Here is a 144,179-nt window from a genome sequence, read left to right as displayed (position 1 = left end):
CAGATTCAGGCTTCAGGCTGGAATCGAACCCGCCAAACTGCGCCAACGGGTTAGTATTTTGATTAGGAGTTAGTTCTTAGTTAGTTTAATAATACATACATACTATGATATATGTATTATTCAGAACAAATATTTTTGACAGTATAGTTAGAATATCATTACCAATTGTTATTTGCTTATGTAAATAAATAGAAAACAAACAAAGTTATTCCTAATAAATGTTTACGATTAATATTTATGTGAAAATTAAAATAAGTTTCATATATGGGTCGGTTTACGTAAAATGAACGTGATTTTTAGCGTTTTTTTTTAATTTGTTTGATGGTACAAAGCCATAGAATTCAGCTCGTTTTTATATTTTTTTTAATTTGAAATACGAGCGTTGGTGCAATGGTCATAGCCATGGATTGTGCCTGTTGCGCTGGCGGTTGCGAGTTCGATCCCCGCACATGACAAAAATTTGTATTGGCCATACAGTTGTTTGCTTGGTCTGGGTATTTGTGCAGTCCTTGTAGGTCTCCCACCGTGCCTCAAAGAGCAAGTTAACCCGTCGGTCCGGGTTGTTATCATGTACACCTGATAGTGATCGTTACTCATAGTAAGGAATACATCCATCAACCCGCATTGAAGCAGCGTGGTGGATTAAGCTCTGATCCTTCTCCTACACGGGGAAAGAGACCTATGCCCAGAAGTGGGATATTACAGGCTGAAGCGATTATATTTTTTTATACATTGATATACTTAGCTTTTATTTTATCATATATATTTACCTAATATTTCAATAAACGATTCAAAAAATTTATAGAAAATATTTAAATTTGGAAACTAAAAATAATATAAATTTTCAGTCTCGGCCATTTTACAGAATATAACAAAAACACAACATGAAAATCCATCAGAAAATTCGATACAATGTTTATCAAAGCATTGGAATCTTTAATCGAAAATCGGTAAATATTTTTCGTAACAAGTCTTCGATATAAACGGAGTTTTCTATTGAATTTTTAAGCCACTTCGCCCGACGCTCCTTCAGTCCAAGGACAGGGGACGGAGGGGCAAAATTGAACCGTTGTTTTCGAAATATACTAGAACATTTATTCGCACGCGACTCCCACTCTCGATCGTCGACGATAATATTTTAACTTTATCTCGGATGCTGTAACTAGAGATCCCCTCTGTTCCGTTGGTGGATGCAGAGTAGATGTATCAGTTTGCTGAAATGCATTTTTTTTAAATATTTTATATCAATATATGTACTGTAAAGGAAAAAATGTATGTGTGTGCGTGTAATTCACACATGGCAGAAGTGCAACTTCTGAAAAGTCGTAGGAACGTAGACCGTTGCGATTCGTTCTATCAACAATGATCACAGTCCCGTGAAAAAGGTCGTAAGTGCCATGCAAAAAGCGTCGCTTACGCGTTTTGACCAGTAATGAAAAATCCATTTCCTCCTATAATTTTATATAGGTATTTCTTTTTTTATAAAAAAAATTTCACTTCAAAAAATAAGTTAGTTCGAACGCTTCAATGTCACAACCTATTATTTTTTTGTTTGACATTTTTTTTATATGAAAAACTATATCATTTAAAATTACGCTCTGAATATAAGAGCAAGGCAAACTTTGTTCAGAAATAAACATTAGACCACACGACTGAAGTAAAACTTACGAAACGAAACTCTCTCTCTTTCTATCTTCACTAACTTTTATCTCCCCCTCGAGTACCGTTCGCCTCACCCGATCACACTTTTCATAACGCTTTCGTGACACATTCACCTACCTACTCCACCAGTACTACTTCAGCCTACTCCTAAGTCAAGCGCGCGTAAAGAAGTTACACTTCAAAATATATTTAAAAAATACAAAAATTTCTACTCTGTGCCGCCATTTCCAGCGAAGCAGCAAGACATGTTTATACTGGCTGGGAATGCACAAAAACTGCACAATTCCTCTTTACCATAATAATAGATTTCGTTTGGGAATATATTAAGTAAATATATAACTTGAGTATGCGATGAATACGTCATAAAATGGCATTGTTTGTTAAAGTATAATGAAATAACTTTTTCGGCTTTTATCGTGGTATCTATGGTCACAGTTGCCATAAAGTATCCGAAACGTCAGGAATTTAAAAAACTTAATAAACTGCCACAAAATCTGGAAAAAATTTTTTATTATAATTAATACTAATACATATAATTAAAGTGTGTATTTGTAATGTTAAAATAAGTTGCGGAACAAGACCTGCGCAGAGCAGGAGGGGAGCACGCGGCTACCGACTACCGCACAGGACTTCTGCACCCGGTCGAACAGGGCAGCTTATATCACAAAGGGTCTGCGAACTTGGTGGCGAGTCCTGATCTTAGGAAAACACGGCGGCATGTAAATTAGTTGCTCTTCATTAATGAGGCAGGCAATTATGCTATTATTATATAATAAGTATATAGTTAAATAGCTTATATTTAGTTGTAAATTAGGATTAGAATAAGTCATCAGTTTTTGCAAATTAGTTTGGTATATTGTATAAAGCTTGAAAGTAGAATTAAAATAAGTTATATGATCTGTAAATGAATCTTAGCATCCAATATAAAGTTCAAGTATTGTCACCGGTACCAATAAATATAAGTTTAAGACAAACATAAATAAACAAAGTACTAGTATATAAGTAAACATATATAAGCATTGATAACATGTAAAATAGACCAAAAAATAGACCAAATATGGATTTAAGACCTATAGCGAGTAAGACTGAATAAAAACTATGTTAATTGAAATTTTATTTGAATGATTAAATAAAGCTTGAAAGTAGATTTTAAAATTAGGTATATGAATTGTAAATTAGTCTTGCACCTAGTATCAAAATTTTAAGTATTGTTACCGGTAAGATCTATAAAAATAAACAAATTATAGTGATATGTAAACATATATATATATACATATAAAAAATTGTTAAATAGATTAATATAAATTTAAGTCCCTTAGTGTGTAAGATAGAATAAAACTGTATTTAATAAAAACGCAGTAAAATTTAAAAAAGTTTGTAGTGGAGATGATGAACATCACCAAGACAAAATTAATATTGTACTAAAACAAAAAGCAAAAATTAACAGCCCTGTAAAACTAAAATCATTTAAAAAGTAAACTGTGTACAATTATTTACCCGAGTTTAATGAAATTAAATAGTAAGTAGCCAAGCAAAAGTAGGCCAAACAGAAGTGGGGAACCCACCCCGAGTGAGAAAGAGATGAATGAAAGAAAGAACAAGTATGCGGCATGAAAGTACGAGAGGCATGAGAGCGAGAACTGGAATGAAAGAGTAAATAGCAGAAAACGCGCTCCGACCACTATATCGGAGGTATAGATTTAAAAAAAAAAAAAAAAAAAAATGTTAAAATAATAAATGTATACAAATAAAAAACAACCCATCTGGTTATAGTGGTTTGTGTGCCGTGCTGGTGGCTAAATAAGGTTTGTTGGATCGATTCTCGCTTGAGATGGGTATTGGTACAAATATTTATTTCCGGTTTGAATATCCGTCCTTCTGGGACTCACCACCGTGCCTCAGAGAGCACGTTAAGCTGTCGTTCCTTGTTGTTATTATAAATATCTGGTAGCGATAGTTACTCATAATAGAGAATATATGTGCCAATCCGCAGTCCTTGTTCTATATAGGGAAGGAGTCCTATGCCCAGCAGGTGGATGTTACAGGCGATTCGTCATCATCTCTCATGAATACTAATTTTGTCTTTTAAAAACTTAATTAAATTTTAAGTATCTTTCATTTCAACCTTCAACAAAATAGAACGGGTCATCAAAGACACAATAAAAATATAATAAAAACACACGGTATGTAAATTTTAGAATAGACCTCCTTTATTACAGGAGTAGAGGACAAAAGGCCTCTACATAAATATATAACCCCTTTTTATATACCAAAAAACAAAAGGTTTAATATAATGAAAAATATACATTTTTTATACATACAGTTAAATTTTGGTACCCACCATAAGCCTCAGTATACATTGTAAGATTATTATTTTTATTATCTCAAAATCAAAATAACTTATTTCAAATAGTCCATCAACCCCACAGTTACTATTTTAATATTGGGCTACTCCTGGGCTCTTCTAGATTTTGAGTAGGAAATTTCCTGCTGTACCCTAGATATAATTTAGAATTCTAGACCACTAACGCAGACTCACCAATATATCAAAAATATAACAAAACTAAATCTCGTTATGAATATTTGTTCGAATAATAAATTAATTTGTTTCGTACTTCTAATATTATTCATTAAGTACCAGACATCAGTTGTCGTGCTCGTGTGCCTTACCTCAGTTGCTGTGCCCTACCTCAATTGGAGATGAGAGAGCTAGGTGTCATATGCAGCTTACGTTAAGTTTTCGTGGATATGATTCATTCTGTAACATTCCACTGATAATAATTGGGACCAACAGCTTAACATCCTCTCTGATTCACGGTAGAGTGATGCACGAGGACAAAGATAAACCTGATAACCCGAAAGAAATGTTCTTTTGGATAATGTATCGAACACGACGAACCAGTATGTGTATTGCCTCTACCGGTTATTTATCAATAGTCTATCTCCAAATTTGTTTACTAGACATAAAATTGTGTTAAAAACCTATCACTTGTAGACAAAACCAGAGATAGATATATTATTAAAAACTGCCGTAAGACAAAGCGTCAGTGTGTATATAAGTGTGTATGACTGTGTGCGGTGTTTCTATCGAAATATTCTAATAGTGTGCGTCGAGGTTAAGCACGGTGTTCCTCGTTCCGTGTTTTAACGACGCATCCGAGAGGTCGAGTTAATCGCTGGACGGTTTTAATTAAGCTTCATTACGAATTTCTTTTAACTGTTGAGGATTTTATTATCACGTCATTTTGACGATCCAATATATAGAGAACTCTTTTATATATACACGTTTTTATTTCTAAACACGGTCTAACGTGACGGAAAAAGTAATTTAGATGATTAAATAATTTGCCAGAAAATTCTCAATCGTAGTTTTCTTAAAATTTGTATTGGCAGTAGTTTTCCATTGAGCTGACGTCCCTTGTTCTGAAGTACCGATATTGAGAACCATGAATATGTCCAAGAATTTATATCCAGTAACATTTCTGCGCTAAAATTTCTAAAATTATAATTTTATCTATACCTAATATTCTAAAGCTGAAAATATTGTTTATTTGAAAATGTTACTCTCAATAACTATTGATTCGAAATGAAAAATTATATTTGTTTTAGATAGTCCATTCACCGCGGAAGGCTTCATGTAGGCTATGCAGGTAATATTCTTCTATGCCTTTTCCTCAAAATAACGCGTGTATATTATATGTATATCCCAATATTCTCCGTTAATATTAATATGAGTTTTTGAGCAAACGCAACGACTGTTAAGCGCATATATGTAACTTATTTAATAAATCAGTTCTATAAACAATTCAACTCTAAACACTAAGGATCCTTCTAAATAATAGATAGATCTTTGATGACATAGCAAATAAAACTGAGTATTTACATAATTGTGTTTGTTCGCAAATGAAGAGAAAACCAACGTCAATTTATTAGTAGTCTAAAAATTAGTCAAGTTAATATGACTTATTAGATATAACTCAAAAAGTAATTGTCAGATCATCAAGAAAAAAAAAAGAATCATCAAAATCGGTACAACCAATCAAAACTAATGAGGTTATAATACATAAAAAATATAGTCGAATTAGGAACCTTTTTCTTTTTAACTGACTTCACAAAAGAAGGAGGTTCTCAATTCGAGAGTTTTTTTGTGTTACTGCATAGTTATGCGGTAATATTCAACACTCTTACTGGATGGCCCGATTTTGATTCTTTTTATAATCGAAAGAAGGTGCTTGTCATGCTTTATTTAAATTTCATCGAAATTTAACTTCAACTAGTGGTCGTCCAGAGGTCGAAATTCGACCATCCTTAAAAATTTTAATTAAATAAATTAAAAAAATATGAAAATAACCTTTTCTTTTTAATTGACAGACTTTGACAATCAACAAAAGAATATAATATGCGTGTGTGTGTCAAATACATGGTGTGTATTTTTTTTTTATTGATTCTAATGTATTTTTATGCATATTTTTCAAAAAAATATTATGGTTCTGCACTCCTTCTCTATATAAACTATAAGTGTACGAAATTTCATACTCCTCCGTCCGCGCAATTTTCGTAAAAAGGTGTACAAAATTTTCGCTTCACGTATTAATATATAGATACTCTTTTTTAAGTTATATCTAATAATGCTTATTGACTTGATTATTTTTTCGTTTATACGTTGTATTACTTGTCGGTGTAATTAAAGTCGTTTTTTTTTTATTTTGCATACAAACAATTATTTTTAAGTCGTTTTACAGACCAAATGACCAAACGGTGAACGGTTAGTCGTTCTAAAAACAAATGAAACAATTTCAAACAAACAGAATTATAACCAATTATAACTTGAAGAAATGTCTAGTAATACAACACGCGATAACGGCGTCGGATTGATTGACAGCCCTTATTTATTAATCGCCATGCCCTTTGGAAGGGTTGGTAGGGGTTTCATACATTTGCGCACGAACCATACGACGCGGGGACGAAATTATTTATTATATACACGAATATTATTAAACAAGAACTATTGTGCGATTTCATTTTTTTTTTTAATATATATCAGCATTGATCTCATCTTTCAATGTATAATTAATAAAATGAAATGACAAATGTATGTTTAAATAAAGTCCTAAACCAGAAAACTCTAACCGTTTAACTGAGGTAGGGCATAGCAAGATTGGGTCGGCAACGCGCTTGCGATGCTTCTGGTGTTGCAGGTGTCTATAAGCTACGGTCATCGCTTACCATCAGGTGAGCCGTACGCTTGTTTGCCGAACTAGTGACATAAAAAAAATAAAAAAAAAATAGTTGAATTGGTCGAGCCATTCACGAGTTATGCGCTTAGCAACATTCATTTTTATTAATATAGACATAGATTACATTTTTAATTGATTGTAAATAAAATAAAACGAGTAATCGTCAAAAAAGAATTTACATTTATAACCAATTTATTTCAAAATATCAAGAAACTCTCTGTACAGACAGAATGATCACACAATATATCTGTATAGAATTACAATAGTGTTTATACATCTGCTGTACAAACAGACAAATTAACCACAAACAGTATCGATACAAATTAACTAGGTAATGACACATTTAGATTGTATGTATCGATTAATTATTCAGGTAGTATTAAATGATAATTTAGTTTGGGTCCAAATATACTGCTGCGATGAAGCGAAGTGTGAGCGATGCGAACACGCTTCAGCCTGTAATATCCCACTACTGGGCATAGGCCTCTTTCCCCGTGTAGGAGAAGGATCAGAGCTTAATCCACCACGCTGCTCCAATGCGGGTTGGCGGATATATTCCCTACTATGAGTAACGAGGCACGGTGGGGAGACCCACAAGGACTGCACAAACACCCAGACCACGGCAACCACCTGTATGTCCGATACAAATGTTTGTCATGTGCGGGGATCGAACCCGCAACCGCCAGCGCAACAGGTACAATCCATGGATGTGACCGTTGCGCCAACGCGGCACGAATAAAGTAGTTATATTTCAAAATGAAGATTTGAACTGTAATATATTAATTTAAAATGTTAATACGTAAAAAATATTACATAGACATAATTTCACGAAAAAAAAACTCGACTGGGGTAGTACCTCAATCTTGCAAAAGTCACAGCTAAATAATATAGTTTCCAAGCAGTGTTGTATGACTGCTGGTGAGTAAGGTGGCCAGAGCTCCTGAAGTGGGGATAGGATCGGCAACGCACTTGCGTTACTTCTGGTGTTGCAGACGTCTGTAAGCTATGGTAATCACTTACGATCAGGTACGCTCGTTTGCTAACCTATTTATATAAAAAAAATCGAAAAATAAAAGTATTTATACTTTATTTAGTATGAATGAATATTTAATATGAATGAATGGTTAATGCATTGTATTGGTGATAAAAAAAATCTGTATGTGACAGTCGTAGGTTTAATTCTGGCTTGGGAACTGTATTAGCGTTTGTATAATAATATATTCTTTTAGCTTAAGTTTTTGTTGTATTGCCTATCATGCCGCGTATAGCACGTAACAATGTCGATAAAAGGTGTTATCACATCTGACAAGGATCCATTATTCTTGGTAGAGAAACGACTCCATTTCAAAAGGGTGGTTTACCCTCAGGGATTAGAAAAGTGAGAGGTCAATCGATCTGAGTAAAAACGCCAGTAGCTCCATCCTTAAAATTAAAGGCCTTCTATGAAACATAATATACATAGTATTTCTATATTCATTGGAATGATTTTTTAGTGGATGTAAAATATTAAATTTCAAAAAATCTATTTTTGAAATCGGAAAACCACAGAAAGTAATAATGTCTAAAACTCAACAGTCTGAATAAGATAAAATCCTCTGTGGAAGTTATCAGAACCATACAAACAAACATAAAGGCTCACACCAAGTTACGGCCAAAATGGCAATAATTCTTCCTTACAGCAATTCATTTTACCCTACACGTCACACATAAATAAAATTTCATGAATTATGAGCAATTACACGTGCGGGTCACTCGTTATCGGACATTAAGAAAGGTCACTGATAAGAAGTTATTGAACTTTAGGCTTAATTTCGTACTTATCGTCCAAATAGAATGTTTTGTTTTATCAACGTCTGCTGATAATCGGCTATTCAATGTATTGCAGTAGCAGGAGTTACTTTTATTCGATCTTCAATTAATCCGCCAATTATTCCGTAAATATAAGTCGTAACGTGGTGCAATAAAGCCTATATTAATTATGTTCGGATGATATAGGTTTCCAATGACAAAAGAATGATAAAAATCGGTACAGTAGTTTCAGAGTAAACTAATTACAAAGAATATTTCCTCACAAATAGTTCCAAAAAAACATACATATATAAAACCGTAACCGTGTCTGTTCGTTTAGTAAATACACACCATATCATACAAATTATATTTTAATACAAAAATTTTATTAGTTTTTTATCTATAACCATCGAAAATTTCGCTTATAGATACAATACACCATTTGAAACTAAAACCATTTTGTTTGATTCGAAGTTAAATTATTTGTTAGACATTTACGTGACTGAAATTGTAGTCACGTTCAGAAGAGTGTTTGTTGTACAGACAGCTCCATTTTGGCGTGTCTCTGTCTGTGTGTACTTGTAAAGTAGCATTAATCTGTGTGACAGTAAATCGGCAACCGTCGTCCAAGTAACGCGCGTTAAATAAGCTTTATTTTGCAAATACAGTTAAAAATAATTTTAAGAAAATTAGGTTTGAAATTTTATTTCTAATTTCGAATAACAATAATTTGAAATATACAATAAACAGTTATGTATACGGAGCCTTTACTCTTATAATTATAACATAGTACGCTGAGATGATTTGAAGTGTCTATTGGTAGACTGTTTATGGAGGAACTTCTAGATTCGAAAGCATAACGTATCTTAGTAACAGAGCAATTTTTATATACACACACACACACCACACACAACCTTCAGTCTATCGCAGTCCACTGCTGGACATAGTCCTCCATAAGTTCACGCCAAACATGTCGTGAGCTCATGAGTGTTGCCCATAGTCACCCCGTTGGACAGGTGACCGCAGACTGGCTTTGTTAGTTTCTCTAAATTCCAACCAATCTGCTAAATATGGATCATCCTCGCACTTGGGATACATTGTATTGGCCATACAGATCTTCGCCGTGGTCTGGGTGTTTGTGCATGCGAACCCAGAATGCAAGAGTTAATCCTAGTGGGTGCCGACGAGTGTGAGGCGCTTTTTATTTTATTTTTTGTCTCCTTTTAGTGTACAATAGTATATTTGTACTGTAGATAGAAACATGATGTCTTTTACCTGGTTTTAATAATCTATCAACCACCGATTTTGCTTAAGCTTCTCTTAATTATTTACATTTGAGACATTTATAAAGTTTTCCGCAAAATTATATTAGAGTGTGATGTGTTTTCGAGGCAAATCAAAAATAAATAAAGAAAAATTGTATTCCTTTTTCCTTTTTTTCTTACAAAGATAGTTTTTGACGTTCTGTGATGATAAAAAATGTCAACTTTACGATTTTATAGGTACGTCTTTCGAGAGAGAAAAACCATCAGATGAACAACTAGTCTCGTTTTATAAATACACCATCAGATAGACGACATCTCAGTAATATTGTTAGAACCATTTCAAAGTATAGACGGTCATACTTCCACATTTATTGTTATAAATAAAGTTGTTATTGTTTTCACAATATTAAGTCAACGCTCCCATATCGCAGCTAGATATCACAATTATCAAATCTCGTGAACTCTGCGAAATAGATAAAAAACTGATATGCTTCGTTACAATGCTGTTTAGATCAGGGATGTAAAACTCAGTTTTGCAGAGGGCCGTATATTGAATTTAGAATGTGTAGATGAGCTAGATTTTAATAAAAAGAGAAGTAGTGTGCCCACTTTAAAACTTCCGTAGAGGAATCGAGTGAAATCATGATTCTTCTTTCCACCGCATCTTTGACATCCCTGGTTTAGGTGCTAGTTCATTTTAAATAACATTGAAAATGTTGTGCTATGTCTGGAACATATTGTGGAATAGATTAAAGTATAAGAAATATAAATATATGTAATCGCATCACATCGTAACGTATCGCAACAGTTCGCAACGCACCGTACGAATTATTATTTGCGATATAAACGTATATTCGTAAAAAGTCCTAAGGTCAAAATATTAAGATTAACCGCCTTAAGTTTTGAGGTCGCTGAAATAAGATAAGATATCACAAGACTAGCAGAAAATGTCGGTATTAAAAGTACATACCCGTCTTGACAATCGCATGGAAACACACTGCACACACAAAGTGAACGACATGAAAAAAATCAATGATCTAGATGAAAAAATACTGCAAGGTCAAGGACACCTTAAAATGATCAAGGAGTTGTCATAACAAGGACATGCATGACTTGGGTTAAAATCAAAATAAAAATACCTTTATTCAAATGGGCTTCAAAAGGATCTTCGAATCGTCATTTTACAAAATATAATTATTATTAACGTTAAAAGTGAAGCTAGCACCAATTCGGATTATAGATTCTGCAGAAAAAAAACCGGTTCCTAGGATTAACTGTTTTAATATAAAATTGCCAATACCTTGCATGAAATACAGTTTCACTAAATCCGCATATCTTTATCATTGATATAATCCTGCACCGATGAATAAGCTTTATCTATTAATTTCTTTTTTGACTGACTTTCAAATAATTGTGTTTGCAGTCAAACGAAGAAAAACATACTTCAATTATATCGACAAGTAATACAACGTAGGTAGACGAAAAAATAGTCAAGTAAATACGCATTATTAAAGATTACTCCAAAAGCTGTTATCAGATCTCGATGAAATTTAAAAGTGAACACATGATAAGCATCGGCTTTCGATTACATTAAAAATCATCAAAATCGGTACACCCAGTAAAAAGTTATGCGGATTTTCGAACGTTTCCCTCGATTTCTCTGGGATCCCATCATCAGATCTTGGTTTCCTTATCATGGTAGCAAATTAGGAATATCTCCTTTCCAACAAAAAAAGAATTATTAAAATCGGTTCATAAACGACGGAGTTATCCCCGAACATACATTAAAAAGAAAAAAAAAAAAAAGAAAGCTGATTTGTACTGCTCTTTGAAACATTATTCCTAATGCAAGTGAATCGATTAGCGCGACTCAAATGCAATTAATTTTTATCATTTCCTTAAATAATCTATGACTTAATATATCTTTAAATCAAACTCATAAATCAAAAAATTTGTATATTCAAATTAATAAACATATACAGTGACATGACAAACATTTGTATTGGCTATACAGATGTTTGCCGTGCTCTGGGTGTTTGTTTAGTTCTTGTGCCATCCCCACCGTACCTCGAAATACACGTTAAGCCGTCAGTCGGTTGTTATCATGTACATCTGATAGCGATCGTTACTTATGGTAGGGAATATATCCGCCAACCCACATTGGAGCAGCGTAGTGGATTAAACTCTGATCCTTCTCCTAGATGGGAAAAGAGGCCTATGCTCAGCAGTGGAATATTACAGGCTGAAGCGATACAGCATATATTTAGTTTAAGCTTTGACCAGCATTAATTCATGAGTCCTACAAACCAAGAAAAGAAAAGAAATCTCTGTCTCCTTATGACACTCCTATGTAATTAAACTTATAATTACAAGCATGTTAAGAGTGGCAATCAATATAGTATGCCTAATGGTTAGCGGTCACCGTGGTATGTTTTCAACATCAGTAGTACAAGCGTATTTCCGACTCCATCTCAATCTCTCCTCATTCTTCGAAATGGTACTTCTACGTTGAAAACATGTTCTATATAATTGTGCAATCCTCCCATTTTCTGTATGAAATATTCAATGAAAATAATACTGATTATAATCTGATATTCATGTTGTTATGAAACGTACAGTACAAATGTACAATCCGCAAGTACCTACATGTTCCCTTATCTGTCATAAAGTTCAATGACTTTCTGACTTTGAGAATTTTTCGATAAACAGTTCTATATAAAATTAATTTCGATAATAGATTTGTTAAATTATGCAACTATTTATGAGTTAAAAACTTTGTATTTGAATATTCTGCGTCAGGGTTCGGAACCACTAAACAAAAACAAAAACGCTTAGAACAATACAAACATCTTTATTTTTATGGTGCAAATGAAAATGTGGCAAACAACTCCTAATGATAAGCGGTGCACTAAGTTTATAGACGCCTGCAATGCAAGGAGTACTGCAAACGCGTTTTAAACCTTAACCTTAACCCCCCCCCCCTGTCAAAGGAATATAAAACTACTTACAATTAGCATTATTTAGTTCTATCTTGTGATCTTCTGCTAAACTCTTCCCTAGCAGGGCTGCTCTAAGCTTTGAGCTCCATGGAGGAGAAGTCTGGTCTTCTCGCCGAGGCCAGCCTATCGCTGGAGGGATCCTGTTGCCTGCAGATCCGGGACCCTCCAATTAAAGCAGCTGAAGGCTCCCGCAAGGGTTTTGGTCGGTAGTGCACCCCCAAGTGCTGAAGCCGACATACGGTCTAGGAATGCCTACCCGGGCATCCTGGATATCACCCGTAAATGGGTTACCCTGCGATATAAAAAAAAAGCTTTGAGCTAGATGTAGCATAGCCTTACCTCCTTAAAGCCCTTAATCTGTGTCCTATATGAATATCTTTACGCCCTAATAAAACATTTGTCATGACCAAAAGTCATTTAATGAGACCGCTGAGCCCGTAAAAATTAATATTAATTACACAAATATACATAATACAGTACAATTGAATCTGTCAACCGTGTAGATATGAAACAATACATGCGATACACAACGAAACAAATGGCGGCCGTGAATCAGGGTAATTAGCCCAGATATGCCGATCCGCCATGAAATTATAAATGATGTAGGAAGTTGTGATTCAACAATCGCGTGTGCAACGCTGCGTTCTATTCTAACTTCGGTACATATACATATATTATTGTTTGTTAATGATTTTAGCGATTTGTAATTATATTATACTATCTATGTAATAAAGAACAATTAGTTTTCGTTGTTAAGTCAAGGACGAGCGTCCTAATATCTGGACATACTTTTGTATATAATAGGATGGATGTCGTTGTGGATCTCCAGATCATACCTGGACGAGTAAATTAAGTTAACGGACCTGATTATTATCATGCTGAACTGATAGCCATCGTTACTGGTGGTAGGAACATTATTATATTACCATGTAAGTAGAGCAGCGAAAATTAAACGACAACTCTTTACCTATATGGAGAATTAAGTCTTTGTCCAGCAGTGGAACATAACAAAACAATTCAGATTTGCTAATTCCAGAATAAGTCATGGGCGATAGGCTATAACATCGATGAGTTTGGTACTATTGCAACTCAGGGCAAATATTTGTCAGTTGAAGGGTCGATTTTTTTATACAACTAGGACAGCCTACAAGCGTACTCCTCACCTTATGGTAAGCGATTACCACAACTTATAGATGCCTGTATAACACAAGCATCACAAGCACGTTGCCAGGCTTACCTCAACCCCCCGAGGAGGTCTGGTCACCTTACTCACCACAGGAACACAACATTAAAAGGCTCTTGAAAGTAGTGTTATTTAGCTGTGATCTTTTAAGGTCGAAGTACTTCCCCAGTCGGACTGCTCCAGATTTTGAGCAAGATGTTTCCTGCTGCACTCTATCTCATTTAGAACTCTAGATCACTAACACAGACCATCATCACCGTTGTACCAAAAATGTAACGAAACTAAAAATCTCAATACGAATATTTGTATGAATAATAAATTAATTTGTTTCGTACTTCTAACTTTATGCATTCAGTACATAACCTTGTACATTATCTGAATACAAGTACTTGTGCTGATTTCTGGTTCGCTCCACTCCCTTCGTGTTCAATTCAATCTTAGTTAAATATTTAATTATCGCCAAATAGGACGATTGTATCTAGGTCATTGTTATAAATACGTACATCATTTAATCACATATAAACTTATGCTTAAATATATTAAATTATTTGAAAAATGAAACAAGTCACTTTGTATTTTAATTTTTTTTTTTCAAATAGGTTTTCGTTACGAATATTGTTTTTACTACATCATGATTCGTATAAATATCGATTATTCGTAAGCAGTTGACAGTGGAGGTACAGATCAGCAAAGCGCTTGGGTGCTTACTTGTATGGTGTTGCCTAATTGGTATTGCCTTAAAATAATTTTAAGTTTTGTATTAAAAGGAATTAATAGTTAACGCTTATTTTTCGGTGAGAATTGTATCAATTATAAACATGTGTGGATTTATTGACTAATGTATTTCGTGCAAGATGTTACAAATTTTACGAGTATATTAAAACTAGCTGATCCCGCAAACGTTGTTGCACCATACATGTTATTAATCCCGTAACTTAGAGGTATGAAAAATAGGTGTTGGCTGATTCTCAGACCTACCAAACACAACACAAACACAAAAAAATATATACGTTCGAATTGAGAAACCTCCTCCTTTTTTGAAGTCGGTTAAAAATGAGAATTCGACGGTTATTTTGAAGTCAATTGAATGAAGTTTTTTTTTATTTTAAGTTTGCAGGGGAAGGGTGGTCGTGATAATGCAAGAGTCCATAAGTTACGGTACAATTAGGGGGAAAAATTAAAAGGGACTCAACCAGATTAGAATAATTGTTGCGAAAAAACAAAAGATCTAATAAATATAAGTTTTAACTAATACTCTCAATTACATGTGTGGCTACGGCATTAAACAATATAGGCACCCCCACTCTTCCCGTGGGTGTCGTAAGAGGCGACTAAGGATAACACAGTTCCACTACCACCTTGGAACTTACAAAGCCGACCGGTGGCGGGATAGCTATCCAACTGCTGGCTTTGAAATACACAGGCCGAATACGAGCAGCAGCGTCTTCGGTGCGACAAAGCCATCCCTGCGGTCACCAACCCTCCAGCCCAGCGTGGTGACTATGAGCAACACACATGAGTTCACGTAATTTTTGACGCGAACCTGTGGAGGCCTATGCCCAACAGTGTACTGGAATAGGCTGAAATGATGATGATGATGATTAATTAATCCTGTCCGTAAATTTAGCTTAAATTAAAATTTAATGAAATTTAAATAAACTCAAAGATACCAAGAGGAACTACGTCAGAAGTAAATTATCTTAATAGGAAAAAATTATCCATTGGACATAAAATTTGCTCGTTAATCGAAGGTTGCAGGATAAAGTTCGTGTATAGAAATTTTAAATGTTGGATACACGATTCGCATTGTAATTGGCAGCGAGGAAAACTCTGAGAGGAAATATGTATGTAGGAAGTTGTTCTGTGATATGTCCGTCACATTACAGTACAATAAATGTCGGACAAAAAAATAAACAAACTCATAAGGACATACACAATGAGGAATATATAGTTAATAGAACTTTATTGGTTAATAGAAAATAATATATATATATTAACTATTAAGATATTATTAAAAAGTTTTAACATTATGGGATGTAATATTAATGGCACTGCGTTAAAACATTTTTTTTTATTTCAGAGAATGACTTCGTTACTCTTCAGGATAATTACTCTGTAAGCACATGCTAAAGGTTAGACACATTTATCAAAATAGATTCACAATTAGCGATATTATTAATAAAGAAAAAATCATGATATTATGATGAAATTGGCATTTATATGACGTGTTTGCAATAAATTACCTGTTATCTTTATGTACCTAACGAAAATATTGTCAAGAAACTTCTATAAATGTGCTTAAATATAAAAAGGAAACTATAAATTAATGGCCTATAATTTCTTTGGCAAACGTTACGTCAGGTCAGTCACACTTACGCGATGTCAGTTCAGTCACAGCTATCAACGTCACGTCATGGTCATCCATGCATCAGATTTACCTCAAGTTCAATCACTTGTGCATTCGATTAGGTCTTTATGTGTGTGTGTGTTGATCACGTGCCCGGTTTCAATGCACCCGCGTCTGGAGATCCTAAAATCTATGAATAAGTTTGACGTTAAAAACACCTAAGCGCAAAATATTTTTGTAAATATTGTTCTCACGTTGCCCTTCCGGAGGTGTCAACGTCCTATTTCCTGACGAACCAAGGTCGTTCTGACGTCAGACCGTGATAAGTTGTTTACCGAAAAACCTTATCAGAATTTTGTAATCAGGGAAATTTTGATAACACAACATCCGTGCGTGTCGATGACTTTATTTATAAAATTTATTACGTACGTTGTGACCAGAATATTATAAGAGTTCTCGTCAAATATTTTAAGTCGAATTGACGTGACCGTGTTTTTTTTTCAATATTTCCGTTTTATCATTTTTATTTATTTTCATTGCAAATGCGTAAATAAAATAAGGTTTAAGTTTTAAAATTTATATTAAAATATTAGATATATATTTGATGTTTATTTCTTATTATTATCAGCAATGAGTGTTATTTTCCATAATTTAACAAAATAATATTATATCTACTTACTATTTACTTATCGATAATGAAGTTACCAGCAACCCGCAGTTGAGTATCGTGGTGGGTTAAGTTTCTACTCATATATCCTACTTGCAGACACCTATGCACAGCAGTGGGATGTTGTTTAAATCATTGCTATTTTTTTTAATATCATTTTTTTAACTAAATATGTAATATATATAACGATAACAGAAATTCTCATCACCATTGGTAGACTGGTAGAGGTCTCTTCTAGAGATAAGTTCGTCCTTGCCACCTTTCTTTGTAAATATGATTTTTACTTTGTTCTTTTTCTTTTTTAAGTGGAATAAAGAATATAATATGTAAAAATGTCTCCTTTAATTTTATATTCCGTTTCTGTAGTTGAAACAAATAAAATTATTAACATCAGTCTTCGTCAATTTTCAGATATCCGGTCATGAAGTGGAAACATATTTTTTAATAGAATTACTAACTACAATATGCCTTTAAAATTATAAACAGTATATACCCAACATATATACCCAATTATATACAAGATATAAATGTGTAATATTTGCGTGTGTAACTCATCGATATACACATTGTCCAAGCCGAAAATAAATTAAACTTCAAAATACTAAGATTAGGGTACAATAACAGATAAATATTCAGTTTACTTAAGTAACATTGTGTACATACAAAAAATAATAATTTACAGGCGGTTACAGTCAAGTTGTTACAATTTATAATTTAATCCCACTGATGTACAATTACGCTCAAAATATTTTAAATTCAAATTGAGTTCAAACTTTGAATCATCTTTTTTTAAAGTTTTTCATTAATTTTATTTAATTCATTATAGTTGTCGTAAAACTAACGACTTATCAGATTGTAGATTGTGATTAGAAAAGAAAGAAAAGAAACAGATTTAAAAAAACTGTCAAACCGTAAAAAAATCAGAGACATCCTTCATGAAACACCACCACAAAACCCAAAGATAGGCTTTACGTATTTTTTTCATGCTCACCTCATGGTAAGCAATTACCGTAAATTATAGACGTCTGCAACACCAGAAGCATCGCAAGCATTGCCGACCCAATCCCCAATTGAGTGAGCTCTGGTCATCTTTAGTTATTAGAGAGTTATTAATACAAACCTAAAAAATAATTTACAGGCAATTGTATCATTTCTAAGATGTACATAACTTGCGTTGTTGATTGCGCACTACTACCGACATATTTTTTTTTACTTATACTACTTTTATTAAAGGTTGCCTGCAAGAGACCGCTATAAGCGATAAGGGCGCCTTTGCATACATTATTTGTTTTTGTATCTAATCGTTCTAAAATGTATATTCTTTTTTGTGTGTGCAATAAAGTATAATAAAAAAATAAATAAAAAAATAACATTTTATTAAAGCTATCACATAAATGAAGCGTAATTTACGATGCGAAGTTTGGTCTGTCAAATACGCCTAACTTTATAATTATTTCATAATATTTTGTTAAAATAAAAATAATAAAACATTATAAGTACCAACATTTTATATTATAAATAGCAATGATTCAATATCTTATCAGAGCGTCGGATTGTCTGGCAAACTTGATTACAATAGAGCACGCCGTGATAAACACGGTCACTTCAAAATGTAAAACGTGTTTTTAGTACGTAATATATTTATAGCGAATGCGCAAATAATTATATGTTTCGTGTATATGTATATAAAACTGCCTAATAGTTTAAATTGGGAGAATCAAACTAGAGACGAAAAAAATCTTAGACTATTACCAACTTGACGTTTTTGAATCAATTTTACTTTTAGGCAATATCGATTCTAATGATAAAAAAATTGGTTGAATTTGTTTAGTAATTTTAAAGTTTATTGATTAGGATTAAAAACTTACCTTTTTTCCAAAAAGAAGGTGCAAGCTTGTCTGTAGGTATTTGACGAGGGTTCTGGTGTAATGGTGCGTGTGCCGCGTCGGTGGCGCCTAAACATCGACGGTCGCGGGTTCAATTCCCGTTCGGAGTGGATATTTGTGTTATACAAATATTTATTTCCGGTCTGATTGTTAGTCCTTGTGTGATGGTTGTTATTATGTATACCTGATAGCGTAGATGCGTTACTCATATTAGGGAATTTTAGCGATTTGTTATCAATTGTGAAGCTTCAGCCATCGGTAGCTTCGCCTTTAGCTAATTACAGCAAGAAATCCCACAAATATTTTCGTTACCGGGTGAAATGGAAAGAGTTCATTAGAGTACGGTTTCCTAGTTGTTTGTATTTTGTTTATTTACGTTTTATTAGAAGTGCAGACACATGTTGCGTAATACGAGTACTTTTAATGAAATCATATTTTCTATACTTTTCAAATCTCATTTTAAACGAATTGTTTTTTTATTTGTTCAAAAATACAAAAAACACATACTTAAAACTTATACATAAGCCTGCCACGAAAACTCACAAGAGCTTATCCGGACAAGCCGTTAAATCATTATAAGAAAAATAAGATTTATAAACACGTATCACGATTCGAGGACTTTAAAAAAAACGAACGTGCTTTAGTTTATCTGTATTAAACATGGCCGAAGGTTGTACTTGTAAAACCTTTAACAAGAAGCGGCCAAATTAATTTAGCTACTGTTTAGAATTCATTCAGTCGCCGTCCCTTGTAGCAGTTGTTTTAATACCGTCTGAATTAATCAGAACTGTTCAATAAAACGTCATTGGGACAACCGATCCAAATTGGATTTCGAACCCTATCGAAATTTCATAACAAATTACTTAGGTCACTAGAGATAGGACCTTTATTATGAATATTAATTTTAAATGTATTTTTAATGAAGTATAAATAAATTACATTAAAAAAACACTGCGTGGTGTCGTGGGACACCAGATAGGAGGGAAGTTCCTTATTATAAAATATTAATTTCAAGTTCTGTTCGAGGTATACAGAAAACTACAAGGTCCAGTAACCTATGGGCATCTCTTTGTCAATACAGCGCACCTTCAGGAACTTTAGTCACTCAACACAGGGACACAACACTACTTCAACACTATTTTATTTAGCTATGATCTTATTTAAAGTCCAGCTACTTTTAGGGCTGCTCCAAACAGATCAACTTTGATCAACATCTCATCTCAACGAGAAATATAAAAACGAATTAAGAAAGCCTCATTAATTAGGTATTTTAGCAAACTATCGACACTCACGTATATACATATATAAACATAAGTCTCTCGTACTCGGGATAAATACACTTTTTCGGAAAAAAACAAATATTTTAAACTAGTAACTTTAAAAAAAATGTCATTATATTTTATAATTTAATTATCGTTAAAAATGAAGTTAATGAAAAAAATGTTAAATTTTACTATCGATATGACGATTCGAAGATGCTTTTGAAGCCTATTTGAATAAAGTTATTGATAATATAAAGTAGTAGCATGTACATACATGCACTTCTAAGAGTTTATTACTTGTTAAATTATTCAACACCAGGTCAAAACATATTCACCTTCGTCGAAGTCGGTAATTAATAAATTTATTACAAGCATTATACAATTATTCCAATTTTCGAGCAATTAATGCAAAGGTTAAATACGTAATTAATATGTATGTACATAGTATGTTGGTCGTAAGCAATTTCTGGTAAGATATTAAAGGTCTTAATATTACTTGTATTTCAAATTTTCAGTAAATTTATTTACTTACAAGATGTGTATTATCGCGTTTTGAGTCGATCTTTTCTGACGACGACGAACCTTTTTAGACGGCGTCAGCGCAGCAGTTGCGGGTTTGATCCCTGCATATGGTGTACATTTGTGTTGGCCAAACATGTTTGCCGTGGTCTGTGCGTTTGTGCTTGTGTATTGTTTCCAGACCCCCACCACAGGATTAAATCCTAATGGGGACCGTTGAATTTGATACGTTAATTTATATTATTTATTTGCTTTCTTTAAAATTCTCCCCAAGATCACTCTAAGCCTTGGGGTGTACAATAATCATATTTCAGTTACATAATAATTGTACAATTATTGTCCTAATATTTAGAGAAAGTTTGAATATTCAGATGTTGGATCTGGATTATATTTGACACAGGTGGGTTTGAGTCTAGAATAGCACAATTTGTCCTTTGATATTCGTCACGGAGTAATAAGGTAACCATTTTATTTGAGATGATAATTGAATTTTTACGTATTAATAATATGCATAATAAGCTTCACTAATCACCCAGTTAGTCAGTCAGTCAATTCCGCCTATTGCAGTCCACTGCTGGACATAAGCCTCCCCAAGTTCGCGCCAGACATCCCGGTTTTCCGCAAACCTCATCCAGCCTACACCGGCAATCTTACGTAGATCGTCGGTAATCAAGCATCATCAAGCGGTCATTAATGATCATAAGAACGCCAAACCAAATATTAACATTTGACCGCTGACTAATTTAGCTGAAACAAATCAAATCTTCACAACTAACAACTCTCGAACGTACAAACAGTATTGATTCTGTCGTCACGATGTAATCCCATTAACGTAACGTGCGTCTGTATGTAACGTCAAAGTCAGAACACTGAGTTCGGAATAGCAAATCCTCGATTAGTATTCAGGAGACGTAATCGTCGTTATTGGTCGTGATAAAAGAAAACTGTAAATAGTTCTTACAGTACACTCAGTTAATTGAAATTAACATTCGCCTTAATCGTGACCGCTTTTATTTTTATTCTTAAAAATAAATATATGTACCATGCACATACTATCATATTCCTAACCGTTTTTTTAAAAAAAGAGGATGTTTCTCAATTCGACCGTACATATATATATATTTTATTTATGTGTGTTCGCAGATAACTTCGTCGTTTATGAACCGATTTTGATGATTCTTTTTTCGTTGGCAAGGAGATATGCCAAGGGCACTAGCACCGGCTACCATGATAAGGAAACCAGGATCTGATGATGGTATACTAGGGAAAGGCTTTTGTTAATTTTTTTCGTCTACTTGCGCTGTATTATTAGTCGATGTAATTGTATTATATTTTTATAATTCCAATAAGTGGAAATAAGTATGAACAGACTGAACACAAAACACTTATATCATCTGTTGGCGCAGTTTGTAGAGACCCTGCTTTCTGCTCCGGGGTTTTAGGTTCGAATCCCGCCTCAAGTCTGTGTGTGATATATGTATTTACTTACATATAAGTATTATTTACTATACACATATCGAAAAAAAAATAGTTATATCAGATGGCTGTTACCTATAAAAAAAGCATTAAGTTACTTACCGTAGGAACAGACGACCGTGTGTGTGTGTGTGTGTGTGTGTGTGTGTTATCAGATAAGATCTTAAAATATAGTAATGTGTCCGTGTGTGCATTCCGGGAATCGAACTCGCCCATCATTATGTCACATTCATTAAATTCAGAACAGCCGTCAAATAAATTGCGCTCAGCGTTATTACAATACATATCATGCCCGTACCGTTCCCATATCACGCTAGATTTTGGTTGAACTTGGTCCGTTCATTATTTTGACCTTTATAGTTTCTATTAACCTTACTCAGTGGATTTACCGGTCTAAATTTTAGGATAAAATATAGCTAGTGCTAATCTGGGTCTTAAGCTCTATCGCATACATATTACATTGCTGGGCATAGGTCATGTAGACGAAAGATCCTTCAGCCCTATAAGTTAAGCTAAAACTGCTATTTGGTTTTAGCTAAGACAAGCAGCAATCATTCATTCATATGGATTAACCCCACGTAAAAAAAAAGTGTAAACCACAAGATTTCGGCTGAATATTATTCGTAATCTGACCTTTCACTATTTTCCATTTAGTGCCAGTAAATTCTAAAACCGAGCCATTATACCTTCTGCGACCTAAAGAGGCTTTAATTAAACAACTCACAAATAATATTCGAAGGCGCTCCGGGCCTCCGAGCTCGAGTATTATTCAAATTTATAACTTAATTTTATATGCCCCTTCCCTATATTACACTTTTCATCATTCATTGTTGATGGCGCCATCTAATTTTGTCCAGAATTCATAATAATATTTGAAATTTGCGTTGAGTTTATTTATAGGTTTACCTACTTCTTTTAAAGTATAATTTGATATTTATATGTAGTTATAGTCAAATAGTATATTAAGTAAATAATTATTTTTTTTATAAAATATTTGTTATATAGTAAATACGAAATGAATATATTTGATAAATTATTTGTATCTTCATCAACCCATTAGCTAATTACTATTTATCATATCACATGCTAAATGATATTGCTTCTAAGCAGCGTTGTATTCCTATTGGTGAGTAGGGTGACCAGAGCTCCTGGTGGAATCGGGGATAGGGTCAACAACACGCTTGCAATGCTTCTGGTGTTGCAGACGTCTCTAAGCTACGTCAATCGCTTACCATCGGTGAGTAGTACGCTTGTTTGCCGACCTAGTTGTATATTAAAAAAGATTTATTTTAAATGTGTAATTATTGAACGGTTTCTAATAAATTTCAATTCCTACTTAGACACCTAGTGCTTTCAAGAAAAAAATAATATACATGTTTTGAAATTTTTTGTAATAAAACCTCATTTCTCTTTGCCTTATTAGATTTTGAGGCTACGATAGTCAATTTAATATTCGCCAACCCGCACTAGAGCAGCGTGGTAGATTAAACTCTGATCCTTCTCCTACATGGGGAAAGAGACCTATGCCCAGAAGTGGGATATTACAGGCTTAAGCATAGCGTAGTCAATTTAATGCATGCCCATTTGAATACATTTTTATTAGATATTCTTATAATTGAAAAAGGTATTATGGTGGTATCAATCAGACACTATGAATCGAGTGAAAGCCAGAAATATTTACTTCAAATAAAACAGAATGCGAGTTAAGTAGCAATAATTGTGTTTGCAGGCAAACGAAGAAAAACCGACTTCAATTATATCGACAAGTAATACAACGTAGATAGACGAAAAAATAGTCAAGTAAATACGCATTATCAAAGATAACTCCAAAAGTTGTAATCATATCTCGATGAAATTTGTATGTGACGACATGATAAACATCGGCTTTCGATTAAATTAAAAATCATTAAAATCGATACACCCAGTAAAAAGCTATATTTTCGAGATTTCCCCTTCGATTTCTCTGGGATCCCATCATCAGATCCTGGTTTTCTTATCATGGTACCAAACTAGGGATATCTCGATTTCAACAAAAAAAAAATTATCAAAATCGGTTCATATACGACGGAGTTATCCCCGGACATATATATATATATATATATATATATATATATATATATATATATATATATATATATATATATATATATATATATATATATACGCGGTCGAATTAACCTCCTCCTTTTTTTGAAGTCGGTTAAAAAGCGTCTTGTTTCAATGATTTCAATGAAGATCAACATTGATAGCTTATGATCCCGGGTTAAGCCACGGATCTTTTTATCCGGTGAAATGGGTTCCCGGGGATGACAAAAATTTTTATCTTTACGACTGAACTTTTAGCAAAACGAAGGGATGGGACCTCTACCCGATATCTCACTCATCTTAATATGATTTAGAATTCTCCAGTACGTTTTGTTTTTATAATAATTGTATCAGCACTTAGATATTTTTATTCGACTTTCAAAAAAGGAGTAGGTTCTCAATTCAATAGTATTTTTTTTTTGTGTTACTTCAGAACTTTTGACTGGGTGGACCGATTTCAATATTTTTTTTTTTATCGAAAGATTGTGTGTGTCATGTGATCCCATTTAATTTTAATTGAGATCTAACAAGTACTTTTCGAGTTGCATCTAATAATGCGTATTTACTTGACTACTTTTTCGTCAACTTGCGTTGTATAATAATTTTTTACTGCGTTTACCGGTTTTGATGATTCTTACTTTAATCGAAAGCTAATGCTTGTCATGTAGTTTGATTAAAATTTGATCGTGATTTACTACTTTGTGAGTAATCTTAGATAACTGGTATTTACTTGACTTTTTTTTCGTCTACTTACGTTGTATTACATGTCGATGTAATTAGAGTCGGTTTTTTTTTGCGTTTACGAGCAAACACAATTGCTCAAGATAATCTTTTATATTTTTAGTTTAGGTATATAGTCATAAATCTTAATATGATACTATTTACCTAACTGAATTTTTCATAGATCTTGTTTTCAATTAAAAGTAACAAACTCCTCCACCTTATTGAAGTTTATCCTTAAGATTTAATTTCCATATAAGGCCCCGGTATAAAAAAAAATACGAGAAGTAAAATGTACTAAGAGAATGGCCTCGTTACATATTTGTTAACGCCATCTATCGGAACCCAATAGCGTTTCAATAGTTGGCGTATTTGATTCGTTTAATTACCATTTGATGTTGTATTAATATTTTTCTTAGACTTGTAAGCCTTTTTTGTGCCTATTAAGATAGTCGATCTGAAGGAGTAAGCTCCAGTCATGCGTCGGAGCTGACTGACACACAGCCTTTTTTTCATTTTATTTTTTTTACATTCTAGTATTGTTTACTGTTAGTTTTCTAAATACACAACTTCAGTTGATCAGGTCATGGATTTTCGGTCATCACCAATCATCAATATACTCAACGACTTTTAACTGCAACAATTATTATTTAAAAAAGTCCACGCGCGCTCCCGAATCTTGTCTGCTGGTACAAATGGAAACCTGTCTGGCGCAGTCAGTGGACTCTAAGCTTGTCTAGCTGTTGCACTTATTAGTTTATTTTGTATTTGCCAGTTATATTACTTATGCTATGACTCTCAGCATTATTTTACTCTTTTGCAAAAATATATCTCAATGATCCTATCATATTTCCATTTCAAACATACAAACGAACTATACTACGTTATATTTGTATATTTATTATATGTAATCCATTATATTGTACTAGCCTTTACCCGGGGCTACGCTCGCATTAATTTTTTTTACATAAAAATTATCCTAAGATGTTACTTCTGATACCTCCAAAAATATTTGTACAAAGTTTCATTATGATCGGTTCAGTAGTTTTCTAGTGAAAGTGTAACAAACAAACTTACATTCATATTTAAAATATAAGTACGGAGACATTCATCACAGTATTATTGCTTGTAAGTTAATATAACGCTATTCTTTATACAATGCCCAATACACTTTTACTGTGTATTGTATCCTAAGGAAGAGATCGCTCCTATAGCGGTCAGGCCGGCTTAGTGTAATTTGTTTGTGCGAAAAAATATTTTTGTAGTACAGGAGTATTTAATAAAAAGTATATTATTAGGTACTTATATCATTCATATAGAAATAAATCTTGTATTTTTATAATCTACATTCAACTAATTGTAATTACGGTATGTTAGCTTCTAGAAATTGTATTCAATTATATTATTATTTCGTAATTAGAATGATTTATTGTTTGAATCTTATTAAATAAAATACTTCCTTATTGCTCTTCAAGAATGCGTTTAAATTAAATTGAAATAATTAAACAACGTGATCGTAGTTAAAATTGTGTATATTGTAATTAATAAAGGAATAGGGAAAAGGTGAATAAAAATCGAGTGATTGTTTTTTTTAAAAACTTGATGATTTATTTTTACCGTATAATAATATATATCCATTATTGAAACAAAGTACGATACAAAATGTACACGTTTGCCTTAAATCCAAAACTACGCTAGTATTATTTGTTACTTCATACTTAACAATTTATAAATCTACGTACAGTATATGCAGTTATAGATGTACCTTAAAATTAACGAGACAATAATTTATACAACAGACGAGGGTATCATCAGAACTACAAAATCCTCGCTTGATTAACTTAAAAAATACAAATAAAAATAATCCTAATAGCTATTGTTGAATAATAGATTTGTATAAAATAAAACCCCAATAGTGGGTAGTTATTATTTTTTCACATTTCTGAGAACCGTGCGTATCACTTAAATCAATGTTCTACAATATGTACAACTTTTTAGAACCGATTAAGTTGGTAACACGAAAGCGTCGCCACTATTTGGTAAGCCGAAAACCGTAACTGTTTAGCGCTAAAAAGAGAGATCCATCGGTAACAGTGTCTAACAACTTTAACATTTTTTGGTATCAATTGAAAAAAAAAAATAATAAAAAAAATCAGGTATCAATTACGAAAAAGGCCACATGTCCTGGAACAATCGAGAAACTTCTCGAACCGGCGAGAACATTGAATCTGATATCAAAAGTTGCCCAAGAACTTCATAGACTAGAATGCTTCGGAACACACGGTCTGTGTGATTGACAAAGAGACTTCTAAAAAAAACATAGGTGGCCTTAAGTAGCTTATTAACAAGGTATTTACAATGTCCAATGGTAAAAGAACAAAATGATACAAAAAACGACAGTGTAACTTCAGTCCCATTAAAAATTTAAAGCCTTGCAAGTTAGCTTCAAGAGTTCGATATTGTTTGGCATGTTACGTACGCTAATACGAGTTATAAGCACACATTTTAAGTATACATTCGCTGCTACTAAATATATAATCTTATCTTAAATTGATAGAATTTAATGGACCATTTTTTTAATAATTTTTTTTTGTTCCTTAAAAATTTGATCAAAAACCTACATAGCAATAACAATTTTCTCAAAAAAAAAATACAAAATGAAAGATAATATTTAGACGTTTATATCCTAAGAAAAATATACACAGATAAGACAGATCAAAATAATACGGACATTTTACAAAGAAAAATATATATATATATACAATACAATTTGTTTTTAGTTTTTTTTAATTTTTTTTTTTTTAGTTTTATGTTACGTAGAAGAAATTCTCGTCAAAATTATCACACTTACATGCGTAACTTGATTCGTAATTATGTATAATATTACGATTAATACCTATAATAATTCTTATTTTAGTTCCTTGACTCAGATTGTGCGAAGTTTTCGTTTGTTTCATAATTATCAAATAACTATTTATGACACGGCTAACGTCAACAATTTTATTTCATTATAATTATAATATATGCATCCACTACAGTTTTGAAGTTGACATAGAATACATACAGGTATAATTATGGTTACTGTTTAAAATTTATAATTCTATAGACACCAATTAATATATCAGTTATTACTACAATATTAATATGGATTAATTACTATTGATTGATACAATGAAATGATTCGTTGTGTCTCAGTTTAAGATGGAAATTATTTTTAACACAAGAAAAATTCTTACAATACAAGACCCTTATCAAATAAATCAACAACAGTAATACATACATATGATACAGATATATAATTACGATCAATTTAATTTTCATTTTTTTCAACCAACATAACGAGAATATTTTTAACGTTTTCAGTTCTGTGAATGTATCACTAACATTATCAAATTGAAACGTTTTCAAATGTATTATGAATATAATTTTAGTCTACACACAATGCGTTATAAAGTTCAATCTACTTGTATGACAAGCGACTTTGTAAGCATAGACTCATAGTTCCTATCACGAATTCTCTAAACGGTATTGAATTAAGAGATCACATCTCATTTTTAAAGCATAGATCATTGAACAAACTTAGGTTCGTCTGTTGTTCGAAATTTTAGTGTCAAGTTTGGAGAACTCTTGATAGCAACTGAAGAATCGACTTGAGTCGTCTGATTCTAAGATTTATCGATTTAAATTTAGAATCAAACGTCTCAAGTACTTGGAGAAGTACACAACAAGATTTTTTTTTCGTTAATTTAAATTACATGTATATCCTACAACAACTAACTACGTCTTCTATGATATTCATTTTCTTTGAGACGCGTATATAATATACCCTCTAATTTTTTTTCACAGTATCGCTTTATTTTGACTTTTACATTATTAAAAACATTTCAATACTTATATATTTACATATCTTTATAAAATACCTCGATAGATTTCCAAGAAGGCTACGAAAGAAGCTTAAACACTTAAGCAAATAATTCGAAACATTTTTAGAAAAGATTATATCAAGGGATTAAAAGGACGACTATATTTTGTTTTTTACAAAAAGGCTCTCATTTTACAATATCAATTTCAAACAGAACATCTTAACCCTGATAATTCCAATTATTGAAAAACCACAACAAGAAGCGCTACATATCTGTACAACAATAAATTCGATGTTGTTTTACGAATACTCTCGGGGGTTATGCTAATTATTTCTCCGTAAGTACAATATCAATATCCGATGATTTAAATTGACAGCGAAGACAAAGATGAGACCAATTATTCTAATAAGTTTTCCAAAATGAGCGACGAAGAGCGACAAACGCGAATTCGACAAATACATCCCATACAAATTGTAGGTATAAAAGTGTTCGTTGGTAAGACAACTCTCGTCAAATAGAATTGTCGCTCATTTAAAACAACATATTCTATACGTGATCCTTAATAATTCAATGTTATTTTCACTAATGAAGGAAATTTAAATCTAATTTGAGCGTTTGTATTACTATCAGTATTGCTTTTTCATTATTATGCGCGATTTGATACATTCCAAACAGACCATGAAATTCTAAGGAGAAAGCATCGATACAAAAATCGTACATCTTGAAGTGATCGAAATGATATAATTATTGGATGATCGAGGTATTTGTAATAAAAGTTTTAAAATATTTTATTAACAAATACTTCTTTCATTTTAGTGCTAGATAATTTATAACCTTTCGTGAGTACGTGTACTTGTTGCCAAGTCAATTGTCACAGCGACTATCAGATCTTTAGAAATTTAAATTTAAAAACCATAAAAATTTGAAATTGTAAGCAACAATTAGACTTATTGTATCATTGAACGCAAGTAGCATCAAACCAGCAGTGAACGCGAAGCCTTAAAGAAATCAGAAACAAAAATGCATATCTGGCAACCGTATAGATTAACATTTTACAATTTTCTGTAACAGCGTCTAAAACACTACGCGCTTAATAAGATATATTGAGCATCACTAAAATATACATATTATTATGTTTTTTTTTTTCATGTTATTCATTAGGCACAAATTTATTTCTTCATTTTATACCATTAATACAAGTATAATACATACCGTCTACACACACAAGACAGTTACTTACAATGACATTACGACGATGTATACATAACGTGTATTTATGCATTTCTTTAAAAATAATTGGATTTCGTAGACACTCACTAATTATTATTACACGAAGTCAATTTTTACATAATATATTTATAAGAATATAATAATATAAGTAAAGCATTTTACTTTTTTTTCTATCGATCGGAGCAGAACGGATCCCTTACGAAATATATGTATATTAGGGACACAGAATATCTACAAATATTGTTCTCGTTATCTGAAACAGTATATTTTAGAAGATTTACAGTTATATCTTAAAGTGATTGAGGTAATATTCATTTCTGAAACTTTACCCCGCTAACTAAGTGACACCATTTTCAATAAATTGACAGTATTATTTATTTATTTATCATTTTTTTGCGAAAATTTTGTACAAATCGTGTTTAGTTAATGCTCTTCTATGGACATCGGGCGTAACTCGGAATCGATGTCAATATTTGTAACAATAAATTCGTAAAAAACTTTATCTAGCTCATTGAAAGTAATTTAGCGTTCGCTAGAACATTGCGAGGCAACGTCCCGATATCCACAGTTGAGCAATTTATCAAAAATATGTATGTATTGTTTTTTCCCCTCACTAAATTATGCCCAGTTCTAAAAATTAAAAAAGTTAGAGAAGCTAGCGCTGCTAAACCTAAACTATGCGATATCAGTCTCCACTAGATTCTTATAATTTAGAAAATTCATAAAGTAAATCACAGAGTTTAAACAGCAAAAAATGTCAAGGGAACCGAACTAGTGTTTTCTTCATACGAAAGTTTTATTATCATCACCGTCCCGCGAACTAATACATTTTTTTATTGATATGTATCTTTCTGTAGACTTTTTTTTTTGTTTATATATTGAAGCGTGAAGATGTAAAATCAAGGAAAGATGAAATTTGATGTGTCCCTTCGCATCGAAACTGGTGGTGCCGTATGTTTACAATAAATTTACCATAAAGTTCGTACCTTACCATTGAACGAAAATCTTACTTACAACAACCTAACATACACTATAGCAAGACGTATCAACTCGAAACACCTACACTATTCCCTTACCATTGTTTCATTGAATGGATTTGAAAAAAGTCACGCGCGACCAATAAAAGGGTAAAGAATGACAGAGGTTACACGCGTGGCTTGTTTCAAAAAATAGAGAAACTTCAGCAAGGGAATAAAACCTTCCGAAAAATCCTTACTCAAAGTTCCGCACTCCGAAATTCCTCAAATGACATATCGATTAGCTTCCAACAGTAAAATTATAAATGTCGAACTATTAACTATGTGTGCATCAAAGTATAAAGTGATCTTACGTACATTAAAAGAACGTAATGCGAATATAATTTTAACCTAGTCTTATTTTTCTATCAATCGAACGATACATATGCCACCTAAGAAGTTTAAACGTAAATAAAAGAATCGACGTTCTTATAATAATGTTGTTAAAAGAATTAAAATAGAAGACGAAGGTTGCGAACTTATTTTAGAAGCCAAGTCGAATAATGTACACATAGAATACGGACGCGACAACGCGGTGCAAACATGCTGCGAGTGACCTGACTGGACCGTAGCTTGCTAATCAGGCGACGGAGAGTAAGACGGATTATTTACTGAGATGCGTCTGAGACGTGCCGTTTGGAAATCACCCCGAATTTCATATTTAAAAAAATTAAGAAAAGCAATACCTTGAAAAAAGAACCAAGTCACAGCCTATGTTTTAAAACCCGACGCTACGCCGGGGAGCCGTTTCCGAATAGTTCGCATTCTAAACAAAAGATAAAAATGAGAAACCTGACGACGAACTCAGCCGTGCGGCTGTTCAACTTAGAAAACAAATTTCACCCTCAAATCTTATTAAATAACTTTGTACATTGAATCCAAATGTCGACACGTCAATTGGATGTAGGCACTCTCTAGGCGGGGCGGCGAGCGGTCGCCGCGTCGTCGGCCCCCGTGTGGCGGCTCGAAAATGAGATCAGTGGTACCGGCCAGCGGCCGTGGCGACCCGAGCACCGCTTTAAGACGACGTGAGGTACGATGAGAACGTGTGGTCGTCCCAATCACCCGCAACGCCGATTTCGCTTAACATGTCAGACACGTCCGGCGTGCATGAGAACTCGAAATGCGATCCGGAAGATGAGGATGCCGTCTCGAAAGACTCCATGTCCGTCAATGCATCTAGATCGACTTCACAGTCTGCTGGTAATGGTAGCAAATCTGTTATTGAATAGAGCTCCGTCAGGTCTGTCTGCTCGCGCCGCGTGTTATCATCGTAGAAACAGGCGGATTCAGGAGAGTCAGGCGCTCCCGCTGGGGAGGCAGGCAGTGGTGGAGGGGCGGGAGTTTCCATGGGAACACTTGGAACACCAGAAACTTGTCGCGTTCGTCTCCTCGATACACCTCTGTTGTTGTTACTGTCAGCCCGTTGTTTGCGTTTTTCTTTCGTTATTGCTCCACTCCTTTGTGCTGGTTTCGCCGTCTTCTTACGAGGTCTGTACTTGTAGTCGGGGTACTCACGCATATGTAGCTGCCTGAGCCTTTCCGCCTCATCAATAAAGGGTTGCCTCTCTTCATCATTCAAAGTTTTCCACACCCTGCCTAAGTTTTTAGATATTTCCGCATTGTGCATATCAGGCGTTTGTTCGCAAATTTTTCTGCGTTCGATCTGTGACCATACCATGAATGCATTCATTGGCCTCTTGATGTGGTTCGGGTTGTTCTTTTTCGTCTGCGGACAAAGAAATATCGTATTTAGTATAAATAAATAAAATTTAAATTTTACTATAAAAATAACTTAAAATGTCACTTTCTTGATTTAAGGTTCAAATAGGAAATCATTGTTATCGGTTAAATTATAGAGAACATGATTATTATTTCAGGCATGTCCAATATGCTGAGCTCTGGCAAAGAGCTGGCTATGTTGAATTAGTATGCATGACGTTGCACCATTAAGTCTGCGTCCTTACTATTAATGATATTGTTATCATAGGAATTATTACTATTATTACAAACAAGTATGAACGTAATCAATTCATTGGTTGGTGGGAGGAAAATTTTACAACCAACGCTATACGAATATGTAATTGACTGATAATTTGATTTCTGTATGTTTGGTTTACATTAGGCGTGACCCAATTTTAATCTATTTCGAATGATTTGTAGCGTGCGATAGAAAAAAAAAACAACACCGCTCTATGAGCGAATATCTGTTTTATTATTCAAATCTTACTTTCGCTAAACACGGCTTTAGTCCCACTGGTAACAGCGAGAGGAAAAAGTCTCACTCGAATTTATATTTTTTGCTCGTCTTATTTATATTCAGGACAAAAAAAGGGTTTGTCAGATGGCGACTAAATCAAGTTTGGTACGCCCACTCCGGCTTTCAAGGTGAACTGATGTAGATGGTTTTTTGTAGAACTTCTCGAACGTATTCAGGTTACCGATGCTAGTATTATTATCATTTATGCCACCTAAGCTAGCAATCTAAAATTGTAATGTTATGGTAAATACGTATCTATGCACAAGTAGCAATAAACAGGGAGTCAGTTTATTTAATTCAATATGTCGCTAGTGTAATGAGAAAAACAAATGTTCGTGCATAATGAAAATATGAATCAATAAAAAATCAAATGTAATTAACAGTTGAGCGATTGTACGTAAAGAGTAATTTTATTTTATTCAAAAAAGGAATTTTACTGATTTTATTCCTCTAATATTTAAACGGCTATAATTTTAACAAGGTATTCTATTTTTAAAATTTTCATTTTTCATGCTTCAAAACTTTTTTTTCTTCGTGTTAGAGTCTCATTTCTGGGTTTACTTTGTTAAATATCTTATTATGTATTCAGGGAGTGACTGACACTGGATTTGCAGACATAATTTAATTTTACGGCCCTCAAACTTTATGTCGCTTTAATTTATATTTTTAGAGGATTTTGTTCTATATTCATTAAACTTGTGCAATTTATTATAAATATTTTCTTAAGTTTATTACGTTCAAGTACGGAGTTTCGCCATACACTCAGTTCTTATCATCCGTAAAAGGAAAAAATTATTACGGAACCTAACCAAATAGCTAAAGCGTGCTCGTGACGCCTTTATACAGTCGAGCAACCTTCTATTTGGAGTAACGTCAATGCACACTCGTCGTTTGACTATGCCGGCAACACAAGGGCACCCACTTCGCTTCCTGAACATGACATATACATAACTCATGAATGGTTCTACTCGATCCGTTGCTAAGATTTTACCTTCTAATTTCATGTGATATTATTTACGATACCTTCCGATTTTGAATTAACTTATTTGTATAATGTTAAAAATATTGGTTTTATTGAGTTATTAATATGCTATCAAGAAAACTTTATATGTTTTAAAATAAATTAATTTCGATTTACACCAGTAAAGTCATCAATACATGCAATTCGATCGATCATGTGTTTAAAGTAAAAAAAAATCGTTTTAAATCTTAATCCGATGAGATACAGATCATTATCGTTAAAACTCTTGAAATCAATCTATAATTGAATCAGTAAAATAATTCTCATGTTTTATTAATAACATTTGCAAAACTAATTGTTTGTTTACCCATTGAAATGCCACACCCGACATTAAAAAATGAAGTTACGATACTCGAACTGAGTAACATATCTTATTTCCGTGTTTTAAGCACGTATTCGATTCCGGGGTTTTCGCAATTCGTATGGAGGTCGAGACGATAATGTTTTTAAAGATGATTAACAACATTATTCGATGTAACGAATTCCCTAACCCGTATCGAACCGGTTCTTAATAATGATTTAGATATATTTTGCATTAAATACGGCCTAAGGTTATTAATAATACGCAATTAATAACACATTAACGAACATAAGATTAATTTATACGAGAAACGGCTGATGCCCTTATGAGTTTTAGTATGGCTTATCGATAAGTAATATTGGAAGCGACAGCAGCTAATACTGAACTAAATATATCCGGAGTTTAACTGATATTTCTGATTTACTTGATTAATAAATAGTTTCAATATCTTAATATATAACGAAACACGAAACGTAGATAATTCACGCATACCCGAAAACAGAGGTCTGGGGTTTATAAAATAAACAGCAGATGACGATAAACAGAATAGCCACGCTAAATCTGACACTTTACGTTGAGGGCTCTAAGCCCTTAAGAGTTTTAGCGTATAATGCGAGGCAAGAGAAAATATTAATGAAGATGTTGACAATCCCGAGTCCTTTAGTACCGAACAAAAGCTTTGGAGGATAGCGATTAGGCCCGGCCTCATTGTAATAGGGCCTCAACAGATGAGACCTTTTGTGATGGCTGATAATGAGTTACAATAGTCGAAATGAAACTTTTTGGGGTCCCCTTGGATTCAAAAGCCGGAACGTGAAATAAATGGTCATTGTCGGACCCCATAATAGATTTATTTTTTTCTTTCACTAAATATCTCAAACAATCCAACGTTTTATTATAATAAAGATCAAATGAAATAATTAAATTGTATTATAGCATCCGACATACTAAAATAATCCTACATGCAGGTTAGTGTATCATAGGCTGTTAATAAATAATCATGTATTCCACTTTAAACAGTTTATAATCCGTACCCTAAATATGTCTTCAAATTATATCGAAATACTTTATTTTTTTTTAATTTTCAAATAAATAGAACTTACAAAATATTATATCAAATTCTCACTTCACTGATCATTTTATTAAGGCGGACCCTTATTACCGAAGCAATTTGATCGGGTTCGTTTGAGAATAAAGAATGGAATTTTTCAGACGACATCTTGCGCTTTATTGAGAAGAATTTCGACTTTCATAGAAATTACAATGTTAAATATTGCTTTTTGGTTCTTATCATATAAAATTGTATTAAATGTTTTTGTTATTTTAATTTAATGTAGCTTTTCGTTCTATATATTCGTTCACAAATTATTTACAAAGATACAACAAATAAAGCAACAGTCTGTTTTGGAGCAAAGCAAATTAAGAGTCGTAAAAGAAATGGCTCGAGTCGTCCTCTAAATAAGAATGGAACTACAACGAGATGTTGAATTGTTTTAAATTTAAATATCATCGTCTCCTTGGGGCACCGTCGACGCGATATATGTTAAATAAGGACTACAGAAAAGGCTGAGATAAAATTGTACCACAAAGAGAAAATAAATCGCGTAAAAGTCACGAATAAGCCTTGCTTTGCTGTCGCTTGTTTTTCCAACCTGTGGTTAAAATATTAAAACATTTTTAAAACTACAAATTTGAAAGATAAATAACAAATTACTTGGCACGAAACATACAACATTAAAATCTTTATTGAATACAAAATGCCGATGCAATTATTATTTGATTTAAATTCAATCGTATTCGAAGTGTTACGTCCATCCATTATGTTCCATAGTTCAGGGTTACTACACTTTCAATGTTCCTAATCATAGCAACACATTGTTGGCTTATGACAACTTTGACGTTCACTTCTAAGTTGTTTCTTAACATTTTCATCATTTATCCGTTATTATCCTTAATTGCTAATTTGATTTTGAATTGCAAATGAATATCGTAACAGGATAAAATTTATTCAAAGTAATAAACTACTTTACGTTATACGGAATAAAATTGTGGACTGTATCAAAATAAACAGAACGAAAAAGTTTCGGTGCATTCGCCAACTGCCAAGTTTTGAACTCTTGTTGGGAGGCAAAACACGCGTAGAGCGAAGTCAAGTGCATGCCGCTAGGGAAAGGGTCTTTTTTCCCTTCCTCTTTTAGTATATCAATCATTCGTTATTTTACCAAAAAGTTAGGTAAAGGTAATAAATATCACTTTACGTTGAAATGACGTTTATGAAAATATAAATTTACTCGTATTACTGCGTAGTAATAAAATAGACACTGAATAAAATTAGCACCAATATAAAACGTATGTGATGATAAAATATAATTATAAATTGTAAATTAAATTTTTAGAGTTTACCTTTGAAGCCACGGAGCGAAACATATAGGCCAAGGTTTGAAGCATTGTAATATGTTGAACATCACGTACCTACTCTCAATCGGAGGCGTTTTTTACTCGGTTTTAGCGATAAATCTTGAGCATTTTGGACGTAGGCACATTGAAATTCTAACGTGGTTCATTTTCAATGACGGATGCTGATTGAATACCTTACTTTTATCCAAGCGCGTAAGGGGCTATAATGTTTAATCTTTGTCGCTCGCTTTTTATAATTTTATCATTTATTCCAAATTTTCTTCAACAGATAAAATTATACTAGCTACAACAAACCGTAATTTAAAAAAATATTTGATTAAAAAAAAATTAAAATACGACGGAATTTATACAATAGAACCAGACATAATAATAAAGTTAATAGCAATTTTTTTGCAGAAATTAAGCTCGAAACTAAGAGTGGACGAAGCCAGCGCGGAACGTTTTCATGCATTATTTATCTACGAACACCTTGTACAGCGAATTTCGAGTCGATACCGTAACGAATTGACTACTAACTAATTTTTTTAATGTATTTTTAATAGACATCAAATTTTTTAATGTGTATCTAAAAGGATACTACAGAACGAACCGCAGACGTTGAATTACTTCTAATAAATTATTACTTACACATTATCGAGTTAGTAACACAAGCACAAAAACGACCACGAGTTATGGCGTTATATTGGAAAAATGTCCGTGCAATTCTCTACTTTATGTACGTGTAATAAAGTGTTAAATGGCGTACATAAAATTGATGTACAGCACGAATTTGTTTTAGTTCGTACAATGAAACAATAATAATCCCCGTCTATATATGGATACACCAAATTGGTAAACACATAAATGGTTAGCGACATACATTTTCATTTGACTAGTAATTCAATACGGCTTTGTTTTTGAACGTACTAAGTCCTTATTAACATACCATTTTAAGTTTACTTAATTAAAGCAAGCTTTTATGATATTTCTGACGTTTTTGTTTGCTTATTTCTCAATTTATTGGAGTTCATATAAGGCTACTGAAGGAATGACTTCGTTACGTTTTTTTTAACGCCATCTATCGGAACCCTATTAATTTTATACTATATTATTCGTTTATTTACCATTTGATATGGTATTAATCTTTCTCTTAGACTAGCTAGCCTTTTTTGTGCCTATTTAGACAGTCGATCTGAAGGAGTAAACTAGAGTCGGAGCTGATATACACACTATTTCAATACAATTGAACCATACAACACTATTATGCACTTAAAGTTTTTTCACAATATTGTACTGTTCAACTGCTTCTGACTTAATAGCGTGCAATGAATTTACATTAAAATAAATTATATTTTAAAAGTAATATATGTAAAACTGTATAAAAATAATAAAAGCCAACCGATCAAACAATAGCCCGATAGTTATTCACTGCATGTTATGAAGAACGTGGAAAGATAATCTACGTGTATAGTGAGCGTAGTTAAAATTCAAGGCATGCGTTTATGAATAGACGATTATGGCAAAAGGGGGTCGAAATTGACGTATCTTTAGAAAACGCCCGCGTTCATCGTGACTGTTGACACGTGTCGGCAAGTCAGGTCGAGATTTGTTGGTAATGCAACGTACAGACGTACTAAGCCGTTAAACCCATTTGCATATATGAAAAAATATATAACTTAAATATACGTTAATCGGTTAATTTTTCACCGTCGAACTTTAACTTTGGGTAAAATAATACAAACAGATATTAAACATATCAAAATAACTAATTAAAATTTAATTAAAATCAAATATCATAATCAAATCGAAAACAATACACTCCACATTAACCGCGACCACAAAATAACTATTAAAAAAATGGCCATTGAATCCTTTATCACTCATTACATAATTAAAATTATACAACTTTAGATTAATAATATAATCCCTTTCGTTAATATCATAAAGTCTTTTAAATCAAAACAGTATTAATATTATCCCACTGATATGTACTTAAACTCAAGTCAATACGTCAACAAAACATCAGACGTTTGGCTATTGAATTGTTCGTGTTTATCGCCTCCAGGCTTACCAACTGAACCGTAATAAGCCTGTCAGATCATTAACATGGATATACCTACGTTATGGCATTAGACATAGCCTTTGTGTGCTAGAATGACATTTATTTCAATGGAATATCTATTAGGTAGGTTATCTAGCTTAGATCTGAGCTAATTTGAGAAATTTTGAGGCAATTTTAATGTCCTTGGTATGTTACCCGTACAGTCTAATCATTGCTTAAACATGTCTGTTATAAATCAATGATATTTAAAACAAAAAATCCTTTAAAAGTAAATTTAAGGGATGCTACAGTGTACATTCAGGGATATTGAGTGATTGTTTAAATGCAATAAGACTTAAACAAGAAGAGCTAATGATCTTTAAAAGACTAAAACTGACTTAAAATGCTAAGATAAATTTACCTTTCAAAGTTACTAAAGTACGAAAATATAAATTAGATACAAATAAACATAATTATAAATTCGATACAAACTATCAATCATAATCAAATTATAAAATAAATAGGTTTATTAAAATTCACAAGACGTTAAAATGAAATATGAATAATAAATGGGTATTACTTGTCGAAAACATTAAAGTAATTATTAATATACTAGCGACTTATCCGGCAATATTTTTTTACACGATAACTTATCACCAACATATCATATACTTAAACCTTCTCCGTAACACGTTGCATCTTATTGTATAAGTATTATTCTTATCATTTCAGGAGTTCTCGCAGTATAACCAAACAAAAACCCGGCTCTCCATTTATTAGTATAGATAATAATGTCTAGTACCACACGATATTAAGATAATCATTAATATAAATATACCATAGGAACCATTTACACGTACCGAAGTTACAGTCATTACAAATGACAAGGCCAAACACACGCTTGGGGCATTTACGATATACTTCAAAATTGAGCAGTTCATTATTACGACTTTAATTATATTTATATTATACGGACAACAGATAAATATGATGATTTGAAATTTTATAAAAAGTGAACAAAAGCTTTAAATTTTCAATTAATTAATCACATAAATACTATGTTCATACATATCTATATTAATATTATAAATTCAAAAGTTTGTTTACTTGCTTTTATTTGGAACGAATTTCCTTATGGGGCGTTGCGGAGGGGTAATAAACCGGCAAAAACGTCTGTAACGTCAAAAAAAGCGTAATATTTGTATTTATAGTCTATGGATGATGGTTACACAGTGTCTAATGTATAGTCTAGGTGTTGACTATTACTATCATTGCAGCTTGCTATTATTATTATATCATTCGATCACTATTATATATTTTTATAAAAATAATTATTTTCTTTATACTTATTACCTCGAATAGAACTTGAAATTATTATTTTATAATAAGGAACTTCGTGCCTATCTGGTTTTATTTGTATGCTTACATTTGACTAACTTATTAATGATATAAGTATGGTGTAGTTTAATGTGACGTATTTCTTTCTCTCCCTGTCTCTCGCAATTATTGTATCTAATTAAAATAAATTATCTTAAATTTAAATCGATTTGAGTATAATTTTAGATAAATAAACTAAAGTCAATATTTTTTCCGACATCATCAAAATAGACCTAACACTTTTTTTGTTGACCTTACCAGTCTAATCACGTAGCAAGTGATTAGAGTGTGTTTTTTGCTTTTCTCCGAGCCACAAATAATAACGTTTCTAATTTTAGTATAGTTATTGAAGGTGAAATGAAGGTCTTGTACAAATCTCGTTCCAATTTTTTGTTCGGCAATTGCCCTTTATAACTTATTAAATATAATTTTTGGGTCACACGTAAATAAGACTACAGTTTTGTGGTATGTTGACTAGCCCGTTGGCTTAGGCTGTAGTGACCCTGCTGTCTCCTCCTGGGGTTGTAGGATTGATTTCATAGCGATAGTCGTAAAAGCAGTTTTTGATCTGGTACAATTAGAGTTTACATTTTAAGTAATTTAATTATTTCATCTACATTCACTTCAGCCTATCGCAGTCCACTGCTGGATATAGGCCTCCACAAGCAAGCACTTCGCACTAAAAATGGTGTGAACTCATGCCCATAGTCACCACGCTTTTCATCTACGTAATAAAAGTATATTGTGTAATATTGTGTTATAGTTTATGCTTCTTACCGAATAAAGTGCAGTAATAAACAAACGCGTAATCTAGTTCTCACTAGGTCAAGATAGAAACGGGCCCAGAACAGGAATCGAATACCTGACACGACAATTATCGATTATTAACCACTTAGTCCGAGGTGAAACTTCATAATGTTAACTAGATCGGTATTGCCTTTCCCTCGATAAACATAAAGACACCGTCATTATAAATATGCCTCTTAAAACTAATAGATTTAATTAAGCGATTTAAGAAAATGTTAAAATATTTAATATCATACAATTAAGAAATACAGCAATAGACGATAATTTAGGTGATTACATCGATAAAGATAATGACTGCATAAGATTTGAGTTAAAATCATTATTTTCATATCATATCTTGGCATAATACGGTAAAATATTGTAAAATACATTTGAGTTTCAGAAAGAACACGCTTACAAATAAAATAATACAAAGCTTGCATAACACGAACATAAAGAACTGAATTATAAATAAAATGTCCTTCACATTCTAAAGCGCAAGTTGACGGAACAAGTAAAAAACTTTTATCGTGTAAAAAAGTTAGAAAAAGTGAAGTCTGAACAGAGAACAGAAAAAAGAAACGTATAAAAATAAAGTTCAGGAACAACGTAACGTAAACGTTTAACCATCTTAAAAATTCAAGCACAACCCAGCAAAGGAATTAATTAAAACAACTTCGATCGGAAATTTTAAGCAAACGAAACTCTGAAGTCCAATATGTGCTGGAGAATCTTGTTAGCTAAAGCAAATTTACAGCGAGTACCAATAAAGTTTATATAGAAACATTGGTCTCTTTGACCTCTGCAAATCTTAATTGTAATGAAACAGGGATACTAGTCTGAATTATTAGAAACAAACAGTTCGAGCACTGACCTTCGCTAAAGTTAACTAATTTGTATCAAAGTACATTTGAAAGACAAAACTTACTGAATTCTACGTGTATATTTAGTACGTTGTATGAACTAATGTTGATTCTACAAAAGTTATAATATCGTTATATTCAAGTCATAAAATAATAGTAACATTACTCAAAATTTCACAACTTCACGAGTTCGTTGAATACACTCTAAGTATACTTAGTCACTTTAAATGATATCGCTAGTATCTCATTCGTAGTTTCCCTTTATGTTCCATGTATCTTATTTTTGAACATTTAAAAGAATGTACATCGCTAAGTCATATTTGAAGTAAACTCACCATTTTGAAATATTCGACCATAATACAACGTTAAGATGTAAAATGATATTTATTACAGGGGATGACCGAAATACAAAATAACTTGCCAAAAGCTGTGTTACAACACATATAAAGGATGCAAAATATCATTACACTTAAATTTATGATTTTAGAAGATAAATTGAATACTAGACTGGCTCGTGATTTCCCGCATTATAATGTATTCGAGTCGGGCGGTCGAGCCGGCTTGTGCTTGAAGGTTGTCATAGCTCATGAAACGTTACACAGAGCTGACATGAAAATTAACGATATTATATGAAATCATAAAATTTTTAATTAATCACAGTAAATATTATTTACATATATATATATATACGCTTAACACAAAATTTATAATAAGAAAAAAATGTATAGATATACTTTTTACAACAAAAATGGCCTTATAATCAAAGGACTGTTAACTGGTAATAATGCAGTAAATTTAATCACAGATAGTAAATAATGCAATTAAGTTAGACATAAAGTTCCTATAACAACTTTCTAAATAAGGTAAAATTTATGTAACTAAAGTAAACGCAACATTGCTTTCAAGGAGACCAACTGTGGGCATAAAAATGACATGAAAACACAACTTACACGTGTTTGGCACGTACATAAATAGGTATCAATAAATTGTCAATATAAGGATATATGATTAAAAACAATGTAACTATACTTCCCAATCATAAAACAGTTGAACGTGTTTAATAGAACCACTTTACATGCAGAAAATGATGTTAATTTAAAACGTATTAGATACTCTTCGAGTCAAATGAAGCGTAGGTATTAAACGTTTCATGGTTCGTGCGACACTTCTACGTAATCTACTCAGTTCACACATCACGTACAACTTAAGTCGATGTGTGCGGACTACCGATAGGCCGTTTTTTATGCCCCACCACACAATGTTTATTGAATCCTGTATCGCATTGCTTAGATCAAACCTTTGCAACTCGACTTGCACAAATGATAGCCTTTAACTGAAGTTATTAAATATTTATCAATAGTAAAATGAGTGCTCGTAGTTGCACTTCATAATCGTAACACCAATATGAAATTCAATCATAATAAAAATAATAAATTCATTCAAATATATAACCGATTTTATAACAAACATTATTCTCATTTAGATCAAAGTTTATGACTTGACAGATAATATAACTTACAAAAGACCATTTGAATGCAAAGTCATTGGTCCCGATACATTGATATCCACTCTTTTCAATTTCACGTTCGTCTAAAATATAATTCAAACAGTCTGCTCTTTATGGGTACGTATATCTAATACTATTTGAGTCTGTAAGGATTTTATTCGAAGCAATAAATTATCTTCATTTACTTTATCTGAATATCACATGCTCGTGCATATTCATGACGATCACAAAAGCAATGGACGCTATGTAAATTTTTATTAGTTTCAGAAACGAAATAAAAATAAGGTACTCGACATTGTGGAACTTGGAAAAACTTTAAGATAAAACAAGAATTTGTAGTGATCATGGATTCTTTGTGGAAAACTCATACACAAATCAACATTACAAATAACAGTAGTTTAACACTTAGTTTTAAACTTTTCTCTGCATTCGACATAAAGGGGACTCCTGACGCGGAGGTGCAGCGCATTGCAATTTGCATTGTCATTATATTGTAGACGCCTGTAATGTCAGAGACAAGTTCCAAGTTTCTACAATTCATACTCTGGAGAATAAGAGTTTGGATCTGCTAAAGGAATATATTATGGAAAAGGTACTAGCTGTACTTTGATATTTTATTTGATTAAACTTTGAATACCAAAATAAGGCACTATCCTACAACTACCTATCATAAAATAAAAATGATAATATATAATTTTTTTTATCAAATATCGTGGTGAGAATTATATTAGAAAGTGACTGGGTGATTTTGATTTATTTCAATGAGTACATAAATACAAAATTATTTTGTCATCTGAACTATAAATTTTGTTAAGTTTTTTCATTTGTTAGATAACTATTAAAATATATGGTCGAAGTATTTTGACCTTACCTTCAAAGTTTCAACGAGTCAGTAAGGGGAACGGTAGTTTTATAGTATTTTTCCCACTTAATACTCTGTTTTATAGCACAATGGTGACGAAAAACATTGTAATATAAAACGTCTTAAAGAAACGGGAGTATATGAAAAGATTTCATTTTACGACAAATAAAAATAGATGGGTTGGTGTCATTGAAAGGACAAAAGTGAGACTCATTCGAGTTTACGTTTCACGTAAAATTTAAATATCATCATCATCTTTTTCATTTCTTTCGATATTAAACTGCATAAAATATATATATTTTTTATCAAAATAGCCTCAAAAATCTCATTTGAATGTCAAACGTAATAATATTACGCGCATTGTTGTGACAACATTTGAAAAATTTTTAAGAAGCTAAAGTATGATATTTATAGATTCATCCAGCTTTTTAACAACTACTTTCCAGTTGATTCTGATAACACTTGCTTCTAACTTTTCGCTTACGTCGTTACACTTTCATGAGTCTTACATGTGTAATAAATTACTTTATTATTATACGAAGAGCAAAGTATGGAAATAAAGTTAAAATTTTCTGCCTCATAAAACGGTGAGACTTTGTTGATCCTACCGTCTGTGTAAATACTAGGAAGTTACGGAAAAATATAGTTGGGAGATTTAAAATATTTATTCATATCAAAATGCAATGTTCGAGGTGAAATGTTACTCTATTATTCTTTGAAATTTGCTCAAGTACGAGTACGGAAACCTCGTTCACATCTTTGCATGTATTGTATTGGTTTTATGGAGCATTTATATATTTGTTTACTAGAAGTTTCAAAATACATCTTTCTAGTGTAGCTGCATAAAATATAGTAGTTTCTAGTATAATTGTATTAAGAGGTACAAATTGCTAATCTTCATTCAAATCATTACATTTTTCACAAATAAGTACCCAAAAAAATTAAATAAGTGAAAGATAATAATATACAAAAGTTAAATTATCTTATAATATACATTCCAACTCAAACATATAACACGGCTGATGCGCGAATTCGAGAAGTTGCATGTAAACTTCCCCACATAAATAATGTAGTTACTAACTACCTCAAGTGTAACGAAATTATCCTATACGAACGAGATTACGGCGGGTAGGAAAACATTTGCTTCTTTTAGATTAGCTCCTGATTCAATTTCGTTCGCTGTTAGGTTTTTGGTTTAATTTTTATTTATCATTCCAGTTTAATATATGAACGATTTCAGTTTCCTAATTACCTGTGTCGGAAGCAAACCAAATAACATAGTTGGTGCTTTTATTAGATGCTGTTTGTGTTTGAGACTTTAGTTAATATTTTTTTTCAATTAGTCTCTAATGTAATAAATACAGTCAACAACAAAACAGTTAAATGTATCGTTCTCGCATATCCTCGAGAATTGGTTCATCAACATTCTCAATTTCATCTCAGCGCGTTCTAATATCACCCATATAAAATATTAAATTTTTCTCGCTAAAAATTTCAGCTCATCCCCGTTGGGGCTGAAGGGGTAGCTCGTAAATTCACCCCTTTTCGATGTCCCGAAACGCAAAGTTTTTGCTCGGTGAAATTCTTCGGCAACCGCACCCGACCTCTACTCGATGTCAGGTAAAGCCTTAATATAAAACTTTAGGACGCCGAAAAGACTATTATTAAGTAAGAAAAGTGATAAAAAGCTACCGTGAACTCGAAACTCGTGTTACAAAATAACGCCGCTCGATATTTTGTGGTTCTACTTAAGTATACAAAAAGGAGTAAATACTTTTACAGATGAGGGGATTCTTAATAATGATGTAGAACTAAATAATGAGAAAATTAAAAATTTATAACTAACAATTATAAAAGATTTCACACTGCGTTAATTACAAATCAAGGTTCGTAAACTGTGCGGTAATAGCGATGAAGAAAAAAACAAGACAGTATTTGCATAAGGGAGCACGCTACTTGAACGTAACATTTGTTAATTATTTTCAACTGTTTTTAAGAACATAACACACGTTTATCACTCAACATTACATTGTTTTAATGTGCTCTGTACACATACATTAATTTATTATGTATAAATCGTTTATACCAATAAAAAAAAAATGAAATTATATGTTGAGTTCTAAATTTATATTTTACTCTTTAATTTGTTTGGGTAAAAATTCTCTTTATTTCTTTCTGGGGTAGAATTAGGCACCAATCTTCTTTTTCACTTCTTGTATTGAGATATGTGTTATGGCTTTAGTCATTCATATTTCTTAGTATCAAGTGCGATTTTAAAATGAAAAGTGAAGGATACGTATGTAACTTATATTTATAAAGTACTAGCTGTGCCCGCGGCTTCGCCCGCGTTGAAATTAGTGTGTCACAAAGTTTTGCCGGCAAACTTCCAGTGAAACTCTCATCAAAATCGGCTTACCCGTTCCGTAAACCTTCCTTTTGCCAATGGTGGAGCCCTCTACAATGGTAAAACCGCATGAAAATCCGTTCAGTAAATTTTGAGCGAATCGATCACAAACACTTGGGGACTTTGTTTATAATACACTAACTGTTGCCCGTCATTACGTCCTCATGGTTATGAAGATATGTATTACTATAAAGATGTTTAACGCAATTTTTTTTTATTTTATTTCAGTCACTTGAAATGCTTATCAAACTGAGTAACTTTTTAAAGGTTATTTTTATAAAACCTCTCTATACACCACATTTTTGGTTTTATTTTCAGACTGTATATGTTTCATACAAACTATCAACCCCAATTAAACCCCCTTAGCGATGGAATGTCGTAAAATCCGTTCTTAGCGGACGTCTGCTAACTATAATCTACATCCCTGCCAAACTTTATCTTTGTCCAACCTGGATGGATAGACCATCCAGCGGTTTTTGAGTTCTCGTGATGAGTGAGTCAGTGACCTTTCTCTTTTATATATATAGATTACGATGCATTATTTGGACACCTCCTCACCATCTATAGAGCATATATTTTAAATTTCAAGTCTCTTACTTCAAAAACATAGGACTTTCATACAAACTTCCAAACCCAGTTTTAGCCCTTTAAGGGTCGAATTTCATAAAATCAACTCTTAGCGAATATTTACGCCCTATAAGAAACCTACTTGCCAAATTTCAAGTTTGTAGCTGTTATAGTTTCGGAGATTTCGTGATGAGTGTGTCAACCTACCATCCCCCGTTTTAACTCCAAAAGAGAGTTGATTTCTAAAGATACATTATTTGGACACCTTCTCACTATCTAAAGAGGGTACATTTTAAATTTCAAGTCTCTTACTTCAAAAACATAGGATTTTCATACAAACTGCCAACCCCGTTTTATCCCTTTAAGGGTCGAGTTTCATAAAATCAGCTCTTAGCGGATGTTTACGCCCTATAAGGAACCTACTTGCCAAATTTCAAGTTTTTAGCTGTTATAGTTTCGGACATTTCGTAATGAGGGAGTCAACCTACCATTCCCCGTTTTAACCCCAAAAAGGAGTTGACTTCTAAAGATACATTATTTGGACACCTTCTCACTATCTAAAGAGCGTACATTTTAAATTTCAAGTCTCTTACTTCAAAAACATAGGACTTTCATACAAACTTCCAGCCCCCTTTTTACCCCCTTAGGGGTCGAATTTCGTAAAACCCATTCTTAGCGAATGTTTACGCCCTAAAAGGAGCCTATCTACGAAATTTCAAGTTTGTAGGTGTTATAGTTCCGGAGATTTCGTGATGAGTGAGTAAACCTACCATCCCCCGTTTTAACCCCAAAAGGGAGTTGATTTCTAAAGACACATTATTTGGACACCTTCTCATCATCTATAAGGCATACATTTTAAATTTCAAGTCTCTTACTTCAAAAACATGGGACTTTCACACAAACTTTCAACCCCCGTTTAACCCCTTTAAGGGTCGAATTTTGTAAAATACGTTCTTAGCGGATGTCTACGCTCTATAAGGAGCCTTTCTGCCAAATTTCAAGTTTGTAGCTATTATAGTTTCGGAGATTTCGCGATGAGTGAGTCAGCCTGACATCCCCCGTTTTAACCCCAAAAGGGAGTTAATTTCTAAAGATACATTATTTGAACACCTTTTCATCATCTATAGAGCTTACATTTTAAATTTCAAGTCTCTTACTTCAAAAACATAAGACTTTCATACAAACTTCCAACCCCCGTTTTACCCCCTTAGGGGTCGAGTTTCGTAAAATCCGTTCTTAGCGGATGCCTACGTCTTATAAGGAGCCTACCTGCCAAATTTCAAGTTTGTAGGTGTTATAGTTTCGGAGATTTCGTGATGAGTGAGTGACCTTTCGCTTTTATATATATTATATTATAGATTGTGGAAATTCACAGCACCGCTAACGTTAAATATCGCACATAGTCGATGTTGGGTTAATTAAAAATGCAAATTTGCGGTTTAAACGCAACACCGTTCTCATAAATATGATTGCGAAGTATGTTCTTTACTTTGGTACTGAAAAAATTACAGCGCGATAATATCAACAAAACGAATATGAGTACGTGAACCATGTTAATTATGCAAAACGAATAAATCCTTGAACTTACTGCACGTAAACCTTACATTTTAACACCTATAGTTTGAAACCTACTTTGATTGACTAAGCCTCTAGCGTCCCACCGCTGGGCAGTTTTCTTTGTGCTTGTACGAAAAAGCTCGCAGCTAAATTACCTTTACTACTGGTTGACGGATATATTCCCTACTGTTAATCACTACGGGTGTCTATGATGGCCACCGAGACTGACGGCTTAACGGGTTTGAATATATTTAATTAACAAAAGAAATTATTTCGAAAAATCATCCGATCATCAGAATGAACAGAAAGTAACCCATTATTATTCGTGATTGTATTGCATTCCATGAATATGAAAATGTATATACGGTTATTTATCCTGTATCCTTGTTTGGGTAAATATATCGTTAATATGCCATTCATTACGGAAGAGTATACAAAAATATTTAAAGGTATAAAAGCAAAGTAAATTGAATAAAACCTGGTAATAAGGGGACAGGAAAACGGCACGAGAAATGAAGAGTCGGAGCGAACATCTTAAGAAGTCATAATCATACTTAAGTCAAGACTAATTCAACTCGTAATTAAGTTAAAGCTAACTCTCTCAAATGTCCCAATTCGGAGTTCGGCTGACGGAAAGTTATCGGGGGTTTCAATGAAAATTTATTAGTCCAACAACTATTTGTCAAAATCGTCCCAAAGGGTTCGGGGAATTTTGCAAATATAGAGTTGAACTGCCAATTTGTTTAAAGGACCTACGACTGTTTGAACCCTCGAAATATGTTCCAGTTTTCTGAGCGTGAAAGTTTTAAATTCGAAGTATGTTTCCATTATATTTCAAATAGTTCATTCGATAACGATCCTTCAAACTTGTGTTTGAGAATTGTTTCGATCGAAGATATTTGTTGCGGTCAGCTTGTAATATTGTTAACTCGTACCTTTCGGGCAATACTTCATCGCTACAATTTATTCAGATACACTAAGAATGTTTTAGAATTCACATTACTTTAAAAAATGTCTTCTTTAAATAACTGATTATATTTGGACGAACTCATGTGGCTTGACTCAACAAACTGTTGCCTACATTTTATTTTTCAAATATGCGTCCCTTGCCAACTGTTTCAAGTCGGGCTGTTTCGCGGTCTACCAACTTGCTCGTATCGACAGCGCGACTTTAAAAACTCCGATACATTTAATACTGTGCCCGCTTCGGGCACAACTTAATGTATATAGGGAACTTGTTTCACTCGACTTGAAGAACGCTCGCTTCCAGCCAACTTTCTTGTTTGCTTACATCTATTCCATTCCTTCCTCCTTTTTAAATGCGACGCTTTGCATGTTGGTTACAATTGAGGTGGTCTGTTTTAAGAGTAAACCGTTTGGGACGTTCTCAAATAGACGCTCATTGCCTCCGAACGTCGGATTGTTTTTTTACTCGATCCCGTTGGGAATCGGGTCGTACCATTATGTACTCGTGAATATTATAATAGTTATAAACTCATCTCAAAAAATAGTCGTTGCCTAAAAGGCAATAAGCGTAAACAAAACTCGTCGAAAGTTCGTTCGGAAAGAGGTTCACAATATTCAAAACAGGGGGAGGTTTAATGATATTCATGAATGTTAAAGCCGAGCGTTGTTGTGAAATGTCGCTTAGACTTGTAAGTAACAAAACAATGACACTAACTTAAGCCCGGGATGTAAAGCTGCTGGTGCTATCTTCATTTGATGGCGTACATAAACAACAGGCAGCCTTTATTACCAAGCCGCTATATCGTATTATAATTTCAAAGTTTTCAACTCGAAACTTCGATTCTCTCGGACGTGGATCGTTACGAAGTATCACCTTAAAAAGTTTGATTCTGTCTTAAGTAGTATCCGTAATTCACTTAAATTCAGACAACTCGGAGCGCTTATCGCTGCCAACCCGGAGCCGTCCGAAACTTTAAACAAATAACTAACTGTTAAAGAAAGCCAAACAAAATTACGAAATAAGTTAATAAGGAGACTGTTGGAAATTATTTTACGTTCTAACTGCTAGTACGGAAAATATCTTTTATAGTCCCAATGAAGGAATAAAAGCATAAACGTGTTGTTTTAACGCAAAATGAAATGACGTCCAGTCCGCAAACGGACACCGAATAAATTAAAAGTAAGGATTCGATTCATTGTTGTTTTTACGTTCTACATTTTTGCGTGTGTGCACAATAAAGAATACTTAAATGTAACGCTGAAGATAAAAATGGACGTTACGCTCGGGGATGGGAGAATAATAATAAGTTACACGTCCGTTTGCATCTTATTTGCTAAATGGCATTCGTTTCGACACCAGCTAAGAAATTATTTATTAGTCTAGAAAATTCTTTTGTGAGATCTTCAACCCTAATTTACATGTAGCCCATTTCGTACGTCCACTCTGTTAACTGACACCGCGTCGTGATAAATTCTTCCCGTGGCGTAGAGAATGACACTGTGATCCTAGCTCATATTTCACAATTTCCAGCTTGTGTCCGCTTCGTATTTTAGCTCGGATATGTCCGTATAAACATCGTTATCTTCATACACTGCGAACACCCCTAGTCTCACACACGCATTAATAATCCAAGTACACATCTCTGAACTACTGAAGTTACATGTACTAAAAAAAAATATTATTTTATTATACATATTTTCAGCTAAGCAAGTCCTCTCTTAGGCCATTTTGTTTTATTTTCTTGAAATAAGACTTGTGGAAAGTTCCTACATAGTATCCAAATTCCTCAAATTGTTTTGTGTATTGTGTCTTAGCCATCGTCGTTGTGATTTTCATAAATGATATAGTGGAATAATCATAAAACAGGCTATCTAGCTCACTTAGCAGATATTAATTTGGGTATCATTCAAAACTAACACAAAAGCAATCGCGTTACAAACAACCCGACAAAACTTAGCAGCTGGATACAATTTTCCATTTCGAAATGGTTTACTTGTCCCACTATAATTTAATATTACACGAGCGCGGCCGGAGCGATGTTGGAGGCTTTACTTGGATTGCGAAAGTGAATAATTTGACTATGGAGATTTACTCAGACCACGCGGCAACAGATGCCTCTAAAACATTATTCGCAACTATAGAATGATAAGGCGAATGATGCATGAATATAATTCGAACGCAGATGTTTTGATATCTAGTCTGATGGAGGCTTGCGGTAGCACCGTATCGGTAATGGGTTCTTGTCAATTACGTTCCTTCGTTCTATTAGAATTATACAACGCGGCCTTACGAAACTTATTGTGTTTAAAGAAATTGCTTTCAATCATAGCTCTGCGGTTAGCAGAGTTTAATACACAGATACGTATCGAAGGTTTTGTGAATGTTTATTAAAGCCTGATTGCTATATTCATAAAACGGTTCGTTTTACTTACGATTTGTTTCTTATCGCATATCAACTTGGAGTGTAGCGGCTATCTATTACGTAACAGTTCGTTATTAAGTAATTTTGAAACGAAGTTCCGAAGTTTGTACTAAGTTAGGCGAAAATGAAATAATTTTAATGAATTGCGTATTCACTGACGGTAACTAATAGTTGCAGGACGTAAAACTGATAAATCACAGAACACGACACAAGCGATATGTCTGTTCGCGTCTCTACAGACTAAGGTACATTTGGAGAAGTCACATCTAATTTATTAGCGCTTAGAGTACATTTGATTAATTTCAAAATACATATTATTTTTTACAAGATTTGGCAATGAGTAGAAATGTAATTGTTTGTATGCTTTACGTGGTTCTGTTCCTAATTACGATTCCTGCAATTACTATTTCTTAATATACATAAGTATACATCCAAAAATTAAAGCAATGATATTTTATATCTTTTAAAATTTATTTCAATATATTTTCAACTATAAAATAAATTAAATTTACTAAATAATAAGATTAGAAACCAAACGAAAATATAATTCATTGATTTTAAGATATTACAAACAGTTACGCTCGAGGCACTCCACTATACACCGTCAAATGTAGACAAAAGTCGGACGAAAAATATTCAATATTTCTATTTTAAAATTCACTCAGCACTCGGACCATTAGTACTGCGGTAATACCGACATATTTCAAACTATTTTCAATCTTTATATTTTGAAATACGATATTTTCAATTTTCTCGACAACAGAGTATCTATTTCAATATTTAAAAGATGTAATATTTCAGAGAACGCCTAAAATGATTGGGCTGAAGGCTTTTTGACGACGTCGTTTGAGCCATTTCATTTTTCAAAGTAACTCTGTTAAGGTTGCGATGCCTAACTCGGTCTGAATATAACAGAGACGTCTTCACTATGCTTTATTAAATTTTAACAGGATCGCTTCGTGTTATTAAGTGAGAAGTGATCGTAGTTGAAACATAATTAAGATTTCATGAAGATTATCAGTTTTAGGGTAAAACTTTTAGTTGAGAATTTTGTTATATCATACCGGAATTTGACAATGTTGATGCATAGTTAGTACATTATATTATTATTTCTTAAATATGTAATTTGATATTATACATTATATAATATTGACTTAAAACAGTCCCCCAGATTTATTGTCAACGATAACAGTGCATCCGACTTTTTTTATATTTTTTGTTAACTTAAATATAATCTGTACATATAACTTCTATAGCCCCGATAGCATCATAGCATCTGTTTTTAGTTGAATGACCTTTATATTTAAAATAAAAATGTTAAAGTAAGTATAGGCAGATATAAATAATTAAAAACAGTGTTTTTCGTCGGGTTCATCGAACTCGTGTTAAGAGCGAGCACCGAGAGATTATCTCGAAGATTTTAATCATCAGTGCTAAAATCCACGTCCGAAGAAAAAAAAAAGTGCTTTGATTTTCATGTTTTTGATTTACATATGCACAATACGTTTCCCAGTGATATTTTAAATATTAAAATGAATTGTTTTGTAGATATAACTATCTTTATTATTTGATTTAAGGTGCCGCATGTGTATTAAATTATAATAAATAAATGCTTCACACTAACGGCTCTAAGAAGTATCGACCATCTATTCAGAAAAAAAATTGTTTTCTTGCTAAAGTTAATTAAGGAATGCTGTAAAAACTTATCTCACGTCATGAAAAATATCAGAAATCGAGATTTTTTTGTTGATAGTTTCCCAAAAGCAAAACGAAATTCGATCACTTCTAGTCAATTATAGTTTAAAAACAACAACAACAAAAAAAACAATCGTTCACTTTTTAATTCACTCACGAACGAACTTACAGATCGAGTATGAAATTCAATTCCACAAAACCAAGCGCGTTAATAAATGAAATGAGTGAAAAAGTGTACCGTCGAATGTTCGTATTGCAGTCATAACATTGCAATAAAAGCGAACAGGGCCGCCCCGACCTGCACCAGATGCGTTGCATCCAATTTCAGAGAAATAATACAAAACACACACACACATAAAAACATCGTTCGATACCTGCCGTAAATGGCCTTTTCGTAGATCGGCGACAATGTATTGCTGTTTGTCCAAATGGATTTATAATAAATATTTGTCCATATCTTCATTAATGTTTTTCGTAGATATCTTTACACACTTCTTAAGATTTGCAAAGATTGTTTCATAGTTTTAATAATACTTTCCTTCGCGCAACTTTAATTATATTACATTAACTGTAAAATCGTCTTAGTATGAGTATCGCTAAGGATTCTGTAATATGCGGTGATATTTAAGATGACATATTTTTAAATAATTTATTTATAGAATATAATAACACTTTTATAGTACGAAATGGGCTTTTTCTTAGGTACCATTTTAGTATATAGCCCTACAAATTTTTTGATATATCGAATCTAGAATTTAAGCAATAGATTATTAAAAATATATAATACTATTTAAGAGCTAAATATAATCTTTCAAAGCCTTTAAGGTCTTTCAAATTTCCACACACAGAGATAGGATCAATTTTCCTTTCAAATGAAATTGAATAAAATTCTATTCTAAGACGGTTTAACGAAGTAAATGTATAAAAAAAGGAAAACGTATTTCAATTTATACTAAGCATAATCACAATGAATAGTCAAATTGAATTTTCGGATGGATCCAATATTAGAAGAAACAGTACAAATTCTATCCCGCGGCGATATCGTTTTCATAGTAATAATTTTTCAATCTATACCAATATTATTAAGCTGAAAAGTTTTTTTGTTGTAAAATTATTTATCTTACCAGGGGTGATTGTAATTATGAATGTAAATTTATTTTCATCCAATACTTTATAATCTCGCTAGATATTGCCTTCAAAAACAACATATTTTTGGTACCAAAGGCACTTTTTTTACACATCAGATCAACTTAACGTCAAATCACTGCAGATCTATTTAGTCGTTTTGGCATGACTCAGTCTTATAATCCAAATTTGTGTATTTAAATTAGTATTAAGAATAATATTTTTCCAAACATAATTAAGCTCACAACATACCTAATATATCACGTATGCACAAAAGTATAAAATAAAAATAATCGAACTAGAACTTTCTAACAATAAAAAAATTCTCATACATCACAATCTAAAAAAAAAAATAAAAAAAAAAAAAACAAAAAAGCCACAATCAAACAAGTCAAGTCCACAAAACCCTGTCTACATTCAATAAAAAATCCGCTGCGGTATAAAATCGACGTTGTATTAAAAATACCGGATCCGGACCGGAGTCGGATTAACGGGACGTAGATCCTGGCTTAATCTACGTTTATCGTCGCACAACAGCCGGGCACGGTCAATAGTAACACCGACGGACGGCTTAATCCGTGTGCTCTATGCGTTATATCGGAAAATGTCGAATTTCGAATATTTCTTTTTTTTAATGCGGAATTCAGATTATATTTGTCAGTAGTATATTTGATACTTGTCAAGGATACTTATTTTTGACGAAATAATTTCATACTTTTCATATTTTTATAGCGATTGTTCTGCTTATTTACTAGATACTATTTATTTTACAAACATTAACTTGACAAACATTTTGTTAATAAATAACACTAAATCAGTACAAGTATTACAAGTCACATAAATTACAATAATATGTTTAATAAAATACCTGAACTAAAAAAATTCCAATAAAAAAAAAAACAACTAAACAGTTAGTTGAGAAAATAAAAACTTATTTTTTTTTTTATGAACATTTCGGGCTCATGATCGGGCTCCAAAATGCCAATGCCGTTCATTACTAAAACAACATATCGACCACAGTCATCTGACTGCCTAGTAAAGCTAAGTTTAGACTAGCGAAGTAAAAATTTTAATTAAAGTTTTATTTAGAAAATACAGACGATATTAATTTTCATTTTTCAGAATATATATACTATTAGAATTGTCACTACAATAAATGTAAATATGTGAATCTGTTCGCGCGGTACATAAGAAGGTCAATGTACTCATTTCGTACGACTGCGCAATCGTTGTAAATCGTATTAAAACTAAACATAGTATTAAGATTATTAGTATTAGTAGAAAATACTAATTTTCAAAGTTTTACGCGAATTGTAACATCGTAATGGATATTATTTCTTGTATATATAATAAAAACACATGTATTAGAGAATAGCAAATGATAGCCATCACGATTTAGCCTGTAACATCCCATTAGTGGGCAGATTATTTATATATATTATTCCTATGTTTATTTATCAAAAAAAAAAAATCTATCAGTCAGCTGTTACCTATAACACAAGCATTAAGTTGGTTACCGTAGGAACAGTTATAAGATATTTATTTATTTATATGTATCTAGAAAATACCAATATCAATCTATTATCCTTTAGTCAGTTCTGTAAATAATTTAGATGTATTATATGTATATAATTATATGAAATAACACTTGTTTCTAAACACACTGTCATTTTATTTTGTGAATGAAAAATCGATTGGGAAATTTACCGGTTGTTATATTGAGAGAATTTTGGTTATTAAAAATACAGCGTTTATTAAAACCCCGCCAGGATATCTTTGACTTATGTATGTACTAGCGAAGAAGCAGACAACGTGTACAGCATAATAATATATACACATCTTTTTATGAAAGCTTAATACAATTTTATATCTTTAAAAGAATTTGAATAACTTTTCTTAATTAAATTTATATTCGACTTGTGTACGCTATTTAAACAAAAACACAAAAAAAATTACACCGATATAATGACCATTTAGAACAAAAAAAAAAATACGCAATTAACGTCAACATCTGTCACATAAAAAAAAGAATACGAACGAAATTTTAAAATGTCTTACTCAAATGAGCCTAGTTCGCTAAGTTCAATGACATTACTTAAGCCGTGAAAGAGTAACGCTTGAACCGTAAAAAAGTAATATTCTCTTTAGAAATCAATGCTCCAAACGTCTCTAGACGACGCGAACGTAATAAATTTTAAAATAAAACCCTTTAATAAACCTGTCAATGTTACAAAAAAAACTTAGAGGTCAGACATGTCGAAACGAGTCGATTCTATTGACAGTTATGTTCAGGAAATAAGATTGATTTTAATTATTAAAACTAGCTGCGACTTTGTTTTGAGTTTAGAATTTTATAAGTATTATTATGAGTGGTCGGGTTTTTTTTTAAGAAAATATGTCTTAGATTCTTCTTCTAACAGACTACCTAATTCAATGCAATTAAGGAGATTAGTCTCAGAAACACTACAAAAAAACACCTATTGTCTTTTGCTTATACACTATCACTATACAAATTAAATTTATTGAAAAATTTATTGTAGTAATATTTATACAAACAAACAATTAAATTTTTATTTATATATATGTATATATTTGGTAACAATAGATACGAATCGAGTTATTAAATCGGAATTATGTAAATTTTGCCGCGATAATCGTATTAAACTAAAATAAAACATTTCCAAGTTTATTAACCCTTAGACTAAGAAATAAATTCATTAAAACGTTGATAAATTAAAAATAACACCGTATTAGTTACGATAATACAAAATAACAAATGTTTTAATTTGTCTACATAATACGATGTGATATGAAATTCTGATGCCGATATTCATTGGAGTGACGAAACTGTATCGTATGCGAAAATTCGTCCTATATATTATTCGCCAGAAGTTGATAATGAGGGCTTTGAACCCGCTGTTTTAAGTACAATCGTATCGAAAATATATCTATAAACGATTGATTTTAGATTTACAGATTAAATTAATAAATCACTTTTACTAATATTATAAACATTAGTATTAAATATAATTTGTAATACACTCGTAAACTAATAATACGTAAAACACAAAAGTAGGCGTATTTACAAAATAGTCAACTTTTGCGTTTTTGACTATTATGTTTTTTAATTTGTGCAGAATGTAGCGCTAGCGATCGGTTTTACCGCATATATTATTTTATTTAAGCGAATATTTTTTTCCTCCCTGGGTTCCGTTTGGTTTCGTATGAAGTTACTATTAATTAATTATCAGTCAAATCAAAACATCGTAGTTAAATAAATAATAATAAATAAATAAATATCTACACAATACAAACACAGTCTTCTGTTCCTAAATTAAGCAACTTAATGCTTGTGTTATAGGTAACAGCCGACTGGTATATAGCTACATTTTTTTTTCCGAAAACATACTTATAAATAATGCATATATAAACATATAAATAAATATTTATATTACACCCAGACTCGGGGTGGAAATCGAACCCACAACCCTCGGAGCAGAAAGCAGGGTCACTACAAACTGCGCCAACGGGCTCGTGGTGTTGATTAATATCCTATTCGACTATATTAAGAGCCCTTTACCCGGCTGTTAGAACGTTTGACTTAATTGTGAATATAATAGAATCAATTCGATTCCTAGAAATAACTCACGATCTTTATGTAATTGTAAGAATGGCCGGGTATCAGCATTATTACCTGAAAAAAGACATAAAATGTTCAGTTATATATTTTAAAAGTAATTTAGTTCAGTAAATGAAATGTAAGTTCCACAGGAATGTAACACGTGACGCAATTAATTTGCATCACTCAATAACTGACCTCAAGTTGAACGACCGATATTTTTTTTTCTTTTTTTTTTTATAAAATCTTTACCCAGATTTCAAAAGGTAAAAAATGGTAATGTCACACATCGACATCCATTATTCATAGTTTACCGTCCATATGTGTATTTTATGACTATTTTTCACGTGAAATCCATTCATGTATTCCAATATTTTCGATCTAAATGTTACAATTTTGATTATCTCCGCCTCTGTTGTATAAAGAATGTGCGTTATTAAAGTTTATGGTAAATTGTTGGCATCGTACGCAACTTATATGGATGGTACGGTTGTATTACCCATTCTATGCTTGGTTGCTTCCCCCCTGAGGCTCGTGGCCCCCCCCCCCCCCTCCAGGCCACTGGCGTATCCCTTGCCGCTCTAAATTACACGAAAAGTAGATATAATGATAATATAAAACACCGCTACGTAAACTCACATTTATGTTCGAATAAAATCGAGATAATTTATAAAAGGTCCCCGATATGATATTAGATTTTATTTAATATAATAACGTTACATTTTCCACGTCGTCAAGCAGAGACTTAGGTAACTTTATTATAAAAACATCTCAAACATTACTTTAAATAAACTAAGTAATATGAAAGTACGTTTTGAATACATTACATAAATGTATTCATTTATATAATATATATTTTATGAAAAACTATTTACATTTGTAGACTTTTAACAAAATTAAATACTGAGAGGAAAATAATAAGCAACGAAATCTGTTGAAACCTATAAAAGACACGTCAAAGAATCAAAAAATAAAATACGTTTGATGTCGGTAACTCCATGCGAGATATTTTTCGTTTAATTTAACGAAATAAGCCTCGGGCTCAACGTAACATGACTTAAGTGAATACCGGGTTTTTTGTAGATGTTATGCACAAAACAAATTCTGTCAAGAAAGTTACACGGGAGCGTTGGAACATAATGTACAAGGTTGACTTACAAGACTTTATTTACAGGGATGGAATAATAGATAAAACAAAGGCTCGAATCTTTATGAAAAAAAAAAACGATTATGTTGTTAAATAATATCATTATTGGAATTAGAATTATAGGATATATATTTTTTTCATAATTATGTAAATTTACTTTGAAAAATTATGGATCAATAGTCATTTGTTTGCATAAGTTCTTTTTGATATTAAATGGCTACCGTCACTTGCAAGTGAAGTGTGAGTAAAAAAAGAACAAATTAAATAGAAAGATAAATAAAAAAAAGATATTTTGATTTTGATTTTGATTTTAATAAGTCAAATCTACATTTGTATTACTCTGGTTTAATAATTCTAAAATATCAAGAAAGAAGAAAACGCGGTACATAAATTGTAATCGCGACAATATATTTCAAACCGAGACAAAATCCGTTTTAATGTTCAAACGTAAATAACAAGTATGTAATAAAAAGGTAGTATATGGAGATTTTCTCTTACCGAACTCGGAAAATGTCTCAACTGTAACGGTTAAAGGAAACGTTTAAAGAATTTACGATGATTTTCCACAAAATATGCGCAATAATATAAAAAAATGTGCAAACATTTTCAAGTTTCATGAGACGGGGAATGTATGTGATAAAGGTTCGTTAGCTGTTTCATATTTACTTATTGTCTTTTGCTAGCTTTTGTATGGTATCGCGATTGTTGATAATGTACGATTTGTTTGAACTGCAACGAAATGAAAAATTTATTCAAATACAGCGATGAAAAGGTAGAATAACGTAGCAGATGAAATACTCCTAGCTTCGGATATTACGAGAATTATCAGAGTCAATTTTCGAAAACTAAATCAAGTTAATTTTATTTTGGACAACATTTATCTCTTAGTTACCTGTGCCCTTTTTTATTATGCTATAGTACCTACTTATTTACGTGTGTTTTATAGACTTAGATAGCAATCCAAAGACTGTCTAAAAAGCTAGGACGTGTTCCGAGTAATATATATGATATTATACTAGTACAGCCGATGACGGTGGTTAACTCGTGTAGAGTTTTCACGTTTGTGATTTTCCACGTTTTTTTCTTTGTCCTTTTTTTCTCTCAAGGTCGTTAAATAATAACAAGTCAAACGAAATTACAACCTGAAATAGAACTTCACGCACCTTTAGCCGCAAAAAAACTTCGATAAAAAGTTTTAATGTCGTTCAGGTCAAAGCGACTCGCGTTATAGATTTATAAATCAACGTATGTTTTTTTCTTTTTTGTAAAAATGATATAATGAAGCTATTTCGAGACTTATAAATTTTTTAGAAGGCGATTTACTAAAGGTCACACTGATACTAGCAATGCTAAGGTTAGATGAATTAAATAAATAAAATTAGCAATCGTCTCACAGTCATTGGCCCCAACTAGGATATGAATTCTGCATTGGGGGGTCAGTAAACCAGCCCAAACTACTATAAACATTTAAACCCCAAACAAATATTTGATACGAGTAGTGATCGAACCTGCAACAACTCGTTCATCAGCCAGTATGTGGCTACTTCACCAAGGCGTTCCCAAATGTAAATTTACTGTATCAGGAACTTACTATTACCTACCTTTACCCGGCGGTTGCGGGTTCGATCCCCGCAATATTAACTCCATCTTACTTAATACAAAAACCTGAATACGTTACAATAAAAATAACTTTTAATACGCTTTCAGTAAAACATATACAGGCACAAGCACAAGAGGACATGATATTAAAATATCATATTATAATGAGGCAGCAAAGACTATGAATCTTGAAATTTGACCCCGCTCATTAGTTATAAGATGTCAATAACTATATAAGGCAACTTGTACACTGTGGGTGTTTTGTCTCGTTATTTTACTAATGGTTGATCGGAGTGAACGTTAAAATGGAAATGAAGGTTGCAATCTACTCTTGACCTTAATAGGAAAATTCTTGATTACAATTTATGAGTATTATTTTGATGAAGTTTTCTTCGCATGTTTTAATGTGTTGGACTGGTTTTTGTCTATGGCTTTACTCATGTAGAAAACTTCATAGTTCATATACACATTTTAAATATCCTGTCTACTTCAAAATCAATATAATTATTTGAAATGATTTAAAGATAATACCTACTATTTACTTAATAATAATCCAGCCAAGAATTTTTTTTAACTTCAATGAAATATAAAAGTATTTTACTCTTATATTAATTTTTATGCCCAAATTCAACGCACTGATGACGAAATTTGAAAAAAAAAACAGCAATTAGCAATAGGCCTGCACTGTGTTTTAGATATACGAAACGTAACTGTCTATGAGAGAAAGAGAGAAAGAAAATGTGTGCTCGCACCTCTTGCCTCTACAGTAATATACGAAAAAAAAAATTAAAGCCTTATTAATAAAATGTTACCAGAGTATGAAACACAATAACCTAAAACAATCTTCCCATAACTAATGACAGTTTCAACTATCAAAACTTATATAAGAACTGCAAAAACTATTTCGCTATACGAAATACCACCAAACTCATATACCACTGTCACATATAATAATAATACCGTATTTATTCGAATCTATCACGCAATAATAACCTTTATGGGAGTGTAATTTAAACCAAATCGGCACGAAATAATCCTTTGGGGTTCTGAATACCCATGATTCGGATCGGCTTACGTTGCTTAGTTATTGAATATGAATAGAATGGGTGGAAACGCAGGTAGTTACTGTATATCGCCACGATACCATAATTAGACGGGTGAAAGCAATAACTTTATAACATAAAATAAAATAATTATATTGTGGGTAGTTATGTTTTTAAATCCACCGGTCACCAACCCGCCTGCCCAGTGTGGAGACTATGGGCAAAACACATGAGTTCACGTTATTTTTGGCGTAAACTTGTGGAGGCCTACGTCCAGCAGTGGACTGTATAGGCTGTAATGATGATGTTTTTAAATAGTAAAAATTTTGAAACAACGCCATCTATTTTTGTAAAATTTAAATATCGATGAGACTTTGGAATGCTTTAATTTCAAATGTTTGTTATAAATTATTTATTTAGTTAGGTTAGTCATTTATTAATATAAAATATTTGAAGTAACGATGATACCACGAATTACATTGTAATAATAACATTTCTCTGTATTGTGAAGGTTTGTGTCAAACCTTCAAATGAATCAAATACGGACTTAGTTACAAATCTTTTAATACATTAAAATCGCCTTTCGTAAGAATTACCCACACGATCAAAAATGTATTTTTGCGTTGAATTGTTATTCATTTAACAAAGCTGTAAGCCCACTAAACTTTAGTTAATCACTACACATAGGAGTTATTTAAACTAGCTGACATATTTGCAAGTGTTTTACATAAATTTCTATATTGAAATTATTTATATGGAGAGTAAATTATATTAATGTCTATACAAAGATAAAACTGAAATATATAAATTTTAAATATGAAAATCTTAAGTATACTCAGATAAAATTTCTTTACAAAGGCCAAATTTATCAGATATATCTAGATTATTTCGCAGATATATGTAGATAAGTCGATAAAATTCTTATCATTTTTTTTTTTGAATATATTTTAATGTATTTTCATTACTTTACAATCACTGCCTTGTAAATGATTAATTTTAACGATGAACGTCTGGGTTGGTTTGTGATAACATATAAAATACGAAAAAAATTAATCGTTAATTTAAAGACAAATATTAGTAACAGGGACACGCTCTTTTCTTTAAATTTTGTATAAAAATAATCAAGCACTTCTTTATGAGTTCACAAAACAAGAAAATAGTTTCAAACGATTTCTCTATTTTATTTTTATATGCCATTATCTTATCTGTTCATTTATCAAGTAAAGTATACCAAATAATTAAAACAGTAATCACTCTAATAGTAAAAAATCAAAACGTTAACTGCGTGTGGTTTCTTGATATTTTTATCAGCAAATGGTTCATTAATTCATTAACCACATACAGAATGAAACCAACATTAAATACGTGTAATATTACGCTGATTGCCGATAATAACAGACCAATAGCTTTATAAAACCGCAAAAAACTGCTAACGCAAAGCTGAGATATGTTTGCAAAACGGGGACTTACTGTATCGTAGTTACCATACGCCATATTGGATTTTCGATGACGTTACATAGCTACATGTCTTAACACAATTTGGCACCATTTTTTCCCATTTATAGTACCTACTTTTTATTCGAACAAATAATTATAAAATTGATATATTACTCAAATATCTGATAAAAATATGATTTGGTAGAAATAGTTATGGAAAATTACCAGCTATTCAAAAAAAATAGTAAAGTCGTAAAACCAGTCAAAACGATATGAATTTTCAGTACAGATTCTCATTTCTGATATTACCGTTCGAGCGACATAACGAGCGAACTCCTCGGAATATGATCCCTGATGCCATTCACTAATCGTTTCTTCCACGTGGTCAAACATTTTACGTATCACTAGACAGATAGACGGAATAGCTATACAATTTACAATTTACCAGCGTCGAGTTCACTTGAGATCGATACACGGGGAACAGAATCATTCGAGTAAATACGATACTTGTTTAAGAGACACTGTATTTATAGACAATTGTGTTACAATAAGAATGGTTTTTTACCTTTCTTTTGGAGAAAAGATTATTTTTTTCTAAATTGTGCCCAGAAAAATTCTGTTCCATTATTTTAGAGTCAAAATAAGAGTTAATTCTGCAGTTTCTTATCGATTATTGTTTCGTAACTTTATTTAATAATAGTAACTTTAAATAATCTAAATGATTTACCAAATAGTAATTATGATTTGTAAAATGATAATAATCCAAGTACCTTTGAATGCTACTCGAAATCAATCATACTTAAAATTAATTTTGGATTTTGTTTTGCAGATTCTTAATCGTGTGTGAAATTACGTTTTTGATAATTTGCCAAATTCTTTAATATTTGACGAAAATGGAAACGGTTATGATGCGTAACGATGATTTGAACAAAAGTGCCATTTTCGATAAAAGTTATGATGAAAATATTTTGTTAACGTTTGAAACGATACCGAGCGTAAAGAAGATAACGTATAAACAACCGAAACGTTAAAAGGTAATAAAAATTTGGGACACCAGAAAAAAAATTGAAGTCATATCCGAAAGAACAGCTGTATAACTTTTTTTTGGTAACCAGCGTGGGCGACTAATCATTGGAATCAAAATCGAAAAAAACATCAAAGTTAGGAACCGACGATAAGAACCCAGCAAGAACATTAAAGTTAACTTAAGTAAAACCAATAATTAGACAAAAACTTTATCCACACATAAGGAATAGTGTATTACGGTCTAAAATACCTTTTAGTCACTTACGTATAACGAAAACTTATATCCAGAGCGTCTGATGTATTCAATAAATAAGATTTATGATTTTTTTTAACATCAATTTTATAAGCTGAAGTGAAAAATAATCATTTGAGTTAATCTTTAACATCAAACGGAGAAACAAAGCCTCAAACTTTTGAATCGTTATAAGAAAATCATTAATTTTATATCTATCTTCTAAATGATTCTCAAATATAAATTAAGTTGTTGTTTCATTAAAAAGGAGTACCGAATCAGTGTCTTAAAAGCATAACCACTTTCAATCATCAATCCGATCTAACCTTCATCATATATTTTAAACATTTCGTAACTGTGTAACCATCAATTGGATAGATAAGAATCTCGAACGAAATTACTTTGCGTGCTATAACTTCCACGTTTTAAATTTAGGGTATTATTATACTAACAAATATAGACGTTAGTTTATTACAAAGGTTGCCTATCAAATTTCCGCTATTCGTTTTGCCAATGTTATAATTTGTTGAAACAATGGGAACGTCTATTACACCGTCAACGATTTAGTCGTCAAGATTATTAAAATGAGATGTTGAAATGTTGAACACGGGTTATTTTAAATGTTGATTGCACGTTTTTTATATATTTTGTTCTATTATAATTATAACCACACCATTATCACTTGTATTACCCACTTAAAGAAGTAGTTTTTTGTAATGAGATGATGAGTTCGTGTTGTTTTTTAATAATTATTTATGAATGAGAACTGTTTTTTCGCTCTGCATTATATGTATATAACACCGATTTAATTTTTAACCTTTTGTTAATTTTAATTTATGACATACATCTTGAATGCTAAATTACGTTATAAAAATTAATGAATGCTATGCATAGACCTTTAAGAGATTGCATAAATGCGTTTTTAGAATGAGTATTATTCAGTTTTTTTTTTTTTTTATTAAATCATCCAGGAAACTAACGACAAATAAAACTAAAGGTACATCGGTACTAAGTTATGCGCTATGTAATTAGCCAAAAATTTAGCGCTAAATCCTCAAAATACGAAACGATTCCAGTGAAACTTTTACACGTATCAACGTTAATCCACAAACATGGCGCCGAGATACATCTAAAAATCCAATTTAAACACTTACAACTCACGTACACACAATTTGTGCGGCAAATGTTCTCGACTTTTATTACTTGTTATACCGATATTGGGAAGAAGCCGTGAGAAGGCAACGCCTTTGATTTCGTTACCATGACGACCGATTGTGATACCTGGCAAGTTCTGAACGGCCTCTGCCCTTTGTGTTCGATCATTTTTTTTTTCTAAATTTTACTAGATTTTATGGTGACGACACGCTGCATGATTTCAGTTCGCTTTACTACTAAAATTATGGTTCTTTGAAAATTGATAGCAAGCTTTTGTTTTGCACATTTTTTGAATGATTATTGGTTGATGTTTCAATAGACCTCTTGTAAATAAATCGACTGTTATTATATATTTTTCATTTATTGCGACATCAGTTGTGTTTCTTAGTTTAGTTATATTAATAGTCATAATATCGTTGTTGTTGTTTTTATTGCAATCATTCACACAGCCAATCACTTAGTCATCCATATATTTTACCTTTACCAACTTTCACATTTATAATACAAATATAGAAGCATAAATGGTCCAATTTCATTTGATAAGTTACCTTTTATTATCGACTTCTCCACCTCAATTATCTTACGCCTGAACTCAGTGAATATCAAACGATTTTGATGTTTCGGCTTCAAAGAATTGACGAGAATGTTGATATAGAATAATTTGATGGAATTTACTTTTAATATATATTAAATTATATTATTTTATACACTTCTATTATTTTATTATAACAACTTTTAATATAAACAAAATTAACTTTCAAAATTAAATTTATTTTGAACTATAAGTTAACCTTTTTAATATAAAGTATGTAGCTTGTGTTGTATTAAATTTTCCGTCTATTTATTTTTGATTAATTTGCATTTGTAACTTTAATAAATTTATATTTATGACTTCCTAAAACATTTTTATAATTTGATTGAATATTGTCAATGTTTATTTTCGCATTGATTGATTTATCGTCATATATAATACATTTGTATCACTGAGAAGTATAACCTTATACACTAAATCGTTTGCTACTGTTTGACCTTCTTACATTATTTTTTATTTAATACGAAAAATGACTACTCGTTATGTAGTCAAATATTTAATTATTTTTTATTAAAAACGAGATTATAGTTAGCGGTACGAATAATAAATAAGTAATTACATATTCTGCGGTGTGGTCACGGCAGTAAAGAATATAGCCATCCCCTCTCTTCTCGTGGGTGTCGTAAGACCGACTAAGGGATTACACAGTTCCACTACCACCTTGGAACTTAAAAAGCCGACCGACGGCGGATAACTATCCAACTGCTGGCTTTGAAATACACAGACCGAAGACGGACAGCAGCGTCTTCGGTGAGATAAAGCCAGTCCTGCAGTCACCAACCCGCCAGCCCAGCGTGGTGACTATGGGCAACACACATGAGTTCACGGCATTTTTGGCGCGAAATTGTAGTGGTCTATGTCCAGCAGTGGACTGCAATAGGCTGAAGAGATGTGATGATGATGATGAACTACATATTTAATCTGCCGACCCGCAATGGATCTGCGTGGTGGATTAAGGACTGATCCTTATCCCACATGGATTTAGGTCCAGCAGTAGGATATTACACTGATCTTGGCTGAATCATGATCGATCGCGATTGTGATTGCGAATCACATAATTAATTTTTATAAAAAGTATATTGGCTTTTACGTAGTGTCCCGTTACGTAGGTACCTGTATTACATTTGTAATTTAAGTGTTACTGATGTACCAAAAATGTTATAAAATTGTACCCACAATATTACTCAGGTGGTCTCATCTGTCATATTATGTCAGGCGTTCTTACAACGACCGAAAACGTGTTCTGGTTAGTATCGTACGATATTTTCTGTAATATATTTTTTTGTATATATTTATTTGAAAAGTAATAGATAGATATGAACTGTAGATTGTGAAACAACCGCTCCGATGTGAGTAGTCACCTAAAACACCGACGGTTCGCGGGTTCGACCTCCGCTCGGGATGGATAAAATATTTCTTTCCGGTTCGGATGTCTCTCCTTGTGGGTCTCCCCTCCGTACCTCGAAGAGCACGTTAAGCCGTCGGTCCCGGTTGGTAAATACCTGATAGCGATCGTTACACATAGTAGGGAACAACTGCCAACCAACAGTTGAGTAGCGTGGTGGTTCAAGCTCTTCTAAATGGAGAAAGAGGTGTGGTCCCAGCAGTGGGATGCTACACGCTGAATGGAAATTGTTAGTTTGAAGGTTGGACGAGATTATATAAAAAAAACTAGCTTCAAACGCGTTGGCGTTGTGGTCATAACAACTCATGTGTTCGGTCCTTACTCATAAAAATGTTTTTATAGGCCTTGCAGATGTCTGTTGTCTAGGCGTTTAAGTTTTTATATTGTCTATCTGTGTTTTGAACCCTCGACTCAGAACTCACAACCTACTGTTCGTTGAGTATGAACGTTTATCTATACATCTATACAAATAAATAAAATTGGGGTGTCTGTTTGTTTATATTAAAATTTTACAATGCTTGTCTATCTGTCTGTCTGTTTGTTCCAGCTAATCTCTGAAACGGCCGGACCGATTTTGACGGAACTTTGATTGGCAGATAGCTGATATAATAAGGAGTAACTTAGATTACTTTTTTTTCATATCTCCGCGAATTGAACGAGAACTATTTTTTAAATACCACACGGACGAAGTCGCGGTCACAGCTAATACTTTCTTAGTGATTAAGTCAAAAATAAACGTCGTGCCATTTCAGTCGTTAAATACAGACATCATATTGACATTATTATACCGCATTTGTACTAACACGAAACTTTCAAATGGATCTAACCTTACTATAATATAGATTTAATAGAATAAGTTCGAGTGTATCTGTAATTTTGAGTTTAATATCAAACGATTTAATTTCGGCCTTAACATACAATTCTTGTATTGTAATAAGTTTTTTTTTTATCCGTAACCTCGGCGAATATTACGAAACGTTAGCATGTACGTATTACGTTGGTTATAGACCATTATCACGGTCGCTAGAACAAATAGATCGACCTTAGTTTTTCATCAAAATTTTAGATAGCATTGTTCGGTGTAATTGTTGGACAGATATGTACAGATGTTCCTTTTTGATATGTTAATTAATCTTGTACCTTTACGCGTATACGAATTAATGAATTCGTGAAAACCTTTATTTGTATCGTAATTTTGTCAGTGTACCTTTAGGCGTGTACCGTAGGCATGCATCTTAATCATTCAACAAGTATAATTTTATACTGATTGTTTGTTGATTAACTTTTATATTCTAATGACAGAAGACAGTTATAAGTTTTGAAATATTATTTATTATTTTCGTTTATTTAAAGATTTTTGATTTGATGTCGATAGTAAAATATTTAATTATATACGTTTAATGAAATATATATTTTTTTTATTATAAATTTAAGCATATCCGTGTTTCATTGGTTCGTTTCCTGTTAATAATGTTACATAAAAATAATTACTTCATTTTGAAAACGAAGATTATTTTTACTAATTAAAACGTGAATATAAAAATGGGTATGTAAGAAATATTTTGCTTATAACATTGATTTTATTAATATTTTTATATGTATTCACTTCAGCCTATCGCAGTCCACTGCTGGACATAGGCCTCCCCAAGTTCGCGCCACACATCCCGGTCTTCCGCAATCCTCATCCAGCCTACACCGGCAATCTTACGTAGATCGTCGGTCCAACGGGCCGGAGGACTTCCCATACTGCGTTTGCCAAGACGCGGTCTCCACTCTAGGACCCGTCTACTCCAACTTTTATATGTATTAAATATTTAAAAATGCATCTTATTAATTAATACTGTTAAACAAATAGAATGATAAAAAAAGATGCATTTCAGTCAACAGTGACATCACAGTTAAGTTATGAAATACTGCGTCAAAGGTTTGGAAGTACACAACGTAAGCCCTAACGCCTAGAACTTAACAAACATATGTATGGCCTGAGCCTGGCCATGAGCAGTGATCGAGCCTACGTCGTTAGCGCAATAGTGCTGTGACCACTCCATTAAATTATTGTAACCTTGCAATAAATTTATAAAGAAATATATATATATATATATATATATATGATATATTTATAAAATTTTAATTATTTAAAAAAATGATCATAAAAAACGATCTCAAAATAAAATATTATAGATCAGGGATTTCAAAGATACGGTCCGCGATCGCAATCGATTCCTCTACTGAATTCTTAAAATGCCCACACTACATTTTTTTTATTTGACTCTGGCCCGCCTACACATTCTAAATTTAATATATGGCCCTCTGCAAAATTCAGATTGACACCCCTGTTATAGATATATACATATTTAAGAATATATATTTCAATAAAATCTCAATCTTTATCTCATTATAGGCCAGGTGGCGCCTAACTGAACGCTCGTATAACGTGTACGGAATATAATTCCAACATAAATATTAATAACAGGGCCGAATATAACTAATCAATCGAGTTGTGAACGAGCTTTCGTAAGCTCGATATAAAAATTTAATTATACATAATAAAATTTGAATAAATTACCTTTTGCAACTTTATTTATGTTATAACTTGGACTTGCTTAAGAAAATTATGACGATGTTCGGTGTAATTTAGCTGTGATGAATATGTGAATATGTTTATTTGAGCACGGGTTCGAATTCAAGTCAATCTAGAGTAGAGTCAATTAAGATCAACTAGTGTTTTTTGGCCTTTTTTATATCGTAAATTTACATAATATAAGTAAGGCAGACCTTAAAATAAAAATCCATCTCGTCCTAGATCGAGTTTTTTAATACAATAAATTACCATATTTTGACCAACTAATAAAAGTATGTTGATGGTAATGCCTTTTAGATATAACCCGTTAATAAGTTAACAATTTTCCACGACAATTAATTATAATACACGCTTATTAGGGCTCTTATCTAAAATGTCCTTAATACTGCTCAGACGCTTTCGAAACTGCGTACAATACCACCCACACGGTCCTAGCTGGAAGGCATAGATCAGCTTCTAAGAACCACCAACCGCTTACACAGTTCTAACCCCTAGACCAAACGCGACAAGGACGAAATTCTCATAACGATACCCATAGATTATCATTAGACCCATTATATAGTATGAGAGCTGGTTTTTGTATTTATTACCACAATGTAGATGTAATTTTACGATTACCGTTTTTGTAATGGTTGCCTGTACTGATTGAGTTAGTCGACTCATGTCGTCACTAATTGAAAACAACGGACGTCGTACTAGCAGCAGCAGAATTATATTAAAACAGGAAAGAAAGCAATATTTATAACGTCTTTCCGTTAAATATAGATACTAATTGATTTAGAAGGCTTTTATTTAGAAATTTCTTGAGATTCAAAGTATTGTACATTTTATATCTTATTCCAATAGAATAGAGTAGTCTTTAATTCCTGTTTTAGAAAATGTTTCTTTGTGTTTTTCTATATTTATATTGTACGTCTTTACGCCAAAATTAAATCAATGTCTATTTAAGTTGCCGACGCTACAATAACTGTTCCGATAAAGGTCATGAGATTGACATTTGCGTAAGTTTTACGAAGGGCTGCAACCTTTGCCCAAAGCAGTTAGGTTAGGATCAAAGAAGATTCATATAACGGTGTCAACGATTTCGTCAATTTAGCATCGATAAAAATCGATGATAAACTTTTATTATTGTTAGTAAAAGTAAATGTAATAAAGTCGAGAATACTAAAAACACCACTTATTCTTAATCAAAAAGCATTAAAAACAATGATAAAATCGAACACGAGGCTGTAAAACCAATGAACGTAAAGTTAAACGAAAAAGGCGCAAACTTTCCTGCTCTGGTTCTTTAAGCCTTGAAAGTTAATAAAAATCGCTCCCAAACGACTCCAGTAAACTTCGCAGTAAACACACAAATACTCTTCCGATACCGAAAAAAAAGAGAAAACCCCACTTATAAACAAGGAGAAAGAAAAAGTAATTTGTCAAGCAAATCCTCCAGGTCCGTCGGACGTAATTGTCGCAATCTGGATAAAGATAGCACCATCGCAAACGAGAGAGACAGCAACAGTTGTTTGGTGTTCTGATTTATGATGAATGCCCCATTAATGATTTATGGATGCTTTTACACGAAAGATTAAATTCTCTAAGAGGCGATAATATCCCTTTACACTGTAACTAGACTCGAAGCTAACAGCCGTTCGAAAAGGGCGTGATTTTGTATAAATGTTTAATTCGTCGCCCATTTGCTTAAGCTTTGTTAATTTAAACTTCAACGGCCTTTTCGGTTTCTACATTAATATTTTATTAAGTGCTATTTAAAAAGACGTATCACACTTTTCCTAATGAAGACATTGTAATTATGTACTAAGAGTGTAATAAATTTTACTGAAACTGTGTAATGAAAAGCAAAACACGTAATATTTGAAACATAATTGAAAAGAAATTTAGATATCAGTTATATAGTTATAGTCAGAATTTAGTCTCACGAAAATGAAGAGCTAATCGACAAAACCCAATATTAAAATAAATTCAGAAAATTACTGTCTCTAATATCAAATTATCGCGGGAAAATGTTTACACCGTCACAAAATAAAAACAAAAGATACACAAAAGTGGGGGCAGATATCAGTCCAAGTCCCCTCCTGTCAATTTACTGTGATTAATGAACCCTCTGAATATTGAATCGTTGATTCGACCAACGCAAAAGTATTATATTACTTGGTGAAGTGGCGTAGCAGTTGCCTCCCTAGTATCAACTTTTAATAAAGTTGGGCCAAAAATTACGCTGCGGTGTCGGCAGCGCAATGGTTTCGCAGTCTCGAAACATTATTAAAAATTAATATTTCAAACTTTAGGAAAAACATTTCAAGACTTCAAATTATTAATAGAATTTCGAGATGCTAATAACAAGCCTGACTATCTCTCTCTCTTCTCTTTAATCTTTTCAGTAGAAAATATTAAATAATTACTTTAGAAGACATAGGATATCACAGTATTATAACGAATTTAACCTTTTGATATATAATCTCACATCAAAAGTCAAATTAGGTGAATGAGGTGAGCGAGATGATATGTCTCTAAAGAACAAATTAAACATTTTCAAAGCCACGTCTGTTGCTAAAGGAAATTATGAATTCAAAATTGATTTTGGTCTCTCCTGCCGTGAGCTATTTCGAAGGGCATGGATTCAAATAAGTTATCTGACAGTAGCAGATGACTAGGTCACGAACAGCTTCTGGCTAAAATCAATTTCGTATTGTTGATATCTCTCACGACTCTGTCATCGCATTTTTGATACTTCCATCAATTTTCTCTTTATTACTTTATGTGTACGTAATGTTTATGGATAAACAAAAGTTGTAGTTAAACTAGATCTATTTACCTAAGTGGTACAGATTTCTTAAATGCGACGTTTCCCACACTTTTTGCTCCAGCAAATAAAATTAACTCGAAAAAGGTAGTTAGCTTACAGAAGGGAGGAAAGCATCAATTGTCGGCCACTAAAGGCAATTGTCTCATAATATCGGTTGGCTGCCAGGAAAAATAGTCACTTTAGAGAGGCAACTGTTTTTTCCAAGTTGGCAGCATCTAGACGTTTTATAGCGACACTTTACCGCAATCAAGAGGATCATTAGCTTGTAGATGCCTGCCAAATATCCTCTACCCTGTTCTCAATGTTTCTCACCCTTCCGTACGAAAGACGTTGTAACACACACCTTTTTTGGAAGAAATTCTATTAAACATTGCCAAGTTTTGTACTTTTTGTTGAACATTGGCGAAAGATTGTCTTACACAGATAGAAATGCTTTAACAAAATTGTTTACTTTCGAAAATAAAATTGATCTCGTTTGATTCGTCATCCAAAGTTCTTCTCGAATTTATTTTTTAAATTGAACAATATTTTTCGCATGAAAGATATTAAAAAATTACGTAAACATAAAAAAGAACATCTAGCCTTGAGCCGTAAAAATTGAATGTTAAACTAATGAAATCACTCTTAGGCGGACGCCAAAAAAAAAAAAAAAAAAAAAAAAACAAAACATCAATTTTAATGAGTCGAAAACCGAGAATTTTCTCTTCCATTTAGAGAGCAATATTTTTTCTACAACATTTAATCAGAGTAAGAAGTGAAATGGTAATTTGTATGGACCGCTCGATGTAAATTTTATGCAAGAATTCGCTCGCAACTCCCTCGCCCTAAAAAGGGGAAGATTTTTGCAGCGAACAGAAAATTTTGCTTAGCCAAGTGAAATTTTAACTGCCTCGACAGAGACAGCTCTGAAAATGCGAATACTTAATGCTAACTTACTTCTCGCTAGTTCATTATACTACAAAATACTGAAGCAAAAAATACTGACCCAAAGGGTTATTTCGAGTATTTACTTTCCTGATCTAAATCCAATAAATTTTCTTTAAGTTCATTACAACATTTACGAGCTTGATTTGTTCCAATATGTAGATTATAATCTAAATTATCAGAACATCAAATACAAAACCGACGATTTAATAATTTAAGATGTTAATTAAAGTAGCATTATTGTATTGGATGAATGTTAGCGGTGCTCGCCGGATAAGATTGTTTATTTTTAATACAAAATTGAAATATCTCGATCGCGTATCAAATTTAAAAATAACGAAACATCCGAATCCCAACAAGTTAAACGTTCGAGTGATTTAATTCAACTTCTTACAGTGAATTAATGGATCCTTGCCCCCGTTTGAAAGCAGTTACTAACTTTGAAACTTAACTTTCCAGTTTGTTTCAATTTGTCAAGACCGATAGAAATTCAATGACAGTGGGGTTCTTTGTATAAGCAAACAAAAGATGTCCTATTTTAGTCCCCCAACTTGTATCATTATCCTTTTTATACATTTTGATCGACGTCAATTGAAATATAATAATTTTGCATATTCAATCTATTTCGTCGGTGTAAATTAATAATTTTAAAATGGTTAGAAGTTTTGTTGGAATCGGTGGTAATCTGTGTTAGGAATTTATGATACGTAATTTAGCAAGGTGAAAAAAAAAAACATTTTTATATCGCAATCGTCCATTTTAAATGTTGTGTCCTTAAGTTAACTAAACTCTAGACTTAACTAGACTTAGAAGCTGCTCTAGCATTTTATTAATGAGATTTTCATATGGAAGGCGGAGTGACTTACGCACTCAGCCTGTAGTATCCCACTGCTGAGCATAGGCCTCTTTCTCCATATACGAGAAGGAGGCCTATGCTTGAGTGACTAAAATAAAAAACCTAACTTTAAAAAAGTTGTTTAAGAATATATGCTTCACATGTCTGATTGTAGGAATCTATTCCATTTTATTATTGTCTAACATAATTGAGGTATACATATGCTAAGAAATATGTTTCAATCAAATTGTACCGCAGTGAAGCATTTGTGTGCAGATGACAACATGAACGATAAAAATTCCATCACAAATGTTTTGTATAGTCAAAACAATTTCATTGCCAGTCGCAATAGCATTTTAGAGTAAAGCGCAAAACGAATTTCGATGACACCTTCTAAGTTACTTTGATGTGTTATTGACAGGAATCTTCTCCCTTTCCATTTAATGATTAATAAGATTCTGTGGATTATATACAAATAGACATGATTACATTCTGTTATTAACACAATTTTTTTTTCATACAATCTAAATACTCACTATATTAGTAAAGATAAGTGACAACTTGTCAGTTTTAGCATATCAGTGTCAGTTAGAACATCAAATAAAAATTTCTTAAATAATGATCTTGACATATATCATAATCGAGGTACCGTTTAAAAAAACATTTTCGCTAATAACAAATTAAAACAAAAACGACTTTAATTAATAGTTATTGAGTTAAGTCGAAAAACAGCTCACCTAATAGGGACAAACGAGTCAATTAAAACATTAAGGTGACTTTAGAAAGAATAAGTGGACGAGACAGAATAAATAATAACAAAACGCTTAATGAGGATGTGGATACTTAAGTGGACGAACGTATTAATATGTCACTTAAAAACTGAGCGGGAAACGATGATATTAATTTGAACACTAAACCTAGATTAGCACTAGTCATAGAAGGAACGGTGTAATTGCTTTTGTCTTATTAATAAGTCCTATAATTAGTTTAAGTGATAATCCTTATTTATTGTTAACTAGTAACAAAAAATTACAATATTTTTACAATTATAATTTTTAATTTTATAAAAAAATATTTATATGAACACTGTTGAAACTAAGTTTATAAGAAATAAATTATTAGCTTACTCAATATTTGCAAAGGTCTAAGGTTGCAAGGCGATTTCGAGCCAGACATATAATTAAGCTATTTGTTGCTAAGAGAATAAAGATAAATTAGTTTCGGAGACAAGAAATGAGAATCTTTTCCATAAAATATATCTAATTCTGGTTTAAGATAAAAAAATATATTTGCGCTTCAGCCTGTAATATCCCACTGTTGGGCATAGGCCTCTTTCCCCATGTAGGAGAAGGATCAGAGCTTAATCCACCACGCTGCTCCAATGCGGGTTGGCGGATATATTTCCTACTATGAGTAACGATCGCTATCAGGTGTATATGATAACAACCGGGACCGACGGCTTAACGTGCTCTCCGAGGCACGGTGGGGAGACCCACAAGGACTGCACAAACACCCAGACCACAGCAAACACCTGTATGGCCAATACAAATGTTTGTCATGTGCGGGGATCGAACCCGCAACCGCCAGCACAACGGGTACAATCCATGGCTGTGACCGCTGCGAAAAATATATAGTAACAATTTAAAACGATCATCAAAATTAAGAATAAAATACATAGAAATGCTATGAATTAAATAAATGTATGGTAGTACACATATATACTAAATTACCATACCCTTGTAGTAACTTACACGTAGTTATCTACCCGTACTTGTAGTTGTCAATTTTTACCTGTAACCAAAAATACAATATGTTATCAATCGGTGTTAAAAGACACGTGACCATTAGTAAAGTGGAACAAGAATATTATCTAAATAGCCATTTTGAAACTGTGAGAAAATATATACTTGTAAAAGATAACATAAATGGAACATAAAATTAATTTAAATCAATTTGTTTATAATTTAAAACCGATCCGTTAGATATCTCTAGCGATCTCGTCGCCGGTGTAGCAGACGCGTTAATTGCAGACGTCTGGTGAATCCATCTTGTACTTTATATTGCAACTAACGATTGTCTGTGACTGAACCTCTGAGAAATTCGATTACTAAAATATGTTTAAGCTAGAGTTGTTTCTGCAGTTGTCTACAATAAACCCACTTTAATTTGAACTTTGCCTAAACCAACTTTTGCGTAACGAAAACTTGACGGTTTTATATTTTGATACTTTTATCTTACACACATACTCATAATTTTAAGAAATAGAAATCGAAAATTTTTGTAACAATACATCTATGAAACTAGAACATTACGTTTATGTTATCTTGGTCATAAACATAACGTTTCCTTGATAGGGAGACGGAGATTGAATCGGAAAAGATCACGAGCTAAAATCAACTTGAGCAGAAATCGTGACTGGAGTGTATGTATACCCAAAATGAAAATCGAAACACGAGGCGAGCGCTATTGCCAGAAATTAGTGTAACTGTACGTCTCTAGAGCAGCACAAGCATAACCCATTAGCGTTCCCGAAAAAAACAACATTGGAGACATCAGAAAAAGAATCTACAAACTTAAAACAAGTGAACATTAACATGAACGAGCCAAATAAACGAACGAGTTTAAGCATTTCAGTTAAATTATGCGACGGCACGTACAACAACTGACGACGAAGAAACAAACGGACAAAGTAAAATGGGAACACCCGAAAAAAATTCTTTGAAGAGGTTTATACAATAAATCTTTTAATCCTCTTATACAATTTTATCGAGATTGCCTGGATGGGAGCAGGGTTCCTTTATTTTTCGTCGCTCAGTAACCGGGTCCGCGAGGATTTTCTATGTCCGGCTTTTAATTAGTACTTTTTATGTACATTTACGATGTTAGGATCGATTCGGAGACCGTTCTTATTTTTTATTCGTTCCAGATTCATTCGAGATTAACGAACTATAATCCGTTGTTTTAAATTAGGAACTCTTCAAGCTTATTTCGTTCATAAAGGTCGGACGACAGTTTAATTCGTTTAGGGAATAAAACAAACTTGATAACTCTTTTGCATTTGACATGGACAAATTTTAATGCGCTAAGGATCTCGAGCCCTGGAGTAATATACCGCATCAATCAAACTGAGCGGACGTTAGACAATGTTAGGAAGAAACTTGCTTAATAAAAAGTATTATTGATGAAGACAGGTAGGACGCTTACATATCTGATACTTACAGAACGTTTTGATGTATTATTCTATTAGATGCGTATCACACATGCTTCATATGTCACGGGAGCTACGCCAAATAATCGTAATATGTTATATAATTTACGGCTTTAATGTTTCGTGAAAAAGTATTTCAAAGGAAACTATGAAAACGTACTTCAATATTTTTTAATTTAGTTTTATTTTTCAATAATAAATTCATAAAAGTTCAATTTTGTTTTCCGTGAATCGATTCACAGTACGAACTAATATCACATCCATAAGAAACAATCATAATTTGCAACTGACATGTTGTGAAGCAACGGAATGGTATCTAATATTTAAACTTTTCGTTCAGTCGCTCTGTCGTTTCTCTGATTTTATCCACATTCCGATGGATTCTCTCCGTAACGTGATACTAGAGATGCCTGTATCGGGTTCTTTTTTATATGTTTCGCCGTCCGCCCCCATGTTGTGGCACAATAAAACAACCTTATCTCCTTTACTATGTTTTCGTTTAAAACCATTTTTCGTTGCATCATTTTTTTTATGATACGCTACCGCACTTTACACAGCCCTCATGGTCTCGGGTGTGCTCCATTCCAATATAGACTTTATTATTTACGGCCAAATAAATAAAATCCTGTAAAGTTAAAATCGGTTTGAATAAAGGATGGACCTTTTGTCTTTCTCTGTTGGTTCTTTTGTCTGTTATATCACTGACGTCTAACCATTTACCAGAGTGGAATATTCTATTTTATTAGTGCCCTCGAGTTTCTATGCAAATTGATATGCAATGGTGGGTTTTGTTGCGGTCATATAAACAAAATTGATTTACAACTTTATTTAAAGCACTTCTTTGTTAAATGTTTTTCTTATTCTGTAGTTTAAATATTTTTCTTTTGCTTAATAGTAATCCAAGCTTCGATAAAATAGTAACAATAATATACAAATCATCTTCAAATATTTAGCACACTACCGGAAATTATTTATTCAGATGGTCAAATAAAGTGAACACGCTGCATTAAAAACTTCACCGGAATCCAACAGATGTTCGCTATTTCGTTATTCAAGTGTAAAAAATATTGCCATTCGAGTGGAGTCAGTTGTTACGATTTGCAACCTGTAATTTTCTCTCTTTTCTGTGAACTATAAGGCCGTTTCATCGTACCAAACGAGGGAACTGTCAGTTTGAGTTTTAGTAATTTCCATTTCGTTGAACGTATATCAACAATTCTACCTTCACATTTACTCTAATAGCATTGGTTCAAAATTAGATCACACATCGCTTCTATTAACGTTATTTTCAAACCGTTCGTTTACGATACAAATATTTCTACTATCAACATCAAAGGTGTTTATTATTTATTCTTATATCATTCGACGACTGTGAAAGCGTTCTTGGTTTAAAATTTGTTTAATTTGATGTCGACATCAAGTAGGGGCTCGAAAGAAAATATTGTTTGAGCAAACATTTGTTTTTAGCCTTACAGCCTTGCGAGCTATGCTTATCTTCGTGCAAATAATACTTAGTGGTGAAACCGGTTGGCGCAAGAGTTTGAGAAAAAGCGGCAAATGATATATCTCATGATAAATGTACTAACTTTATTATGATAACCTAGTAAGGAAATACTATTATTTTATTTCTCAACGTTTTGTGTAAATATGTTATCTCGGAATACGGTAGAATGAACCGTGGATACAGCTTGGGATTAAAATTAAGATAATGGCAAAAGTTGAAAACAGTATGAATATTAACTTCATAATGTTGCAAATTCGTTATCGATTTGTTATGTTACAATATGAACGATTTAGAATAACCTTTTATTTTTGGAGCACGTGTATCGTTTAATAACAACAAAAAGAATTCCTACAATTCTGATAGCTAGAAGATTTTATAAATAATCAAAGATAAAAAAACGCGGAAGCAAATTCAACTAGTTTCAATTTCAAATACCTCTTTAATGTAGTTAGAATATCAATCAGCACAGTGGCCCTGTTTATAGATCTAACGCCGATCTCTTATGAATTATGCACGGATAAACAAACGGTTAGTTAACCAGCGATCGATATGAAGCGGCACTTGATTTAATCTGCTCGCATAAAGCTAATGTCGAACCAATGTTAACAATAGCTCAAGGATGGACGGATTAGATACAAGTGATAAACGAATAAAAATTCAGGTTGCTTCAGCCTGTAATATCCCACTACTGGGCATAGACCTCTTTCTCAATGTAGGAGAAGGATCAGAGCTTAATCCACCACGCTGCTCCAATGCGGGTTGGCGGATATATTCCCTACTAAGAGTAACGATCGCTATCAGATGTACATGATAATAAACGGGACGGACCGAAAAATTCAGGTGTTTTAGATAAATAACGTTTCCTTATAGTACCTAGACTTAGTTTTGAATTCGGCAGAAAGCCAAATTCAATTCTAGCTAATAATATATCATCGTTTGAACAAGAAAATTGTCTTAATTATGCTACAAGAATATCAAAATTTATGTTGGAATCATACGACGTACGAATTCCTCGAAATAACTTAATCTCTCCAAGACCGACAAAAATACATTTTAACCATCACATAAGTAATGACTAAATAGTAATGAACTCGACGATTTAAGAGTTATTCGTAGATAAATAATATGAATAAGTATGTTTGTTTTTTCCCTATTGCTAAAAAATTAAAATCAAAAGTCTAAATAATGTTTCGCACGGCTTCACTTTGTCGCATTAGGAAACGAATGCACACCCAGAAGTGGATCGAATTATTTCATTAAATATATTTTTTTAATATTTAACATGCTTTGTTATAGTCTGTCATATCAATAATTTTTTTATTGCGTATCCCTACACAAACAGAATTTTACTTTCTTTCCTCATTGAGTGTTCAAGGTATAAAAGGATCTTACTTGCTGAATTTCTCGTGATGGATCAGTCAATCAATCAGGCAGAGCATGTTATTTTATTTGTAAGATATATATCATAATTCAATAAACGAATTGAAAATATAAATATGTCACTTAATATGATTAGCGAGTTTTCATATTGTGCCTTTGTAAATATGATAAGATTTGCCATTTGCTCGACCGATTAAATGTTATATTTATTTCTGTATCTTCACTAATACAATAAAGCATAAGAGTTTGTTTGAAAATACTCTACTTTCTTTGTTGAGTATATATAGAAGGCGATCAACTGATTCATCATACACTCATACGGGGGTGGAAACATAAAATTTTAGTACTTGTTTATTTATGAGATTTTAAAGGTAACTATTTAACAATTTTATTGAAATTCCACTTCAGATGAGAATAAGGGTATACAAAATTTTATGGGACTAAAAAGCTGCCTGTTGACTTCAGATACAGAATAGAAATTAACAGATACTAATATTTTTATTAACAAATAAATTCCTATTTCGATAGTTGAATTAGCACCTCACAAAATATATAAATTTTTATTTACGAAGTTATATTAGATGTTGCTGTTATTATTCTAAAACACAATCATACAGCATCATCTCTGCACGTGCTTCGAACGATATTATATTCCGTAGAAAGATCGTGAGAAAATAAATCCAAGAAAATTGAATGAAGAATGTGGTGAAACGATGAGTCAAAATTTAGAATTTACAAAAATTTTAATTCGATCCTCGTGACAATGTTAACTGCGTAAATGCGAAATTCTAGAATAATCTACTGTCTATCTTTGGAATTATCTACTCATTGAAATGAAATAGACGTTACATTTTAAGAGCGGGACGTAAAACCTGATAAAAACTACGCGTCAATTTCATGTATTTCAAACCGAAAAATTTGCACGTGTAGACCATTTCTTTAAGAGTAATGGCTTTGCGTCATCTTACTCCACTCACGTATTACTTGATAATAAATCTTCATTCGTAGATAATTGCATTTGAAGAGAAACTAAATAGGAAGCGGTGACGCACAAATAAATTATTTTAAATTTAACATTTATTCATTTCAATATTACACTACAATTAAATTATAGACTTATAAAAGTTTTTCAAATACAAATATGATAAATTATTGTTTGAGTAATTGGAAGAATGGATATATATATTTTTTAACTCGACGACTTCAAACAATATTGTCACACAAGTTCATTTATCTCCAGTAGGCACTCATAATATAACAAATATCCGCTGTGACTCAATAAATTGACCATATACGTTTTAAAATTAAACAATCAAGAAAATAGAGAATTGTTAAATATAACAACATATTGGTAGAATTATTAAAGTGTTTTAAATGTTTTTAATGTTAATATTTTTACTTTGCCATTCATTTATTTTCTTCCTACTACATTTGATATGGTCAAATCACTTTGGATTACCATTTAGAACTAAACCAGAAGTTCTATCTGACCTTGAATGTATAGGAAATAATTTTAAGTCGTTTTCATCAATCACCTCCGTGTTCTCTGTTAAACTAACGTTACTTCCTTCATGATCTGACCGTTTGCTACTAGCATATGATTATAATCAATCAAACACTTGGCTTTAAAAGTGACTATCGCATCCGAACATTACACATTTAATTTTATAGTTCTCCTTGCATCTCTAAATTGATTGAACGCTTAAAAGGTTTAAGTGATGTTATCAACGAGCAAGGAGAGGAGAGTAATGACATTGCCAATAAAATTTATCGCTCATTACAATATAACATCAACGATGGGCCTTCGACCTCTTGTAGGACAGTAAGGGCTATTTTAACGATAACAAATGACTTCGAAACAGATAAACCGTCTACAGAAATAAGTGACCACACAGAATAACACAAACATAATTATCGTAATTCATAAGAAGGATAAAGTCAAATAACATTAACAGGTAAACAACGAATTAGTTTATATTTGAGATAACGTATTCAAGACGATGCATAGATAAAATTTTATGTTAAGAAAAATATAAAAGTGTTTAAAAATATCAATTTTGATTTGGCTATTGAATACATTCCAATTATACTTTACTCTAGTACATTAAACATTACTTGTACGTATAAACTAAATACTAATGCTATCACATTACAGTAAGTCCATAACATAACGCTGCTATCTAACACGCGGATACTAACAGGTTAGGTCAAACGAGACGTCGATTAGCGTATTTTATTAATACATATCATTAGACATAATCAACAAATTAAAAATTAAGAACGATGATAAACAAAAGTGACGTAAGAGATTATAATGTGGATTTCCTTACTTAGCATATGAATTCAATCAAGTAAAATTTTATCTATATTTCTATACTAATATTAGAAAATGAAAAAATTTGATTTATGTATGTTTGTAATGAATAAACTCGAACAAAAGATTTAAAAAATTGTTTAACCGAAAGAGTGGCACAAGACTTCGTTTTATTGAGTGACATAATTGTGTTTTAACTGGAGAAAACAGAACAGCTAAAATCGTTTAATCTACAGGCGAAGCTGCAAGTGGAAAGCTACTTTTAAATAAAAATAACATATTACAAGAAATTAAATTTATTGGCAATGTCTCAAATTTTATGACACGATTAGTATTTTTAATAAAGATAAAATTATAGAAATACACAATTTTTTCCGCTACTCGTCACTATCGTACCCGTTTCCTAATAAACGCTAGCGCACGTATATCACACACGTGGTTTGTTTAATAATAAACCGGCGCAAGCGCAGGGGAGCACGTGTAATGATGTAACGTAGCGATACGATTGTTATGATGGATTTTGTACTACAGTTACACTGTTGCATGGCATCCTATACTATTAAATTCAACGTAAATTATTTATAGCCAAAACGTCTTCAGTCTTAGACCGAAATACGAAACGCAACAACGATTTTATTACGTATTATATTTAACTGTAAGTAAAATATTAGATTGACAATCGAATTTTTGTTAAATTATGTGAAATTTATTAGTTAAAAACAAAAATATTTATTTAACAAAAAATAAAAATAAAGTAGGTACTTATTATGTCGACAGCCGTAACACAAACGTCGATCAATTAAATGATACAGTATGGCGTAAAACAATATCTAAGATATGGATGTTCTCTAGATAAACCTATGTATACAAAATTTAATCAATAGATAAACCTAACAAGAGAAAACACAAATATAACTAACATAAAACTATAAAATACAATCTTAATCCAGAAAACGTTAAATCCGATTCTGTTAAAACATGCGCAAGTTAAAAAAACGAAGTTGTTGCATTCGGAATGCATGTCGAACTTTTCGATTTTCGATCCGAGCATAATAAATTCGAATTTTGGCACGCTCTAGCTGGCCTTATCGACGCGTGTTCCTGCTATTCTTCTCTAACGTATCGTCCAATCCCTTACCAAGATAACGAGGGAATGAAATGTCCAGACGTTTAGGATTTTAGCGGGATTTTTTTACGGATGAAGCGCTTTAATGCTGCTTTTTTGAACCAGTTGCTATTTCAAACTGTTTTCTATTTTTTGCAGCGGATGTCGTTGCTTCATTTTTAATATTTGATTTATTTTACTTTGATTTTAATATACGTTGCGAATGTCTAAAAAATACAATTGTGGTGTCTAAAGGTTAGTCATTCATAGACAAATGACGCTTAATTTATTAATTAGTAGATACCCATTTATTCCTTATTATAATTTATTACTATACTTTTAAATGAAAACAGCAATACTGTTGATTATTTGATAAAAGTTAACACGGTGAGTCATAATATGCATTCTAGAATAATCCCTAAACGTTTAATTCTACGGGTCATTCAATGCTAATTTATTAAAAATACGGTCCCGTTTATCTGGGCCACTAGGTCACTGCGTCAGAAATTATCAAATGGTAATTATGAAGTAGCATTTATGTCGTGCTATGATATAAATGCATAAATTATGTTCAATTGTTAACAATCTTCACGATTTCCACGTTATCCTTAATCTGTTTGTTTATGTTTTATTTCTTCGCATGCGTATTATATCCTAACCCATATGTTAATTTTACACAGTTGACGTTTCTTTGGTGTAGTGATTACGTTGTTAAAATTGGCTGAAGATATTTTGATTTCAAATGACGATAGATGTTCTGGCGTCTGTTCGTCTGTCTCAGCAGGGTTCTGATCTAAAGCCAACTAAACTGTAAACACAAACATTAAGATTATCAAACTAATAACAGCACATCCATCAAACGTCTTTCGTTGCTCTAATTGCCCCTAAACCTGATTTAAAGGAAGCACTTTCAAATCCCTAGAAGCAGTTTGACCTCGTAAATGATTTTAGTGTTTTATGTTCAGTTTAAAAATTTAAATATAACAAATTTAAGAACTCCAAACTCTTTTCTATTAGTACCTTCTACGTCTCAAATAAAAAAGTTCGTTGCACTTCGTTCTTAAAGAATGATATTTACGTATGAATACGTTCGTGGTTGTTGAACGATAGTATTTAAAGAATGTGTATTCAATAGTTTGCAACATTGATGTGGCGTGGTTTATTTAGCGGCGATCCTTAGAAAGTACTCCATCAAGGCAATCTTAAACTAAAATAGAATGTAAAAAGCCGGCACGTGTATTCAACGCCACTTACTACGCAGATCGCTTTTGCGTCGGTGAGATTGTAAACGTTTGCACTAATTCGCATCGCTGATATAGACTTATACATTTTAATATAATCAAATGATCGTTATGTCATTGTATTTAAAATATTATGACGCGTGATATATCGTATCGTACACGAGGTGGTCAAACATGCCAAACATGCGACTGTTCATCGATGTAGGATATCTTATATAAATAATTTACAATTTTGCGTCTAACTGCATTTTATAAAATAACTTGATTAAACCTAAAATTTATTTCAATGTTCACAGACTAAAGTTTGAATATTAAATATCAGTTACAACCGCAATCAATTACATGTTTTCAAGAAAACCATTAATTTAAATATTAACGTATGATCTAAGCGTATAATATTGCCATATAAAATAATCTAGAAGGAACTTTTTAAAGCAGCTGATATAATTATATAATGACATCATAGACCAACAAGTTATAATATGTATGGGAACAAAAAAAAAACGCCCCGTAAATACTACAGTAATTTTCCGTCTGTTGCTCAGTTAATTCTAGAGCGACGCACTATATTTGCCCTAACGGAGCTATATGTGGATACGCTGCATCTCTCCAGCGCATGGGAACGCGGCAACTAACGTACACTGTTTATTACGTGACCAGCCATGGACGCCCGTTTAACACTCGCAAGGGATTTAATTACATACATAATACCCATTATATGGAGCAGCGTTTGCGTTATCCGTTCAGCTGTTCACTGCTATTCGATTCTCATTTGAGTTCACGGTCAGAAACCCATTAACGTGATCACAGCGATTTAGCTGTTGCTCTGTCACGAACGACGAAACACATAGGCATATAATTATAAACGCATTAGGGTCTAAGAACCTTACTGTATCGAGAACACAATTCTTTTCGTAATGCGGCTTATGTCTCCGGTTGGCTCGAGAAAAATACGTCGCTGATCCCTTTTAATCCTTAAACGAATTTCGGGAGGAAACGTTAAGGCGGAGTGTTTCGCCAATTTACTGAATAGGCCACTCGGTACATATCTGTTTTAATACTGTGTACTGTAAATACGTAGAAAGTCACGGTATGAATTTTATACGCCACAAAATGTAATATATTGTCTGTGAGACGACACTGACTAAAGTAAGAAGTTTTCGCTCGGAAAGCGTTAGCGAAGGATAAAGGGCGGTAATAAAAAATCATAGAGACTCATAAGTAAATTATTTGATGATCTGACTCCAGTGAGTCAACAATACGGTATATATCGAAAATGGAACAAAAATTGTTGTAATGGGGGCGCTAGTGGAAAACTTATTACCTTAATGACACCATTATGGAAAGGTTATGCACATATGATTGATGAGTCATCATTAGTTGCGGACGTGTCTTGTCTATTAAAATCGCGAGGAAACGCATTTAATAACACACGACAAAAAAGGTGAGTATGGTCCAATTAAACAGTTTTATAAAACACCTCTCTAAATAGATCTCTTTTTTTGACTTTCAATTAATACTTTAACGTAATTTATACAGTAACTGATGGTGGCCTTTGTGTTCTAGTTAATAAGAACTTTCCGTATCCGATCAAAGGTATTAACTTTAGTACGCTGCCCAAATAGGGAGTCCCTTTCTTTTCTAAAGGAGGCGTCAGAACTTTTCTTATTTCCAAATGATGGTGTGCTCGGGAAATGAGCGGCATTACCGAGTCAATAGACTGCGGCGTAAGCCGAACTAGAAAGTCGCCGGGGTTCCGCTATCGCGTTCGATATTTTCGCTTGTGATTCCCAATCGAAAATGAATTCTCTAATTCAAACAATTTACAGCGATGTCGCAATAATCAGCGTTGATTAGCCTTATGACAGGCTTGCGTGACTCGTGTCAGGAAATGGGGGGCTCTAAATACCCGATAAAGTAAGTAATAGAGAGAAAATAAACTATTCAATCTTAAATTCGAAATTGTGTTCGACTGTGGCGTCGCTAAATTCTTGGTCATTTTGGGTATCCGTCTCGATTCCACTTGAATATGGTGATGTGCAGCGACACCGGCGTCTAGCAATCGCTAGCAGACCGTCGCCAGATGCAGCCAATCAATAAGTTTGTCCGAAAACGGACGCAGATGCGATTCGACCAAACGTGAGCCCGCACCCGACACTTTGTTACGAATTGAACTTTTTATAGCTGAACAACAAAGTGGTCGAGTTTTCGAAGCTTTAAATGTTAAATTTATTGCTCGCTCCCTTAAGGCGCTTCCCTGACCAAAACGCCGCGCTAGCCGTTTTTTGTGCACTTTTTTGGAGCTATCTACTTGTTAATGGAAAAAAGAATCAAACTAATAAAAACACAGTTAAATTCTGCATAATTTTGACTATACAATGGTAGATTTAGTTTTTTTTTTTTTAAGGAATAGATGTTAAATAATCTCCTCACAACGATACCACAAAAATGAGAAATAGTGATTGATAATATGCATCTCCTCGTAAAGTAAACATTATTTTATTTTGCAACCGACACCAATTGATCGACAATTGAATACTGAACAATACGTAAGAATTTTTTTTTTCAAAAGACCCAAATTTGAATTTTTATAGATTTTTTTCTAAAATCTGGGCGTATTCACTACTGTAACTCAAGCACAGGGTATCGGAATTCAGTCTGCCGCAAGGTTTGGAGGGAGAAGCTTGTGTTGTTTGTCACCGTGTCGGGTAGCGCACGCTCAATTCACAATATCAATTAACAATAATAAATTTATTAGCATCTTGTTAGCATTTATTGTTGAAGTTTATTTTAATTAGGTTTTATCTATGATATCTTGATGATTATCTATGATAATAAAATTTACTTTGTTTTTATTTTATTTCTCTACTTACACTGTCTGAATAATAAAGATAGATTGCTTTTTAACCGACTTCTAAAAAAGGAGGAGGTTCTCAATTCGACTGTATTTTGTTTTAACCGACTTCCAAAAAAGGAGGAGGTTCTCAATTCGACTGTATTTTGTTTTAACCGACTTCCAAAAAAGGAGGAGGTTCTCAATTCGACTGTATTTTTTATGTATGTGGATATCAGAACTTTTAACTGGGTGGACCGATTTCGACAAAAAAATTTTAATCGAAAAGTGGTGTGTGTCATTTGGTCCCATATAAATTTATTTGAGATCTAACAATTACTTTTCGAGTTATATCTAATAATGCGTTTTTACTTGACGCTTTTTTTGTCTACCTACGTTGTATTATACCACATAACTTTTTACTGGATGTACCGATTTTGATAATTCTTTTTTTTGGAAAGGAGATATCCCTAGTTTTGTACCATGATAAGGAAACCAGGGTTTGATGATGGGATCCCAGATAAATTAAGGGGAACTCTCGAAAATCCGCATAACTTTTTACTGGGTGTACCGATTTTGATAATTTTTTATTTAATCAAAAGCTGATGTTTATTATGACATTTGATATCATCACATTTAAATTTTATTGAGATCTTATAACTACTTTTTGAGTAATCTTTGATAACGCGTAGTTACTTGACTGTTTTTTCGTCGATCTACGTTGTATTACTTGTTGATGTAATTGAATTTTCGTTTGCGAGCAAATACAATTATTAGCAATAAGATCGCCTGGTTGAACAATTTGTTACTATAATTGCTTGTTATGTAAATTTTGTTCTTTATTTACATGCGCAATAAAGTATATTATTATTATTATTATTATTATTATTGATAACTCGCCTTCAATCCAAAAAGTCAACACCAAACGAGTATCATGAATACTTATACTTCACTACATAGTATAAAACAAAGTCGCTTTCCGCAGTCTGTATGCTAAGATCTTTAAACCTACGCAACGGTAATATAATAATGTACTATTATATAATATATACATAATAATGTAATACAATATAGGTATCTAATATATAAAATTCTCGTGTCACAGTTTTCGTTGCCATACTCCTCCGAAACGGCTTGACCGATTTTGATGAAATTTTTTGTGCTTATGCGGTATCTATGAGAATCGGCCAACATCTATTTTTCATCCCCCTAAATGTTAGGGGTAGTCCACCCCTAAATCTATTTTTTATTTTTTAGACAAAATTTTTAATTTCTATTTTTTTATGATACAACATTAAAAAATACATACAACCCTAAATTTTCACCCTTCTACCACCAACCCCTATTTTAAAATAGCGTTTAGCGGCAAGACAACGTTTGCCGGGTCAGCTAGTTTTTTATATATTAGTATCTTTTCATCTATATATATTTTATATTTAGTATCAGCATTGCACCCGTGCGACGCCGGGACGAGCCGCTAGTATTAGAATAAAAGTTGAAAGTATTCATTATGAACGTAAGTGTAGTGACTGAATTCATTACCAAAATTATTTACGCACCAAAAAAATAAATTTAATTTACTTTTTATTGTACACAGCAAATATATTATACTAATATTAAATTTAAAAAAAAATATATATATTAAAAAAATTTAAAAATATATTATATATATATTATATATTAAAAATTTTTTTTTAATGAATGCCATGTCTACGGATTCCAAGATCTATATTTTTTACGCATATTCGTAAGTTGTTTACCAAATGGCGCTAGTAGTGTTTTACGAAGTATTGTAGAGGTGGGGTGCGGCAAAGAGGGAACGAATGCTCAAGGTTATTTGGTCAGGGTAGCGCCTTAATAAAAACTACGTACGGGCGAGTAATTCTAGCGAGTCAAGTGTATGAAATGTGCTCGCGTTAAACGTCCATTTGCTCGGTACTAATAGTTAGGTCTTCATAAGAAATTACTTCTACATTACAAAGATTGTATAGAGCTCTTCATTTAATACAGATTTAAGCGTGTGAAGAATATTTTTTATACCAAATGTAACGTAAACGTTATTATAATTGGAGTATATACACGTGTATCGATTTCAATATGTTATTATAATACATCATTGAGTACGTTACATCATTAGAATGCGAATGCACATGCCCCAACGCTTTTATAAAAGAAACCTTTGGTAAGGTATAATTAGCTTACAATGATCTTGTAAGCGTATCGTTTAAACCGATGTCTCAATGGGAGCACTATACGCTCATCGCCATTATCTTTGCGGTTGCGAGGCGGAACGGTTGAATTCAAAGACAGAGGGATACTGTTTACACAAGGAAACGTCCCAACCGATCCCAAAGGACCCGATAGAACAAATATTGGTGCTGTATTACCAACTGTAACGAATAACTTCTGAACTGCAACCGAGACGAAATTGGTACGAATATTGCTCGAATTGTGCATACATTCTCGTTTTATATTTGCTATTTATTATATTATAGTAATACAATGTTGATATTTATGATTTTTAATTTAGTTGTCATAAATATTTTATTTCTAGATATTTTTATTAATATATTGAAGTCGAAAGATGACAAATGAATAAAAGAAAAACAGAATAACAATATATTTATATGGAAATCGATAGATATAAATCAAATAGTCACAATATAAAACTTTAGTGTATTCATTCGATTTGGCAAATGAAATACTGTGAACTTCGAAGCGCTCAGCTTCAAAGAAAATCGAAAGAGTTATATTGATTACAGCGACAACTCGTTGTTCATTATCATTTTAAAAACCACGTTTATATAATAAATCTCGCCGCTGAAGCTAATTTATTCCCCAAACGTCGCGAAGTCTTTGCTGTGTCTAAGTAATAAAATAATAACAGCGAAAAATATTTGCATCTCAATAAAATTATTTACTGAACCGGGTGGTCTTGCGCGTTCTATTTGCAAATTTATCTCCCATCAGAAGGGGGAGCAGTAAAAAAAGTTTCAATGGAAACTGTCGCGACGACGCCATATTTCGCCTGGCTTTCTTCATAAATCGTCAGTATGGACTGATCTACATATCCGTGTTTGCCGTGTACAGGAATTTGGCATTACCTTTTTTTTTTTTTTAACGGTACCGTTTCGAAGTCATTTCTCAACACGGAGTGGAATGAATTTTCGAGTTTAAAAATATGGCTCCGGATTGCAATCCGACTCGCTAACAGAAATAAATGAGTTCAAAGTCATTCACCCATCAGTAGACGATAATAATGAGGAATTTTTCGATTACAACGACCGAACGATCTTTATATATTTTCATTTAATTGAAAACATTTAGTTCCTCTACGAATTTTATCGGACTTAGTATCGGAATAACATTCCGACGATATATTGACTACGAATTTTAGGAAAGATGAAAATTCCTGTTTCTTACAAGTATAAAATGAAGCTTTTGACGGTGTACATTTACTACCGTACCTTAAGATCTGTTATAAAATGGTAACAATCCTGTTTCAAATAAATTCCTTTAGTATTATAAATATTTAATTAAATTCAGAGTTAGTGCCGCCGTTAAACATTCATCCGTAGTGTTAATTAAGGCAAGAGAATATTTTAACTTCTCGGCTATTACCGTAATATCGCGCAATCTAAGAAATAATTCTCGTAATGTATATAGGTATTAATTTAATGAAAAATGTTATTAAGAATACCGAAATATAGTAATAAAAACCGGTAGCTAATTACGTAAAACGCAAGATCAGATTACTATCCATTATTTAAGAGGTTCATTGATTTTACTCGATACAATGTTAGTATCAAACCAGAACTTGATTCAAACAGCCTAAGGCAGTACCGATTAAGGCAAGCGAATAAAACATTTTTTTTAAGTTCTTGGTCACACAATTGTATTTATTATACTCAGTCAGTGGCGCTTCCTTCTACCTGGTTGGAAACTAATATCTCGTTTTGCAAACGTTTTAATAGTATTCACCAATTTGGTACTTGTACTTGTTTGTTTATAAATAATTTATTTTCTATAACATGTTTCTTTAATAAAAACGGATTATAACTTCCAACAATTGTAGATTATTATATTTATTTTTGACTTTAACTTAACACGTATGAGTAAGTTTATTAATTATTTATTATATGTATATTTGTTTTAACGTGTCTTTTTATTTTATTTTCTATTGTTTTCTTTAAATGCTGATTTTATAACTCATATGTCTGTAAACTGTGTATTACATAAATAAAGATGATTTAGTCTAATTACTTTAGCTTATGTTTATAATTGACAACAGTTCAATGATCGATTTTCTCCTGTAAAAGATTTTATTACTTCCATCTTAAAATGTTTTTAAAACACAATAAACAAACTCGTTTACAAACAATTTACACGTGTCGATTTGTTTTTCATGTTTTCAACGGAAGTGAAAACGTTGATGAAAATGATTCATCAAACAGCACGCAGATGCTTGAAATAGATATCAATAAACTAAATGTTTTTACTCCAAAACCAATTTTCTAACCCAATCTTCACACACAAAATTATGCTAGTAACAGTCGCAAAAATATACATATCCTAATTAATTCTGACAAAAATACTTTTCGAAGCAATCTATTATAATCTATAAAAAAAAGACATTTTTAAAAATCATTATAAAATCAATTTTTCTTTAAATTAAAATAACAAAAGTGCATTCGATCATCTCTATTAAAGCATACTTTAAAAAACTGGTTTCGTTGCTTTAATTTATAAAAAAAAATGATTCAACAACCACGTCGAATTGATTGAGGTGACATTATGATCGTGTTATGAATTTAAGTGTTTACAAAATATCTAATGTTAATTGTATACACAAATAACAAGATAGGACACGAGGTCGATGACATCGTTATATCATCGAATGGTCAACATTTAGAGACGGCATAAATGTTACAGACCAATTATGCTGTGATGACAAATTTATACACTCAGGTGATAACGAAATTTACTTAAAATTTTATCAAACGTTCTCCTCATTAGAAATAAACGAAACTTTGACACAAATCAATGTTGATGCTGCACTAATTAACTCTAACGTTTTAATATATTCAAATAAACAAGATATGTTAAAACATTTTGATTAATCACAGAATATATTAGTAAAACGGAAAACGATTAAATAAAATGGGATGAACGTTTAACCGACATGTTTTATCATTTTTAATATAATGAGATAATAATGTTAAGGACACTCAAAGAAACTAGCGCCATCTAGCGGCAACCATTAAAACCACGCAAAGACAGAGACCGCATAAAACTCTCTACTCAATACCAGATGGCGTTAGAGGAACTACTGTGGAACTTTATAGAAGTATAGTCTCGAAAACCGGGCACATGCGCGAACTTTCCAGAATGGTCTGGGCCTCGCGTCGGCCGATATAAATAGCCGCAGGTAGGCGAGCGAGTGCAGTTCAGTTTGAGCGATCTTCGAGGCGACTTCAAGAGTGAAATCTAGTGATCAAGAGTGGTACCAGCGAATCCTACGACTGAGGACATCGTGAGTGCTTAGTGTTTGAAATTAGTGCTTAGTGTTTGAACCTAGTGCTTTGTGTTGGACCTAGTGCTAGTGAATAAAGTCTTGAAAAGAGTCAGCAGGTCTTTCTCTCCAAATCCTTCGAACCCTAACACGTAACAACTGGTGTCGGAAGTGAGATTTGGAGATGCCATTGACTCCGAGAGAAGACTTTAAGGACTTCAAGGGCGTCAGGACAAGGGCGCAACGAGCTGCGGAGGCCACACCTACTGGGGACCAAGCTCCGCCCACCGTGGACCAAGCCCCGCCCACTGACCCCGCCTATCATGCCCCGCCCACTGACCACGCCCACCAGGTCCCACCCACTCGGGCTCAGGCCCCGCCCACTCAGAGTCAGGCCCCGCCCACTCAGCGTCAGGCTCCGCCCACTCGGACTCAGGCCCCGCCCACCGGACCCGTCCACCATACCACGCCCACCAGTGACACCGTAACTTCTACAGAACCTCAAGTGGCTCTTCAATTAGGAAGTTTAATTAAATTAATGGAGTTGCAAAGGGCTGAAATTCGGAGTGCTTTGCAAGAATCACAAGAGCAAACAAGTTTTAAATTGCAAGAATTACAAGAGCAAACAAATTTCAAATTGCAAGAATCACAAGAGCAACAAAAGGCTGAAATTCGTGGTGCTTTGCAAGAATTACAAGAGCAACAAAAAGAGCTCCAAGAAAAAACGCTTTGGGCTATAAAAGATGTTAGCGACGCGGTGACTAAGCTTCGAAAAGATGTCGACGTAGTGGAAGAACGAGTTACCGGGTTAGGATTGGATGTTGAAAATGTGAAAACCGGCCTCACTGAACTACAGAAGAAAGTAGTGCGTCTTGAAACCACGGGAGTCGCGATCTCTAGTGGAAGTACTGGAGTGGCGCAAGGACCAAGAGTGAAAGTGCCTCCGTACGATGGCACTACTCCGTGGAACGCTTATCGTCAACAATTCCAGACTGTTGCTACTGCCAACGGATGGACAGAAGAGCAATGCCTGACTGCTCTCACTGTTGCGCTCAGAGGGCAAGCTTTGTCGGTTTTGGAAGCACTGCCACATACAGGAAACGGGTTCCAAGACTTGATGGAGGCACTTGAATCCCGATACGGGGAGCGACACCTGGAGCACGTGTTCCGTGCCCAACTACGTGACAGAGTTCAACGCTCAGGAGAAGGACTACAACAATGGGCGTTGGAAATTGAGAAACTCGTAAGGAAGGCACACCCAGGAGCAGACACCAAGATGGTAGACACGAATATTGTTCAAGCATTTGTCGACGGAATCAAAGACCTGGAGGTCAGAGCTGCAGTGAGGCTTCGTCACCATACATCGTTAAAGGAAGCATTGGCGCATGCTTTGGAGGTCGAGGCTGTTCGCCATGACATACGGCAGACCCATAAGATCCGCAAGGTCTCTGAGGAAGTCAAGGAGGTTAAGGCTCCTACGAAGAAAAGTTCTGGAGTTATGTGCTACAAGTGCGGCGAAAGGGGTCATCTTCAGCTCAACTGCCCGCAGAAGGAGACCCAGATAGCAAGGATGAAAAGGATCGAGGAACAAATAGAGGAGCTGAAGAAACAAGGGGCTTCGTCCCCTGCTCGGGAGCAGGGAAACGAATAAAAGCCAGGACTAAGGGGCGAGTACTGGCTGACGCGGAGGAAGCCCCAATAACTGTTATCTCCCAGGCATGCAGCGGGAATAGTCTTGCGATTCAGGGGACTATTAACGGGACGGATTGCAAAATGACTCTAGACACAGGAGCCTCTAGAACAATAGTGAACCCAAAGCTGGTAAAAGCCGCAAGGGGACACAAGAGGAGAATTAACTGTCGGCTTCTTACGGCCTCCGGTCAGCCAATACCCGTCCTGGGAGAAATGTCAGTTACGATATATGTAGGGGGGTCCTCATACTCTCATAACGTTATCGTGGCTGAGATTATGGATGATTGCATCTTGGGTTTGGATTTTATGAAGAAACACAACTGCAGAATTAATGTCACTGACGGAGTTTTCAAGTGTGGTGAAGAAGAAATCTTCATTCTTGGTGGTGCTTGCGGGAAAGTGGCATGTGTAAAGAAAGTCATTATACCTGGAAGAGCGGAAGCTCGGGTGTTGGTGAAACTACCGACAACTGGAAAGAAAAAGTCAAACAGATGCGTGTTGATCGAAGACACACCTACCAAGACATCGGCGCAAAAACTGCTGACGGCGAGAACCCTTGTTAGTGGAAGCAGTAACGCTGTGGTCAAGGTTTTGAACCTTGATAATCGCGAGATCTGCTTGAACAAAGGTGACGTCATTGGAAAATGTGAAGAAGTTGTCTGGATGAAAAAGTGTAGTTCGATGACAGGCGCAGACTTGGCAAAGAGCAACAACTACGAATTAGTGACTGAGCTACTCGATGACTGCAAGAGTAATCTTACTTATTCGCAGAGCATGAAAGCCAAGAAGTTTTTACAGCGCTACGCGAATATCTTCTCCAGTCACGAAGGGGACCTTGGAAGAACGTCGGTGGTCCAGCACAGGATAGATACCGGAAGCGAGAGACCAATTCGTCAACGAGCAAGACGGATACCAATCGCAAAGGAAAAAGAAGTTGAAGGCCTTTTGGAGGACATGAGAAGGAATAAGATTATTGAACCGTCTGCAAGTCCGTGGTGCTCACCTGTTGTATTAGTGAAAAAGAAAGATGGTAGCACGAGATTTTGTGTGGACTATAGGCGTCTCAATGATGTCTCTAAGAAGGACAGTTACCCGTTACCTCGAATCGACGACACTTTGGATACCTTGAGTGGCATGAAATGGTTCTCAACCCTAGATCTAAAATCTGGATACTGGCAGGTAGAAATTTATCCAAAAGACAAGGAGAAGACAGCTTTCTCGACCGGTAAAGGTTTATGGCAATTTAAAGTCATGCCCTTCGGATTGTGCAATGCACCTGCCACATTCGAGCGACTCATGGAGTGTGTACTGGCAGGCTTAGTTGGAGAGGCTTGCTTAGTCTACTTGGATGACGTCATCATTGTCGGCCGTGACTTCGAGGACCATTTGCAAAACTTGGAGCGAGTTTTCGCTAAAATAGAGGGGGCCAAATTAAAGTTAAACCCGAAAAAGTGTCGATTATTCAGGAATAAGGTCAGTTATCTCGGCCATGTTATCTCCAGTGATGGAATCCAGACAGACCCGGAGAAACTGGAAGCAGTCCAAAAATGGCCTACCCCTAAGGACAAAACCGAAGTGCGGGCATTCCTCGGACTGTGCTCATACTACAGGCGTTTTGTTAAGGGATTCTCAGAGATAGCCAAGCCACTACATCGGCTGACAGAAGATAAACGACAATTTAGTTGGGATGGGACTTGTGAAGATTCTTTTCAGAAACTGAAAAAACATCTGTGTGAAACACCAATCCTGGGATATCCACAAACCGAAGGTCGATTTATAGTCGACACGGATGCAAGCAACACGGCCATTGGAGGGGTGTTATCTCAAAAACAGGGTGAACGAGAAGTAGTTATTGCATATTTCAGCAAATCTTTATCCAAGCCAGAGAGAAACTACTGTGTGACAAGAAGAGAACTCTTGGCTGTTGTAAAGACGCTACAACATTTCAACAAGTATCTCATCGGCAGACAGTTCTTACTGCGAACTGATCACGCAGCCTTGAAGTGGCTACTGCAATTCAAGAACCCAGAAGGTCAAGTAGCTCGATGGATTGAGCAGCTTCAGGAGTACGACTTCAAGGTGGAACACCGCAGCGGAAAGATGCATGGGAATGCCGATGCACTCTCACGAAGGCCGTGTTCGGAGGACTGCAAACATTGTGTTAAGCAAGAATCTAATGAAGTAACATTAAAGCTAACAAGAACAAGTCCTTTGGGTATCTGGGAGAGTGATGCCATGAGGGAAGCTCAAGAAAGAGATGACGACCTTCGGCACATCATCACATGGAAGAAACGGGGTGACGTAAAACCAATCTGGAGTGAGGTTGCACCCACTGGCGCTGTCACTAAGGCGTACTGGGCTCAATGGGACAGTCTGATACTTCAAAACGGAATACTCTACCGGAAATGGGAGAAGACTAACGGCAGAGAGTTCCACCTTCAGATAATTGTCCCAAGAACGAGAGTACCAGATGTTCTCCGTGAAATACATGATGGCGTATCAGGAGGTCATCTAGGTGTCAAGAGGACGTTAACAAAAGTGCGAGAACGATTCTACTGGTTGCATTGTCGAGATGATGTACAGGATTGGTGCCGCAAATGTACTACTTGCGCTACCGTAAAAGGACCACAGACCAGGAGCCGTGGGAATCTGCGGTTGTATAACGTCGGTGCACCGTGGGAACGAATTGCAGTTGACGTAGCGGGGCCATTTCCTGTAACGGAATCGGGAAACAAGTATTTTATGGTCGTCATGGACTACTTCACCAAATGGCCCGAAGTGTTCGCCATACCAAACCAAGAAGCTACAACAGTCGCTACTAAGTTAGTCGAAGAAGTGATATGTCGCTTTGGCGTGCCTCTAGAAATCCATTCCGATCAGGGCAGGAACTTCGAATCGCAAGTATTCCAGGAAGTATGCAGAATTTTGGGCATTCATAAGACGAGGACCACCGCGTACCATCCACAGTCTGATGGAATGGTTGAGAGATTTAACCAGACCCTTGAGAGGCATTTGGCGAAATTGGTAGACGACAAACAAAAAGATTGGGACAAGTATATACCGCTCTTCCTTCTGTCGTACCGAACAGCCGAGCATGAGAGCATAAAAGCTACCCCGGCGTATGTCAATTACGGTAGAGAATTACGAATACCAGTAGACCTATTGACTGGAGGGGCACCGGAGGGACCAAATACCGTACAAGACTATGTCAGCGATTTAAGGGAAAAAATGCGCTATATACACGCCTTGGTTCGGGAAAATGGGTTACATTCAAGCGAGAACATGAAAACCAGATACGACCGGAAATCGAACACGAGCGGCTTCAAGGAAGGGTCACTGGTGTGGCTGCATAACCCAACCCGCCGGAAAGGGAAATCGCCAAAGTTGCAGACCAAGTGGGACGGTCCATACAAAGTGGTTACCCGACTGAATGATGTGACTTACAGGATTCAAAAGCAACCAAGAGGGACATTCAAAGTGGTACACATAGACCGTCTGGCGCGATACCATGGCAGTAACAACGATGCTCGGGACGAGCATCTCTAAGAGGGGAGTAGTGTTAAGGACACTCAAAGAAACTAGCGCCATCTAGCGGCAACCATTAAAACCACGCAAAGACAGAGACCGCATAAAACTCTCTACTCAATACCAGATGGCGTTAGAGGAACTACTGTGGAACTTTATAGAAGTATAGTCTCGAAAACCGGGCACATGCGCGAACTTTCCAGAATGGTCTGGGCCTCGCGTCGGCCGATATAAATAGCCGCAGGTAGGCGAGCGAGTGCAGTTCAGTTTGAGCGATCTTCGAGGCGACTTCAAGAGTGAAATCTAGTGATCAAGAGTGGTACCAGCGAATCCTACGACTGAGGACATCGTGAGTGCTTAGTGTTTGAAATTAGTGCTTAGTGTTTGAACCTAGTGCTTTGTGTTGGACCTAGTGCTAGTGAATAAAGTCTTGAAAAGAGTCAGCAGGTCTTTCTCTCCAAATCCTTCGAACCCTAACACGTAACAATAACAACTGACAGTACTTAAAGAGATTTAACAGCCAAACTTGTTAAAAGGATACTACCAATTTTGTTTTTATATGTCCAGACATAACTTTAGAATTGAGCCGCCGATTTTGATGGGCATTTTATAGTCTTGTAAAGGAAGTTCCCATCGAAGGTCCGTTACTTAAATTTAATGGTGTGGATAATCAGAACATTATTGGTATTGAATGGTATGCAGCAACTACAATTATTAGAAAGCTATAAAGTATCAAGAGCATCAGTATATTGAGTTTAATTTTCTCTTATTTTAACGAACTAAATGGTTTGATAGTTTAATTTTTGCAATAACATATATTACGTTTATATAAATATTATAAAAAATCAATTATTTCAACTATTAATGTCACAAACGTTAGCTTTTTTATAAGTTCGTACCAAAAGCGAAAGGGTATTAAATTTTGTTAAGGTCTGATCTTCGAATTTGTATATTTTAACTGATTATCTTATTCTAATCAAAGATATAAAATATGGATCAAAATTGGAATGCTAGTAATTGAATCTGTTTAACTTTAACATCATGGAAAGTAATTTGAAGATTTTTATTAATGTTAGACTTAGTAATGCTATAAATTATCAGGTCTAAAAAAAAAAACTAACTCACACCCAAAATTTTACTTAAAATATAAAATCTTTAGAGCCAAAGCTTATCTACTTAATGCATTAAAAAAACTGGCTGGTTTGTAAGGAAGGGAATTTGGACTGAACTCCGTCGGAAAGGGGAACTTTGAGGCGGGTGATTAATTTCGCTGGCATCCAGGGGATTTGCTTCGTTCTTGGAGTCACGCTACTCGCGATGTAAATCATCCAAATGCCGTAGTTTATGCCGATTTTAGGGTTCCTTTAGACTCTTTCCTTGTTTAATTAAATTTGTATCTTCTGTCCCTTTATCCTGAATAAATCGTCTTAAATGAAGCCATGAAAGCGGAAATTAAAAATGGATTTCAATTTATAGCGATATGATTCAAGGGATTTAAAGCAAACAGAGTATAAACATTATGATAGATATAAGATTTTAAAACAGTCGGTTTTTGAAAATTAATAAGTACTTATCTTTTCTAAGAAAGCAATAAATAAATTACTTTAAAGTCAGCGAGAAGTAATTTAAGAGTTAGTGAAATGTATACGGGGCCAGACTTCCGGGGATTCCGTCCGGGTTTTTTGCACTTGCAATGTGTTTAAATTTTAAGTTAGGCAGGAATGCCTAGCTCCCAACACGCCAATGCAGCTGGGTGCAAAGTAATTTGTATTGACTTATTTGTTTAACTTTTACCGCTAAAAATACCTGTTTTTTCTTTGCTGGACTGCAGTTAGATTAAAAATTATTAATAAGTATTTTTATAATCAATTTATAGTAAGTTACTCTACTTTATCTGGAAGTAACAAAATTGTAAAGAAAATAAGAAATAATTTATTGAAAATTTTGACATCATTTTGGTAAAGTTTCCACGCTGGTATCCAAGAAACGTTGAGAAAATATCTCAGTCCTTTGATTAAATTACTCAGGGAAAATGAACAAAAGTTTCCGCTAAACCTTTCACTGGATAAACTTGACTAAACGCAACTTTTTTTCCAATTCAATAAGAAGCTAATTGTATAAAAGAAGCTGTCCACAAGTTAAACGGCTAACACGATTACCGCAGCGAGTGAATATCAGTAGAAAAAGTTGTGGGACAAGAAAAGTTAGAGGATTTTCTTAAAGCAACGTAGGGTTCACGGCCCGATTATAATCTTTTAGAGCGCCTTTTTTTACTTCGCTGCTTCAATTTAAATTTTAGTCACGTTTATTTCATTACTTGAATTCGGTACTTGGGATGCTTTCTTTTTTAAAATTTATAACTCTCAAGAGGGTCTTAATAGCTCTATATCTAAAACAATGTTCGAAGACAATATCGTTGTACTTGGTGAAATTTAAATGTGCCTAGTTAAATTTAATAATACGGTTGCTTGAGAAACATAAAATCACTTCGGTATAGCAACACGAAAACAGGTCTCGGCTTAGATCGAAAACCGGTTCCGACTGAACGAAATAAAAGTTCTAAAGGTCATTGTCGATAATACGGTTGGCAATAGCATGTCTGTGCCAGAGTAAGCTGTATTACTAACTAATAAGAATTACAATGCAATAGTTAAGCGAGCACATGTAATTGTATTAATTTAAAACGCTACGTCTTGCAACAATAAAAAAATAGGAATCATTGATTGATAATATTCATAAAATGTATAGCAAGTTATCACGCCTTTATAATACATAATAGACTTCTAAAATTACTTGATAATTTCCTCGGAAGGTATTTTAAGACCCTGTTATAAGATTAATATAAGACAAACGGTGGAATACGAGTTAATGTAGAATTTAAGCAAGCGTACTCGACTTAAGTAGATATAAAAAATTGCATTCTCAGCAAGGCGTATAAGCGAATTAATTACGCTATAAACCGAGACAGCTGATAAGGAAGGAGTCATAAAGTGAAATAACTGGCAGCGGAGAGATTCTAGTTTTAAGAAATTTCTTTTTCGAAAGTAGGGGACGAGCGTCCTGCAATTTGGCAGAGTCGTAAACTTTATGATTTTCGATGTACCGTCTCGCTGAATTAAACGAAAATGGGTAATCACCGATGATTGTTCATCTCTGTTAATTACAAAACCGACTTTTCTTAAAGTTAATAAAGGGAATTTAGCAGTAAACATTTAAGTGTACCTTGATTAAAGGATATAAAGTAATATTGAACGAATAATAATTTAAAACGTAACATAATTTCATAGTGAACGCATTTAACCTTCAAGTTTTATAGATAGGTCGACATTTTATTTTGAAAAGTTCGAAGTAACTTTAATGACACAACAAATGTCGGACTCAGTTTAATACAGACATTATTACCAGTCATGTGAAAAAAATTCAGTATTCACTTTTTATTATACAACTATAAAAATGACAACGTTTAAATTGTTGAGTATATTATAAAAGACGTTTAACTTCATTTACTTCAATTACGATATATTCCAATGATAAAAGCGTTACTCTCCGCGAACATTCTTAAGTCTTCATCAGTTACTTCTTACGAAGTTTCAAACATGAACATATTTGTACTGTCAAAAGTATTGTTAACAGCGAAGAGATTGAAAACTGTGTTAATATGGGATTTATCCTCACAAACTTCCTCTACTTTCCAATCAAACTTGTACAATAAAGTTGGCGTTGTGAACATTTAATCAACCGAGCCTGAAAATTTATTATAGGTGAAGTTGTAAAAGTATAATTATGTAACAATATTAAATATACAGCAATATATAGAATGAGAAACGTAATCATCCAGAGTGAAATGAAAACACAATTCTTGCTGAAGTTGTTATAGTATACGAGAAAGGAAACGAAAATAAAAACGAAAATCTATAACAATTTAGCAGACTCGAAAATATTTCTCACTCACTCGGGATTTCTCCCAAACTTACACGTTCAGCAATAATAGCAATCGCTTAATGGCGTAAGACTGTACCAGTCGTTTGGATTACGCGAGTAAACAACGAGGTATTAAGTTTTAGCTTATTCGAGTGTCTGATGCCCTCATTCCGTTTATACTCGTAGTTCGAACAATCGTAGCTGTAAAGACATTCCACTTCACAATCCAAAGCAACCAAGTTGCTAAAGCGATCCCTAATTTACAACGTCAATTATATTATCAATAACATTTGCGTATAGTCATAAAACTTTGTTTTACAAGTTTAGAGTTGTTAAAATATAAATTATAATTGCGGTGCTTTGAATTACGATGGGTGTGTATTCTGTTATTACTCGTGCGTGCATTTGTACAAATGATGGAGAGATTTGTTTTGCTTCAATCAGTAATTGTATAGGATCGATAATATTAGAAATGATTTAACGATAAACATCTATTTATAATTTTAACATTGTTCTCGTTTGCCGTTTAAATGATAAGACATACTTAATGATGAAACATTTCGAATTAATAAGGCTACATAAAAAATTTGTCACTCGGTAAGTATAAAAAATGTTACGTTGAGAATTTTAAGGAGCGTTGCCACTGTTGTTTCTCGTTCCAATAATACAGATTTATGGCAGTTTGTGAAAACAACGTAAATAGGTTGTACGGATGAATTTAAACTTAATTTGCTAAAGTCCGGTGTGTTTACAATCAAATAGCGAACTAAAGCTTATGCGGAATTGAAAGATATATGACTGAGTTTTGGTGTTTCACCTAGAAGTTGGTCGTAGCGATTTTCAGTTGGCGTCAACGTGGCGTTGAATTTATTGCTATTTGCTGGACTTTCTGTTTTCACATGTCACGAGTCGAATTTCTCGAGTTGATATTTTGGTACAATATCCTACTTCAGTTTCGTATATTTAACAATTTACGACAGAAGCGATGAAGACATTTTTGCGCTGTCACGAAAAAAAAACATGAAATATTTAATGGACAGGCCTCTTTATATCTGCCATCATTAGTCACTTATAAAAAGCAATTAAGTCTCGGTAACAATAAAATAACTCGGCCGTAGATAAACTCGACGGTACATAAATGTCAACGGTCGAATGTATTAAAATTTTAATATCAAACAAACTCCCAGGTAATGTCTCTCCATACACGAAGATAATTCTTGTGCAACAAACGCCATTCTCCAGTATAATGGCACCATTAAAACACCACCCACAAGTGTAGAGCAAATTGCATTTGCCGACATGGCTACGTATTTTACAATCAAACGTTGATTTCCAGTGCTACCAAGAGCGCATTAGGGTACATAAATTTGCTTACTTAAAAGATAAACTTGAGTAAAGGATTCACACAAAATTGATTTTGAAAGCGGGCAGGCTTAAACGTTGAATTTATTGTTTCAATATTCAATTTAGTGTTTGTTAGAATTTGTTTTTCTTCAAATGTCGCCGTAATATCACTTAAGGGAACTTTTAATTAGTAATCTTTTAAATCAGTTCATTAAATCCGACTAAGTATAGCCAGAAAGTTCGGCCCGATGTTATCGTCGAAGTTCAGACGAAACTAAAAACTGAAAGCAAACCTAATGAGAATTCCCTAAATACCGAGACCTAGCCTTTCGTGAGTGGAAGTTGTATTCAGCATTATAGTAGACAGGCACGAAGAAAAAGTTAACTTCGGTCGCGCAGTGCCTTTTATTTCAAGGAAGTGTTTGAAGTAAATTAAAAGCGGGCGAAGCGAGTTTTTCAGTCAATCTTTGATCTAACAATCGGTTAGGAGAACGTTACAATCACAATTCCAGTAATAAATGGAGCCGAGGAGCGTTGCAACCTTGGAAATAGATCTGTTGCCATACTCGACTTCGCTACATGTCGGAATAAAAAATACAACAAAAACACAGTCAACACAAGTCTGTTCGACGTTCGGATTACCGTCCGAAACTCCGCCCTTTTAGTATTTTTTGTAAAGTGGTCTACTGAGCTATACAAACGGAGAATTCGAGCACGAAAATTTAGTATAGAAATACTTTAGAGACAGTACAAACGAGGGTCTTTGGATGGAGCAACGCAATAAAACTTTTTTGAAGTTTTTTTTCATCACGACATAAATTATCCCTTCTAATAAAAAATAAATAAATGAGAACACTTAGGTCATTTCTCAATCGTAATGCCCTATTGAATAACGATAACAATCAGTTCTTTACATATAATATCATCTCGTGACTAATGAAATAGTGTTAATTATCTGTACCATTGTAATGCAATCTTTTACAGTACAATAACACAATCCTGATAAATCGTTTCCTTATGTTACAAGCACGTTTCGCGTTCCTTCAAAATATTTTATATGCTATTGAATTGTTACAGGTCAAAGGCCCCGTACAAATTGTTTATTACAATGCCAAATGAATCATTTATTTGTAAAAAAAGAAATGAAAAACGCCATTGAAACCTTATAACGTTACTTTTTAAGATACAGAGTTAACCCTGTACTTAATACGATTTAAAGATTATTTTGTTTCAGATGATGCTTTAGCGGTAATTAATTCGAGTGCTATGCGCAGGAACGGAAATTTTCGATTACCGGTAAAAACGTCTCGAGCATCAGGCATCCGATCGCTTCGATGGTTAAAAAAAAAGCGAAAAATTGGAAGTAGAGAAGATCGTACGAAAATTCATTTCCCTTTAATATTCTCGGTAAAATTGCTGGCGCGAATGACCTGAGATTAACATTTCCTAGTAGCGAACGCATTATACACACAGACGCTGTACTCGCATGAACTCACCGACAGTACGCGAAAGGCCACTCACACACGCCGAGAGGATGACTAAAAATATTACGAGTTGACATTGAAATGTTAATGCACTCTCGGGTTCGCCGGCGCATTTTACGGATATTTCGTTCGATCCCCGACTCGGCAATAAAATCGTATCTCATTTTTTTCAGTCATAATATCGATTGTTTTGACTTATAGTATCATCGTATCGTATCTATCGCGTGTGTTTAATGCGATAATGCGAAATATATAACGAGTCGTCGACGGTTCTCGTCGAGTTTTTTTTTTACGCACATACATCTACGTCATTCAATTTTAATACGTCTTATTTTGTTTTTATATCTAATTTCTCGAAATATTAAACGTTCACGTCTTCTGCTATATTTATATATTTTCCTATTTGAATATATATGACCAATCGTTTGTAGAACGTGAAGATTTCGCTCACGGTAGATTTACAGTGTTTTTATATAATTCTTAGAGTCGATTACTTTAGCAACGGATGGTATCATCGGCTAACGTTTACAGCCTTCATATCGAATCGAGTCTTTCATAATTGTGTTTGCCCGCAAACGAAAAAAAAAACCGACTTCAATTACATCGACAAGTAATACAACGTAGATCGACGAAAAAATAGTCAAGCAACTACGCGTTATCAAAGATTACTCAAAAAGTAGTTATCAGATCTCGATAAAATTTATATGTGACCACATGATAAACATCAGCTTTCGATTAAATTAAAAATTATCAAAATCGGTACACCCAGTAAAAAGTTATTACGGATTTTCGAGAGTTTCCCTCGATTTCTCCGGGACCCCATCATCAGATCCTGGTTTTCTTATCACGGTACCAAACTAGAGATATCCCCTTTCTAACAAAAAAAGAATTATCAAAATCGGTACATCCAGTAGAAAGTTATGCGGTATAATACAACGTAGGTCGGCGAAAAAAGCGTCAAGTAAAAACGCATTATTAGATATAACTCGAAAAGTAGTAGTTAGATCTCAAATAAATTTAAATGGGACCAATTGGCACACACCACCTTTCGATTAAAACAAAATTTGTCGAAATCGGTCTACCCGGTCAAAAGTTCTGATGTAACATACATAAAAAAAAAAAAAAAAAAAAAAAAAAATACAGTCGAATTGAGAACCTCCTCCTTTTTTGGAAGTCGGTTAAAAAAAAAATATCGAACACTTAATCATCATAGGTTTTAAATCCTTGTGTTTTACGAGCACTAAATTTGTTACACCTCTTTTTTATTTTAGAATTATTAAGTTTGTTTTACAATGTATTCATAGATTTGTGTTCATATTTTTTGATTAGAATATCATCTACGTGACTTGAATCATGTAGGTACTGTTGCACAATTCTTTCAATTTCTTCATCTTGCAAATTAATATGCCTTATCTATTTGGTCCAAATCCTTTAATTATATTTCGAAAGAGATTTATTAAAACGTTCAGCTAATATTATTCCAATAATTCAAACACATGTATATACTGTACCTATACAATTTTTGTCACTAAATAAACAAATATTATGCTTTAGCTAAAGAAACACATGAAGGTAGCTAAATAAAGCTAATTTGGTGTTTTTAAATTACTTTATATTTATATTTATTTCCCTGTATATTTTATACTAGCGTTTTTAATAATTTCCTGATTTTTATCTAATTTATTATAAACAAATACGGTTGATTACCTTTGCACGAGTTTAGTAAAAAAACTTGCTTAAAATTTAAAAGTTTATTTTTTTTTTTATCGTATTCGATCACGCGATTTAATTTAAGCTTTCAGTGTTTTTAAGATTATTTATGTTGATTTTGCTGGTAATAAACTAATTTGTGAGGTTTTATAGTTATTCCGTTTTTACTTGACATCGATTTTATTTTAAAAGATTTTTTTTTTAGTCTTAATTAAATATTGAAATTGAAGTTTTTAATTAAATTTATTTCGCCGTTTCCTTATATAGAAATTTTTGATGTATATACAAAAGAATGTTAATTTATATTTTTGAAGTTTTCAATAGTGTAACTATTTTTAACAATTTTTTTTTTTTGTTAGATTTGATTATTTGCATTCATTATCATCTTTTACGTAAACTAATTCTGAACACATACGTAACTTACACTTATTTTTTTAAATAATGCATACATTTTTACAGTCTAGACTTAGAAATGAATCATTTTTTTTATCGGCCAGGGAAATCCGATTTACCCTTTTAGGCTCACAAGTTGCATGTTTTATAATAATTTTTCTTCATTAGCGACCCAGTTGGAAAAAAAATTAATTTCTGTACGGCTAATAACCGCGTTAGCTTTGAAAAAGTTTTTAATTCATTCGCCATAGGACATCTGATACTAATCTTGGCTTATTTTTTCATTTACTTTAATATTATAACTTTTATTACTTTTTAATGTGGACTAAATTTTAATTTACCATCAGTTGTTTTGATATTATAGCGTTTTTATAATTACATATATTAGTTCGTTTGACTTATATTAATTATTTAATTGTAAATATAATTTTTGTAATCAATCTATTCTAAACTACGTAATATTATTTAAAAAAAATATTTTATATATTTTATAGTATTTTTACAGGGTACGGAAAAAAATATTTATTAAATATTTGCAACTTCCAAATTGATATTTATGATCTTGTTATTTTGATTTCTCAATATGATAGCGTTGAAAAACATGTTTACTAATTTCTTTAAGTCATTACAACGCTTTCCTGGCGATAAAATTTATTTACGCATTATTATTATTATTATTATTTTTAATTTTTCTTATTGTTTTTATTCGATTGTTTATTTAGAAAAATAAAAAAATTTAAAAGAAATATATCGACTGATCGTAATCATTCGAAATTAGAAAGTTCAAAATTGAATTTTCAACGGTAATTTAATCAGGAGGTAGCGTTTACGGAAGTTCGGCAACGTTTCAAAGTTCTATTAAACTTCGTTTTAATTTAGGGATGTTTCAAATTATTTTATTGTTATTTTTTATTCGATTTTCAGTTGAATTTTTTGATTAGTTACTATTTAATTTTTACAGTTTTAAATTAAGATTTTTTTTTTGCATTTTATTTTATTTTTTCACTCGACAATTTTTTTAAGGTATTATTTTTATTTTTTCTATTTTATCCGTTTTCGTTTTTTTTTTTGTTTTTTTTTTGTCCTTTATTTTTATTTTAAGCACTTACACTGATTCAAATAATTTTTTAGCTATTCTCTTACCTGTGTGGCATCGGTGTAAGGCGTTGATGAATTTTTGTCGACCAGTTGCGACCCAAACACGGGGACGCCGCTCGATGTAGGCGTCAGGGACCTCACATCCGATATTTGTTGGGGTACCATTGTGCTAATCCAAAAAAATATCCCCCTAAACAACACAAACACAGTTCACCTATTGCACTTAACACTAAAGACTAATTTGTTCAAGTACAGAAAAGTTTATAGCAGTCCAAAAAGTGGCTTCTTTGCGTTCCGACGCGGGAGCCTCACGGCGGACTTATCGCCGAAGACTTCCCAATATCTGGAAACTATTATTAATTTTCGTTCTATAACTAATGATCTGCCGCTGTCTTGTTCCCCGACGATCAGTCCATAAGTCATAATTTCAGCGGGACGAGACCGCTCAGTTATCGAGGGGCATAATCGCGATCGTGTGGGGTACGTGAACACTCGGCGGTGACAGAGAACCTACTAACTGGTCGGCAACGTGCGGAGTGCTGTCAATATACCCGCTCAGCTGTTCGCCCCTCCCCGCGCACGCGCCCCGCTCCCCCCGCGCACGCCTCACTCTCGTGCAGAGCTCTGACGAGTGCACATGTACATGGGTAAGGTTTTTACAACAGAACATTACTTTTATCGGACGATGCGATGTACACAATTTTTTGTATATTGCAATATCAACCTTATACATATACACGCACAGTCTATTTTGGTATGTCTGAGATCAATTCACGCATTTGATAAATAGTTCAATATATAATTTTAATAAATGAATGCTAAGTGTGGATCAGATTGTTCCTTAGAACGTTTTGATTACGTATCTCTAATGAGCAAATTATGAAGTAGGTAACAAACTAATGTGAAGCTAGTTGATACTGTTATCAGCTGCAACCATGGCTATTGGGGCTTGGTGTAAATAAAGAGCTATTATTATAAATATCATCGTAATTTATTTCTATGCATTCATTTATTCAATAATATGTTATTAAAATATTAACAATATTTTTAACGCTGCGGTTATTTTATTTTATCACTTTATGTTCAATATTGAAAACAATAACAGACTTATTTTTTTATAATGTATGAAAAGGTATTTAGTTTATGTATTGTTTTAAGCTAACGCGATCACTTTTCATATTTAAATTTAGGTATATGTTTTCGGATGTTTACCACGTTTATTGTTTTATTGAGCTCACTATATTTCGGCAATGTTTTAATCGCCGTTATCCGGGGAGACTTTTAAATAGTAATATTGATTTTATACTATTTTCGTTAACTTAAGAAACGTACACCAGACATACTTGGATATTTTGATCTTTATTTTAAATAATAGTTGATTTGTAAGCGTAGTGATTAATGACACTGACTCGATATGCCAGTGACATAGCGAGCTTAACTCGCGCCTCTGGCACTATACCTTTTTAAAAGCCTTACCTATGTAAAAGCCAAAAATGGCGTGAACTCGTGTTGTCCATAGTCACCACGCTGGGCAGGCGGGTTGGTGACCGCATGTTTTGTATAATTTATCGAAATTTTTAATTTTAGAATCAAAGCGAAAACACCGATTAAACCTCACAAACTTTTTTATTTAAAATATTAATAGGATTTTCAGAAGTAGATATTTTAATAAATATAAATACTTTTCCTTAAGGGCGCTCGCTTCGAAATTAAATCATAAAACCTTGAAGATTATAAGTATTTATGTATTTTTATTGAAATTAATAATTTAATTACAAAAAAATGGCTATTTTCGTACATTTAATATTTTTACAAAATAATTGATGTTATGTGGCGTTATATTGGCAGCTTGGTTAGCTGGCAAAAAACGCCCATAACGTTAAAAAAAGCAGGAGATTTTTATGTATCTATAGTCTTAGTGATGACTGTTATTATTATTGCAGTTTGCTATTATTCTTACGTCATTCGAAAATTATTACGTATTTTTATAAATCATTCTAAATAAAATAAAGCTGTTAAGATAATTTTGTAAAGTAGTTTTTTTTCGAGCTATATCTAATAATGCGTATTTACTTGACTATTTTTCGTCGAACAATATTTTATTATACCGCATAACTTTTTACTGAATGTACCGATTTTAGTGGTTCTTGTTTTAAGCGGAAAGTGTTACTGATCACTACTGGTCTTGTGCCGTGTGGTTTCGGCCGAGTAGAATAGCACCACCCCTTTCTTCCTGTAAGGGTCCTAAAAGGCGACCGAGGGATAAACCTGGCTCAAAATCATCAGGGTCCTGGAGAAGGAAAACTTCATTTGAAACCCGGAATGGGGTCTCCGTCAAGCATTCGTGGCATAGTTCTAAAATGCAAAAGACTCCTGGAGCCCAATTGGTTCCACAGGTATCGAATTGTCGTTCCTGTGGGCCTAGTCAGTGAGGTCGAGAGGGTGGCGCAGAATTTAGGCAACTCTGCGTTTTCCTGAAGAGTGTCCTAGGCAACACGCTGTCTTTCTGACACTGTCTAAATTGTCTGCAATAGACGGATTAAGGCCAATGATTACTGGTCATGTAGTCCCATTTAAATTTAATTGCGATTTAACTAGTACTTTTCCAGTTATATCTAATAATGAGTATTTACTTGACTATTAATAATTTGATCGAGATCAGATAACTAATTTTTGAGTAATCATTGATAACGTTTATTTACATGGCGATTTGTCGTCTTGTTGTGTTGTCTTGAAGTCGGCTTTTTTCTTTCGTTTCACTTCAGCCTATCGTAGTCTACTGTTAGATATAGGACTCCACGAGTTCGCACCAAAAATGGCGTGAGCTCATACGTGGTGCCCATAGTCACCACGCCGGGCAGGCGTGTTGGTGACCGCAGGGCTGGTTTTGTCGCACCGAAGACGCTGCTGCCCGTCTTTAGCCTGTGTATTTGTAAGTTGTTGTTTGTGTGTGTGCTGTATAAGTTCCAAGGTGGTAGTGGAACTGTGTTATCCCTTAGTCGCCTCATACGACACCCACGGGAAGACAGGGTGTGACTATATTCTTTATTGCCGTAGCCACACAGCTTGCAACAGCTTTTTTTTTCGTTTATAACACAATTATTATTTTATTAACTCTTAAACACTGTTATATATTAAATTTTAAAGTATTTTTAATGTAGCCGCCTAATTGTTATCGAAGTCTAATGTCCCATTTCACCGATTTCTGACAAAGATATCTGACGTTTAAAGATATCGTACGGATAAATTTTTTTGAGACATATTTTTATTTTATTTTTCGTACTTCACTTTATTTCTTGTCCATCATGTCTTACTAATTAGATTTGATTGGTAAATAATTATATTCCATTCAAACTTTTTGCGAAACTAAAGATATACCTACTATGTTGAATGTGTTGAGCAATTTAAATTTTAATAATAAAATTCATCAGCTATAATAATAAAAATTAAGTAAAGTAAGTAAGTAATAAAAATTAAAATTAAATTATAATTTAAATAATATACTGTAACATTTTTTGCAGAAATAGCGATCGTCGATTCAAAACATAACAATTTGGTCCACAGTCGATGTTAAATAAATACGTACACCATAAAAATGTTTACAGCCTAAATAATTCAATAGTACAAACATCTGCCGATCGCCCGCATATCAGCGCCATTTTTTTTATTTATTAAACCTAGCCTTTTACATACTTTATTCAATTTCCTACTTTATTCACGTGATATAAGGTGTAATTTTGTTCGTTTCTCTGTCAGGTGTGACTGCATTTGCAAATGATATGGGACAATTGACGATAGTAAGGGGTTCGCTTGCATATACTTTTTTATTAAAAAGGTAGTTAGGTATGTGTTTGTCGCTTGTAATCTAATTGATGTATGAGAAGTGCGTCAGTAAAATGTAACGACTGTGTTCGACTTACGTAAAGATATAATCTTAGGAATAGTTTAATATTGATATATTAGAAATGTTAATTATCATTGGGTATATTAAGTTTTGTTAACTTCTACAGGGATAAAAATTAGCGTACATTTTCAATTATAAGAAATTACTGTAGTCTATGATATACGAGGAGCACCGCAATGCCGACTTCAAAAAAGGAGGATGTTACTTAATTCGACCGTATTACCCGTATTTTTTTATGTATGTTCGGGGATAACTTTATCATTTATGAACCGATTTTGATAATCCTTTTTTTGTTGGAAAGGAGATATCCCAAGTGTGGTACCATGATAAGGAAACCAAGATCTGATGATGGAATCCCAGAGAAATCGAGGAAAACCCTCGAAAATCGTAGTGACGACTTGGTGCTTTTGTTAATTTTTATCGTCTACTTGTGTTGTATTACTTGTCGATGTAATTGAAGTCGGTTTTTTCGTTTGCGAGCAAACAGAATTATTATGCTTAGCAACATTTAACGATACAGGTTTATTGATATAAATTAATTGCATGAAAACGTGACGCCGCGTTGGCGCAAAGGTCACAGCCATGGATTGTACCTGTTGCGTTGGCGGTTGCGGGTTCGATCCCCGCACATGACAAACATTTATATTGGCCATACAGGTGTTTTCCGTGGTTTGGGTGTTTGTGCAGTTCTTGTGGGTCTCCCCACCGTGCCTCGGAGAGCACGTTAAGCCGTCGGTCCCGGTTGTTATCATGTACACCTGATAGCGATCGCTACTCATAGTAGGGAATATATCCGCCAACCCGCATTGGAGCAGCGTGGTGGATTAAGCTCTGATCCTTCTCCTACATGGGGAAAGAGGCCTATGCCCAGTAGTGGGATATTACAGGCTGAAGCGTAATTACACGAAAAATATTATATAGCAACGAAGCTACCATTACTATCTTAAATCATATTAATCTATAACAATAGAGTATATATGTAAAGCTTAACTAAATCTCGTACCTGCGTAACACTCGGCCCTTAGCAAATATTTGCGTAAACAGGAAGACGCTAAGATGTGGAAGTGATATGTAATTAGGGCAGCATCCGCTCCTCACAAATACGAGCGACACTTCAGATTATATTTGGTAGAACAATCATGTACATATATAACCTCTCCGTGTCGCTCGGTTTAATTAATTATTTTTAAGAATTTGTTTAATTAATTTTGTTGTTCAATTTGTTATCTAAAGTTAGATTTGATTTCAATGGGTTTCTAATTGTAGATAGAATTTTGATATAATTATAAGACCGATTTTGCACTTTTTTGATATGGAATATTATTAACAGTTTTAGTGTAGTTCCTAATTTGCAATAAAACTATAAATAAATAAATATCTACACAATAATGTAAGTTTGTTTATTATGATTTCATGCGAAAACTACTTAACCGATCATCGTGAAACTTTGTACACATATTCTTGGAGGTATTAGAAGTAACATAGAATACTTTTTATTTAAAAAAATTAATACAACCGAAGCCGCGGGTAAAAGCTAGTATTAAATAAAATAAATTAATAAGTCTTACAAATTCTGTCAATTCTCTCGTTATTGGTCAAAATTAGATTAACAAGTTATACGTTAATTATTCAGAATTTTAATTAAACACAAACAGGTAAAACCACTAGGTTTTGCCAGCATCAGTTGGTTACCGACTCAGGTATACATTGTGATATTTATAAACCTAAAGTTATAAACATATTATAGATAGGTAAACATATATAAGTTTTATATTTACTTGTCATAAATTTTCAACATACAAATTAAATTAAATTTATAAGTATGTGATGTAGTGATGCGTGTAGGCACCTAGACAGCGGCGGTTTGTTGGTTCGATTCCCGCTCGGGTGGACATTTGTTTTATACAAATACTTGTTTCCGGTTCACATTTCTGTCCTTGTGGGTCTCCTCACCGTTCCACGGAGAGCACGTCTCAGTTGTTATCATAAATAACTAACAGCGATCGTTACTCTTAGTAGGGAATATTTCCGCCAACCCGCAGTGAGATGCCACAGACAAAATTGTGATCGATCGTGATCGCCATACTTATATGAGTAGCAAGGAATATCCCAAAAACCCAGAACCATAATGGTGAAGCACGTCGACCAATAACAAGGTACGCAAGCAACGGCGATGCGAAACAGAGACGTGAAGTCGCTGGTTACAACTAGTATATAACCTAATAACGTCAACGCGTTTTAATAAGATAAAATGTCTAAATTAGTTGACGGATTTTCGTGCTGTAACGTTAATACGTTTACTTGATCTTAACTGAGCTAATATTATTAAAAGGAGATTAGGTTTTTATTCGGTCAAGCTAATCATAGGGACTTACGAGTATATTGATAAGAAAAATATTGTCTACCGTCAGATAACAGATCGAAGCAGAGTCAGGTTTGCGAAATCGTGACAAATCAAAATCGAATTTAAAATTTCATTTCTCATAGACTTCAAAGACGATATACATTATCAAATAAATAAATAGATATCTTTTAATATCCACACACGGTCGTCTGTTCCTAAGGTGAGCAACTTAATGCTTGTGTTATACTCGTATGTAAGATCCGACTATTATAGGTAATTTTTTCTTGATTAATATACATAGAAATAACATTATATATAAATACAAACATTACACCCAGACGGGAATCGCATATATAACCCGCGGAACACAATGTAAGGCTACAAGCTGCGCCAACGAGCTAGTCAAATGTATGAAATAAATTTACTATAATCAGTACGAAGTTACTGCCGATTTAGAATATATTCTACTATAGTTCCTTCTGAGAAGAATCAATAACAAACAAATTTACTCAATTTAAAAAAAAAGCAGTCAATACATTATTCAGTTACTTATTTATTAGAACAAAACAATAATTGTGTTTGCAGGCCAACGAAGAAAAACCGACTATTATATCGACAAGTAATACAACGTAGATAGACGAAAAAATATTCAAGTAAATACGCATTATCAAAGATTACTCTAAAATTTGTAATCAGATCTCGATGAAATTTGAATGTGACCACATGATAAACATTGGATTTCGATTAAATTAAAAATCATCAAAATCGGTACACCCAGTAAAAAGCTATGCGGATTTTCGAGAGTTTCCCTCGATTTCTCTGGGATCCCATCATCAGATCCTGGTTTCCTAATCACGGTACCAAACTATGGATATCTTCTTTCCAACAAAGAAAGAATTATCAAAATCGGTTCATAAACTTTAACTGTCTGTAAAATTTTAACTGTCGTTAAAAGTGTAGCTTTAACCGATTCGGAATGTAGATTCTGTAGAGAAAAACTGGCAAGGAACTCCTCAGTAACTTTTTTTTAATGAATGCTTTATAACAAAAAAATTCTATTCGCTTCAGCCTGTAATATCCCACTACTGGGCATAGGCCTCATTCCCCACGTAGGAGAAGGATCAGAGCGTAATCCACCACGCTGCTCCAATGCGGGTTGGTGGATATATTCTCTACTATGAGTAACGATCGCTATCAGGTGTACATGATAACAACCGGGACCGACGGCTTAACGTGCTCTCCGAGCACGAATCTCCGAATTTCTATTAATTATTGTTAATGTATGAGTCTATTTTATTTCTTGTTTGGTGTACAATAAAGTGTAAATAAATTAATTAATTAATAAAAAAAAAAATTGGTAATATTTTGCATAAAAATATATCATTACAAAATTCACAAGTAACTCAATAGTTACTAAGTTAAAATCTATCAATACATTCAACCATTATAAACTGAGTCATACATACTTACTGCAAGAAAGCACGCTTTACTGAACCCGTACATTTTTGTCAAAATCTTTGTTATATTGTGCGTATTTCCGGACCCCACACGATTCTTCCTACCGGGGGTCGTTGATTGGAGCTGTAACAGTTTTACTATAGCTATAGTTAAATATATGTGGGTTTAGTGACGCTGTATTTCGTACAAGTCATTACTATTAGTGAGGTTATTTTTGAAAGAATCGGTGGTAGTTATTAAACAATTGTTTTTTTTTTAAGATTAACTTCTTTATTTAAAATAAATAAATATCTTACATACACACACGCTCGTCTGTTCCTATGGTCAGCAACTTAATGCTTGTGTTGCAGATAACAGCCGCCTGTTATAACAAAAAAATATTTTGATAAATACACATAGAAATAATACGTATATAAATATATAAATACAAATATTATACCCAGACTCAGGCGGGAATCGAACCCACAACTCTTAGAACAGAAAGCACTACAAACTGCACCAACGGGCTAGTCAAATTTAGTTATTCAACTGTAAAATGACGATACACACTTGACCGACTTGAATAAAATATATATTGTCAACTAGCTGTGCCTGCGACTTTGTCCGCGTTGAATGTAATAAAATAGTTATTGCTCAGTTCGCAGAGTTATAAGATAAAATAAAAATTTCTAAAATAAAAGTAGCTTAAGTTACTCCTGATTACACCAGCTATCGGCCAGTGAAAACTAAATCCCGTTAAAAAAAAAGTCCCGTCAAAATCGGTCCAGCCGTTTTAGAGATTAGCCGGAACAAACAGACAGACAGGCAAACAAAAATTGAAATTTTTTTTTTGGTATATGTACCGTGTGCATCCGTGTGGTATCCATATGCATTTAATAAAAAGCGGTTATTTTAATATTACAAACAGATACTTCAATTTTATTTATTCGTATAGATATTGAATTTGTTCAGTTCATCATTCCAGCCTATTGCAGTCCACTGCTGGACATAGGCCTCCACAAGTTCGCGCCAAAAATGCGTGAACTCATGTGTGTTGCCCATAGTCACCACGCTGGGCAGGCGGGTTGGTGACCGCAGGGCTGGCTTTGTCGCACCTAAGATGCTGCTGCCCGTCTTCGGCCTGTTGTTTCAAAGCCAGCGGTTAGATGGTTATCCCGCCATCGGTCGGCTTCTTAAGTTCCAAGGTGGTAGTGGAACTTTGTTATCCCTTAGTCGCCTCTTACGACACCCACAGTTCAGTTATTTTTTTATAATATTTTAATAGTAATTTTGCTTTGTATAAAACAAATATGAAATAAAAATCAATTTGTAAACGAAATACGTAGTGCTGTTAATAAAAAAGTACATTTCCACTAATATAGTAAGAATTTTCAATTTACAGCAAATAAACTCCATCAAAAATTTAATTACAAACTGCGAACGGTTTTATAAAACATAGAGTTAAATATTCAATCGAATAAATAATACAGTTGTGGTTATCGAAATATTTTATGTTTAAATTCAAAGTAAAATTTTTCCGATAAAGAATTCCTCCCTATATTAAACAATTAATCCAGTGAATAGGCAGCTATATAGCGCTATTGATTAAACTTAAAAAAAAACGAGTGTGCTTTAAACCACACGACTGAAGTAAAACTTACGAAACGTAACTCTCTCTTTCTATCTTCACTAAATTATATCTCCCTCTCAATATCCGTTCGCCTCTCCCAATCACACTTTTCGTAACGTTGTCGTCACGCATTCACCAGCTTATTCACAATTCAAGTAGGCGTACAAAAGTTTTACTTCAAAATTAATTAGAAAATGTTATTTGTAAAACATACGAAATATAGTAGCAAATCCAGTGAGTTTCCAAAATACGAGTAGTAACGAAAATTGTAGAGATATCTTCCAACACAAGACACAATTACAGACAGATTCGATAGGAGATAGATCGCTGAGATATAATCGCATAAAATAAAATGTTAGAACAATGTTACAATTACATAAAATGTAATAAACATAAATATATGTAAAATACACAGATGCACGTATGTATAAGTAAGACAAATCTAATTCACTCACCAATCTTTATCACGCATTTCATTATATTTTAATTTTTATTTCATTTCCGTATTTTTCAATTTCACGATAAATTTCCATTCAATTTCCGAATGAAGATAATTTTCTAATGGTCAGATCACAGCTAAATCATACTGCCTGTGATGAGTACCGTGACCAGAACTCTTGGAGGGCTTGGGAGTAGGGTTGGCAACGCGGTTGCGATCAATGTTGCAGGCGTCTATAGGCTACAGTAATCGCTTCCCATGAGGTAAGCCGTACGCTTGTTTAGTGACCCAATTGTATAAAAAATTATTCAAAATAATGACAAATAAGTTAAAAATATTCGGAATTTAGAACGGGTCTGCGTGCGATAAATCTTAATGTGATAACTAAGATTCGAAAACTATAACTGGATAAAAATAGTATAGCATGACGACTGTCGTGGAAAACAACCACAACTAGGGATGTAATAAAAATAAATCGGAGCAGTAAAATAAAATTCCCCATAATTATTGAATCGTTGATCGGCTTTTGAAAAAAAATGTGAACCAAATGTTCGCTGATTGAGCTTACGGGCTTGAAAGGACTACGAATGGGTAATGATTTATTTATGTATAAAAGGATTAATTGATATTTGAATTCATCTCGAACTAGATAAAACTTGTGGAGTTGCCTGCGTTTTCAATATTATTTTTTTATACTTCATAGATAGATAAGCGTACTGCCCGCCTGATGATAAGCGGATACCGAACCCTATAAACTCCTGTAACAAAAGGCACATTAGAAGCGTGTTACATTACCATCTATACAAGCTCTGGCTTCCTTACACACCACAGAAACACAACACTTCTTGAGAACAGTATTCATCACATCATCACATCACCCTATCACACTCCACTACTGGACATAGGCCTCCACAAGCTTGCGCCAAAAATGGCATGAGCTCATGTGTTTTGCCCATAGTCACCACGCTGGGTAGGCGGGTTGGTGATCACAGGTGACGAAGACGCTGCTGCCCGTCTTCGGCCTGTGTATTTCTGTTATCCCACCATTGGTCGGTTTTTTTAAGTTCCAAGGTGATAGTGGAACTGTGTTCTCCCTTAGTCGCCTCTTACGACACCCACGGGAAGAGAAGGGGTGGCTATATTCTTTACTACCGTTACCACACAGCATTATTTGGCTGTAAACTTCTGAAAGATTGAGCTATTTTACTAATCAGGTTGGAGGCCATTCAAACGCCAACATTATCATTTTTTTTTAAGCTAATCGTCAATAGCCATGTAGTTCAAATATCATGTTTTAATACTTAAAATGACATGTTTCAGATTATCTATATTTATCATAAAGTTTAAGATCCCTCCCCACCCCTCGTCACACAATGTCACACATCGTCGACCCTATATCTCCCCCTCTTAAAGTGTGACGTAATTTATTGATGGTCCTTTGTCATACTTTTACTGATGTAAATATAACAAACGGTGATATGATAATGAGCGAGAAGGATTGCTTTGCGTGTTTTCCGAGGCATGGTGGGGGGACCCATTAGGTCAGACACCCTGACCGGAAATAGATATTTGTTCAAATACCTGCCCCGAGCAGGAATTGGTGTTTTAGGCTACTACCTGAACTATATAGACAACTAAGAATAAATACTTTTTCATTATAGATAATTATTAACAATCAATCGTAATTTGCATTTGTCAAACAACATCACAGGAAGTAAAATCAATTCGTCACAAAGTTGAGTCACTAGTGTAATGCTTAGTTTGCGTTTCAAACACGTGAACTCATAACGTCATTACTTAAATATAATATGTCGTTAGAATGTTGTCTGTTTATTGTAATACATATATTGTTTAGTTGATATTATTCTTAATTAGAGAGAAAGTTATTTGAGTTGAGTTGAGTTATTAATTTTCAATGAGTTGTACGAAAAGTTATTTCAATTAAGTTGAGTTTGAATAACGAACACAGCCGAACGGTTCAATGGTTGAACGGTTGAATGGTCTAATTAATTTTAAATTAAAACTTCTTGACGCACGCTTGACATAGGGAATGAGGTGGTGTATGATAATGATGCCCATTTATCTAACAATTTTTCGTCTACCCACCCACGTTTCATTAAGATTCGTAATTGAAGAAACGATTTTTTTTTTTGCGTTTTCAAGAATACACAATAGTTATTTTGTCCATTTTTTCGAATCCATAATTTGCTGTTTTTTAAAAATAGGAAGTTAAGCAATGTATTTCTGGTAGAAAGCCGCGCGTGACGTGTAGCCAAACGAAATTACTGACTGCGCATTTGAGTAAGGCTTCACATAACATGATGTCACCCTTGACCCGGTGACTCAAAACTGATTTATAGTGATAAGATATTTGACACCGCGGTGACGAAAGTGTAAAGTTTATTTTAAAATATATTAAGCGAAAGTTTTTAAAATAAATGAACATGAGTCATGGGCTCGATCGTTTTATAATAATTGATATTTATGATATTCAATTGCTTTCGGCTTCCGTTTCCTCGTCAGTTACATAGGTTGAAGGTATTCAAAAGAAGATTAAACAGATGTCTTCTAAGCACTTGTTGAGGCGTTGGCCGTTGTCTGGGTGTTTGTGCAGTCCTTGTGGGTTTCCCCACCGTCCCTCAGAGAGCACGTTAAGCCATCGGTCCCGATTACTATCATGTACACCTAATAGCGATCGTTACTCATAGTAGGGAATATATCCGCCAACCCGCATTGGAGTAGTGTGGTAGATTAATCTCTGATCCTTGTCCTACACGGGGAAAGAGGCCTATGTCTAGCAGTGGGATATTAAAGGCTGAAGCGTTACGTATGCTCCATAGTCTGTATCACTTCTAACTTCTAATAAAGATTTACTTGTCTAAATAAACAAGTAAAATAAATAATTTAATGTGATTGATTTTAACTATTAAATTTTCAAACTAAGGAAATACGAGTACTCAAATCTCGCGACAATCTTTTCTGTCATATAAAGTATGTAATGACTTTATAAGTAAGTAATAAAAGTTTTAAAGTAAATTTTTTTTTTCATTTTAGCGCATTTGAAATAAAAGCTTATTTTTTAAAAAGGTTTTTTACTTTTAATTTATTTTTGTACAAAGGAATATATATTTTTAATTATCTTCTAATGAAACCCTATGATTTATATTATTATAAAGTCGAACTATATTTTTACTACATATATATTCTATAATCTACCTAATTCTGCTGCTGTGTGGTTACGGCAGTAAAGAACATAGCCACCCCCTCTTTTCCCGTGGGTGTCGTAAGAGGCGACTAGGGGATAACACCGTTTCACTGCTACCTTGGACCTTAAAAAGTGGACCAATGGCGGAATAACCATCCAACTGCCGGCTTGAAATACAATACAATAGAATACAAATATACTTTATTGTACAACCAGAAACAATACATGTAACATAAAAGAAAAAGAAACAATCAAGGAAAAAAAAACAAAAAAAAGAAATGTACAAAAGGCGGTCTTATTGCTAAAGAGCAATCTCTTTCAGACAACCTTTACACAGGCCGAAGACGGGCAGCAGCGTCTTCGGTGCGACAAAGCCAGCCCTGCGGTCACCAGCCCGCCTGCCCAGCGTGGTGACTATGGGCAACACACATTAGTTCACGCCATTTTTGGCGCGAACTTGTGGAGGCCTATGTCCAGCAGTGGACTGTGATAGCTGAAATGATGATGATGATATTCTATAAATGCGCGTTTAGTAAATATAATTAAATCAGTATCCATTCGATGTACAAAATTAAACTAATAATAGAGTTTTTTGTAGGAGTATAAAAAATAGTACTTTGTCGTTCGTGTTGGCTTGTTTGCATGATAGTTTCAATAAGTTACTAAAGTTGTTCATAAAAGCATATTTTAAAATCTGGTGTAAGTTTTGTCTTGATCCAATATCTCAAAGTACAATTGAGTAATAATTTAAATCTAACGATGAGTTTAAATTCCAAGCAAATAAAGTCTCGAGCAAGTTCTAGTCAAAATAAATACATTAGAACACTTTCCACAACGAAAATCTAACAAAAATATACTAAATAAAAAATTGCATACGTTCAAATAATACGTCCCACTATGAAAATGCTGATAGAATCAAATTGACCAGCCGATGTCAGCAAACCCAGTATCTACCCTGTAATTCATTGCTGGAAAACCTTAAATCCACAAACGATACATTTAAAACACAACTCTGAAACTTAAACCTATAGTTTAAATTAGCCCAGCAAATGGAAACGTTGAATTCAACAAGCAAAATTAGATATTTTATCTCGTTCAGTGCAAGCGTGTTTGTGTTGCGGTCCTTGTCGGGCACCAAAACTCCATCCCTTTCACTCGTATGCAAAATTATTTCTGTCTCGATCACGTAACCGGTATAAGCTTCAGATGGCACAAGAAAGCGGTAGCAAGATTAGAAGTGCTATGAGTCTTTTTCTGACTCAAATTTGTAGATTTGCGAATGGATTTTATGACTCATTTTGTTAATACTTTCAACTCATTTCAAATGTAATATGATATACGATGCCTTGTTTATACAATAATTCTTGTTAGTTGGGGTTGTGTAAGCTAGATATTACTGTTATGACTCGGTAACCCATTTATTTGATACAAATATAAATGCAACACTGTCACGTTTTTATAATTTACGTATTAAATTAAAAGCGGTACTAATTGATAGATTTTGTACCGTTGTTTCCGTATTTCAAAACATTATTCCTGGTTCAATTCTTGCTTCGAAGCATCTGGTTTTCAAATATAAAATTTTCATCCCGAACTGACTGAATGTGAAAGCCTACTTGACTAAGAAATCACGCACACAATTTACGTATTAAACTGAATTCAGTATTAATTTGGTAAGTATACCTTTGTTGTTGTCAAAAATATTTTCTGAATGTTACACCACCTCACAGATTCAAATTATGCTTGAAACCCCTATCTTTTAATTTTTATATTAGCTATTGTTAATCATCCCGAGCTGTTTGTGAGAAAAAGCTCCCTTTCGAAACACGCCCTGAGAGATGAGATATTACTATTTTTCTGGGGTAGAGCACAGCAAGAAATATCCTGCTCAAAATCTGAAGCTGCCTGACTGGGGAAGTACCTTGATTTACAGGAGATCACAGCTAAATAATACTGCTTTCAAACAGTGTTGTGTTCCTGTTGTGAGTAAGGTGACCAGTGCTCCTGGCGGGATTGGGGGTAGGGTCAACAACGCGCTTGTGATGTTTCTGGTGTTGCTGGCGTCTGTAACCTACAGTAATTGCTTACCATCAGGTGAGCCGTACGCTTGTTTGCCGACCTAGTTATGTATATAAAAAAAACATATACGTATCAAATTACGTACATACCTATTCAGTTTAACTTACTAAAGAGCTACTTAGTAAAATATGCTCCAGTTCTCTTTCTTAATAGTGCGAGAACGATTTATTTATTGATTTGAATCATGGTAGCCAACAGAGCATAAAATCAAAAAAAAAATCAAATATTACAAGTACATATATTTGTTTCATGAACAATTGATGCTATTATTATAAGCAAAACTTCATTCATAGATATGACTAACAAAACTTGATAATCAAAACCAGCAAAACATCAAATTAAAATAACTCAAATATTATTAATTAAGTAAAAAAGTGTGTGTGTCAGCTCCGACGCACGACTGGAGTTTACTCCTTCAGATCGACTGTCTAAATAGGCAAAAAAGTCTTACTAGTCTAAGAATCATTGTGTTTGCTCGCAAACAAAAAAAAACCGACTTCAATTACATCGACAAGTAATACAACGTAAGTAGACGAAAAAATTAGCAAACGCACTAGCCGTCACTACGATTTTCGAGGGTTTCCCTCAATTTCTCTGGGATTCAATCATCCGATCCTGGTTTCCTTATAATAGTACCACACTTGGGATATCTGCTTTCCAACAAAAACGACGGTTCAAAAACGACGAAATTATCCCCAAACACACATAAAAAAATATGGTCGAATTGAGTAACTTCCTGCTTTATTGCAGTCGGTTAAAAGGAATAATACCATATCAAATGGTAAATAAACGAATCAAATAACGCCATCTATCGGAACCCAATAGGGTTAGATGGCGTTACGAGAAACGTGACGAGGTCATTCGTTCAGTAGATTTTTACTTCTTACATTTTTTTCATACCGGAGCCTTATATAAAAATAGATTCATACTTGATAGACATAAGTAACATAAAACTAGGACATACTGTCCACTTTTGGGTTATTTTCAGACACACATAATATTAACGAATAGAAGATATCTGAACCTTAATACCCAATCTTAAAAATAATAACACTATTAAATACGTCATAAAATCGGTCCTACATCATTATCTCGATATCTTTTCACTACATAGTATAAAGCAAAGTCACTTCCCGTCTGTCTGACCCTATGTATGCTTAGATCTTTAAAACTACGCAATGGGTTTTGATGCAGTTTTTTTTAAATAGATAGTGATTCAAGAGAAAGGTATGTATGTATAATACTGCATGATATGGTATAGAAACACTGATAATTTTAAATGTTTCTAACGTATCTCTTGTTGTAGATAGTATTTAGTAACTAACTGAGGTAGGGCACAGCAGGAATTTCCTGCTCAAAATATGGAGCAGCCCGACTGGGGTAGTACCTCGACCTTACAGAAGATCACAGCTAAATAATACTGTTTTCAAGCAGTATTGTGTTCCTGTTGGTGAGTAAGGTGACCAGAGCTCCTGGGGGGATTGGGGATTGGGTCGGTAACGCGCTTGCGATGCTTCTGGTATTGCAGGCGTCTATAAGCTACGGTAATCGCTTACCATCAGGTGAGCCGTACGCTTGTTTGCCGACCTAGTGACATAAAAAAAAAAGCATTGCACCCGTGCGAAGCCGTGGCGGATCGCTAGTTTCTAATAGAAAATTGATATTATGTATAGGTATTATGTATTTATTATGCTTATTGTTTTTTATATATAAATAAATGTTCTTTTAATACAAATAGTTATGTTCCTTTACGTCACGTTATGCGATCATCGTATTACCTTGACCTATTCATAAGAATAGCTATTAATCTGAACACTATTAAGGCGTGATGTAGAATTATTTTTATCTCATACTTATAATAATTAAACGGTATTATAATAACAATATGAAGTTATATTCTTTTATGTTGTAATTATTGGCTAATTATCGCCAAGTGAGATGGTTCACTTGTTTCATTTTGGTTGGTCTTTCACAAAAATGAAACTTAAAAAAGTATCGCATTAGAGAGATTAAAGTGTTTTGAGTAATTATTTGTATTGTGGATGAAAATCAAAGACATAACTATGTATTTATTAATCAATCTACACTGAACGATGAACTGAATTACCAACTTATTTCGTTAATAGAAATAGATATCTTTTTCCATATTAAGAATATTTCGTAGGCTGTTTTTTTTTTTCATAAACAATTAGGTCGGCAAACAAGCATACGGCTCACCTGATGGTGAGCGATTACCGCAGCTTACAGACGCCTGCAACACCAGAAGCATCGCAAGCGCGTTGTCTGCCCTATCCTCAATTCCCACCAGGATTTCTGGGCACCTTACTCACCAACAGAAACACCATACTGAAAACAGTAATATTTAACGGTGATCTTTTGTAAGGTCAAGATACTTCCGCAGTAGGGCTGCTCCATATTTTGAACCAGAATCCGTTGTTATAAAATTAAAATATTTGAGATATTTTTTAAAAACTAATAATCTTTTAATCAATTTATTTCCTATCAAAACAAGTCTAATAAAATGTAAATGTCTGTAAAATAATTTTAAATTTGTCCCGGTTAAAAGGTTTTTACCTTCAAATCTTTTGTGGTTAGATTTGTGAAAAGTTGGATTTCAATTACTTAGAAGATATCTGATCCTGATTAGTAAGTTGTTATATTACAAGGCAAAATATAAAAAGTAGATATTATAAAACTTTACTAGCTGTTTTGGATTCAATTCCCACCCTATTCCTAGCAACATTCATTTTTATTTATATAAATTATTTAAAAAAAAAAAATTGTTACAACAGTCGGCTGGTACCTTTAAGACAAACAATAATTTGCTTACCAAAGGAACAGACGACCGTGTGTGTTTATCAAAGATATTTATTTAATGATTTTATTTAAACAGTAGAGTGCGCCGGATTGTATCGCCAGGTTCAAATATAGTTTCGGAGCATTTATTTATGTTTCTACAAATATTTGTTGGCTTTGTATCTCCGTCATGCCTTTGGGAGCACGTAGAGCTGTCTGTATTGTTTATCAGAGGTACCGAGAAGTCTATATAATAGTTATTAATATTGTTATAAGTAAAAAGTTATGTTTATATTTATACAAAACTCGTAAAACATGTCCAGTTCAGAAATTGTACTTAATTTCGTTAGGAAAAAGATACTCAAAAGTTTGACATTTAAGTTTTAAGGTTTTGGTCTCAATATTATATTTAAATAACTTGAAATTCGGTCACTCAGTCCAGCCGAGCGAAGCCGCGGGTAAAAGCTATAATTCATGATACAACTTGACACAAAGTTTGTGTCCGTTAACGATGAATAATTTCATTAAAATAAAATAGGCACACTCAATCTATTTTTCATATTAGTTATTTTTTTTTTATGTCACTAGGTCGGCAAACAAGCGTACGGCTCCCCTGATGGTAAGCGATTACCGTAGCTTATAGACACTTGCAACTCCAGAAGCATCACAAGCGCGTTGCCGACCCATTCCCCCCCCCAGGAGCTTTGGTCACCTTACTCACCAACAGGAACACAATACTGCTTGAAAACAGTATTATTTTGCTGTGATCTTCTGTAAGATCGAGGTACTACCCCAGTCGGGCTGCTCCATATTTTGAGCAGGAAATTCCTGCTGTGCCCTACCTCAGTTGAAATATCATATTAATTTCTATACAGCGGAATAATATAACTTAGTTCGACGAACAACCGCTCTAGTGTAGTGATGGGAGTTGTCGCCTAAAACACAAACGGTTTGTGGGTTCAATTACCGCTCGGGGTGGATATTTGTATTTGTACAAAGATTTCTCTCCCTTTTGGATATCCATTCTTGTGTCCCCAACGTGCCTCGGAGAGCACGTAATGTCCCGATTATTATCGTAAATACCTGATAGCGATCGTTACTGCAAACTTTCTACTGTATTTTTTTGTAAATATAGGGAACATATCCGCCAACCGCAGTGGAGTAGCGTGGTGGATTAAGTTCCAGTCCTTCTCCTACATGGAGAAAGAGGCCTACGCCCAGCTGTGGGATATTACATGCTGAATATGAAATCGAAATAAAAATGATCGATTGCAATAAAAAATACCTTTTTTTTGTCTTTGCTATTGTTATGTAAATGTCTAAATAAAAGGAAATTAAAAAAAGTGATATATGAATAAATAAAGAAGTGCTTCACAGGTTTGCAGGTAGGTGCAGCTAATAGTTTACATAAATTAAAGGTACCAATGCAGGTCGACGAAAAAAATAGTCAAGTAAATACGCATTATTAGATATAACTAGAAAAGTACTTGTGAGATCTCAAGTAAATTTAAATGTGGCATGACACGCACCACATTTCGTCAAAAAAAATCGTCGAAATCGTTCCATCCAGTCAAAAGCTCTGATTTAACTTACATAAAAAAGTTACAACGGAATCGAGAATCTCCTCCTTGTTTGAAACTCGGTTAAGAATATTTAAACTAGACAAATTCGGCGCTCGTTCTCATTATCTGCCCTAATTTTAATAAATATAATTTACGTATCAAAAGCACATATTAGCAAAGCCCAGTTACTGTTATCATATTGTCTGTGTGTGGGAACTGTTTGACCAATTTTGTCCGATAGTAACCACTTGTTCTAGTTGAGTCGTTATTGATGAATTTTGATTTAATGATTTTTATTTATTTACTTAAGTATATATATTCAGGTCATTAAGGTCTTTAACACATATATAGATTACTAGCGTGCATAACATACATAGCCAGTGCTGACGACGCGTTGGCGCAACGGTCACAGCACTGGTTTGTGGGTGTTGCGCTGATGGTAGCGGATTCGATCCCAACACATGACAGGCATTTGTATTTAGTGTGGTTAGCGTACGTGTCTCCTGATGGTAAGCGATCACTGTAAGATATACCTACGCATGCAACACTACAAGAATCTCAAACGTGTTGCCGATCCTACCTCCAATCCCAGGAGCTTTGATCACATTACTCACCACAGAAACATAGAACCACAACACTGCTTGGAAGTAGTATTATTTAGCTGTGATCGTCTGTAAGGTAGGTACTACGAGGTACTTTACCAGTCAGACTGCACAAGATTTTGAGGATTATCAAATTCAAATTCAAAATTATTTATTTCATGTAGGCCAACCTGTGGCTCTTACGACACGTCATGAATCTACCACCGGTTCGAAATGCGAACTATGCTGAGAAGAGCCGGCAAGAAACTCAGCAGATGTACTTTTCAAAATATTCATTTTACAATATTTTCAATACTAACTTACAATACACTATACTAATTACAAAATTTCGATACTGACTTGTGTTTTACATAATATTACATTGACATAAGTTTTCTATACTAACTTGTGTTTAGCCGGATGCCTAGCCGATTTATCCAATGAAACTTTGTTAGAAAAGAATATATTTAATCTACATAAACTTTTATAATGCATGTTAAATATACTAAAATTTGTCAGTAAGAAATTCATTAACATTGTAATAACCGCGATCTATCTTCTGTTTATATGCCTCTTTCTTGTACTATTAATGCAATTTAATAACGCCTATCACACAATGTTTGACTTATGATTACATTACCGTAACTATCATACAACGGACTTAATTAGAGTATTGATAATTATTGCTTCAAATGTACCATTTGATTTATCGTCTACTAAGCTAATTTATTTTTTATATGCTACACAAATAAGGTCTAAATTACCATGGCCGTGTTAATTAGATCTGGGTAGAAGAGAACCGTGTGAAGATCAAATGGATCTCCGTTCGTTTGCGTTATTGGTTTAATTTCATTATTATTGATTTAGTAATGAAATTAGTTTGTACAAATGTTTACTTTATATGGAATTTGGTTTACTTAAAATGGCTTAACAGTAAGTTGCATAAGTTGAGAGTTTTAATCCCTCTACGTTTTTTTTTTTTTATGTCACTAGGTCGGCAAACAAGCGTATGGCTTACCTGATGGTAAGAGATTAACGTAGCTTATAGACGGCTGCAACACCAGAAGCATCGCAAGCGCGTTGCCGACCCTATACCCAATCCCCCCAGGAGCTCTGGTCACCTTGCTCACCAACAGGAACACAATACTGCTTGAAAACAGTATAATTTTGCTGTGATCTTCTGTAAGGTCGAGGTCTGTACTACCCCAGTTGGGCTGCTCCATATTTTGAGCAGGAAATTCCTGCTGGGCCCTACCTCAGTTAAAAGTACGTAGAAGTATTATGAGCGATGATCAAAATCAAAACCAAAAATAACTTCATGCAAATGGCTTTTATACATCTTCGGATCGCCATATTGCAAATTAAAATATTAATGATTATTAAAAGTAAAGCTACCACCGATTCGAAATGTAGTTTCCGCAGAGAAGAATCAATATACCTACAATAATTTAATTTTATTGCGAAACATGTCGAGAAAAAGAATTGTTATAAAAACTTAAGTTAAACGGAAGTTAAGGCTCAAATATTATTTACAAGAATGTATACTCTTTACACAGAAATTTTAACGATGCCAAAAATATTAATTTAATTATTCTGTAAATTTCAAACTCGAGTCTCATAGGTACCTGATACGTAAATAACGAATTATTAATTATTAATTTATTACAAAACATTCGTCGGTCACGGTCGTCTGTTCCTATGGTAAGCAACTTAATGCTTGTGTTACAGATAACAGCCGAATGTTATAACTATTTTTTTTTGATAAATATACATAGAAATAATACATTTATAAATATATAAATACAAACATTACACCCAGACTCAGGCGGGAACCGAAACCCGCAACCCGCAGCACAGAAAGCAGGGCCACTACAAACTGCGCCAATGTGCTAGTCAATATAATATCGAAGAATTTATTTGTTTTAGCAATTTATAATACTTTTTCCTCAAAAAGCTTGTTTGTTTAAGAACGATACAAGCCATTTAAATTATTCAATTATATTCTATTATTAATAAGTCAAGTATTCGATAAATATCGAACACGTTATTTACTTAATATCTGAATTTTACGATATAATTATAAAAATCCGTCGGCATATAATAAAATAAATATTGTAAATAAAATTAATAAGAATGAAAACACGGGTAAAAATGTTTTGATCGTCTTGTGTACAATTACAATAGGGGTCAATAACATTCAACAACAGAATACACTTGAAAAATATTTCAATTTTCAACAGAAAAAATAAAAAATACATCCAATAAAACGACGCAAGTTCGCATTCATTGATTTATATAAAAAAAAATTATGAAGTATTTTCATTGTACAACATATTTTATTGTTATTTTATAAATTTACTTTGTAATCCGAAACTAAGGACTCACTAAGGCTTAACTTTAACAAATAAAAAACTCTCACAAACGATATTAATAACTAAACGTTATACAATAAAGTTCATTTCTGTATAAACATTTTCGATTGTATTGGCAAATGGGAGTACTGTATTTGAGTGCCTCGAGTGGTAGACAACAGTAGGTCGATTCACTCATGTTTTGTGTGTTATGGTTGAAAAATAAATATTTTCTCTCAATTCTATTACCTTTAACAATATCTGGTTAAGTAAAACAATAATTAGTTATTATTAACATCACAAGTACTGTTCAAACTGCTGTACTAACAAGAATTCTTTTACAAACATGTCTACCAAGAGCAATTCAATTGATTCACCGGGCAGACCAAATACACGTAACTTCAAACAAGCTAAATCTCTTGGTTATAAGTACTTGGTGTCACTTAGCGTCTCAAATACCATAACAGAAGTATAATTAAAATCAAAATCATAGTATTCAAGTATCATTTAAAAGCACTATTGACTCGTCATATTACAAATCAAAATTATATACGTTTTAATTGATTTTTTTTTTAGATAAAAGTAAAGCCGTGACGTTATGTTGTGTTATGTAGTAGTTATGTATGTTATAAAGTTGTAAGAAGTTATGTTGTGAACTATGTTCTGCAGTGAAGCACCGCCATAAAATTCCACTGTTACTCCTTAAAAAAATGTGTTAGTTATAAAATCAATAAAAAAAGTGTGTATGTACTTACGCACGTAAGAAGTTATACTTCATTGGCTAGCTAACTTCACGTTGCTAACTTCTTTTTCGTTGACTAGCTAATTTTAGGGTGTTGGTTTTTTTTGTGGTGGTGTGCGGGCGCAACGTAAAAATTTACTTTGCGTCAAAAAAAGTATAACTTCGATAATAACTCGTCGTACAAGTGCTCCAATTTTATACATTTACTAGCTGTGCCCGCGACTTTGTCCACGTGGAATTTAACGAACAAGTTATTGTTCAGTTTGCAGAGTTATAAAATAAATAAATTTGTAAAATAAAAGTAGCCTAAGTTATTCCTTACTACATACGCTATTTGCTAGTGAAAGTCCCGACAAAATCGGTCCAGCCGTTTCAGAGACAGACTGACAAACAGACAAAAATTGTAAAAAATGTTATTTTGGTATATATACCATGTATAGATCCATATGCATTTAGTAATAGGCGGGTATTTTTGATTTTTTATATTACAAACAGACACTCCAATTTTATTTATTTGTATAGATATGTGATGTAGTTGACAAAAATAAAGCTTGCTACTCATATTTCCTTTCGAAAATATAATTATAGAGCTTAGAAAAATATTATTAAGGTTGTTCTTAGTGAGGTATCCCTATTATCGGGAATAATTGTTGATAACATAATTCCCAGTTACAAAATAGAATACTGCTGTATAGGCTAATACTATCACTCATTTACTTACCATATAAAACTCGACCATAGTAGCCATTTTTCGCTAAATATAAGAGATTGGAAGTACGTTGGTCGAGATATCCATATATCTACGGCCAGGCTTTACTACAATGGACCGACGAGAGAATTCTAAGAAAGCCTACTACATAAGACGTTATATTTAGAACATTATGTAGAAACTCTGTTATTTTTCTGGTAAACATAACGATTTAGTACGAATTATTTGTAATTAGATAACGCTTACAGAACACACAATCGCATTTATTCCCATTTATGGTTATTCATAGTTTTGTTATGATCTCATAATGTTAGGAGTGATGTTGATTGCAAGTCATTTTGATAAGATCCCCTTTGATATAATATTTTATATGTAAAGAAAGATGAGTAAATTAGAAGAAATTTACTAATTATCATAATTGTGTTTGCTGAGAGACGAAAACAAAACCGACTTTAATTACATCGACAAGTAACGTAGGTAGACGAAAAAATAGTCAAGTAAATACGCATTATCAAAGATTACTCCAAAAGTTGTTATCAGATCTCGATGAAACTTACATGTGACCACATGATAGGCATCGGCTTTCGATTAAATTAAAAATCATCAAAATCGGTACACCCAGTAAAAAGTAATGCGGATTTTTACTGGTCTCCCTCAATTTTTCTGAGATCATATCATAAGATCCTGGTTTCTTATCATGGTACCACACCTAAGATATCTCCTTCCTAACAAAAAAAGAATTATCAAAATCGATTCATAAACGATGAAGTTATCCTCTAACATATATATATATATATATATATATATATATATATATACGGGTTATATATATACGGTCGAATTGAGTAACCTCCTCCTTTTTTGAAGTCGGTTAAAGAGAAAAGTAGCACAATTTACTTTTCTGTATTTTATTTTACTGTAAATGTAACAAAAATTTTTAATATATACTTATACATTGGCCTATCAGGTACTATAGAGAAGCGTACTTATAATCCACTAAATTGGTTTATTTAGATCGCTTCAGCCCGTAATATCCCACTGTTGGGCATAGGTCTCTTTCCCTATGTAAGAGAATAGCTTAATCCACCACGCTGCATTGAGGTTTGGCGGATTATTTTAGATAGATAGAAATATATATCACAATAATTCAATTACTTTACGAGGACAAAAAGAATTCACAAATAATATTAATAATGTATTATTTATAGTGCATCAAAAAAAAATTAAAGTAAATTACATAAACAAGAAAAAGTACAAAAGGCGTCCTTATCACATAAATCAGTCCTAGTAACCTTTGGATGGAACGGACAGCTGAAGTGAAAACTTCAGTGACAATTGCAATCAAGCAATAACGCAATAAGTCCCGAGTTCATCCGATCGAACCTTACACCGTTCAGCAGCGAAGAGCAGCTGTCAGTATCTTTCTCGCTGGGCGTGGGGTATCTTCTCGTCACCTCAGAGCGTGACGGATCAGCCTGACTTACTACCTACGATAAAATGTGTGTGCGGTGTGACAAAAGAAGTTGTACTTCGAAAAAAAATTAGTAGTAATATAAGTAGTAAAATTTTAAGATTGCTAAACCAGACTAGAACATGGGCATGCCGCTTACGATCCAAGTGTCTTATTCACTAAACTATACATGTCTATATCGACTAGGCCTATTTTGCTGTACAGCAAAACATCTAGTAAGGAAATAATAGCCGTGTGTTCGATTTGTGAGATATTTTCTCCTATTACGGCAAGGGTTCGACGGCTAATCCCCGACATTGTTTTGCTTTGGTTTGGATTAACGTAGATTTGCTCGCAAGATTTTCGTTCGTACGAAACCACAAAAATATAAACAAAAGGAGCTTTAGTGTTTTTATTACGTTTTTATATTTGTATATTATATAAAGTGTCGAATATAAATAGTCTTAAGCCTGCTTTTAATTTTTGGTATGTTGTAGGACCAAACTGTTGAGGTCATTGACCTTTATGTTCTAGTTACCATCATCGTCGTATTGTATGTCCAAATTGTTTGGTGTACCCAGTTTTTTTGAAAACATATTTCAAGACAACAATTAATAATCTCAGGGCGACTATATCTGACATTTCTTAAAAAGTCTAGTTTTATACTTTTTTCATTCAACAATGTTTAATTTAACTTACAAGCGTACGGCTCACCTGATGGTAAGCGATTAGCGTAGCTTATATAACAGCAACACTTTAACTGAGGTAGGGCACAGCAGGAATTTCCTGCTCGAAATATGGAGCAGCCCGACTGGGGTAGTACCTCGACCTTACAGAAGATCACAGCTAAATAATACTGTTTTCAAGCAGTATTGTGTTCCTGTTGGTGAGTAAGGTGACCAGAGCTCCTGGGGGGATTGGGGTTTGGGTCTGGTGTTGCAGGCGTCTATAAGCTACGGTAATTTCTTACCATCAGGTGAGCCGTACGCTTGTTTGCCGAACTAGTGTTATAAAAAAATAACACTAGATGCATCGCAAGCGCGTTGTCGACCCTTTTTTCCAATTCCCCGAGGATCTCTGGTCACCTAACTCACCACAAGGCTGCTTGAAAGCAGTATTATTTAGCTGTGATCTTCTGTAAGGTCGAGGTACTCCCCCGGTTGGGTTGCTCCAGATTTTAAGCAGGTTATGTCCTGCTGTACCTACCTCAGTTTGTCATATACAGTGATATAGTAAACATCCCGTTTTATATACAAATCATAGTGTAGATGACCATGAAAGCTTAAACGCTTAGAATTGTAAATTTCCATTATGTTCTGAAATTAGTACATAATGCTTATTTAAGTTTACTCGCTTACGAAGATAATATATATTTACATAATTTCTTTCTCATACCAAACATACCTAGCCTGTTACTCAACTGTCGATTTCTGAGAAAACCATGATTTCAAGCATCAACAATGATTTAGTATTTGCATACGAAATATTTGAGATAAGTTTCTAGTGAGCCTTATCAGTTCGAATTCCTCACATCTCAAAATATAGTTTCATTAGCGATCATGACTGTGTTATCAGATGATTATTTTAGGTCGTTTACAGACTTGTGTTGAAGGATTTTTGTACAATATTAGCAATATTATTCATTAAACATAAAAGCCTTTTCTTCTATTGGCAATTTTGATTCAAACCTAACCCCCAAATGTTTTAGTCTTCACAATCTAGGTTTTAGATTTTGTTATTTCTACCCACGTCCTAACCCTAAAAAATATATATTTTATTTTCTTCTGCCAGATAAACAATAATTTATGCCTTTCTATTAAAACAATTACTTTACACTTAAGACGGTGAATTAAGCCTGTAATATCCTACTGTTGGACATAGGCCACTTTTTTCATGTTGGAGAATGATCGGAGCTTAATCCATACTGCTTCACTGTGGGTTTTCGTTTCCCTGCTATGACTAAAGATCGCTATCAGGAGTATATGATAACAAACCGGGACTAAAATATGAATGTTAGTTAAATCTCATGTTTAATCTTAAATTTCATATCAAACTCAAATTGAAGAAAAATACCCCCCAATAGGATTTTCTCCTGTGTCGGCGGTCCGGAAACACACACAAAACACAAGCACAAACGCTCAGACCACGACAAACATCTATATGGCCAATATAAATATCTATCGTGAGCGGGGATCGAACCCGCGACCGCGAGCGCAATTGTCAGTACTGTGAGCGCGCGACCAACGCGTCATCGTCCATGTCCATAAGTTTGTTGAGAAGAAATTATTTTAAGCAATAAGACCGAATTTTATACTTTTTCTTATTTTTGTAATTTTTTTTTAATCTCTTGTACAATAAAGAATACATTATTATTACTAAGTTCGTATTTTTCTCCTTGATATGATACGGTTAAGTTTACGCAAGTCACGACACAACAATCGCAGTGTTACGGGGGCCCTGCGACCACGCACGAGTACCGCAGATCTCGGTAATTCAAATTAGGTTTGTGCTGAGCTACATCACGTAGCATATTTTCCGAGAAATTAGTTCGTATGGAAAAGTGCGTGAAGTGTTTTGGTTACCGGGGTTGGTTCATACGATTTCGCGTCTATCCGTTTGACTATTTATTTACTTAAAACGCTTTATGGACCAAAAATTAGCACAAGACACAATGATTACAATAAAAGGTGGAGTAGCTAAAGAATAGCTCTCTTAGTCAACTTTTAAGATGAACAAAGAAAATACATGTATATTTTATTATTATTATTTATTAATTCAAAACTTGTTTCTTGTTTGTTCAAAAATTCAAAAATTGTACTGTGTGGCTACGGTACTAAAGAATATAGCCACCCCCTCTCTTCCCGTGGGTGTCGTAAGAGGCGACTAAGGGATAACACAGTTCCACAGCTATCACCTTGGAACTTAAAAAGCCGACCGGTAGCGGGATAACCATCCAACTGCTGGCTTTGAAATACACAGGCCGAAGACGGGCAGCAGCGTCTTCGGTGCGACAAAGCCAACCCTGCGGTCACCAACCCGCCTGCCTAGCGTGGTGACTATGGGCAAAACACATGAGTTCGCGTTATTTTTGGCGTAAACTTGTGGAGGCCTATGTCCAGCAGTGGACTGTATAGGCTGTAATGATTGATTCAAACAATGTTCTAGATTTTGTGCTGACTATATACCAAACTACACAATTTGATGGCAAAAAAGGCAGTAATATTCAAGTAAAATATACCTAAATATATACAGCCAGAATTTATATCTCTACGAATTCGTTTACACATTGCGGTAGTTTAAAGAACTATCTATATTAATAAATGGAGAGCCGGTTTTTTGTTCGATTGTACTGCGAAAACTACTGAACCGATCGGAATTATACTTATACGATAAGATGCAGCGTATTTCGGAGAAGATTTTAGTATATGATATGTGGGTATATAAAAAAAGACGGACAGAGGTCGCTAGTTAGCAATAAATTAATAATATTTATTTATTTATTTATTTATTTATTTTATACTTTATTGTAAACCACAAATATATTACAAACAAAGCATAAAGATAGTTACAGACAGTGAAGTACAAGGGCGGACTTATGGCTAATGAGCCATTTCTTCCAAACAACCCATGAAACTCATGAAACTCTTGACAGTAAGATAAGTTTCATGTGGGTATACAAAAATAATTAAAAATATACAATCTATGAACAGCAGATATTGTATCTAACCTCTGTCGCCGCCGTCTTTACTATTGAAATTTTGTAAGTTTTTGACAGATAATTCAAGTTAAAGAAAATAATGCTTATTTCTTTCAATTAAGACTATTAGAATGAATAATAATAATTAGTAAGTAAAATTAGTGAAAATATACCGATTCTATATTTACAAGACCGTATAAGTGTGATTAGACCCACTATAAACGTACCGAGTTTCAGTAAACCGTATTCAAACTTATTTGTCCTACATGCTATAAAAATGATAAATTGTAAATAAGGAATTATGAACTTTATTCTATGACCACAAAGATCATTTTTGTATACACATATTTTAAGAAGGTAAGTTTGTTTTGTAACGTCCATTTTTCTTGCAGGCGGTTGATAGTTTGACGTGTTGTGAGGGTGAAATTATTTTTTTCTTCGGAAATATGGAATATCACCCCGTAACATATGATTAAAAATAAAACTGGTGTTTAGAAATCTTTATTAAGTTATATTTTATTAAGAAAGGTGTTATAACAATTTTAGTACTAATTATTGGTAGTAATATTGACTTTATTTAACTATTAAGATATAAATGACTAGGATTTTGATTTGACGGCTAAAAATGGAGATAGGCCCCGATCAACTTATATCTCCCTCTCAACTTCCGTTCGCGTCACCCGATCACACTTTTCGTAACGCTCCCGTCAGGCATTCACTAGCTTACTCCCCAATCAAGCTTGCATAAAGAAGTATAACTTCGAAAATGTAATAGAATTACCTCTAACTCAAACTTAAAAGATTGTTGAAAAGATTTTACTCAATGAAAGAATAATACGCAAAAAAAAACATTAGTACAAACAAGGAAAAAATATATATTCAACAATTATCCCAAAACCGTAACTTTCGTACAAGAAACAAAACGATAAATAATTAACTCGGAAACGAAGCCAAACAATCCTCTAAGGCTGTGGCTCTCAATCCGCGGCCTAAACATTCCCACGATTTAATTATAAATTTTCCCAAATATTATAAAATATGTGAAAATATCATTATTTCAATTTTCCCACTAAATGATTTAAAAAATAAATCTATCGATTAAGGAACGTCCCTAAAAATAATTTGATAGTACTTATGAAAGTGTTGCGTTCAGGGTCTGCAGTGTGATTACGATGGTCCTAATGTTTTTCATATACTACGGTAACCATTCAACCACCAAACGGAACGTACGCTTTGCCACGACAGTGATGTAAAAAATCTCTATTGCAAAACAATAATATGAAATGTTAGAAAACTGCAACAAATCTTTGTTTTTTCGGATCTGACTGGCAACACAGTGACTTCACCCAATCTGTATTTCATCCCATTTAAAGGAGTATAGTAACCAAGGAAGTCAGAAGTACTTTTAAAAAAAAAAGTGAGGAAGAAAGCTTGTTTAAATATACTATTTTAATTATCAAAATTATCGTTATGTCATTGTCAGTGGGCCTAAAGATTGAGAAACACAGCTCTAAGCCTGTAAGTTGAAAAAAAAAAACAATTTATCCCACTAATCCGTTATCACAACGGTTGTTTTATGCGAGAATTGAATTCCCCCGGCAAAAACTTTCAACATAAATAACAGGAATCTCTTAGGGAGAACGATTTATGAAGAACACTTTTATTGTTTAGAGGTAAACGATTATAAACTTTAATTTTGAATAAGAACGGCCATGGCGTCTCTATAATTCAACATCTTTATGGCGATGAAATAAATCTAATGAGACGAAAGTGAAAATGAATTTTCCGTTAATGGTGATAAAATGGAAGTGTTCAAGGCTTAAATATTAAGTTATGAAAATATTTATATACAACAAGCGATCCACCGTGGCTTCGCACGGTTGTAAAAACTAGCAGTGTTCCTTAACTATATTATGCATGTATTATACATATAAACCTTCGTCTGGAACCACTCTATTTACTAAAGCAAACCGTATCAAAATCCGTTGCACAGTTTTAAAGATCTAAGCATACAGACAGCGGGAAGCGACTTTGTTTTATACTATGTAATGACATATAATAATAATAATAATACTTGTGCCCCACGGTTACTCGCTCTAATTTGAGGAACAATTATGTAGCCTATATATAGCGTTGGTGCAGTTTGTAGTGCTTTCTGCTACGGGGGTTGTATTCCCACCCCGAGTCTGGGTGTAATATACATATATACTTATTTATGTATTTATATATGTATTATTTATAAAGTATGTTTATCGAAAAAAAATATATATATGTAGCTATACCAGTCGGCTGCTATAACACAAGCATTAAGTTGCTTACTTTAGGAACAGACGACCGTGTGTGTATTGTGTAGATATTTATTTATTTATCTATAGCCTTTCTCGATAAATATGACACAAAAATAATTTTTCAATTCGAATCAGTATCTAGTCCGTGATATTAGCTACATAAACAAACATAGCTAGATAAACAAAATACAAATAATTCTTCAGCTTTATAATATTAGTATGGATATATAAGGATTTTGAATTTTGAAGGGATATTGAATCCAGAACCCTGAAGAACAAAGCAGAGTGACTTCTAACAACAATAGTAGCAGGTGGAAGGTTGTTTTGACCATCTTGTATACAAAAGTAACCCATGGACTTTATAATCACATCGAATTCTCGCGAAACAGTAGCTGGTTTAAAATAATTTGCATATTTTTTATTATGTTAATTGTTAATTTATTATTATAATAGCTATCATAAATCATGAGGTATTTTAAGTAATGGTATTTTTACAAAACATAATAAATTTTGTAATTTATACATATACTAACACGTATCACACTCACACATACATATTTTAACATGTTTAAAACATATAATAAATCAACTTATTTACACACTCTGTGTATGTGTCAGCATACATATATACAAACACACGTGTTTATAGATCCATAGAGAACAGATTGGAACAATAATTACACAGCATACACACACATTTGCGTGAAATGTGTATACGAACACAGAATAAATAAGCCTACTTATACATACTGGTTAACTTTGAAAAAGTTTCATGTATGTATAAGAAATATTAAATATGTAACGTACTAAATCGTAAACGTTGATATAAATTTAGAATTTTGTTTCAAAAGTAACTTATTAGTTAAATTTAATTACTCAACCCAGGGGCAAAAGCCCTCTCGCTACTTCGTGAAAGGTTCAAATTTCGTTTCTGGATAGGTTTTCCAATTAAGGTCCCCGCAATGTTTGCACTTAAAATTAATAAAACCGAGTCGATCCAATTCAATAATTACTTAAGTGAGTTATTTTATAATTAATTTGTTTGTATAGTTTTGCTTTCGTAAACACGTTCGAACAAGTCTTCCTTCACTGGTTCGTCTGTCTCAAGTTTCAATTCTTTTACCTATCAAACGGCACCTAGTAATTTAACCTTTTCCGTTTCTATTAGGCGAAATGAGATGTTTTAAAGCCTACATTTCCGCGCTTATTTTACTACTACTGCTAATTTTTTACCACTTCAATTTGTTTTTAAGTAGGTCAAGGTAAAGTCGTTCATTTTTATTTTATATTACCTATTTTGTCTAACGAATAAAGAAATAAATAAAAAGCCAAATTTTCTATTAATAATCTCTTGAATAAAAGTTTCTTTTGATTACGAAAGTCTAAAAATATAACTAAATAAACTTTTAAATTATTATTAGATAACTAAAAATATAATTTTATTATTGTAGACGTAGTATTCACTGCCACTGAACGATGATCGCGGGATCGATCCTCGAACAAAATAAATATTTGTTTAGGCCAATTTGATGTTTGACGTGGTCTAGGAGTTTGTGATTGTGTTATGTGTTTTCATACACATGCAGTATTCACATTCCGCTGGGGATCGTTGAATGTGAAACTTTAACTTTTAAATATTGTAACTGTTATTTTTTCATTCATTATTTCAAAAAAAAAATGGATTTTTAATAACAATTTTTGACGATTTAGTCAGTATTGTCCCACTGCTGAGCATAGGCCTCTTTCTCCAAATAGGAAAAGGATCGCAGCTTAATCCACCACACTACTCCACTGCGGGTTGGTGAATTTCGATTAATTATATATTATTTTATACAACTAGGTCGGCAAACAAGTGAACTGCTCACCTGATTAATGGTAAGCGATTACCCACAATCCCCTCACGGGAATACAAAACTGCTTGAAAGAAGTCTTATTTAGCTGTGATCTTCTGTATGCTCAAGATTTTGAGCAGGATAATTCCTATGTGGATGTGCCCTATCCCAGTCTTACTTAGTTACTACTCAGTTTACTACCAGTACCTGAATTAGTTACCTAAAACAATTTAATTTATATAATTATTTGTTACATAAACAAACTGAACCGCAAGCGAAGGAAAAAGTGTTTCCCGAGCCACATTAACTTAAATAATAAGTAAGGTATTGTATAAGGTAGAAAAAGCTAAACAACGGGAGGTAAGTGAGTTAAAAAGAAAACAAAAAGTTAGCTAATTAAAGAGAATGCGAGGCCCCGAAGATAAATTTATTATTACCAGCTCAGTTCCCTACTAGAGAATTCTGGTTACAACAAGATTTTTCCAGCGAGCACCTCACTCGGCTCAATTACAACGATCTAAGGATTTCATTGCCAAATATTTTCTTTTATCCGGATCTTTGTGGTCCAAGTTGAAAATTTCCTATTTGCGTTGTGGAAATAAGTTCTTGGGTATAAATTCTTTCCTAGATTTAAACCAGTAAAACAAATTACATTACGGGTGCGGAATTGGGAATAAACGGAATTCGGAAAAAACTATACAATTACTTTGCATCTCCACACGTATAAGTCCTGCATCTCCTCAGCGTGGTGAAAATAAATGACCAGTAAACTTTAGATAATTAAATGAAATCAAATTAAATATTTCTTTATTAAGATTGCGCTGTGTGGTTACGGTCGTAAAGAATTTAGCCACCTCCTCTCTTCCTGTGGGTATCGTGAGGGGCGACTAAGGGATAACACAGTTTCACTACCACCTTGGAAATTAAAAAGCTGACCGATGGCGGAATAACTATCCAACTGCTGGCTTTCAAATACACAGGCTGAAGACGGGCAGTAGCGTCTGCGGTGCGACAAAGCCAGCCCTGCGGTCACCAACCCGCCTGTCCAGCGTGGTGACTACAATACATGAGTCAATACATGCCAAATTCATGAGTCGCGCTA

General features: G+C 33.4%; 1 protein-coding gene across 1 annotated transcript; it reads right to left on the bottom strand.

The window, feature by feature from the left end:
- Positions 1 to 32,223: 32,223 nt before the first annotated feature.
- Positions 32,224 to 110,594, bottom strand: LOC123661361 (transcription factor sem-2-like). Its single transcript, XM_045596330.1, has 2 exons — positions 110,077 to 110,594; positions 32,224 to 32,934 (listed from the first exon to the last, which is right to left on the bottom strand). The coding sequence occupies exons 1-2, from the start codon at positions 110,194 to 110,196 to the stop codon at positions 32,224 to 32,226; spliced, it is 831 nt and encodes a 276-aa protein (XP_045452286.1). The 5' UTR covers positions 110,197 to 110,594.
- Between the last annotated feature and the right edge of the window lie 33,585 nt (positions 110,595 to 144,179).

The sequence above is a fragment of the Melitaea cinxia genome, chromosome 17, assembly GCF_905220565.1.
Source record: "Melitaea cinxia chromosome 17, ilMelCinx1.1, whole genome shotgun sequence".
Lineage (NCBI taxonomy): Eukaryota > Metazoa > Arthropoda > Insecta > Lepidoptera > Nymphalidae > Melitaea > Melitaea cinxia.
The sequence above is the reverse complement of the archived record's forward strand: the minus strand, read 5'-3'. Positions and strand labels throughout refer to the sequence as shown.

What these genes read in the sequence shown, in the direction of transcription:
- LOC123661361 (XM_045596330.1), bottom strand. Translation starts at nt 110,196, where the DNA reads ATGGTACCCCAACAAATATCGGATGTGAGGTCCCTGACGCCTACATCG. An exon ending in CTTACACCGATGCCACACAG is followed by an intron (nt 32,935 to 110,076) that starts GTAAGAGAATAG and finishes CTTTGTCCGCAG; the next exon opens with ACGAAAAAGAACAACCCGAA.